The sequence below is a fragment of the Schistocerca americana genome, chromosome 6 (assembly GCF_021461395.2).
Source record: "Schistocerca americana isolate TAMUIC-IGC-003095 chromosome 6, iqSchAmer2.1, whole genome shotgun sequence".
NCBI classification, from domain to species: Eukaryota; Metazoa; Arthropoda; class Insecta; order Orthoptera; family Acrididae; genus Schistocerca; species Schistocerca americana.
The window spans coordinates 106,789,750-106,933,928 of NC_060124.1; the positions used below are offsets into that span (position 1 = coordinate 106,789,750).

The 144,179-nt window shown below is 42.2% G+C and overlaps 1 protein-coding gene across 1 annotated transcript; it reads left to right on the top strand.

Moving 5' to 3' along the window:
- Positions 1 to 42,103: 42,103 nt before the first annotated feature.
- LOC124619995 lies at positions 42,104 to 112,840 on the top strand. Its single transcript, XM_047146660.1, has 5 exons — positions 42,104 to 42,317; positions 71,052 to 71,233; positions 73,427 to 73,663; positions 75,176 to 75,736; positions 112,734 to 112,840. Exons 1-5 carry the CDS (start codon positions 42,104 to 42,106, stop codon positions 112,830 to 112,832), a joined length of 1,293 nt encoding a protein of 430 aa, XP_047002616.1. The 3' UTR covers positions 112,833 to 112,840.
- The last annotated feature ends 31,339 nt before the right edge of the window (positions 112,841 to 144,179 follow it).

Below are 144,179 nucleotides of genomic sequence, written 5' to 3' on the forward strand. Positions count from 1 at the left end.
TACCGTATTCTGAATACATCAGAAATGAGAATCTTTAATCTGAAGAGAAACTAACAAAAAATAAAGCATGAAATGTGCTCTGAATATTCTAGCCTTGGTATTGGATGGTACTATCTTGTCGAGTTATCAGTTCTGGCAATATTAGATTGTGTATGCAGTTACTAATAAGCCATATACTGTGCACGTCCTCCCCCCCCCCCCTCTCTCTTACACACACACACACACACACACACACACACACACACACACACAGGGGCGCGCATGCGCGTGCTCAATTACACAAACACATGCACGCAGTCGTAAATCAGTACAAGAAAGTAACTTTGTTGTTATCCGGAAATTAAGAAACAACGATCAAATTAAATGTTACGTCTATTCAAAGCACTTTTCTGGCTTCCTTCCCATAACTTTTTCCCCTTTTAAAATAACCGCTTCTTTAAAACTCTTTATATCACCCCTGTTCTTGTTTGAACAATAATTTGTGCGAAAATGCAATTCCTCGCACTTCTCGAGATCCAAATTAAAGTCGCCGACAGAATGGTCATTATCAGCATAAATATCAAGAAGTAAGTCGCATTCAAATTTTTAATAGAGTCTACAAAGAACATATATTCTCACCTTCTGCTTTGCACTTACGTCTCCCATAAGCGACTTTCAAAGATTTACTAAAAATATTATATCTTCGGTTAAGTACTCAGGAATAATTACCATTTTGCAACGCGTTTTTCCTCTGTTTTCTGGCTACATTCATCAGCATGACGCAACTAAGCCATTTTACCACAAAGAAATAAAATGGCAGAAAATTATGAGATCAGAAATCCATGAAATATTACAGATAAGTACCGTAAATGAACCGTACCATGAAGATTGAACTTATTTAATATTACACTTAAGAACCAAAGAAATTGGTACACCTTCCCAATATCCTGTAGGGCCACCGTGAGCAAGCACAAGTTCCGCAACACGACGTGGCATGGACTCGTCTAATGTCTGAGATAGTGCTGGAGGGAATTAACACCATGAATCGTGCAGAGCTGTCCATAAATCCGTAAGAGAATGAGGGGATGGATATCGCTTCTGAATAGCACATTGCAAGGCATCCCAGATATGCTCAATAATGTTCATGTCTGGGGAGTTTGGTGGCCAGCGGAAGTCTTTAAACTCAGAAGAGTGTTCCTGGTGCCACTCTGTAGCAATTCTGGACGTGTGGGATGTCACATTGTCCTACTGGAATTGCCCAAGTCCGTCGGAATGCATAATGGACACGAATGAATGCAGGTGATCAGACGGGATGCTTACTTACGTATCACTTGTCAGAATTGCATCCAGATGTATCAGGGGTCCCATATCACTCCAACTACACACTACCCACACCATGAAAGCCCTCCACCAGCTTCAACAGTCCCCTGCTGAAATGAAAGGTCCATGGATTCATTAGGTTGTCTCCATACGTATACACGTCCTTCGACTCGATACAATTTTAAACGAGGCTCGTCCGACTAGGCAACGTTTTTCAGTCATCAATAAACCAATTTCGGTGCTGACGGGCCCAGGCGAGACATGAAGTTTTGTGTTGTGTTCCAAAGCTCCAAAAGCCCATATCGACGATGTTTCGTTTAATGGTTCGCACGCTAACACTTGTTGATGGCCCAATATTGAAATCTGTGCTTCTGTCAAATTGAACGATTTTCTTCAGTAGTCGTTGGTCCCGTTCTTGCAGGGTCTTTTTCCGGCTGCAGCGATGTTGGAGATTTGGTGTTTTCCCAGATTCCTGATATTAATGGCACACTCGTGAAATATTAACAGTAAATGATAACAGCCAAACAGTTGCAGGATAAAGATTTATTGAAATCCTTGACCACGGTTTCGATATTTCTAAATATGCCATCGTCAGAAGCAAAAATACACCTGAACAGGAAGACACTTTCGTTAGAACAAAACTTAGCAACATAACTGAGATAGAAGAAAAAAAACAAACACTTATAGCTTTAAGTAAGCATGATAGTTACCAAAGTAATTACAAGCACAAAAAACATTGGAGTCATTTACTAAAATCACATCCTGCAGTGGAGATACATAAGTCAACCGAGCCAAAGCGCGTCGTCAGTAGTTAAAATTATAATGTCACATCTACCTGTACAGCATAATTATGAAGAGATGATCGATCCAAACACGGCATATTATCAGAACTCAGCCTGTGAACTAGCGTGAAGAGAGTGTGGAAGCACTAGGGCAGACGGTTTCACCGAGAGAGGGCACTTGTGTTATTCGTGAGACACTCGCGCACATTAAAAGCCAGGGACTCAAGAGCGTCAAAATTTGAAAGGTTGTGTTAATTCAAACCCTCTGTCTTAATAAATAAAACATACCAGAACCATTTAAAACACCTACGCACAATAGAAAATATGAACACCTATTTGCCTATGTTCTAGTGTCAAGCAGCTGAAGCGTGCGCTAGGAAACACATGTAACGACAGAGGGCACTAGTGTTATGCGCGAAAATTTCACGCAAATTAAAGACTAGGATACATACTAGCGAAAACGAACAAAATGTTGCAGTAAATCGAAACCATCTGTCGTCACGAATAAAAAACGTAACAGAATCATTTAAACCACAGCTACACACCGAAAACCACGAACAACAATCTTCAGAAATACGTATCATCATTTACCGTGAAGATTTTCAACAGTTTCTGCTTCAGCCATGTTTAAAATTTTGAAACTCGTGAAACAGTCGTACGGGAAAATCCCCACTTCATCGCTACCTCGGAGATGCTGTGCCCCATCGCTTGTGCGCCGACTGTAACACCACGTTCAAACTCACTTAAATCTTGATAATCTGGCATTGTAGCAGTAGTAACCTATGTGACAACTCCGAAAAACACTTTTTGTCTTATATAAGCGTTGCAGACCGCAGACTGCTTCTTTACATGTTTCTGTATTTGAATACGCATGCCGATACTAGTTTCTTTGGCGATTCAGTATATATGTCTGTTGGGAGCGTACCTTGCGCCTGAAATAGTGTTACACACCATAATAATATTCATTTCATTGTTTAATTCCATTCGCTGACGGAGAACTACCTTCAGCTAATAGTTGTAACTAGAAATTCATTCAAATATCATAGAAGTCATTTTGGCTCACAGACATGCTAAAACCGATTGTGTTACATTCTCATCACAGAAAGTATCTAGGTCAAAGAAGAAAACGGTATGAGTTTAAACCAAAATAACTTCAGCATAATACTGAGCCATACCATTTCATTCTTGCATCAGTACTCACGTTGTTGTGCATAGAGACCTTGAGATATGCACGATTTTTGTAGTACACTCTATAAACAGAGTTCAATTACTGGTCGTACGTCACTAATGGTGAGTCCACGATATGGAATTCTTCAGAATACACGTGTTAGTCGTCGATTTCAAGGAACGTGATTTGTACGAACGGGTATCAGTCGTTTGCATGAACCCTTTCAGAGGGGCTAGCATCGCCTGATAATTTTGTCAGTGAGTGCTACTAGAAAACTAACCTTTCACAAGTTCTTATGTGCAACCTGCACTGTTTTGGCATACAAATTATTTATTTTATTTACAGCTGTTGTAATTATGAGAAATACCTTGAGTACTAAACAAACGACACCTTTATCCTGAAACCCTGCTTCATGGAACTGAATTATTTCCACTCTCTAATTTTTCTTATGATGTAGCCAACTAACACTAGATAATCAAAGTCTTGGACCTTTCTTTCTATTTTATAGTTTGTCCGTAACAAGGTGACACTGTGAGCACAAATCATTGAGATTTCCTTCCTTGTACCTAAAGACTCTAAGTTAGACTGTGCACAACAAAACGCAAGAAAGTAAAATAAAAGTAATCGGCTGTGTTGTACAGCCATATCACTGATCTCGATTTGCAACACTGTTTTCAAATTTTATGAAATACTTCAAAGAAAACAATCTGCTGACAATGTCTCAGAAAATATCGTCCTTGTGAAACACAGCTGGCTCTTTTGTCACGCAAAGCGAGGAGTGTTATCGACAGTACATCTCAAATTGAGACCACATTCCTAGATTTCCAGGAGGCTTTTGGGACTGTTCGTCCCAAGCGGCTTTCTAATCAGGTCCGGAACTATGACATGTTATCTCATTTTTGCGGCTGGATTTGTGCTTTCCGGCCATAAATATCAGAGTATGTAGTATTTGACGGGGAGCCCCTGAGTCAAGCATAAGAGATATTTGGGATTCCCCAGGAAGTGTAGTAGGCCCTCTGCCGGTCTTAACGTACATAAACGATTTAGGAGACGATCTGAGCAGGCCTGTTAGGTTATTTCCAATTGATGCTGTCCGTCTTCTATTGAGGTCGTCAGAAGATCAGTACGAATTACGTACTGATTTACACTAGATATCTGCATAGTGTGAAAGGTGGAAACGGACTCTGAACAATAAAAAGTTTGAGGTCTTCCTCGCGAGTACCAAAAATTTCGTTAAATTTCGGTTACATGATAAATCACACAAACGTAAAGGTTGTCGATTAGGCTAAATAACTGGGATTACAATTTACTTATGTTGAAACTACCACAAGGAAAACATTGTCAGGAAAGAGAATCAAACACGAAGTTTTATCCGCAGAATAGAAGTTGCTAGAAATCTAAGATTATTCTCATTTATTGTTCCTTCTCAGATGCGAATTTTTAATTACGTTACATGTTTCGATCACTCTGGATTATCTTCAGATTTATTAGATTGGTTCTGAGTAGACAAGACCTTTTGCTGACGCACCCACATAGATCTGAAGATGATCCAGTGCCATCGAAACATGTAATCTAATGAAAAATGTGCAAGTGTGACGGAACAGTATGTGAGAATTATCTTAAATATCTATACAGTTACTGAATCTATCAAGATGATTATGTCGGTTGTAGCTAGAAATCTATTAAGGAGATTGCCTTCTCTACGTTTGTCCGTCCTCTTCTGGACTACTACCGGGCTATATGGGATACTTACTAGATTAGACTGGAAAATCATATTGTAAAAGTTCAAAGAAGGGCAGCTCGTGTTTTGTTAACACCAAGTAGGGTATGAACTGTGACGGATATGATAAGCCAGTTTTGGTGGAAATCCTTCAAGCAAAATGTGTGTTTCTTTGAGGCTACATCTTCGCACTAAATTTCAAACACCAAAATTCAACTCTGAATTCAAAAGTATTTAGTTAATTCCTACCTATGTGGGGAGAAACGACGATAATTGTGATAAAATAGGTGAAATAAGGGATCATAGGGAAATATTTAGGTGTTCAATTTTCCCACGGGCTATTGGAGAGCGGAACGGTCGATAATTAATCTCAAAATCGTACTGTGTACCCTCTGCCAAGCGGTTAAGAATGAACTGCAGAGTTATCATATAGCTGTGATTAATTAGATTGCGTAAAAATCGGGATAGTTACCTACATTTTGTGGAGCAAGAAAAGCCTTCATAATGTAAGGTAAAAATTCACAACATTTGATAAATGGAATAAATTATGACACCAGCAAAAATCCAACACTGAAATGAATTCAATATCGTCGATAGTTTCCTACATTTTGTGGAGCAAGAAAAGCCTTCATAATGTAAGGTAAACATTCACAACATTTGATGAAAGGAAATAAATTCTGACACCATCAACAATTGAATACTGAAATGAATTAAATAGCGTCGAGTGAAAATTTGTGCCGGACCGGGAGTCAAATCCGGATTTCCTGCTTTACGGTCGCATTCATAGCTTCGGCTGTCAGAGAACGTTGTCCATCCCACCCAGATTCCCAATTTGTCGCACTCTACTTACATTGCGTCCCCTGTTCACCATACTCATTGCTCGCCGCATCACGCTGGATTCCCACAAGAGATCGAGAGAGACAGTACATTCGCAATGAAACGATCTTATCAGCGTCTAGAGTATTTATTAATACATATGTGGTAAATTCACATTATTCACAATCGTTAGAAGGAGGAGATATAGTACAAAGATACAGGTAAAATCAACAGTATGTCAAACATTCATACTGACGTAATGAATTTGCAAACTCAAGATGGACAAAAGTAAGGGAGATTTTGCTTTACTTGTGGTGTCACCTCCAGACACCACACTTGCTAGGTGGTAACTTTAAATCGGCCGCGGTCCATTAGTACATGTCGGACCCGCGTGTCGCCACTGTGTGATCGCAGACCGAGCGCCACCACAAGGCAGGTCTCGAGAGACTGACTAGCACTCGCCCCAGTTGTACGGACGACGTAGCTAGCGATGCACACTGACGAAGCCTCGCTCATTTGCCGAGCAGATAGTTAGAATAACCTTCAGCTAGGTCCATGGCTACGACCGAGCAAGGCGCCATTAGTAACATTGCATGTATCTAAAGAGTCTCACTCGTATCGCCACAATCTCCAGATGTACCAAAAGGATGGATTAAACTTAAGTATTCCAGAAGCTACGTACTTTTCTTTATAGCATTCATTACGTATCCTGTTTCAGACCTCACGCCATCCTGCTTTAGCTTAGCGCGTGCCTTTCGGCTTCCTCTCATTGTGCCTAGGCTGTCTTGTCTAGACACAACATTACTCCCCGGCGACAGTGACATCATCACAGATAAAGGACAAGCTCGGATAGTTTCAAGGTGAGGAAGAGAACCGCAGCGCCTTTAAAGGGATCATCCGGGAATTGCATTGTGCAATGTAGAAAAATCATGGAAGACTTAAATTTAGATGGCTGGACACAGATTTTAACCTTTCTCCTCCAGGATGTAAGTCTAGTGTGCTAACCACCGCTCCGCAACGTTCTGTAATAATGATAAGGTCATATGATGATGGCTGCAAGGCAATATTGCAATTTGTTACCACTGTCGTTCACTCTGTACATCGAAGAAACAATGATGGCAGTGAAACAAAGTTCCACAAGAGGTACAAAGATTCAACAGGAGCACACGACTATATTGCAAATAGTAGACCTAGAAAGGAATGGACAGCATAGTTATGTCGAAGTATAGATTAAGAATAAGCACAGGAAAGATTGTCACAAAGTGTAGTAGAAAGTGGGCTGATGACTGACTTAACATCTAATTTGACAACTACAGAGTACTAAATAGTACCTAAAAAATAAGTTACACAGAATGGCCGAAGCAAGGAGGACATCGTCATTTTATTGACACTAGCAAAAAAAGATTCCATGAAATGCCAGGGCTCTTCTGGAATCACATATTAGTTAAGCAATGAAGATGAAGTTTCTTAAAGTATAAGTCAGGTGCACTGCCTTGGAGGAAGTGAAACGGGAACCAGTGAAAATACGGAGAAAAACTGCTGGTATTTGAAGTGAAGTGCTATCGAAAAATGTTAAATGTTGAACCAACTAATAACGTACGAAACGAAGAACTACAAGAATGAGCAGGTTACGAAATAATTCTATGGAAGACACTTACGAATAGACGGAAGTGGTTAGTGGGACATCCGCCTCGGCATACAGGAGTACAGGAATATTTCCCTCTGAGATGGTAGGAGCAACAGGGGAGAAAAGTAGAACAGACAAAACCTTTTATAAATAATTTCAATATGACAAACAGCCAAAGTAGCAAAATAGCTCTTTTTGTTGCTAGATGATGACTAGTTTCGGATTTTTATACACAACCCATCCTCATACCATCCTGTGAAACAAAAGGCTAACGTTGCAAATTGTTACATAAAGTACCAAGCAGCCAATGTCTAACGTATCAAAATGCGTACAATCCAATCGGAATAAACATCATTCCACACAGCAAAAATCATGACAAGCGTTATCCAAAGGAGTACAATGCAAGTAATGATGAAATCGGATACAAAGAGACCAACAACCTAGCCTCAGTTAACATGAGGAAATTTTCCTGCAGGTGGCGCACCTATCGGACGTTTGGGCAATCTTTATTGCATAAGATAAACATCATTAGTACAACAAAACAATGCGTATAGGAGCGTATGAATCACACTGCTAAGAAATTGTGGATTGCTTTTCCTGCAGAGTTTTCTTAACTCGAAAGAAGAAGTCGATTTATGAATATGACTACACACATAGCATCGCTCTCGGAGTACAGAAGAATTACACGAGCTATTGTTTACGAAGAAGCATACGATAGACCAACAAATAGTCTAAAACAAAACCATATAATAAAACCAATTTTAAGTTTTTGTACTGAAAAGATGTCAATTTTTAGAATAAAAATCGCAAATAATCTAGGAGCAGAACTCTATAATAAAACAAAATTTTATCTTTTCGTAATGAAGAAGATGTATTGAAAATGAAAATCACAGTAACAACAATGAACAACGGTAACAAACTTCAAGTTGTTAATGGCTTACAACGCACTAATCAACACATTGTTTCATTACAAGTCGGTCGCTTGTGGGTTAAATCGATAATAAAACCATTTTTATTCTGCCACCACGTTTCACTAAGGAGGGGTACTATGAGGTATGAAAATAGGAGAGAGGAGAACAGACTAACGAAATATACCACAGTAGTTACATGGCGTACGGCTTCACAAAATTCTTAAAGTATTACTAACTTAAAATCACTCCTGACTATCTGATTATTAGGCAACGCCAGATCTGCACTGGTAATTCGTTAAGAATGTGATTTCCCAGTAAAATATTGTATCACAGACACCCGTGACTCAAAATATATCTAAAAGCATCTTCTTACTCATGAATAAATTTAATTTACTCACAGTAATTAGCCTCGAAAGCAGCAACCAATTATCCCAGCCAATCGCGCATATAAAACAGAAGAGCTGCAATCCTTCAGAGCAGCCTCATCCATGGAATATTAGTATAAAACACTCCAAGCATAAATCAAAATAACTAAAATATAACTAAAAAAACAAAGAGGGCAGTTCCTCCATTGTACATGTGTATTTTCTGGGTAATTGGTTGCTGCTCTGGAGGCTAATTACTACAAGTAAATAAAATAAAGTTCAAATTAAGAGGATAAATTTACATTTCTTCTAATTCGCGGATATCTGGGAGATAACATTCTTAATGAATTACTAGCACAGATATGGCAGTGCCTAGTAATCCGGTAATGAGGTGTTTTTAAGTTAGTAACACTTTAAGTATTTTGTGCTGCAGTATATCAGGTAACTACTGTGTCTCTCTTCCCTCCCAATGTCACACCTCATTGGTACCAGGGGTAGTATCCCTCCTGTCTGAAACTTGGTGGCAGAACAAAAAATGGTCTTGTTTTCGATTTGGGACACAAGGTCCGAGTCAAGGTGAAAAACGTGTAGATTAGAACGTTATAAGCCATTAATTGTTAGTGTTTGTTAATGTTTCTAATGGTTATTACTATGAGTTTTCATTTTAAATACAGCTTCTTCATTACGAAAAGATAAAAGTTGGTTTCATTATAAAGTTTTGCTTTTAGACTACTTATGATTTGTGAATTCATTTTAATATTTGTCATCTCTTCATTAAAATGATAAAGTTGGTTTAATTATCTGGTCTTATTTTAGACTATTTGTTTCGTCTGTCCTTTGCTTTTTTTTTTGTAAACGATGGGTCATGTAATGGTTCTGCACGCCGAGCGTGGAGATGTGTGCTGTCTTATTCATAAATTGACTGTGTGTTAAAAAAAAAAAAAAAAAAAAAAAAAAAAAAAGACACATAATTTCATTGCGGTGTGAGTTACACCCTCCTGTATTCACAATGATATGTGCCCACCACGGCGAAGCCAAAATAATTTAGAGTACTTAAATTTTGCAAAAAAATTTCATTAAGGAACAAAACTCCTCGGCCATAAAGACCAGTTTTCGGTAACACTGACAGAATCTCACTACAAAGAACTTTAATAGCACTCAAGACAGATGTAGGATAACTGAATCAAAGGCTGGCGGTTACATAAACTATCTTTAAACTTCATGAATCCAGATTTACATTCAATTTAATTAAAATTCAAGACATTCATTAGCAACTATTTAGAGAGGTCTTAAGCTTACTTCTGAACATGCCAACACAGGCAGGTAGGTTATCAGGCTGAAAAACACAGTGAATTTTACTTCGCAATGGCTCATCAACATCTTATGTGCAAGGCCTGAAGTTCGTGAGAGATTCATGGCAAATCTCCTGGTACACACAGGGTGCCGCAAATGGCCGCTTTGATTTATTTAACCGGGAATTAAGAGAAATCAGGTGTATTAAATCTTAAGGGAAACTAAACACAGAAACAAGGGTCCCTTATAGGTCCTACATACAACTGACTTATACAATATCAAAGTAAGACAATCGGTTAATACCAAGGTTTACAGGTAGGAAAACAAAAGCAGTAGACAACCAAATATACAGAAGAGATCATTTAAGCCCGGGTTGGCAGAAACGCACACAAACAAATCAAAAGATAATAACACAAGCATCAGGCTGAAAACAACATTTAAAAAAAGTAATGCGAATTTACTAGATTCAGCCGCCCAGCTTACCAAAATAGATATCCTTTCCACAGATGTATTAAGAATTTACGTTACAAAATGATTTGGTGAAGACCACAAATCAACGAAAGTGTATTAGGAGTTCCATTCCGGGTTCAGCCCTAAATTTTAAAAAAAGGGCATTAAATAATGGCTGATCTGTCCTGTAAAACATATACAAACAAACACACGCACACGCACACACGCACACGCACACGCACACACACATACACACACACACACACATACACACACACACACACACACACACACACACACACACACACACACACACACACAAGCAGAATTAAACACTGTTTTAATAAAATACAAAATACCAAAGTATAGGACCATGTTGGCAAGCACTGAACTGGTTAACACTATCTAATCAAATACAAAACAGCAATGAGTTAAAGATGGCTGGCCAGCACTGAATAGGTAATACACCAGACAATTAGTTTACGGATAACTTCACAGAAAAAATTGCCAGAAAGTGCGGCTTGCGTGCACAAACAAACAAGTCACGCTACTCGGTAAGATGAGGAGAGGTTGGTGCATTACCACTAACCACACATTTAGGGGTCCAAAGATAGGGGAAATGAGACTAAGATGCTTAGTTGTTATGTTCATAGTACCTTCCCTACTCGGCAATGTTTTATTTTTTTTTTTCTGAGTCGTCAGTCTCCTGGTTGATTTGATGAAGCCCACCACGAATTCCTATTCTGTGCCAACGTTTTCATCTCAGAATAGCACTTGTAACCATACCCTCAATTATTCGCTGGATATAATCCAATCTCCGTCTTGCTTTACAGTTTTTACCCTCTATGGCTTCCTCTAGTACCATAGAGGTTGTTCCATGGAATCCCAATAGATGTCATGTGATCCTGTACCATCTTTTTTCAGTATTTTCCTCGCTGATTCTGCGAAGAACCTCCTCATTATAGTATGAAGGCTTTCACGACCGGATGACATATCTTCTGGTAAACCTTCCGGGATGTAAGGTCGTGGTCCATGAAACTCTTCAGCTCCTAACGTTTCGTCCAGAGCTGCGCTGGACATCTTCAGAGGGGTGTTCCTCCTCCGGTGAGTCTTGCCTCCTCATTCCTTACCTTATCATTCTACCTAATCCTACATTCTTCTGTAGAACCACATGTCAAACGCTTCGATTTTATTCTGTTTCGGTTTTCCCAGCGTCCATGTTTCACTACCATAAATTCTGTGCTCCAAACGCACACTCTCAGCAATTTTTTCCTCAAACTAAGACCTATGTTTGATACTAATAGATTTCTCTTGGCCGGGACTGCCCTCTTTGCCTGTGCCAGTCTGCTTTTTATGTCCTCCCTGCTTCGACCGTTATGGGTTTTTTGCTGCCTAGATGGTACAATTCCTGAACTTTGTCTACTTCGTGGTTCCCAAGTCTACTGTTAAGTTTCTCGCTATTCTCATTTCTACTATTTCTCATTACTTTCGCCTTTCTTCAATTTACTCTCAGTCTACATTCTGTACTAATTTGATTGTTCATTCCATTCAACGTTTCCGTAGTTCTCCTTCACTCTCACTGAGAACTGCAATATCATCAGCGAATGTTATCATTAATATTCTTTCACCTGGAATTTTAACATTACTTTTGACCATTCTTTTATTTCCGCCATTCCTTCTCCGATGTACAGACTAAACGTCCTTATATCCTCTCTAATCCAAGAACTTCGTTCTTGATGTCCCACTCTTATTGTTTCGTCTTCGTTCTTGTACATATTGTATAATACCCGTCTTTCTCTATAGCTTGACCCTGTTTTGCTCATAATTTCAAATATCTTGCACCATTTGACACTGTCTGGTGGTTCTCCCAGGTCGGCAGATCCTATGGACGAGACATAATTTTTCTTGCTTCCACTATCAACCGCGATGTCAGAACTGCATTTCTGGCGCCTTTACGTTTCCTGAAGCCAAATTGATCGGCACCTAAAAGATCTTCAACACCCTTTTCCATTTTTCCGTGTTTTATTCTTGTCAGCAACGTGGATGCATGAGATGCTAAGCTAAGCATGTGATAATACTCGCACTTATCAGCTCTTGCTATGTTCAGATCTGTGTGGATGATGTTTTCTTCGGAAGTCTGATGGTATATCGCTAGTCTCATAATTCTACATACCAACGCGTTTTGTTGTCACTTCATCTTACGGTTTTAGAAATTGCGATGGAATGTTATCTATTCCTCCTGCCTTATTTGATCCTATATCTCCAATGCTCTTTTATATCTTGATAATAATACTGGATCCCATATCTCTTCCCTGTCAAGTCCTGTTTCTTCTTCCATCACGTCATCAGGTAAGTCCTCCGTCTCATAGTGGTCTCCAGCGTACTCTTTCCACCTATCCCCTCTCTCTTTTGCATTTAACAGTGCAATTCCCGTTGAACCCAAAGAGTCGTTGAATCTGCTGTTTCCATCTGTCATCTCGCTGCTCTCCATTTGACAGTGGAATTTCCATTTAACTCTTAACGCTACCACCCCATCATTCTATATCACTGAAGGCTGTTTTGACTTTTCTACATGCTGAGTCAGTAATTCCATCAACCATTTCTTTTTCGGTTACTTCATATTTTTCATGTAGCATTTCGCCTTAGTTTTCTTGCACTTTCCGTTTATTTCGTTTCTAAATGAGTTCAGTTACTGTGTTCCTGAATTGCGCTTCTTGTACTATCCACGGTTACTTCGCAGTTATCTTCCGTATACTTACGTCAACCTTACACCTACGTTTATCTTTCCAACTTCGGTGATTGCCCTTTTTATAGATGTCCATTCTTCTTGAACTGACCTGCCTAATACCATGCCCATAGTCTCCCATAACCCTTTCTCCCACTTCCTCCCCTACCACCGCATTCCAGTCCCTTATGACTATACGATTTTCATCTCCCTTTACATACTAATAACTCGTTCAATATCCTCCTACACTTTCTCTATCTTCTGCTTGCGACGTCGTCACATTTACCTAAACTATTGTTGTCGGTATTGGTTTTTTGCCGATTCTGATGAGAACAATTTTACCACCGAACCGTTCACAGTAACTCACTCTCTGCCCTATCTCTCATTATACAATTTTCTGCTTCTGTTGTTATGACCCTATACTTATCTGACCAAAAATGCATGTCTTCATTCCATTTCACTTCAGTGAAATGGAATGAACCAAAAACGGTTCCTCACCATGTAGTCCACAATAAGGGGACATAATGGCTCCCTGGCGCAGGTTGACTTCCTACAATGGTAGAGTAACTTATAGTTGAAGGTATGAGAGGATTTCCTGGCATCCTGGTTCCCATTGGTAACATTCACATAACTAATTCGAGCCCTGGTTAATTTACTGGCAGGGATGTCCTGGATCAGGAAGCTCACTGGGGACGTAATCTGAACCGTCTTGTACGGTCCCACAAAGTGTATAAACATCTTACAAGTGACCTATTTCCCCTTGTTTTGCGCATAAAAATTCTTAAAGTAGACCGTCTCCTGGTCATAACAAGGTGAAGCGCCTGCCTTTGTTACACTGGGCGGCGGCCCTATGGGGTGCAAGCCTGACATTTCCTGCAAATCCTTAATTCTTTTTAATGACCGTAGGATTGTGTCTCGCGCACAGCTGTCCCTCACCACCAATATGTATTGATTACCTTGTTTTCTACAGGTTAGGGAACCTAGGTAAGCGATGAACACCTTGGTCATAGAGTACTCTGCCCTACCGGAGCTAAGGTTCCATAGCCAGGTGTTGGGGATGATTTTGCTCTCAAGGATTTCTTGTATTGGTCCACTAATTTCTGATCGTTGCCATTTAACGTAGGAGTGAGGTGATCTTTAATCCTCATAACAGCCTCATTCCCAGGTTGCACCACACAAGGAAAGATGAAAGTATTTGTACAGGGGTGTGACCAGGTCCTGGGGCAGGCAGATATCATTCCCATCATTGCGACTATGGTAGCAAAGCAATCCCTTGTCAAGAAAATACCCCGGCGCCTTTTCCCTACTTGAAGCTGCTGTTTCATTTTCAGTAATGGAGAAAAAGATTGAATAATCAACGAAAGGATAACGTTCTACGAGTTGGGGCGTGGAATGTCAGAAGCTTGAACGTGGTGTGGAAACTAGAATATTTGAAAAGGTAAATGCAAAGGCTCAATCCAGATATAGTAGGGGTCAGTGAAGTGAAGTGGAAGGAAGACAAGGATTTCTGGTCAGATGAGTATTGGGTAATATCAACAGCAGCAGAAAATGGTATAACAGGTGTAGGATTCGTTATGAATAGGAAGGTAGGGCAGAGGGTGTGTTACTGTGAACAGTTCAGTGACCGGGTTGTTCTAATCAGAATCGACAGCAGACCAACACCGACAACGATAGTTCAGGTATACATGCCGACGTCGCAAGCTGAAGATGAACAGATAGAGAAAATTTATGAGCATATTGGAAGGGTAATGCAGTATGTAAAGGGGGACAAAAATCTAATAGTCATGGGCGACTGGAATGCAGTTGTAGGGGAAGGAGTAGAAGAAAATGTTACAGGAGAATATGGGCTTGGGACAAGGAATGAAAGAGGAGAAAGACTAATTGAGTTCTGTAACAAGTTTCAGCTAGTAATAGCGAATACCCTGTTCAAGAATCACACGAGGAGGAGGTATACTTGGAAAAGCCCGGGAGATACGGGAAGATTTCAATTAGATTACGTCATGGTCAGAGATTCCGAAATCAGATACTGGATTGTAAGAAGTACCCAGGAGCAGATATGGACTCAGATCACAATATAGTAGTGATGAAGAGTAGGCTAAAGTTCAAGACATACGTCAGGAAGAATCAATACGCAAAAAAGTGGGATACGGAAGTACTAAGGAATGACGAGATACGTTGGAAGTTCTCTAACGCTATAGATACAGCAATAAGGAATAGCGCAGTAGGCAGTACAGTTGAAGAGGAATGGACATCACTAAAAAGGGCCATCACAGAAGTTGGGAAGGAAAGCATAGGGACAAGGAAGGTAGCTGCGAAGAAACCATGGGTAACAGAAGAAATACTTCAGCTGAATGATGAAAGGAGGAAGTACAAACATGTTCCGGGAAAATCAGGAATACAGAAACACAAGTCGCTGAGGAATGAAATAAATAGGAAGTGCAGGGAAGCTAAGAATAAATGGCTGCAGGAAAAATGATTGTCGGAAGGACAGACTCAGCATACAGGAAAGTCAAAACAACCTTTGGTGACACTAAAAGCAACGGTGGTAACATTAAGAGTGCAACGGGAATTCCACTGTTAAATGCAGAGGAGAGAGAGCAGATAGGTGGAAAGAATACGTTGAAAGCCTCTATGAGGGTGAAGATTGGTCTGATGTGATAGAAGAAGAAACAGGAGTCGATTTAGAAGAGATAGGGGATCCAGTATTAGAATCGGAATTTAAAAGAGCTTTGGAGGACTTACGGTCAAATAAGGCAGAAGGGGTAGATAACATTCCATCAGAATTTCTAAAATCATTGGGGGAAGTGGCAACAAAACGACTATTCACGTTGGTGTGTAGAATATATGAGTCAGGCGGTATACCATCTGACTTTCGGAAAAGCATCATCCACACAATTCCGAAGACGGCAAGAGCTGAGAAGTGCGAGAATTATCGCACAAACAGCTTAACAGCTCATGCATCGAAGCTGTTTACAAGATTAATATACAGAAGAATGGAAAAGAAAATTGAGAATGCGCTAGGTGACGATCAGTTTTGCTTTAGGAGAAGTAAAGGGACGAGAAAGGCAATTCTGACGTTACGGCTAATAATGGAAGCAAGGCTAAAGAAAAATCAAGACACTTTCATAGGATTTGTCGACCTGGAAAAAGCGTTCGACAATATAAAATGGTGCAAGCTGTTCGAGATTCTGAAAAGATAGGGGTAAGCTATAGGGAGAGACGGGTCATATACAATATGTACAACAACCGAGAGGGAATAATAAGAGTGGACGATCAAGAACGAAGTGCTCATATTAAGAAGGGTGTAAGACAAGGCTGTAGCCTTTCGCCCCTACTCTTCAATCTGTACATCGAGGGAGCAGTGATAGAAATAAAAGTAAGGTTTAGGAGTGGAATTAATATACATGGTGAAAGGATACCAATGATACGATTCGCTGATGACATTGCTATCCTGAGTGAAAGTGAAGAAGAATTAAATGATCTGCTGAACGCAATGAACAGTCTAATGAGTACACAGTATGGATTGAGAGTAAATCGGAGAAAGACCTAGGCAGTAAAATAACCAATGACGGACGGAGCAAGGAGGACATCAAAAGCAGACTCGCTATGGCAAAAAAGGCATTTCTGGCCAAGAGAAGCCTACTAATATCAAATACCGGCCTTAATTTCAGGAAGAAATTTCTGAGGATGTACGTCTGGAGAACAGCATTGTATGGTAGTGAAACGTGGACTGTGGGAACACCGGAACAGAAGAGATTCGAAGCATTTGAGATGTGGTGTTATAGACAAATGTTGAAAATTAGGTGGACTGATAAGGTAAGGAATGAGGAAATTCTACGCAGAATCGGAGAGGAAAGGAATATGTGGAAAACACTGATAGGGAGAAGGGACAGGATGATAGGACATCTGCTAAGGCATCAGGGAATGACTTCCATGGTACTAGAGGGAGCTGTAGAGGCCAAAAACTGTAGAGGAAGACAGAGATTGGAATACGTCAAGCAAGTAATTGAGGACATAGTTTGCAAGTGCTACTCTCTGAGATGAAGAGGTTAGCACAGGAAAGGAATTCGTGGCGGGCAGCATCAAACCAGTCAGTAGACTGATGAAAAAAAAAAAAAAGGAGGGTGGGGGATTGGGGTCAGCGTCCATTTTTTCGGCTAACCCTCTGAGCATCGCTGGAATCTCACTGGGGACTGTTCTCGTACAAGCTGCTCCTTCCTCACCTTCCCAGGGATCCACTGTTTCATATTCCTGTTGAAACATTCGGAAAACAGCATCAGCCATTTGGTTATTATAAACGTTGAAACATAACGCAGGTATCCGCACAGCCCACCATACTATTTTCCACATGTTACGCAGCCTAGCTAGCACCCACGTTAGGAGATGGTTGTCGTTCTCTACGTGAGATGGCTTATGTTCAAGAGAAAAGATGAGTCGTTCCAATGCACTTAATAAAGCTACTGCTTCCAGTTTCTATTCAGAGTACTGCCCTCCATCACTGATAATGACGTGTAGGTACCACCGGTAGGTTTCGTCTCTCCTTGCTTCTCTTGGAGGCGCACTGCTGCGACACCAGAATTTGAGGCTTCTGTTTCCAAGACAAACTCTAAAACGAAATCTGATAGAACTAGGATTCGAGCACTAACCAATGCTGTCTTTAATGCATCGAAGGACGCCCGTTGTGTATCACCCCACTGCAAATATTCACCCTTCCTCTGCAAAGGAGGCAGTCAGCTCTACGAAGCTGGCAATGAATTTGCGAAAAAAGTTCAATACCTCTATAAGCATAGCTATGTCCTTATTATCCTTAGACCTGGAGAACAGATGAACAGCCATGGCTTGATCATGGTCTACCTTCACACCTTCACAGTACACAAGATAACCAACAAATGAGACTCTTTTCAGGCCCAATTGACCTTAGCACGTTTTAAAGTCAGGCTGGCTTCCCAGAGATGGAGTAGACCTGTATGATCCAGATGCTCACTAAAAGTTTCACTGTAAATAACTATATTGTCCAGGTATTTGTAGACACATAAGAATTTTAAGACGCCCAGAACAGTATCTAGTAACTGCGATAAAATGGCTTCTCCGGTTAGATAACCCGAATTGTACTCGGTTATATTAAAAGAAGTTCAAATTGATGAAAAGGCAGCAAGAGGCTTGAAATCCTTCGCTTGAGGCACCTGATGATAGCCTGATCCAGGTCAAGGACGATAAAATATTGTGCAGCCGAAAACCAAGTAAAGCAATTAATTAAGGTCGGGCAATGTATGGATTTCTGAGTCATCTTTCGATTCAGGCCCTATAATCTACAACCGGCCAGTAATCTTCCTCATCTGGTTATGGAACCAAAAAGATCGTTGACGCATAGGACAAGACTGACTGTTGACTTATACCATCATCCAAAAGCTGACCAACGATTCTTTTAATTCTCTCATTATTGGTCGTGATAACTGGGAGGGTGGATGCTGAACCGGCACTTGATCCGTCAACAGAAGACCTCCAACAAGCCACCTCCTTGCTCTATACTCAAATGTTAAATATCAAACAACGACTGCCTTTGCAGATAAACGTCCACTCTTCTGCTGATACCTGCTCAAGAAATTCCTCTCCCTTGTCTTAAATTTCAATATAATAACTTTTTCGACATGATTTAATAGGCATCCAGTCTGTTCAAGAGAATCGCACACAAGGGGCACATCAGTGCTCAATCCTTCGATAATGGTGAATATAAGGCTGAGAGAGAGCCTGAATTCCTAAATGAAGTCGCTTCTTGCCTGCCACCGGTAATGCCCTCCAATTCACAGTGCGACACCCCATACTCAATTCTGTATACCTGTTAACTTACGTATTCGAAAAATTTTATTATACTATTCCCAATTCACTAGTGACGCGTTACTAATAAAATCTAACAGCGAGCGAACCATTGATAATACATGGCAGTGCATACGAGTGGTAAGTCAGCCTGTGGGAGAGCCCTGACATTACAGCAGTATTTTAGTAACCTAAGCAGACCTATACAACGATCACGCGTGCTTGATGTCTATTCCGTCCACCCTTTCCTCGTGGTACTGGTCAATCCCACTTGGCTGCAACGAAAACTTACTCTCGCGTTATTAGATTTTGCATTTTGTGGAGCTTACCAGGCGGATGATCTTTGGTCTCACATTCTGGGAAAAATGTTGCTGGAACACGCTTTTCCTCACTGAAGCGGACATTTTTTTATGCCAAACAACAGTCTGCCTCAACCAAAGGTTTGGGGCTTACTAGAAAATAAAATCTCTGGACAGAACCCTTCCGAAACGTAACATGAAGGCACAAATCTGGTACTGCGATGTGGACATCTTCGATTTACCTAATCAAAATTTCACCATGGCCTTGAACTCCAAACATTATTGACTCGCTAGAGCAATGCGACACCGACTAACTAAATTTTACTCTAACAGCCTCCATTGGAACATTCTCTATTTTTTCCCCATACCAAGAGCTTCCGAAACAGTTTTTCGTAGCTTTCCACAAGTCAAGGAGTACATAAGCTGGAGGATTACCGAATTAACAGAGCGCACTTTAATGCTCCTCTAACCACTGCGGCACGGTTCTAGTTCCGAGACACGGACAATTATAGTGCTGAAAGATGACACCACCATCGGGGAAGACATCAAGCGTGAAGGGATGAAGGTGCTTCGCAGATGTCAGCGTTTCTTCAATTACTGTAACAGGTCCAATGCAAGTGCATTAGAATGTCTCCCATAGCATAATGCTGCTCCCATCAGCTGCGTCCGTTTTACGGTGTACATTTCGAGTCGCCGTTCACCTCTATGATTGCGTTTGTGGAGACGACCATCGATCTAGTGTAGAGAAAACCTCATTCATTCGAAGAGCCGACATATTTCCATTGCTCGACAGTCGAATCCACATAATCCCGTGCCCACTGCAATACTAATTGTTAATGTCGTCGTGTCAACAGGTGAACACTTAGTGGTGGTCTACTGCAGAGCTCCGTGTTCGACAATGAACGATGAATGGTGTGTTTTGAAACAGTTGTGGTGCACCAGCATTGCGCTCTCTGGGCGGAGATGCCACAGGTCACCATCTATCCTCCTTTCAGAGGAAACAAGCCTCCGAACCTCACATTCTGTGCAGAATCGTGGACGCCCAACCATTTTGCACCAGTAATAGTTTCACCGTCCATCTACCTCATTCTGTAGGTGCTCACGACAGTAGCACGTGAACGTTCGACCGGCTCCGCCGTTTTAGAGATACTCCTTCGCAGGCTCTGCATAATAATAATCTTCCCTTATCTCAATGTATTTCCCCATTTACAGTATATTTCTTCCTTTTCTGTTCCGCTTATATACTTTTGTTACCGTGACACGTGCCCGCAACAGCACTAAGCGACATCCAACATCACAGTGAACAGTGCTCATAATGTTTTGGCTGATGGCTCTTGTGGTCTCCTGCAGGCAGGAGCTCTCTGGTATCCCAGCAACAGGGCAGAGATATACACAGGGCAGATACAATTACTGTGCACCAAGGATGTCGCACATAGCCACAACACGAATGGCTACGTATGGAGTGTTGCGGTGGTCAGAAAAAGTGGAATGATGAATGGCATCATTTTGTGTTCAGCGATGGATCGTATTTTATACACTTCTACCCTGGATGGACATTTTCACCGAGTATGGATGCGACCCACTTTTCCATTCTTTATTCGAGAGGCATATCATTGTTATTCCTTGAACTCATTGAGGGGTGCCATCAGATATGGCTTCACGTCATAGCTGGTAGTGACTGAGAGAACTCTGAAGGGTCAACACTACGTCACAGACATCTGGCTTCCTCGTGTTCTGCCTGTCATGCGAAAAATCGAGTTGCCATGTTTTAACAGGACAATGGTCGTCCACACATGGCATGTGTCTTTATGAACTGTCTCTGTGATGCTGATGTACTGTAGCCACACTTTTATAGTCGATAGTACATGTGTGAGATCTAATCAGACGCTAACTCCTTCCTAGCGCCAATATCAAAAGTATCAAGGATCAGTACAACAGTTGTGGGTCATTTTCCCTCAGGAGAGGATACAACGACTTCATACCAACTTTCACAATCGATTCAGTGCATGCGACCAGACAAGATAGGGAGCAACGCCATGATGAGAAGTTGGCTCATACTGCTAAGTTATTAGCAAATTTTATTCGATTTTGTAATTCATCAAATAACATATCAAAACGTGAAGTTTCACTTTGTTTATTCCTCCCTGTCAGGGCACTTCACTTTTCTTCTCAGAAAACGTATTTCTCTCATTTTATGACACCACTCTTCGGTACCAGTATTGTACTCCCCTCCTTCAAATTATTACATATCAGGGGCAGAGAGCACCATAATCAGCAGATATCCTGCAGTATTCTTAAAACGACATAGTTAATAGCACACTACTCTCGGCTTATTTTCATTTGACTTGCTTGGTGGGCTGATACACTGTCACAACAAGATGATAAGTATTGGAACTTCCTGACAGATTAAAACTGTGTGCCGGACCGAGACTCGAACTCGGGACCTTTGCCTTTCGCGGGCAACTGAGCTACCCAAGCACGACTCACGCCACGTCCTCACAGCTTTACTTCCGCCAGTACCTCGTCTCCTACCTTCCAAACTTTACAGAAGCTCTCCTGCGAAGGAGGGAGTTCCATATACCTTTAAGCATCTTTTCTAACATAGATGACTGCTGCTGTAGTTATAAATGCATGCACATTGGTAAATTCAGGTGGACTTTTCTTTATTCAGCTTTGTAACAAGGCCTCGGAACGGCCGTTGAGTTTAATTTCTTTTCGACCGGCATTTACATTTACATCTACATCTACATGAATACACTGGAAATCATATTTAAGAGCCTGGCAGAGGGTTCATCGAACTACCTTCACAGTAATTCTCTATTATTCCACTCTCGAAGAGCGAACGGAAAAAACGAACATCTATATCTTTCTGTGCGAGTTCCACTTTCCCTTATTTTATTATGATAATCATTTCTTTGAATGTAGGTCTGCGCCAACAAAATATTTTCACATTCGGAGGAGAACATTGGTGACTGAAATTTCCTGAGAAGAATCTATTGCAGTGAGGAACACCTTTGCTTTAATGATGTCCACCGCAAATCCTGTGTCATTTCCGTGAACTTTCTCCAAATATTTCTCCATAATACAAAACACGCTGCCCTTCTTAGAACTTTCTCGATGTACTTCGTTAATCCTTTCTGGTAACGATCCCCACCGCGTAGCAGTACTCCTAAAGAAGACGGATAAGTGTTGTGTAGGCTGTCTCTTTAGTAGACTTTTTGCATCTTCCAAGTGTTCTGCCAATAAAATGAAGTCTTTGGTTCACTTTGCCCCCAACATTTTGTGTGTGTTCTTCCCTATTTTAGTTGATCGTCATTGTAATTCCTAGATGTTTAGTTAATTTCCGGTCTTTAGGTCTGATTTATTTATCGTGTAACCGAAGTTTAACGGATTCCCTATGGCACTCATGTGCATGGACTCAGTCTTTTCATTATTTGGCGTCAATTCTCAATTTTCGCACCACACACAAATCTTTCCTAAATAGTTTTCCAATTTGTTTTGTTGTTCTGTTGACTTTACTAGATGATAAACGAGAGCATAAATTTCAAACAACCTAAGACTGATCTCTCTGACAGGGAATCACGAATCCAGTCGCATAATTGAGACGATATTCCGTAAGCAAGCAATTAGGTTATAAGACGCTTGTGAGATACGGCGTCAAAATCTGTACGTCAATAGATCATTCTCTTCTAAGTAATTTATAATGTTAGAACACAGTAAATTTCCAAACTCCTGCTGCATATTGGTATTAATGATGTGGGCGTGTAATTTAGTTGACTGCCCCTATCGCCTTTCTTGAGTATTGGTATGACCTGAGTATCGTTCTAGTCTTTGAATAGGACCTTTCGTCGAGCGAGCGGTTGTATCTGATTGTTAAGTATGGAGCTATTGCATCAGCCTATACTTCAAAACAAACCTAACTGGTGCGCAGTGTGGACCGGAAGACTTGCTTTTATTAAGTGATTTAAACTACTTCACTACTCCGAGAATATTTAAGTTACTCATGGTTGGCAACTGTTCTTAATTCGAATTCTGGAATATTTACTTCGTGTTCTTTGGTGAATGAACTGCGGGAGGCTATGTTTAGTAACTCTGCTTTATCTACACTGTCATCGATAGTACTTCCATCGCTATCGCGCAGATAAGGCATTGATTGTGTCCCAGCGCCATCATATTCTGCATACGACCAGAATCGCTTTGGATTTTCTGACAGGTTTCGAGACAAAGTTTCGTTATGGAAACTGTTATAAGCATCTCGCATCGTAATCCGAGCTAAATTACGAGCTTCTGTAAGAGATCGCAGCTCTTGGGGAATTTACATCCGTTTGAATTTGGTATGGTTTTTCGTTGTTTCTGCAACGGTGATCTGACAAATTTTGTGTACCATGGAGAAGCAACTGGATCGTTTGTTGATTTATTTGGTGTAAATCTCTCAAGTGCTGTCGATACATTTTTTTTAAATTCAAGCCACATCTGGCTTCCACATTTTGAATAATCATTTTTTAAATGTTGTAGAGAAAATAGGATCTAATTGTTCATTAGAAGAAGCAAGGCAGTTAATGGAAGAGGCCTTACCCACACCATTTGACAAATTGAAATTCCACCCACCTCTCCATCTGAAATTAGGAAGTTAATAAACTCTCTCAAGAATAAAAGCTCACATGGAATTGATCGCAAAAAAATGGCTCTGAGCACTATGGGACTCAACTGCTGTGGTCATCAGTCCCCTAGAACTTAGAACTACTTAAACCTAACTAACCTAAGGACATCACACACACCCATGCCCGAGGCAGGATTCGAACCAGCGACCGTAGCAGCAGCGCGGCTCCGGACTGGAGCGCCTAGAACCGCACGGCCACCGCGGCCGGTGAATTGATCGCATATCCAGCAGGATAATAAAAGCTTGTTCCCAAGAAATCTGTGGGATTCTTAGCCACATATGTAATAGCTCTCTGAAGCAGGGTATTTTCCCAGATAGACTGAAGTATGCCCTTGTTAAACCACTGCATAAAAAAGGGGATACGTCTGATGTCAATAACTACCGCCCAATCTCTCTTCTGACTGCCTTATCCAAAATTTTTTTAAAAGTAATGTATTGTAGAGTAGCTTAACACCTTTGTAAAAATAAAGTTTTAACAAAATATCAGTTTGGTTTTCAGAAGGGTTTTTCAACGGAAAATGCTATATATACTTTCACTAATGAAATATTAAATGCTCTGAGTATCCGGAAGTCACACGTTGGGATTTTTTGAGATCTATCAAAGGATTTTGATTGTGTAAATCATGGAATACTTCTAGATAAGCTCAAGTACTGTGGTATGAATGGGACAGTGCTCAAATGGTTTAAATCATACGTAACCGGAAGAGTGCAGAAAGTTGAAATAAACAGTTCACATAATATGCAAAAAAACTGGTGCTTTCTCAAACTGGGGAACAATCAAGAATGGGGTGCCGCAAGGTTCGGTCTAGGGTCCTCTGCTGTTCTTAATATATATTAATGACTTGCGGTTCTATATTCACGAAGGTGCGAAGCTGGTACTTTTTGCCGATGATACAAGTATAGCTATCACACCCGACAGACAAGAATTAACTGGTGAAATTTTAAACGATGTTTTTCAGAAAATCATTAAGTGATTCTCTGCAAATGGGGTCTCATTAAACTTTGACAAAACACAGTATATACAGTTCCACACAGTAAATGGAATGACCCATTAATAAATATAGACTTCTATCAGAAATCGGTAGCTGAGGTAGAATATTCAAAATTTCTAGGTGTTTGCATTTATGAGGGGTTGAACTGGAAAAAACACACTGAGGATCTGCTGAAACGTTTGAGTTCAGCTACTTATGCTGTTAGGGTCATTGCAAATTTTGGCGATATGCATCTGAGTAAATTAGCTTACCACGCCTATTTTCATTCTCTGCTTTCGTATGGCATGATATTCTGGGGCAACTCATCATTGAGTAAAAGAGTGTTCATTGCACAAAATCGTGTAATCAGAACAATTTCTGGAGCTCATCCAAGATAATCCTGCAGACACTTATTTAAAGAGCTAGAAATCTTCACTGTAGCCTCATAATATATATATTCACTTATGAAATTTGTTATTAACAATCCGAAAGAATTCAAAAGTAATAGCAGTGTACATGGCTACAACAATAGGAGAAAGGATGATCTTCACTACTCAAGGCTCAGAAGCAGGTAAATTATGATGCCACAAAAGTCTTAGGTCACTTACCTAATAGCATCAAAAATCTCACACATAGTCATATAGCATTTAAAAGGAAATTAAAATAATTTCTTAATGGCAACTCCTTCTACTCATTAGATGAGTTTTTGGATATAGTAAGTGGGTAATTTCCCAAACCCCACAAAAAAAATTAAAAATATTGAGTGTCATGTAATATTTTGTCTGATCTAATTTCTTGTAAAGACACCTTTTATTAACCTGACACGTTCCACATCATTACGAAGTGTCGTATTCATGATCTATGGAACAAGTACTAATGTAATCTAATCCACTTACATAGTTTGGAAGGTGTGGAGACTGTCTCAGGAAGCGAATTTTTATCTGCTTTCCTGAATAGATATACTTTTCCTTTATTTTCGGAGGATTTGGCACCTACGATATTCAGTCTCCCTACGACAAACCTGGGTTCCCCGATCCCTGTATCCGTTCTGATGTTCGTTATTAGCTCAGGATTATTTGTTGCTCAGAGGATAAGTGTGTTTTCACAACCATTTACTCTTCGAGTGGGCTCATGAACTAATTGCTCGAAATTAGAGAATACGTTTGGCACAATTTCGGGTGATGTTTTATGAGTACCTCCGTGTTTAAACGTTTATTTTCGCCAACATATCGAGAGTAAACTGGAGGTTTCAGTACTTTATCTGACAACACCTTTCACGGTTTTTATTTTAATTTATTTTTTTAATTTATTTTTGAGTAGTATGGCTTTTCTTGTGGATAGTATGTGCATGCGCGTGAGATAGTGTGATATAGCTGCTGCCTATGAATACCAATGAGTATAACATAGTTTTTTTTAAATTCATCTTAGATACGTGTGTTACTGTTTCGTGCAATTTGACATGTGTCAATAACCTACATCCTTGACCTAACAGTTATCTCAAACGAACGGTGAAGAAGTGTTTGCACGCCAGGTAAGGGCAACAAAAGTGAAGGACGAAATATTTCAGGGACGAAAACGTTCTGCTAATGTGGTCGGGGTCTTCAGCGATAGTGGGGCAGATGCGTTGCCCTTGGAGAATCACACAGAAGGGTGCAGCCTTAACGTGGCGAACGTTCTGGCTGCGCCAGAAATTCAAGTGGCGCTTGAGGTACCAAAACCTGCGACCGAGGAAACTATTCCAGATGCAGACTCGCATTCCACATCCAGTTTTGGTTTCTCTGCTTTCCAAAATTTTATTTTCCAGCAATTAGAGATGCAGAACGTATAGCTAAGATCAGCAGTGCAAGACAATAGTAGTACATTATGTGAAAAAATCGAAGCTCAAAGAATTAAAAATTGATGCTTGTACTGAAGAGAGTAAACGACAAATGAGAAATGTATGAACTAGATTAGAGACGATCGAACAACGGCGTGAAAGCGTGTGCAGTAAACTAGACGATGTGACTGTAAACCAATCGACGTTCATTGAGAATATGGAACGTTAGCTTATCGCGTCTGTGGGAAAATTAGTCGCAAGTAGCGGTACTTTGCCATTCGATTCAATACAGCTGTGTGAGGTCGTCAGCTAGCATACTAAAGAACAAACGGCGCTGCTGTGTAATGTCTTTGAACAAGTCCTGCAACATGACGAAATTCTGAAGCAACGGAATCGTATAGGAGGTGTCGAACCAATTATAATAACCGACCACAGTGGTCGAGCGTTTGTTGTTACTTGCGGTGAATGGATCAGACTGCACTTGTCATGTTACGGTAGGAGACATCCCCGAAAATCAGTCGCTGCCGAATTTTAAACAGGCACAAGCCGAGATTAATAAGAAGTACCAGGAGGAAATGTATGTGCTTTGGCAGGTCACAGACCATCAATGGTCTATAGAGAGTAATGGTAATAATACCGAAAATCACTTTGGAACAAAAGAAGGGTGGAATGAAGACACGTCTATGTCAGCTCCGAGGAGAGCCAGCAAAGAATAAAACCAACGATGAGACAGCCCCAATGGAAATTCATAAGGAAGAGACGCACTGTCATTTTGTGGCAGCCCCAAAGTACCCTCTTTTCCCTGAACAAATAACTGATGCACATCTGGTTCTATGGCTCATGCAGTTGGATGTCGCTTAGCCAATGTCTTGATCCAGCTGCTCAAAATGAATATTGTGTGAAGGTACTTACGTGACGAATCGACAGCAAGGATTCGTGTTCTCTTGAGTGACTGGTGGACGGTCAAGGCATTAAACACGTATTTTTACCCGAGTTTTGATCAAGGATTACCCAAGACCGCGAGAAAATAAGCATCCTAATGTTAGAACCATAAAGCGAATCCTGCTTCATCAACCATATACATTACTTCAAGGAAATGATTAACAGGATTCAATACCTCGATGCTCCAAATGATCCGTAAGAGCTCATCTAGATATGCTGACAACCAACCCTCAGTGTGTTCAGTGGGAGTCAATGTTCACCGAGCAGTGTGCGGACGAAGTGCACACGTTCCCGTATTTACTACAGCAACTGGGTTGCGATCGCATTAATGGGGAAAGAACACCTGTCGCACCACTGGTTAACACGCTATTGACTGCAAGGAAACTGTAAGACACAGCCAAGCAGTAATCAGAGAGGTTTTGAGTCCACACATAGCAATTACAACTGGGGACGGTATGCGGTTCCAACTAGAACTGAGAGTATCGCAATGCACGTGTAGAATTTGTGAGTGTTGACCCCAGGACAAACATTCCAAGTATGAGTGAGGCTAGCTATAGAAACTGACTAAAATAGTAGCCCTGGTAGCACTGTGCGTAGTGAGAAGCTATCCTGCATCCACTACATTAGTTTTGAGAAACAGAAAGAGAGAGAGAAAGAGAAAGAGGAGGGAGACACATTCTTCTAAGGGAGCAGGACACCCCAGAGCTAATCTATCCAGTACTTAGGATATGAATTAGGACTCTTTTGTATTCTAGACACCAGTAGTTCGGAGCCGGCCTTGAACGTTGTCTCTGAATGTTTTTTAAGACAGAGAGCGTGGACAGAGTTCCCCACAAAGAAAACTACAGTTATGAGAGCAGTTACCCGGAAAACAGCAGAGGTAGAGAAGGCAGTAAGAACAGATTTGATGAGTCAGTTGCATGAAATGTGGGCGAATGTTCTAATAGTACTGTCTCGCACAGTGGATGTGATTCTTGGTCTCGATTTCATTAATCATTGTGTGTATGAACTTTGAATTAACACTGACTGTGGCTAAAAGCGATAATGAGACTATCAGCTTGTACAGTATTTTGAAGTCTGGGTTGAACATGCAGTGTTGGTTAGATTGTCACACTGGGTTCACAGATCTGTTTTGCGAAGGATGCATTATACATCAAGAAAAGCATACAAAGACAAATTTGAATCAGTTGACAAGCTACGCCACCTGGAGACAACCAGAGGGACAGAACAGATTCACGAAATTTAAACTTCACATCCGAAGTATTGTCAACGGCCTTTCCACAGTGGTAACACCACAGATCACCAAAGTTATCGCTGTCGGGCTGGCCTAGCACTTGGATGAGTCACCATCCGGTCTGCCGAGCGCTGTTTGCAAGCGGGCTGCACTCAACCCTTGTGAGGCAAACTGAGGAGCTACTTGATTCAGAAGTGGCAGCTCTACTCTCGTAATCTGACAAAACGGCCTGGAGAGTGGTGTGCTGACCACATGCCCCTCCGTATCTGCTTCCAGTGACGCTTGTGGACTGAGTGTGACACGGAGCCCGGTCGGTACCGTTGGGCCTTTATAGCATCTTCAGACGGAGTTTAGGTTTTTATCCAAAGCATTCCCCAAAGCCCCTGATATCACCACAAACATTTATTACCTGCCACAGTCATGGAAACAATAAAGTCAATATACAGGGCCCTTGTAGTCTCGCAGTACCTACTGCAACCTACATCCTTCTGAATCTGCTTAGCGTATTCATCTCTTGGTCTCCCTCTACGATTTTTGCCATCCACGCTGCCCTCCAATACTAAACTGGTGATCCCTTGATGCCTCAGAACATGTCCTACCAACCGATCCCTACTTCTAGTCAAGTTGTGCCACAAACTTCTCTTCTCCCCAATCCTATTCAATACTTCTTCATTAGTTATGTGATCTACCCATCTAATCTTCAGCATTCTTCTGTAGCACCACATTTCGAAAGCTTCTATTCTCTTCTTGTCCAAACTATTTATCGTCCATGTTTCACTTCCATACACGGCTACACTCCATACAAATACTTTCAGAAACGACTTCCTGACACTTAAATCTATATATACTCGATGTTAACAAATTTCTCTTCTTCAGAAATGCTTTCCTTGCCATTGCCAGTCTACATTTTACATCCTCTCTACTTCGACCATCATCAGTTATTTTGCTCCCCAAATAGCAAAACTCCTTTACTACTTTAAGTGTCTCATTTCCTAATCTAATTCCCTGAGCATCACCCGAGTTAACTCGACTACATTCCATGATCCTCGTTTTGCTTTTGTTCATGTTCATCTTATATCCTCCTTTCAAGACACTATCCATTCCGTTCAACTGCTCTTCCAAGTCCTTCGCTGTCCCTGACAGAATTACAATGTTATCGGCGAACCTTAAAGTTTTTATTTCTTTTCTATGGATTTTAATACCTACTCCGAATTTTTCTTTTGTTTCCTTTACTGATTGCTCAATATACAGATTGAACAACATCGGGGAGAGGATACAACCCTGTCTCACTCCCTTCCCAACCACTGCTTCCCTTTGATGTCCTTTGGCTCTTATAACTGCCATCTGGTTTCTGTACAAATTGTAAATAGCTTTTTGCTCCCTGTGTTTTACCCCTGCCACCTTCAGAAATTGAAAGAGAGTATTCCAGTCAACATCCTCAAAAGCTTTCTCTAAGTCTACAAATGCTAGGAATGTAGGTTTCCCTTTCCTTAATCTAGCTTCTAAGATAAGTCGTAGGGTCAGTATTGCCTCACGTGTTCCAATATTTCTATGGAATCCAAACTGATCTTCCCCGAGGTCGGCTTCTACTAGTTTTTCCATTCGTCTGTAAAGAATTCGTGTCAGTATTTTGCAGCTGTGACTTATTAAACGCTGGCCGAAGTGGCCATGCAGTTAAAGGCACTGCAGTCTGGAACCGCAAGACCGCTACGGTCGCAGGTACGAATCCTGCCTCGGCCGTGGATATTTGTTATGTCCTTAGGTTAGTTAGGTTTAACTAGTTCTAAGTTCTAGGGGACTAATGACCTCAGCAGTTGAGTCCCATAGTGCTCAGAGCCATTTGAACCATTTTGAACTTATTAAACTGATAGTTCGGTAATTTTCACATCTGTCAACACCTGCTTTCTTTGGGATTGGAATTATTAAATTCTTCTTGAAGTCTGAGGGTATTTCGCCTGTCTCATACATCTTCCTCACCAGATGCTAGAGTTTTGTATGGACTGGCTCTCCCAAGGCCGTCAGTAGTTCTAATGGAATGTTGTCTACTCCCGGGGTCTTGTTTCGACTCAGGTCTTTCAGTGCTCTGTCAAACTCTTCACACAGTATCATATCTCCCATTTCATCTTCATCTACATCCTCTTCCATTTCCACAATATTGTCCTCAAGTACATCGCCCTTGTATAGACCCTCTATATACTTCTTCCACCTTTCTGCTTTCCCTTCTTTGCTTAGAACTGGGTTTCCATCTGAGCTCTTGATATTCATACAAGTGGCTCTCTTTTCTCCAAAGGTCTCTTTAATTTTCCTGTAGGCAGTATCTATCTTACCTCTAGTGAGATAAGCCTCTACATCCTTACATTTGTCCTCTAGCCATCCCTGCTTAGCCATTTTGCACTTCCTGTCGATCTCATTTTTGAGATGTTTGTATTCCGTTTTACCTGCTTCATTTACTTCATTTTTATATTTTCTCCTTTCATCAATTAAATTCAACATTTCTTCTGTTACCTAAGGATTTCTACTAGCCCTCGTCTTTTTACCTACTTGCTCCTCTGCTGCCTGCTTCACTTCACCCCTCAAAGCTACCCATTCTTCTTCTACTGTATTTCTTGCCCCCATTCCTGTCAATTGTTCCCCAATTGTACCCTTATGCTCTCCCTGAGACTTTGTACAACCTCTGGCTCTTTCTGTTTATCCAGGTCCCATCTCCTTAAATTCCCGCCTTTTTGCAGTTTCATCAGTTTTAATCTACAGTTCATAACCAATATATTGTGGTCAGAGTCCACATCTGCCCCTGGAAATGTCTTACAATTCAAATCCTGTTTCCTAAATCTCTGTCTTACCATTATATAATCTATCTGAAACCTGTCAGTATCTCCAGGCTTCTTCCATGTATACAATCTTCTTTTATGATTCTTGAACCAAGTGTTAGCTATGATTAGGTTGTGCTCTGTGCAAAATTCTACCAGGCTGCTTCCTCTTTCGTTTCTTACCCACAATCCATATTTACCTACTACGTTTCCTTCTCTCCCTTTTCCTACCGACGAATTCCAGTCACCCATGACTATTAAATTTTCATCTCCCTTCACTATCCGAATAATTTCTTTTATTTCATCATACATTTCTTCAATTTCTTCATCATCTGCAGAGCTAGTTGGCATATAAACTTGTACTACTGTGGTAGGCGTGGGCTTGTTTTTAATTCATTAATGCATTATATGCAGCATTATCAATGTGTGAAGACACTACCTTTGAGGCAGCAACACAACAGAGTACTGCCTCTATCTATTAAAGATGGACCCAGAGGATATACAACACATGCTCAGCTAACAGAAAAAAAAATGATCAGGATAAACTGCAGGGGAAGAGAAAATTTACCAGTGGAACTAGTGAACAGCCGCCACATGGAAAGTAATCTATAATTAGGATGTTAGTTTTCAATTATTGAACGTGTAATATATGATTATCAGGACAAGAATGGTTACTAAAAATTACTACTTTTTAAAAATTACTACTTATCCTTACAAAAATCAACAATCCTTAAAATGCTATAAAAACTAAACTTTTAAAGAAGAAGGAAATATGTAACACAGGAGACGTAGTTTCAAGATTTCATAAAAGTTTAGAATCACAGATAAATGTTTGGGAATTTTCTTAATACAAAATATCGAAAATCTATAAAAATGACAGGTTCTCAAAGGAATGGCAATGTTTATATGGTCAGCAGTCAAAGTATCAATATCTAGAAACACGAAACAGATCGTTTGGGTTTAATGCTCAGAATTTCAACAGCAATAATCACTTAGAGGGCCCCTTTCAAGGTGGAACATACAGCCCTCATCGTCTCAAGCAGCCATTATCTGCAAACCGCATCCGCCGGAACAGGGAGGCATGTGGACGCTTCATTAGTGGCGGCTGGCGACAGGTGGTGGAGACCGGCGAACCAGGACTAGCAGCCGGGCCGCGCTGGCCTGGCGCTGGCTGTGAATGGGAGCCGCCCAGCCGCCGCCTCCGCCGCCCCCGCCACCTCCGCCATGGCGCGTAGTAAAACCCTTTCTGGAGCCGGCGCCGATCAATACCGCCCCCTGATTTGGAAGTCGCGCGGCGGCGGGACGCCCGAGGCGCTCCCGCTACGTCAGCGCGGTCGCGGGTGGGGAGGGGGGTGGGGGGAGGGACGCTCGGCGGGCGGCACGGCACCGTCCAATGGGCGCGCGCCTCCCCTCCACCGACCGCGGGTTTCATTCAGAACGAGTGGGTGGCCGGCTGGGCGCGCGCCTATAAATAGAGTGTCGCTCCCGGCCGCCAACCTGTGTGCGCCTACTCGTCGCTCCTAGCGTCCAGCTTCCGCCTGCGCCTAGCCGTTCAGCTGTTCTCTCCTCTGCGGCACGACTGCCTGATCCCCTGAGGTGAGTCCCCTTACCGCAAAACCTTCGCTTCATCTCCCACCACCTAGGGAACAAGAATGCGTAAATATACCTGAGCTTCGCTAATTCGCCCACAGTTACTACTGCACAAGCCGACCAGCCGACGCCTGCTACATTCGTCTGCTGTTCGACCGAGGTCATCTGACTGTGATACCTGTGTAAAGGCCTAGTTCGTTGCAGAGCCGTGAGTAACCACTTAAATTCTGCTTGCCACAAATTTTCTCAAGCAACATTCTCACAGTATTTCTCTTGTCTTCTTCCTTCTCAATTAACCACAGAAGCACATTTTACAACTCATGTAACTTATGCATTGCCAGATATATGCAGCACTAGGTAGTGTCTTGTGTGTATGTACATGTGTGTAACTTGTCTTTAAGTCCCCTACAGCACGAAGCTTGAATGGGAGGCGGGCCGTTGGCTCCACTTGTGAATGGGAAATGGCGAGCTAGCCACAGCTGGTGACACTCTCGCCTGTTTGAAAGTAACTATGGGGAACGGATTTGCTGTCACAGTCGCGCACATTTTCTGCAAAGTGTCCAACCGTGTTTTTCAAAACGGTTAATGTGATAAATTTTCGGAGCATTTGCAGATAGTGGCATGCTTGGTGCCAAGAAATTATAGTACTCGTGTGAATGACACATGTTCGCAGTTCACAACATGACGTGTTTTAGTAATACAGTGCCACTAGAGCACAGTTTTGTTGCCAGAATCGTATACATTTGCTGCAAATTGTTCCTTTTTGTCTTTAAAATTGAGACAAGTTATAACTTTCGGAGCATTTGCTAGCAGTGGCCTATACGATGCCATGAAATAATCATTCTCGCGTATACGTGTTTACAGTTCACAATATTACGCCCAGTTTTAGTGACACTGTGGCACTGTTCTTGCGATATGAACGTGTAAAGTTCTTCAACACGTGCTATGAAGTGTCACGTAGTATTTTCTATTTTTTGTAGCAGAAAGTGATATTTGAGACCAAATCGCGTGGGGTGGCCTGTGTGACTTGAATATAAGATTTTTGCATTTACTCGAAATGGTCGTCCATCATTGTACTTCATTTCTAGTATAAGCTCTTGTCCCTCCTTATACACTAGTTGCGTCTAGCATCTCAACTGCTTAACAGTCAGCTAACTCGTATAAATTTTCCCAGTTATTTGTTATTTCATCTTACTGTGACCTATGGTTAGCAGATGCTCAACATGAAGATTACTGTCATAAATAAAGTATATGTTTATTAACTGGGTGGGAAGGTTACTGTTTCGCTATGTGGACACAAAGTGTCAACGGAATCAAGGAGTGCAATGCCAGTTGTAGTTTAGTCATGGCCGATCGAGTTTTAAGCAATTGAATTCGCTTTCCCGACTGTTTCTAATTGTATTACGAGTTATCTGGCATGTCAAAAGACACGTGTGAGTTGTCACGACAACACTCCGCCTACGGTGAGGAGGGACACTTGGCATAATTCCAATAAATCAAGCGTAATATTTAGAGACGAAGCTTTTGGAATGCCAGTGTGAATTGATGCTTGCCGTGTGATGATGCTGGTGCTTTTCCAGAGCGATAAGCACAGCAAGCAACATTAAGTCGTGAAGATTACTACTTCATTGACACACAGAGCCACTCACACCGAACAGTTTCCCGCCCAAATTGGGCGACATGAAGAAACGCTCCGTTTCCGGGGTGCATGGCTTTTCTGGCACCGCACCAGGATGACAGCACTTCACCACGACAGCACCTGCGTGTGCCTGGCACCATCCCAGACCACCGACTGCACCACTCCATGCCACCACCCGCACCTCGCCTCACTGGCACCACACGTTTTTTCTCTTGCCTTCTCACCTGCACCCTTTTTATCACATCTGTTTACCTTTTCTCGATGTGTCACAACGTTTTCTCTCGCACAGCAGAGCACAGCACGTCGCTAGCAAGAGCTGCGGTTCCACACGCAAGCAATTTCTGAAACACCCGTACATCTACAGTTGTACGGCACTGGAGATATTATAAAAAATTTTTAGCTGGAGTCAAACAATCTTCTGCTTGGGTTTGTGATAAAGTGATCAGACACGACTGATAGAGCACCGATAGGAAAAGACACCCTGATAGTTTATAACACTCCACATTAGACGACTGATATCAACAAATATGAATTTTTTCTATAAGTATGGAATTAATCCACGCACATGAAATGTGAGTCCAAATGTACAGAACACTTTGCACATACTTCTATGAACAATCATTATAAATCTCAAAATAAGGAGAAATTAAATACTCATATTCTTGTATATTTTGGGCTGGTAGTGCTTGCAATATTTTCTACCTTAAAATAGTAACGAAATCTACGAAACTGGAACTTTGTCAGCAGGTGACTTCCCACACTGTGTAAATATTTATTGAAAGTTATTCTGAATGAGTAACGTCTGCTGTGAAGGATCACTTCGTTTTGCAATTAAACTGAATCAATGCCGAGGATTTTAGAATGCTATGATTATAGCCATACAAGTGTACGAAGATCATAAAAGTTTTCGTGACTGCTGGTGTCCTGTTACTATCAAAACTGATTGAAAAATAATGTGATCTATTATGGCAGTTGTTGGTGCTTCGATATGACACTTAGCAAACTGTACCCTTTACATTGCTTTCTTACAATCGATCTGTACTGGTGGAATCTAAATATGTGTGAATAAAAATTAAATATAAAATATAAACAAAAATATAAAATAATTATGCAGAGAGAATATTTTCGTGCCTGTTGTTATTCTATTAATATCAAAACTGATATTAGCTGTTGTGCGTCGAAATAACGCTCAGGAAACCGCACCCATTAAATCGACTTTTTCAATTGATCTGTACTGGTGGAATCTAAAATTTGTAGTTTTTCACTCTTGTTGGATTCTTAACGATGAGCTGGTATTATGTAGGAAGATTCTATAATTCGTAATGAAACCTGGTGAGTTACATTCGGAATCATGTTAGAATTGTGTCAGCGATAAATTTTGATACATAAATCGTTACACACTGCTCCACATCAGAGAATAAACTTTCAGTGAATAAACGTTCCGACAGTTACAAACAAAAAAGAAACTATTTGGATATTAAACAGGGATATATCGTGAAATTTTTTCCACACAGTTTATTTACCTTATTCCTGTGAACCATAAAGAAACTCATTTAAGAATTTTACAGAACTATTAGCTGTTTTGTAGGACATACGAGATTAAATTATCGGTGCAATTTCTGGATACTTTCTTGACAAGGATCAGAAAATGCTCAGTTGCTTAGGAAACAGTTACATTGATATTAGATGAAACATGCTAAAATAGTTGGCAATTGACTACCTGTTTTCTATTACTACTGTGTTATTATTAAATAGTTCTCATTTCCTGTAGTAAAATTCTTTTAAATATTCAATTTGACCAAATACGGTAGAACGGGTACCGTCTCTTCATTATTTCTGTGTCACGTTGGTCCCATTTCCACGTCACCCTCGCATACAGAGGCTAGAACTATTCCTCTACATAACACTTACCTTTCGATAACGAGTAACCTACCAACTCACAATTTTCTCTGAAAGTATATTGTATTGTTAATGAAATATGTCATACTGAAGGAAAGTGGATAATTCGCATGCATTTTCTTGCATAATGGACAACGCTCAACCAAGGTAATCAGTCTCATGTTTTACTGTAACAATGAATGTTGACAAAATGCAGCTAGATGCCCGGTAAAAAAGGGGAAAACAAAGATGCTTGAGATATCTTTTCATTCCATCTAATAGTGTTATTGGCTTAGGGCTGATGAGCTTTGAAGTAGTTAGCAAATAAGCCTAAACAGGGGTTTCCTTAGGCAACTTAAATCTCTCCAGACATATACCGAAGGGGCGTACTCAACATGAGTAACTGGTACTTTTGTAACCTCAACAACTGTCTGATACTGAAACATAAGTTTTCCTTCTTTCTTTGGTTGTGGCAGTTTTTGACTCATCGGCCTTATAACAGATTTGACGCTTTATTCCATTTATTCACATCTGCCTTATTGATGAGCATCAGTGATGATGCTAAATTTGACGAAACAGATCCACAGTTAATACTGAACACATCGTTTATTGGCTATCCTTGTCAGACCCTATAGGGCAGCCAAGCACCATAGCACGCCGCTTGTGGTATTCGAGGAGGCGCACCGGCACTGGGTCGTATCGGTCTGGCGGATTAACTGCATGGCCAGTCGGCCGGCCTGCCTGGATATGGATCTTAGGCGGTTTTCCACATCCGACTAGGTGAACACTGGGTTGGTTCCCTTGTCCCATCTGAGTTTTACGATTCACAAACAATTCGAAACTGTTCTCACACTTTGTCTTGGGACAACACTAGATGCAGAAATGTGGGGTACAGAAATTAAGTCCTAGGGTCGAAGGGCTACAGGACGACCATCTGGCAACCCTTTACCATTAACATTGCAAAATACAGAGTGGCGTGCCAAACCCATGACGACACGAGCTAAGGCCAAGAAAAAGAAGAAGAACGACTGGCTGGACTGGTTTCAACACTCACGCCGTTCTCAGCAGCCCATATTACCTCTCAGCCAATGTCTATGTCAGTACATGATAAGAACATACATCTTCTTGGGCATCTTAGTACAGTCCTCTAGTACGCAGCATAATAACGCAGCCATCGGTTAAGGAGTGAGAATGCAGTTGAAAATGGCGTAAGTATCTTCCAATACAGCCAATAAATAATATACAGGGATTTTTAAAAAAAAGCATTCCATACTTTGAGAGGTGGTAGCATGGACCAAAACAGGAAAAAATGTCCTGTAAGCACAATTCTCTAAAATGCGTACTTTACGAGCTATAAGCATTTGTTCAGTAGAACAGACACGTTCGAAGATAGCGAAAATGAACAAGTGCTCATATGTCGATCCTAAGGGCCCGGGTTCGATTCCCGGCTGGGGCGGAGATTTTCTCCGGTCAGAGACTGCGTGTTGTGTTGTCCTAATCATCATTATTCCATCCTCATCGACGCGCAAGTTGCCGAAGTTGCGCCAAATCAAAAGACTTGCACCCGGCGAACGCCCTACGCAACGGGAGGCCCTAGTCACACGACATCCATTGTCTCTCTCTACTATTTTCCCCTCCAATATCCCTTGAGGAGCCATGTTAACAATCCCTTCATATCGTTGCAGATGATCCAGTGCCCCACTAAACTGTTCTTTATTCTGTTAACGTACTACCACTCACTTATTTCCTCATCCACCCTTTTCAGTAACTTTTCGTTTTTCACTTCATATGTCAATTTGTAACAATCGTCGACAGCATCATACTCCATCTGCTTTGATGTTCTTGTTTGGATTCCCAGTGGTCTACTTTCCAGTTCCAAAATATACGAGAGGCGTTCAATAACTAAATCAGCACATTTATTTTATCGTCAATTACGGTTGAAAAATTGAGAATTTACTGTAAGACGTCGTGGAATATTTTCGCTCCAGACCCTATAGTTTCATGAAGTTCGGATAGATGACGGCGCTATAGATAACCTTCTAATTGACGTCTGTAAAGGAGGTGCGTTTCAGGAAGAGAGCTGTCCTGGACTTTCTTCTGGCATATATTCATATGCGCTTCCAGAATGTCTACGGAGATCTGGAAGTGAACAAAATCAGGGTAAGTTGTTGGGTGAGGTGTCTGCTATCATAGTAACAAGGTGGTGCAAACCTGTCCGACCTCCCGCGTACTGTCCGGCCGCACACAACTGTGATTCCTGCAGTGGTGGAAAGTGTTGATACTACCTGCGAGGTGATCGGCGAATCATAGTCCAACATTTCGCTGCACAACTGGACTTCTCTGATGACAGTGCTGACTCGCTCGTCCACTACTTTGGGTACTCAAAGCCGTATGTCCGCTGGGTTCTCCGTCACCTAACGTAAGACTCCCACCTGTTTGGCCCAACGAAGGATACAGTCTGCGTTAAGCAGTACGTAGACGCTGGGGAGGCTATTGATGCAGCAAGTCGTTTGATGCGACACCAGCTATAGAGTGGTATTAAACAGGTATACCGGAACTCTCATTAAGTTGGTTCAAATGGTTCAAATGGCTCTGAGCACTATGGGACTTAACATCTGTGGTCATCAGGCCCCCAGAACTTAGAACTACTTAAACCTAAGTAACCTAAGGAAATCACACACATCCATGCCCGAGGCAGGATTCGAACCTGCGACCCTAGCGGTCACGCGGTTCCAGACTGAAGCGCCTAGAACCGCACGGTCACACCGGCCAGCTCATTAAGTTGGTGTAAGGCCGCCATAGTGAACGGAGATTATTTCGAAAAACAACTTTTGAAGCCAAACGAATGGGGAATAATGTGGTGTATTGGAATCCTAATAAAAGACAAAGTATTTTCAGAAAAGAAGTGTTGCACTACTTAACTAAACACCCCTCGTTCATTTCTAGGAACACCTATTCATTTGCTTATCAGTATGTAATATCACAAGAAATCTGTTATTGAAGAAAGAGTGAGTCCACTTCTGATAGCATCCTCACTACGGCCATCATGTGTATTTATGCTTTATACCAAGAAGAATAGCTTAACTACTTTCACAACTAAATCGTTCCCAATTCTGATACTAAGCAAGTTTCTTTTCTCTTATATGATGTTCCTCATCGCTGTCGTCTTTACTTTATTTGTCCGTAAGTCGTATTCATTGTAAGGTAGCTCTTCTAAGTCTTTTTTACATCCATCCAGAAGGACTTTCATGGCTTCCAACCCTAGCGTTGGTGTCTCGTTTCTTATTATAACTTACTTTTTTCGCTTCCTCCACTGCTTCTTGGTAAATAAAAGGAAGGAAAATCAGAGTTTAACGTCCAGTCCACCACGGAGTCATAGAGACGGAGCTCTAGCTCGGATTTCTTTGTTAAGGACGGGGAAGGAAATCCATATCCTTTCAAAGGAACCATCCCGGCGTTTGCATTGAGCGATTAAAGGAAATTACGGGAAACCTAAATCTGGATGGCCAAGGGCGGATTTTAATTGCTGTCATCAAGAATATGAGTCCTGTTTCCATGTCGCTCGGTAAAGTAAACAAGAGTGCCAATAACATGAAAACCTGCTTACGATGTATTTGTTTTCCTTTCCCTCGCAATTTTATTGCTCACAGTTGGCTTCACACATGCTGTAGTGTTTTCACTATAACCGACATATTCGTCTTGAGAGATTCAGCAACTGCATTGATACGTAAGATAATTCTCATTTATTGTTTCGTCTCAGTTGCATAGCTTTCATTACATTGTTCGATCATTCAGAATCATCCCCAGACCGGAAAAAAATTAAACTAAATATGTACCATCTAATACTTTACAATAAGTAGAAAAGAAAATATTGCAGATAAATGCAGAATTTACTTAAGTAGCTGCGTGCACAGCCTATCCACCCTGTCTAACAGAGTACTGTTTTTCAGTTGGTGTTAAACAGGTATATTTTTGAGGTGGGGTGAAGGAAAAATGGAATGAGACTGATTGGGTGGCAGGAAAGGAAACAGGATGGATGTGGTGGAAATGTCATGAGTTTAACAAGAGAAGTCGTGCTAAAACTACAGAACTTACAATTGTGTTACAATTCTCGTTAAGATATTAACAGTGTTGAACAAAGGGTATGAAAATTTAAACGACATAAAACAGTAAAATTATAAAGTAGAGCAAGGGGGATTGAGAGCGAGAAAACAAGGCTAGGGAAGCGGAGGAGTGGATAGTGTCAGGGACGCTTTGTATTTAACGAGAGAGGGTCTTACACTAAAATTACAAAAAGTCAATCACGTAAAAAACCTTCAGTCTAAATGCCAGAATGGATACGTAAAATGGTAAAAGTGAGATAAAACAGAAGAATATAAAAGTGGAAATAAAGTAGGGAAAGTTGAATTAGTATCTTAAGATATTTTGAAAGTATAAAACCGTAAATTCTTATTCTGGAAGTAATAAAAACAAAAATTGTATAAAGCTGCTGCTTAGGTAAATCCTACATTCACGTACAGTTCTTTTCTTTTCTAATTATTGTAAAATGTTAGATGGTACATATTTATTTTTACTTTTTTTATATCTGAAGATGATCCTGAGTGATCGAAACATATAATCCAATTAAAAATTTTAACCTGAGACGGAGCAATAAAAGAGACCTATCTTAAGTAAAATATTAGATGGTACATATTCAGTCTTACTTCGTTTTAGATCTGTAGATGATCCTCAGTGAAAACTAAGACGGAACAATAAATGAGAATTATCTTAAATGTAGATTATTCGTTTGTCACTACAGCTCAGTCCAATTCCAAGGATTCAACGCCTATGTTGTATCTTGTCCTGTCATTCTGCGAAAATACGTTATTTTTTGAAAATGGATTTATTTCCCTTATGTCTACCACTGTTTTAATTATTTCAAACTGACTACTTTGGGATACCGTCGCCGTTCTTCAGATACAGCGTAACCATTCCTAACTGTCAGTGAAACTGGTAGTTCTGCTAGGGCTGTTGAATACGAGAAATAAACGGAAAATGGGCAATAATGCCCGAGACTGGTCGGTTTGAAATAATAAAAACAGCGATCGACAGATGGAAAATAATTTTCTTTTCTACAAATGAATATCACAGGAAACTCCCTGCCGACTAATCTGTCCACTTTTGGTACTATTTTCTGTCTCAGGGAAAGGCTTGTTAACATACGTTCCAGCAATAACATATAACTCCCTTTTCGTCACTGCTTTTACTAGAATTGATACGATAAAGTTGACCGGTAAGATAGACGCATTTAGAACAAGATGTCAGGTCGCCGCGGAGCGAGCCACAGTTCAACTGACCTCTCGGCTGTGGGAGAATTAACAAGCTGCTCATTGAGGCCTCAAAACAACGGCGGCTCGCCGCAGCCACTTGTTACACTCCAGCGGAACATCGACTGCTCGGTACAGGTGCCCGCGGCCATCCTGCCCCAGAATCGATATCACAGCCCGGCCCGAAGGCCGAAGGCTACAGCAAGTGGGTCACCCGGACGAGCTATCACCTCTCCCGGGAGCTCTCTCCCCCTCCATCACACATTTCACTACAGCGTAGGGATGTTAGTGCTCATCATTCTTCTCCGAATTTCATAACCCTCATAGCTTAAGAAACAATTACCTGGCAATAAATTCTTGTGTAACTGGGTAAAAGCTTCCATTAAAATAGTTTCCTTTCTAGTGGGTCTTTGAAGTTCTCACTCTCGCCGTATGTCATTAACACGGCTTCTTGTATTGTCTAAAGAATTTACTGCACAGGAACAAACCATTCTCAATGCTGGTAATACTGCAAGAGAATACAAAGCTTCAGGATATAGACCTTGTCCGTATCATTAATGATTTGTTTAAACGGGACGATAAGTTATAGATTTTAATTACTTTTGAAAAAGGAATTATGATTTAGCACAGTAACCTGTATGTCACTTTATTTTAACTACCGGTTTCAGTCAAGTAACACGCCATTCTCAGGTATAGAAAACGACAGTAGTTACAGATATGGCCGATCGTAACTGTTCGCTACAAGATCAACTTTATAGGCAAACTGCATCAGTGTTATAGGATACAGGAGAGTTCCCGATTTATACATCAATCAATATGTTAATATGGCGAAAATCAAGACGAAACTAAAATGGCAGAATCAGAATGACTGCTACAATGAGTATATTCCACTTCCGTCGGACCTCGTTAACTTACTGCCTAACTCACAAATCGGGTATTTTCCTGCTTATTATGATTTTGTCTGTAATGGAAATGAGGCCGTGGTTGTAAAAATCAGTGTTGATATGTCGCCCCAACTACCTATTTACAGCGCAGCGTAAAAAACACTACAATTCGCGCATTTCTAATATCAAGCCTTCATCTTCAGAATAACCTTTCAAGAATCTCTAAAAGAGTCACTTTTACAGACACCTGTAAAAGTGACTCTTTTACAGATTATTGTAAGGTTATTCTGAAGATGAAGGCTCGACCTTCGAAACGCATAGTGTTTTTTACAATGTAAATATGCAGCTGAGCCTGAAATTTTAAAACTAATTACTATGCACTTATGTAAAAAAACTTACATGAATACAAAAGGCTACATACATGTCCCGTAATTAATGTTGTGATCTATGCCTCAGTATTTTTATCTGTAACTATCTGTCTTAATACGTATGGTGTGATAAAAATGATTCTTCAAAAATTGTGTACATTGTGTTGAAGATTCTGTCATCCATTTATTGCACGATGAAACAGGGGAATAATAGCGCCGTTAAGGGTATGAATGAATTCTGCAAGTTTCCATAATCTCAGATACAAGGTGGGAGGCATAAGATTCCTTATCATTGTCTACGTTCATGCAATATAGAGACTCTTGCAATTGTTGACAGAAATTTTGTATGTCTGAGCCAGCCACTATAATTCTCGAGAGTATTTTACAAGGTATCAAAGAAAAATAGACGATTCCTTCGCCATCAAGTGTATGGATTCTAAAACCTAGCTGGATGAGTAAATCCACATTTGCTGTCATTCAGGTATGTTGCTGATGGAGATGCAACCTGTACGAGATTCACCATGAATATAGTGGAGCTGGCACATCAAAATGCAAGTTGGTAGTAGAAATCACCTTACATTAACAATAACATACGGTAATGTATGAATGTATGGTCTCGCGGCGATATGAATCAATAAAATCGTTTTTCGCTTCCAGCTTCGTTAGGTGAGGCCATGGGGACAGGGCAGTTATTTGACAATGGCTGAGGAGTGCTCTGTCGAAAGCTCTTGCGATTTTAACCCCCTGACGCGGCTGGAAGCCAGAGAAGATTTTACTAATAATATACAGCTTTATTTTATATAAAATAGTGCCAATAATGTGGGTGGAGGGGGGAGGGGGAGGAGGGAGAGGGAGAGAGAGAGAGAGAGAAGAGCGGAAGATGAATTACAAGTTATGTACGGATAAATTTCCTACTTACCAACTTGATATACGTTCCGTGTGCCTCGTATAGCTCAGTTCAGGTCTGCAGACAGCTGAACATTGTTGGGGCTAATTTTTTATATTCAATACCTGAAAAATTTGTACGAGATGAGTGACTAGTTGCTTCACCGATATGTGCCAACATTACATATATACAGGTACAAAATAAATACTATCTGCACGAATAAATGCACATTTGCTTTAAGTGAGTGCCAGTGTAACACATAAAGAGGCAAATTGTCTACAAGAGGCCATCATCCTATGGACGCTCCAGATTGAAGGTACCCGTTTACCGAGACACCGTTTCGGACTACGAGAAGAAGTCCGTAATTTGTTGCAGCACATCCTCACCCGACAGGAATCGTCGACCCTTCAAGGTCTTTTTTTAAGGGACCAAAGTGGTGGTGATCGCTTGAAGAGAGATCAGGACCATACGACCGGTGCTCGAGTGCCTCCCACTTCAGTCGACGTAACTTCTGCGTTATGGCATTTGCGATATGGGGACGTGTGTTATCATGAGTCAGAAGCATACCTTGACGCAGTTTTCTCGAACGGTAGTTTTCGACAGACGTGTTGCCCCATATATATTCTTCATACGCCGATGGATTTGTATCGGTGTTTGCCCCTCGGCAGCCAAGAAAAGAATAACGGGACGTTGGTCCTGTCTGGACGCCGTCGTTCCCGTTTTCGCATTTACCGCACGCACCTCGGAAAGACACGAATGCAGCACTAATCCATCGCTATAAGACGCTGCTTGTAAACCCGCGACGGGATCGCATTGCATTGCATAAACGCTGTGGCATCGCCCTCAATCTGAAACTATTTGATCACCCATTAGATTAAATGAACTACTCAAGACAGTGTGAAAGAATGCAGAGTGTCTTAGAAGTGACATGGAATCCAAAGAAGGTTACGTGTTCGAGATGTATGAATGAATTAGTCGCATTTTTAGGCTGGTTATGTGTGTTGATTTATTGGGAAGAATGAAAAACTTATTATCACTGCATGTGACTGATAGTGCTTACTACAAAAGCAAAGTTTTTATGTGGTGGGACATTTAAATCACTGACGAAAAAATGATGAAAATTTTTCGTCGAAGTGTTGTACGAAATATGTATTTAGAACTCTCAGAGCAATCCATAAAATATATCGTGAAGAGCCATCAGCCATATCGTGCTGAGAAGGCTTTATTTGTCTCGTAGACAAGCAGTACACGAAAAAGATCAACAGTCAATATAAAAAAAATGGAAATAACGAAGAGGCATTTGAAAGCAATACAAATTCAATCAATTCATTTCGAGAATGTATACGTAAAATACGATGCTGTCACCAAGGACCTAGAGGCGTTAATATAACAGTAATACTGGCAAAGAGTAGGTCCTTATTGCTAACAACGCATGTCTTGACTTTGAATATGGACTTCCGATGGATTTCATAACTAATATTTCAAAATATGAAACGCGGACTCCAGTACAGGGCACCTTTCAAAATATGAGGTCCAAGAACATTCCATTGCTGATTAAATATGGGAATTAAATGTCTTTGAAGATGTTGAAGGCAGCTAAGGAGGTAAGAAATCGGACAACTTCCGGAGGAGAGGCAGTTTTTCTATTAAGACAGGCATATTCGAAAAGTGAAACTGCTCATTAATTTCCAGTATTAAGGAAATGTCACGCTACCCTCTACTGTAGAAAAGCTGTTTACATGTACGTCGAAAAATAAACAGAATATAGGTAAGGATAATAATTAAAAAATATCTGTTGAGTAATTTTGAGGTGGAGAAGACAGCCACTTTTAGATAAACTTAAGTCTCGCTATTTGTGTCACCTGAACGAATTACTTACTGTTTTATCAGTCTATGGTTTACTCCAGATCTCAGCATGATGAAACCATAGCTATGTCCTTCACGTAAGAAGGTGAAAAACCAAATTCTTCACACGAATACAAAAATCCCATTGTGTAAAATGTTCAGCTGATATCCAGAGTGCTATGAGTTTCACATTCGTTAGAGGAAACAGAAGTGAATAAACGAAAGACTGTGTTTTCGTCGCAACAACCGCAGGCGTTTACAACATTCGTTTCTGTGAGAAACGTAATAAAAAATAAATTTCTCAATGCAGAGGCTGACAGCCAAAGCCACTAAAAACGTTTCCACGGGTCGCGATGAACCATTGAGAAAAAAAAGTCATTACTTTTCTCCACACCCCCACAGAAGGCGTAGGACCAGAATAATCCACATCTGTAATTCTCAGTGGTTCAATATATTGTTCGATAGGGTTATCAGCACTACTAGATTATTCGTTAACAATGCTGCTGTCCACAGAAAATTGTCGTCGGTTCAAGATCGTAAAGAAACGCAAGAGCAATTTGGAAAAATTCCATTTTGGTTAATTCTGGGTAAATATACAATAATACACATAATAAAGAGACCGAGCCCGATAAAATCCGATCTCTGGCTTAGCGGTGAACACCTGGACGTCACCATGCCATTTAAATATTTTGGAGTAATAGTGAGAAGTCAAATGACATGGGACGGGCATCTGTAACAGGGAAGGAGAATGGCAGACTTCGGTATGTTGAAAAGGTCCTGGAATGGTAAAGCCCAGCCCATATGAAAATGTCGCAAAAGTTTCCTGTGAATCTTTGGAACCACTGTATTGCACAGTGCCTTATGGAGGAAATATATAGCTATAGACATTAAGCTATTAATAGATATCGTTAGTCAAACTTAATTACGAGCTATTCTTACGCTTCCGGAACAAGTTTGTTTCGTGAAAGTTGAAGCGCGCCGCCAGAAGCGTCAGGTACCTGCCCGTATAGGCAACCAGGGGTACATGGACAACTGAGTGCGCTCTCTTGTCCGCCCGTTAGCTGGGGTGCACTGTCCAAAAAAAGCGCAGAAGGTGGCTCCAGGAAATCCAAGCGGTATGACAGATAGCCAACTGTGTCACTGATCTCGGTACAATGAAACTAATACAAGCAAGAGAACAATAGCAGGAAAGGAAATAAGAAGCTACACAGCACGAACGGAGGAGAAATTAATCGAAAACTCAACACCCACACAAAAACTGTGATTCCTGGACAAACAAAAATTCAAGGAATGCTAAGGGGATAGCAGTGTTCACATCATACAAACGGCTGTTATTCGAGAAACGCGTAGCTAACAATTAGGAAACTGTTGTTGATTTATTTAAGACTCATTTCGAAATCCTATAACTGAAATTATTTACAGTACCATAAATTATAAATCAATTATTTTTAGAGTAACAGCATTTATGAAATTTGTTTTGATTGATAAAAAATACAAACTGCGATAATTTCAACTTTAAATTAATAGTATACGAGTGATGAAACTCCAATACAAAATAATGTGAGATGTAGGTAATTTTTACTCACTGACAATCTTCTTAATGACTATTGAACTGTGTGCTAAATATATCTGGAGTTCATATAATAACACCACATTCGATTCCTTCACTAATTCATAACTATATTAACAGCTTTCAACAAAAACCCGAAGTGAAGATACGCTATAATCAGATGCAAGGTGGCAGGTTTTAGCACCTTACATGATATTTATTCAGAAAATAATATATGACAAATACCACGCGAACAGAGATAGCCATTTCAAAGATCGATAGTAGTATCAACATATTAAGGTTAGTACTGGTTCTTAAGATTTTAGACCTGTGCATATTGTCATTGGGAAGTTGGTTTGGACAGACGCAGGAAAGAGTTGTTTGTGATGTCGGACAAGCTAAGTGGCCGGCAGCTGGCCGGTGCTTCACACGGCGGCTGCTTTGTCGGTTGAGTGCACTTGTGACCACAGGGGGGTACTGGGGGAGCAGGAGACCTCATAGGTGACAGCGTACGTGCGAGACAGAGAGAGACTGTTTCCCTCCATTGCGGCTAACGGGACGCAAATATGGTGCGCCCATGAAAGGTGGAAGATCTGCGCGAAATTTTAGAGTCCTTATTGGCCGAAAAGCGTAGGAATACATATGAGAGGAACGGCAAAGTTTGACGGCAACAAGAACCGCGAGATAATTCAGAGTCCTGGTTGGCCAAAAAAAAAAAAAAAAAGATTGGCCAAAAAAAAAAAAAAAAAAAAACGCGTATGGATACATGTGCGAGGAACAAGATAGGGACTTCGGTGTCAGCGGTGGTGCGAGGCGGACGCTGAGGCTCTGCTCCGAAAGAGCTCTCATAAGGGGAAGGTGACATCACGCTGGTGCCTGGGACGACTGTCGTAATCTACGTGCGGAATTATGGTGATATTAGATCGAACAGCTGGCAAAGTAGGGCATTGTAATTGAAAGTGCGTACGCGTTCCACTACCTCTTTGCTTGAGCTCTCTGATTCTGTGTCTGTCTAGGTAGAACTTTAGTAAAACCACTTGCGTGGCCAATATTAACCTAAGTAAGTTAGGGACAGGGACGATTAGGGATAGAGTCTCCATTGTGCCAACGGTTGTATAGTTAGTTTTTAGGAATTAATTTGATAATCCTGTTTTTTAATGAATAAACGTAAGATTTCATAACGGACCATAATCAGAGCATTATTACTTCAGTAGGTAGCAAACTACTGATAGAATAAGAGTATTATTAGTAAAATAAATTATCATATTAATTCGATGCAAACGATACTGGGGGTATATTCGCGCACTTAAACAGAGCCGAGGTCAGATAGCAGTAATGAAACAAGAAGTTTCATAATCATTATGCCCTCGTACGTTGCACAGTAATCACAAACTTCGTTCTAATAAATAGCTGCTTCTCTGTCACATTCAAAGTTTCGCTAACCCGTAACGAAACTGTCATATCTGAATTTAACCTTGTCCCTCAGCTGCACTAAAATGCAGTCTTACACTACAACCTTCATTCCAAACAATTACTAAGAAATTTGCATATGCACAGGCTTGATAGGCTGATTCCATGGCTGTCTTAAAACGACAACAAAAACGCAAGGTAACCAGTCACTAAATTTTAAGTACTTTTTACGACACGTTTCGGAGGGTTTGCTTCTCTATCAGGTGCTCAGCTCAGTAACATTTCATCCGGAACATGCTTGGTTTCCCAGGGGAGATCATCAGAACTTAACACCGGAAATGCCACTGGATGATGGAGCTAAGATTCCGAAACAAGTGGTAAAAAAAATAAATACTCACTGGTTACTTTGTGTTTTTACTACTAAAAAATCTTGAGAAACTATTCCAGAGAAATCTTCAGAAACCCACTAAACATCGCATGGTTTCGATTTCGAGGCTCGAAATATATTTTGTCCCATCTCATTGGTTAACTATGACTATCCTTCCACTGGCCAAACAAAACTGATGCGTTGTCAACTAACACAGCTGAGTCAAATCTTTACGACCAATGTCTACCATAAGAATGAACGCTGCCTGGTAGCGAAGTGGACACTTGACGCGGTAAGGAAATTTATACAAGGTGGTCGGAAACAGTCAGAATAGCTTGCACGGCTGCTGCAGTGTAGGTTGTGCTGAGAAGTAACTCTTAAGAAAAAAGTTCGATACGTTGTGCTGTTTCCGAGCTATTTAGAAGTGACTTTAGCCAATCAGGTGGCTTAGTGCGGAAATTCAGCTCTAAAATGCCGTCATGCAAGGACATCTGGGTGTCCGTGAGTTATCACAAGTTCGAATGCTCCAAACAAGTTAAAATGTGACGTTTTTCGAAGTGATAAATTTAAGCTAGGTGAGTAACATCTATGTTGGGTTCGGCTTGAGGAAACTAAACAAAGAACAAGTTTGGCGACATTGTCTCCAGCAGCCTGCTCGAATTTACGGGGACAACGACCTGATTTACTTACTTCAATGCTAAATAACTGGGAAACAGCGCAACTTACCGAATTTCTTTCTAAACAATTATTTCTCAGCACAACCTCAGGTGCAACCCCGTTATAAGCCTTTCGTACAGTTTCTGACCACCCTGAATAAGATGAACAGAGAATCATTCTAGCAACGATTCGGGCTGCAAATAGCGAAATCCACTAACATCAGTGTCTTTGTCAAATGGCAGGTGTTTATGACCTAGCACCAGGGTATGAGAATCTCGCAAACGTGAAAGTTTGTCGAGTGTTAGTACGCTACAGTCGTGAGTACGTGTAGAAAGTGGTTGAAGACCGGCGAAAAACCACGAATAGCCGAGAACGAGTTGGGCATCTTCGTTTCATCACGCAAAGTCGAGATCGGAGGCTTTCCCGACTTCTAAATCAGGATAGTCCTCGATCTGTGGTAAATCTAACGACAGAGTACGATGTTGATGCTGGCTTAAGTGTTTTGGAGTCCACCGTTCCACACTATATGATACCTATGTTTTCCCATGTCGATCAAACGACATCCCCAATTACGACTACAGCCGTCACTGAATCACCGAATTATGGCCTTTGCTCAACGGAAACGGGTCGCCGTGTTCGTTGTTACACTACGTCGATAGTCGTAGATGTTACCAGGCGAATCACTGCTCGGAGCATGTAATACGCCACACAGTAATGCCAGTGGGGGCAGTATTACATAGTGGAGAACATACACCTCGGTTTACGTGCAGCCTGCAGTAGTAATCGAAAGCACCGTGACGGCTGTGGACTACGTGAATATTACTGCGAACAACCTGCTTGATTTTATGCTGGATGTATTCCCCAGTGGCGATGGCATCTGGCAACAGAGTAATTGCCCGTGTCATAGTGCCAAAATCGTGCTATACTGGTTTGATGGACGTGATTTTGAACTCACATTGATATCCTGGTCGCTAAATTCACGTAATCTGATCCCGTTGGACCATTTCTGGGACGACATTGGGCGCAGCTGCGCACCCACAAAGTACTGGCCCGTAATTTACAGGCGTTGCACGTCCCATGTACCTCTAGAAGCCTACCAAAGAATTGTCGTATTCATGACACGCAGAATCACTTCTGTGCAGTGTTCTAAAGGTAGACTAACACGCAATTAAGCTGGCGGTCATTACGTGATGGCTCGTTAGCAAATGAGCCGTAGAAGGGACATTCCCGGCACTTAGACTCTAGGCAACTTTTTCACGAAATTCCGTAAAGGAAACATACTGAGAATTTGGAGGTAAGTGTCAGCATGCGAGGGAGAGATATCACCATCAATTTGACTATTGTCGGAAACTAGACTCGTGGCTTAGCAGTAACCAGTGGCCAACCCCGCCTGGCTAGCTTCCAGCATGGCTGCCGTACCCGTGAGGGCGGAATGTGTGGCAGGAAGTTTCGTTTTCTAGATGCTTTCACGACTCTAGATTCGGCTCCTCCTCCACGTGTTTCGCACTGCACGCCCTGCTCTTCTGCTCAGCGTTGTACACAACTGCCAGTGTGCCGCGCCACTTCGCTGGAACCAGCACCAACTGTGATGCTAACACTTCAACATGGACGCGCTACAGCCGCTTCTAGCTATTACCTCATATCTATGCAAAAGCCTCCAGAGCGAACTAACTTTATTGCGTGAGCTCCGCTAACATCCTACAGCGATTTAGTCCGAGTAAGGGAATGTCTGGCTCATATCTACACTATAGCTTCATCCTGACAATAAGTCATCAAAAAAAAAGTCGTGTGACTGCATTCCAACACCTCTGTGTGACATCACTGTATAGAAAAAAAGTGCAATTCTGCATAAAATATGGTTAACAGGATGTCCACAGCTGAGCAACTTAGAGTCAGATATTAATTCCCTTTAGCTGTAAATAGTTTTCTTGGTTCAGTCATGATCGATTTCGAGCTATTATAAGCCCATTTTCAGGCGAACAAGAACCATGAAGCGCGTGGTCGTCGCACACTCAACACCACTCCTGAGGGGGGGGGGGGGGGGGGGGGTGACAGCCGCATGCCGAGATACAGATTGTGAGCCGGCCAGTTGCCTCATTGGCCATGTTTACCTGAAGATGGGCTTATAATCACGCGAACCTCTTCTTAATTGAACCACTAGAACTATTTAAAACTAAAGTGGTTTGTTGTCTGATTGTAGTACAATTTCTATCATTTTTAGTGGCTTGATAATCATAAATCCATGCTCTTATGGGGCACATGGTGAAATATGTTCCATTTGTCGAATAAATTTATTTTATCTATGGTTAAAAATATTTTCAGCTAAAATCATGTTGCTTCGTCTGTCGAAAGACATACATGAACAGGTATATTGAACGCTAGCACCTCTGGGGTAAAGAAAATTTTTCATTCTGTTTTATGACTGTGATGTCTTTGACTGCAGATAACGTTCCACTGCAGTACTAGCGTATCCTCTGAATTAACTAAATGGAAGAGGTATGTGCAAGTGTTCTGTATATGTTTGGTCTGGTTTAAGGTTACAACTTCACTCATTTCCAAAAAGACAACCTAATTATTGATATCCAAGCAGAAAACACTGTAGGACCTGAAAGTACCAAACATGAGAAACACAGCACGGAATCAGGTTGAAGTTTGTATACTCCACATCAACAGATACTTGAAATTTCAAAGCAATAAAACCTGAGAACAGAACAGCTGTGCTTCTGAGGGAATAGAACACATCCAGTTATTAATTCTACAAACCACACCTACTATCCATGTCAAACTCATTCTGTCAGATACTCAAAACCACCAGAATCAATCAAAAAACAAACATTTGTTTACAATAAGGAATGCACACACATCATCCACTGTGTTACTCGCATGCACACAAAAATCGTAACATTTGAAGCTATATGTGTGACCTGCATACACAGGTTTCTCTTCTCCAGTCCCCTATACTTATTTGCATTTGAAAGGAAATAAGGCTACAGATTACCCACTAGATTATAACACTGGGAAACACGGAATCCAAATTTTGGTACTGTTTTCTGCAAACACATTTGTTAGATTAAATACCTGTCACTGCGCTAAGAATTCGTTCCGTGTTCTTAGTAACATTCTAGTTTCTCTAAACTATCAGTAGACTCCTTTGTTAAGACGGTCATCATAGTCCATTATTATTTAACGGGCACAACTGAAGTCGAATGCAGATTCATTTTATTCGCGCTTTCGTGTTTTCTGCTGAATGTCTGTGCATTCTTCGAGCTTTGATTATCCCAAAAAACATTTTTTATTAGTGGATGCCAGTTCCACATCAACCAACACTACCAAAATACCTTTAACCAACACCTCCACGAGACATGCTGGTGTTGAAACTTCCATGTTCATAAACATACACTTTTTACTACATTAGCGGACGGTTACATCTCAATAAAAGCTCTGCAGTACTGAACGTGTCACTCAACGTGTCTAATGGAAAATTGGAGATCGAATTCCTGTACATGAACGATATGCGGTTTCCATGTTTTATGCTTCATGGAGACTTGCGAGGTATCTTCAGAATTGGACCAAATGACTACATTAATAATTTCGTGTCAAAACGTTGAGTTATGTGTATTCCCAATTTTTTCAAAGATATGGGACAAGTGTTGTGGGTATTATCGGCGAAGACTAGATTGCGAACATAGCCAACAAAAATCGTACCTTACTGAAACACTTTATTATTAATCTGGTACATTATAAAAGTAATTTGTTCAATATCTAAACACGACCTACGTCATTTAAAATACTTGCTGAAGCGTAGATCTGTTAGTCGCAGCTTCACGTCCTTTCCGCAGGATGGTATTAGAACAACACGATTAAAATTTTACATCTTTTGTTGGTTTCGAGTAGATTTTGCATTCCAGCCGTACACATATAATTTAATCTTAATTTAACTTACTGAGGCCATCCTCTTCATCAAACATTGCGAAAATTAAATTGGAATATAATGAACCATGTAATATGCACGTCATTTTTAAAGACCATAATTATTTTTGTCACGATACGAAATCCTTCCGAGATGATGTTACACACTTTGCAGGATGATGGAGACAGATAAATTAATCAAATTAAAGTAAGAGTCCGTGGTTCGAAAACGAACGAGTTGAAAGTGACAAGCGAAAATCATTCTTATACCTCTGACAGTGGATTACATGTTCCGGTTGTGTTGTTGCTAAGATTGTAGATTAGGCAACTTTCAGAGCTGATGGTATGGACCAAACCAAGAGCTATGAGCAATTCGTTCAGTGGATGAGATATGTATCACAATAGCGAAGATGAACAAGTGCTCCTAGCTCCTCAGGTATGCATTTCCGAGCCTACGTTTATTAGACACTTTTCCGTGTTTTGATTCTTACTACCACATTTGAAAGTTACGTACCACACATTCTTAGGAACTACTTTACTGGTACATGTATTCCACTGTCAGAGGTCATCATCATCTTCGTTTCCCCTCTGTCCAACATCTGGTCGGGTTGGGGTATCAATGGTACTTCGCCACTTTGTCTTTCCACCATTCTTCTTCCACAATTTGGCTCCATAGGAGGTTTCTCCTCCTTAAACTCATCTTTATTGTATCAATCTATCTTGTTCTCGGTCTTCCTCTTGGTCTCTTGTCCTCAATATTGAACTCCATCATTCTTTTTGGTATTCTTCCCTCTCCCATTCTCTTCGCATGCCCAAACCATTTTAATCTATTTTTTTCAATTTTCTCAGTCAACTTCTCCACTCCAATTTCCTTCCTAACATCTTCGTTTTTCACTCTGTCTCTCTTCGTCTTAACTAGCATACTTCTCAGTAACTTCATTTCATCGGATTGTACCCTACTCTCCTCTGTTCTAGTCATAGTCCAAGTCTGTGAGCCGTAAATTAGTATGGGTGTGAAGTAAGTCTTGTATAGCACCTGCTTGCACCTCATTGGCACTTCTCTTCCCCACACCAAGCCCCTCATATCAGAGGTATCAGAATGATTTTCCTTGTAACTTTGGGCCTGTCCGTTTCCGAAGCAGGAACCCTTACCTCAAATTGATTCGTTTATCCATCACCCTTCAAAGTTTGTAACATCAATCTGTATATACACATTTATAGGATCTCTGTAGCGTCGTTGGATAACGTTTCCGGACATGTTTTCCTGTTCATAACATTATGACTCAGTCCCCACAACAAGTCCTAAAAGTCTGTAATGATAATTTCCGTATACCCAGTGTAAAAACTTCACTGGATCAAATTTTAGTCACCCTCTTAACAAAGAGCACTACTCACTTGGGAGCGCCCTAATTTCCGTAAACCGGTTACCAGCTTACCGCTGAAGTTAGACTATGGCAACACAGTGATGCGTGTGCAACAGTCGATTGTATGGAATTGGCGCAGCAAGATGAGTCGACGTGGATATGTGACAGATTGGAAGAAAGTAACCTGATCAGACGTGCACATGATCCATCGTTGATGAAGTTAACTCATTTGTTGATGTATCACCGCGGACTGTCTAACATGTCAGCAACAAAAGGTGTATCCCTCGCAGCCATTTAACCCGGCGTAGGAACAGTGGCCAGCGACGGTGGGCACCGGCGAATACTGGGCCTTATCAGTGACAGCCGGCTTCAAACATTACGGTAAACGCCGTTGTCAGTTGACGCAAATCCATCTCAACCAGTTTTTGAGCGAACAATAAGAAAGGAAGTGCACGCAGTGAACTCCAGGGAAATACTGTTGTTAATGGTACCAGTTTAGCTGAATCGACTATTTTGCTGCAGTCGAAGTGGTTTTAAGAAGTGATGCGTTCCATATGATGCTGAAGCAGGAACTCACATAAACCGGGAGGAATTTGGAGAGGCTGTAGGACGCAATGAAACATCATTACACAGTCAGAGAGTCCATGTAAGGCCCGCTCACATGTCCCCTAATTCGATTTGGCGTGGTTTGTCGGAGTACGGGAAAGTGGATGCTTATGAACGGAAGTCAGTTATCACCAGTTCCCAGTACTGTGGAAGCGGACAACAACTGACTCAACGACAAGAAACACGCCGATCGTTTCCCTTCCTCCAGCAAAGTCCGTCAGCTCTGCGTCACAATAGTGGGCTGTGCGCCACAATGAAGCATAAAACGTAGAACGTCGGAGCGCAGTAAGATGTGTCGACACGGAAAACTGTAATGACTTGTCTATATGCACGAAAGTGTCACAAGTTCTAAATGAACGCCATACATGAATGACTTTTAATTGATTGAAATATCGATGAACTTAGAACATCGTTGATTTCTTGCACACTTAACTCAGTACCTCATCCAATGATAATATTGAATGTACAGCATGGAATGCTTGAATCTAGAGAAGCGAATATTGCTTAACTGTTTAGATGTAACACAAAATTCGTATAGTGGTTTTATAGCTAGCGGGAACACAATGGGCGAAAGTGAGTCTGAATTCGCTTTCGACGGCCTGTCAAATTTTTAGATCGAAACTAAGACGACGCGTTTTCATCGATAATTAAGGAAGAGTATCTGGTGTTGAGACTTGAATTATCGACTGTTTGTTTTTAAACACCACTCACAGCACTCAACTACGCTACAAAAATCTCTTCATCTTACACATCAAAGCATTGGAAGAGTCTAAGGTCCCATCACTTACCTCACACCATCAAAAGTTAATAATGTGGTCAATATGCAAAACACATTGAATTTAATAAAGGAAAACATTGTCTGTAGTGGGATGTAATCGTAAAGATCTCTATTTAAATCGTGCAATTAGCTGATTTTGACGATATGTCACTTTCTAGCACATGTGTGATATTAAGTATTAAATATTGTAATTTTGAAATTATTTTTCCTTACTTATTGAGTATTTAGAGTACAGGTATCAATATGACATGTGACGTTGCAACGCTGATGTGGATCCATTCCCAATATAATGATGGAATATGAAGTCTGCTTCGCACACGTAAAGAAAAATAATTTGATAGTTAGAATATATAATACGTAATATGACACATATGCTCGAAAATAACAAATTGTCGATGTAGGTAACCACTCGATTTAAATAAATATCGTTTACATCACAGACTACTACGGACTATATCTTCTGTTATTAAGTATTTAGAGACTGTGGACCCGCACAAAATAAAAAACACATTGAATTAAATGTCCATGTCTTAGTTGGGAAGAATTCGTAAGTGCTCAACTCAACAGTCACATCCCTACAATTTCCGCACGACGCGTTATGTTCCATCTGTTCGAGCCGTAAGGAATGTCACTAAATAAGATACCGTATTACAACGCCGTGTTACAGCGCTATCTCTTAGACCTGTGTGAATGCACAGCAAAAACCTGGGATGCAATGCCTTTATTTAGTCCACTACTCTCTGCTTAAAGGTATCCATTATAACTGTCACGAAGGTATGTACATTCTCTACGCTATTCTCAATGCGACAGATACACCAAGTATCCGCCACGAAAAAGATTGGTGGCTGAATAAGAAAAATGTCTCAGTTCCAGGACATTATGTAGCTGTGCGGAAGACAGAAATAAACCTGCTCTTGGAGTTAAACTGATAGGAGAGTAGAGGCAATATACTGAAATGCTGTTGTTGATATTACTGGTAGTGAGAAGATTGTACGCCCAGCGTTCATACTAAAATCGAATTAGCCGAGTGTGTTTGAACTGGCTAAAATGTTGTAAAAACCTGTACAATAACACATACGCGCTAGCCCATGTGTGTGTGTGTGTGATGACACTGATGAGTTTGGCAAGGTGTAAATTTCCGCATACCTTTAAAGTAAGACAAGGAAGTTTAATTTAATGTACTCGTATGCTTCACACTTTAACCACAGCAGTGAAACTGGATGATTTAGTTATGTCCCAGCAGTCTGAGCTCTGACTCTGCGAATGCGCTGGTGTATCAGTTGGAGGCTATTCCACAGTGTGGTTGATTGCAACAGCATTGTTACTGAACGAGCGCAATTTAGACTCACATATAAATATGTTCCTCATTGTCAGTTACAAAACAGTGAGAATTAAAAGGAAGGGCTGATGGTTCACTACATGAAGTCGATACAAACTGTGCGGCAGATAACGAAACAGTACTGTAGTTGTTGAGATATACTGCAGACATAACTGTGCTGGAAGAGGGAAATGATCGGTACACACTGCCACGACACGACACAACACGACACCGACTTGGACGACAGACTCCAACCAGTTGCGGGCGCCCCAGCACGTGATTCTGCTGAACACGAGGCGACCGTGGCACTGAGAGACCATGATAGCAGCACCTGCTGATAATTCTTACATCTCTTGCTAGGGTCCAGCACGACATCGGTAGATCATTCACCTTGCGGTAGGTGCCATCTTCTCAGGATCGTTACGCACGCCAGTGCTGGCTAGGAAAAATGTCTTCGAATTATGACCCAAAATTTCCTTGGGAACCCGAAGTGCATTGGGAAAGAAATGTAAATCGCCATTTCCTCATGCTCCCTCCCCCCTCCTTCGGGATGTAAAACAAAGTTCCATCTTCAGATGTGACATTTCTTCAATTCATCTAACGGCAAAATACCCGATTGCTGTCATGGTGCGCTCTCATTCTTCCTCATTTTAGTGATGCAGCCACCTCAGTATCAACTAGGTCACGTGTCAGAATCTACACAGTGATTCATTCGGTTCGCAAGAGAAACTGGCAGGTGTCTCAGTAGTGGATAGATATATGTTATAATTAGAACAGTGTGTGACAAATTATATTCTTCAGGAAATCAAAAATACACATTAAAAGCCTTGATCTAAAGGGTTAATTTCTGTGATTGCATAAATCAGTCTTGAAATTATCCAACTATTGCTTCGCTCGTGGCGCGCATGTGTGAATTTAACTCATATGTTCAGTAGCACTCAGTCACGTCAGTATTGAATCTCATCGGTGCAAAATTCCAGTCAACGTTGAACATCGTGGACAGGGAGTCCCTCATTACTGAAACTCATTAACAGCGTGGCTATTCATACATTTTTCTTGTTCTTAACGAACACCATGCGTGTGTCCCTTGTCATTCCCAAAATGGTTCGTATTATGTTCACTTGGCCTTCCATGACTATCGACGGCTTTAATTTCAATTCCACATCGCTTCAAGAATTGTATCTTTTCTTTTATACATCTACGTCGACATCTTACAAATACTTCTCACAGATTACACATTTGGAAGATTATGTGAGTCACTGCACAATACAGAATTAATGTCGCTTTGCCTTATCAAACTTGTTTTGGCGTGCCCAGTTTAATTCTGCATAATATTATGTTAATCAGATATTGCTTTCCTGCTGCGGAATCGCAGTGTATTCGAATTGTGTACGAAGCCATTTGCACAATACGTTATGATCTGCACACTGTGTTCACGAATGCATGCTGCATGTTTACTTCACAAAGTGGTTTGCTTCTGCTTTTACTTCCACTAACATACAACAACCACAAAATGTGACTCTTGACGTAGTATTACTGAACTAAATTCACGAGAAATTGTTGAAAGTTGTAGACCAAGGCGGTTATCTTTATTTGTGCTGATTACGGTAAAACGCTTCTAGGCAGGATTTATCTTACAAGAGATCTTGTTCTGTTAGGGTAATTATGTTCTGTACATATGGTTTATCGTAATTAATACTGAAAACTGACTTTTTTTGAATTATATGATAACGGAAACAGTAACTTCCAATAGAAATTAGTCTATAAACGATCTGTGTAAGAGATAATTGCCAGTGTGTGCTTATGAGCCACCACTGACCTCGTTTTAAGTTAGTACAGGTATGTTTTAAACGTAAACTTTCCTGTTTATTCTCTAACTAACTGTGGTCAAATTTCACTCATGGCCTGTCGTAACAAGAAATACACCCTTGTACCTGTTAAATGAGGTGTCGATTTCTCATTGTGATACTATACTCGCCTCTGTAGTCAGCTACAGATTCTGTCACCCCACAGCCTCCCCCGACCGAGACAGAACTGTATACTTCGTAGTTCCAGTTCTTGAACCTTATTAAGGGGGCTGCTGCACACTTGCTTTTCATACGTCCATAGAAAAAATCGGGGACTGACGCCAAGCGATCTTGGGAGCTTAGGTACGGACCCTGATCAACCCACAGAGGAGCATACTGGCACGTTAGATGTGTCTTACATCACTATCAAAATATGCCAATGTCTCTTATGTCTGTACCACATTCGCCAATGCTACGCAAGCGGAACTTGCTCAACCAGTCCAGCAAGATTTCGTTTTAGAGACCATGGAATAATGCTTTGCTCAATGATACGATCACTACTGCCCTACGATACCTCCGGTATCAACTTTGTTACGATCACTTCTTATGCTCGTCCAAGTATTTTGCATGCACTATGCGAAGTGCCGGCAGAGGCACAAGGCGCCTGCCTGTGTAGGCAACCAGGGGCACATGGACTGCTGGAGCAGCTCTCTTGCTTGCCCGTTAGCCGGGGAGGGTTGCCGCCTAAAAACCAGAGAGGGAATTAGCAGTGGATGTACTGCACGTTTTTTTAGTGGAACTTACGCGACACACTGTAATCAGGCAGTAGTACACAAAAAGTAACGTTTCCGATATGATGACTCATAAACTAACGTAGGTTTATTTCAAATTTGAGTCCATTTAGATGGGGAAATAATCAGCAAGTACAAATTCAAACGTATTTGTACCATTTAGGACAATACTTCATAACGAAATCAGTTGTGGTTCATAGCCGATCATTCACAGTTACCTCCAAAACTTGTAGCTTGCGAGCTCCTGTTTAGCGGAAAGTTTTTGCTTCCGTTATCAAATACTTCGACTGATGTCGGTTTTCGCTTTTAATTACTATACAAATTGTATAAAAATTAAAATAATAATCAGTCTCAATTACAAGGATTTCTTAAAGCTAAGTATCGCACGTCAGATGATAACCGTTTTCGATTTTCTTAAAAATCACTTTCAAACCATGTCTCGGAAACGGTAAACTTTAATATTCTTTAGAGATAAACAAGCATCAAAGTTACACTCTTCATCTGCATAATAAAATGGATAGACAGACTTAACACATAAAAAGCATGTGTACTATCAGACGGTTACCAGTGACGACAGTGGAGCTTTGTAAGCGTGGGAGGACACCACCAGTAACTGTTAAATAACACCAAAACGCTACGCGTTATAACGAGGAAGGTCCGCCTCTCGCCTGCTGCATGACATCATTTATAACCAGTAGGGCTTAACACACGATGGATAAATATGTAAACAATGAAACATAGATCTAGATGTACATGTAGATAATTATTGCTTTGTCCTGTTTACTTTGTACTATCCTTATTATTGTATTTTAATATAAAATTAAGCAGGACTTAGTTGTAAATATTAAACATTGGCAGAAATAATTGTAAACATAAGTATGAATAAATAACCAACAGAAATAAAGTAAAGAACGTTAAACCGCCGTCTGTGGGGATTGCTTGTAAGTTCAAACTCAAATACTGAAGCAAAGACAAGAGTAGCGGTGCCAAAAGTTGTCTTGGAGACGGTAGCTTGATGTCTCTCGATGAAATTCTAAAACTCGGTAGTAAAACAGTATAAGTGGCGAAAAAGTCTGATCATATGTAAGACTATATTAAACTGAAAGTGATAAAAGGAAAATGCACTGACAATCAGTCGAAAAATATCATATAAACACTGAGAGTCTTATGACTCAATTTCATGATAGAAAAAGAATCATAATTACCACCTTTACAGTTTATAATCAATCTTATAAAAGATGAACAAACATTGAAAATAAGTACATATCGATAAAAAAGAAGAGGAGCAGAGAAATTACAGATAATTTTAAAAAAGAGAAATAAAAGGGCAGATATACATTACAGCAGATTGTCAAAACGATCAAAGAGAAGTTTCTCGTCAAGGTCCAATTGCTCAATACGTAAGGTGGATGGCAGTCTTTCATAACGGGCATAGGTTCCAATTCCTTACAATGCGTGTAATAAGAGCCCTTTGGAGGCGTTGTTTAGGGTTTTTAGATTCTCCTGGATAATCCCTCCTGAATATTTGCTGTTTATGAGATGCTACCCCAACACAGATTTAGTACAGGCTAAGCCAGTTGCGAGCTCCTTGAACTGAGTAAGAAAATTACAATCGGTTTGTCCTATGTAATGACTACGGTAATCATTATAAGAAACCTTGTAAATCCCCGAGCCAATAATTTATTATCTGTGCTTCAAACTTTATGTCTCATCTTAGTCTGAAGTACTTTGTTGATAGCAATAGCCAGGCCTAATCTGTATTTTTGAGAAACCAATTTTTTCTCTCAGACAGGTTACTTGTATAGGTCATTTCATCATGTACTATAAAAGATATGTAGGTGATACGTTATTATTTTATAGAGATCCAGAAGAAGAAGTTGATCATTTAGTTATAGTTCTACGTAACATTCATCCAAAATTATCTTGTACTGTAGAATACGAGGATTTCAGTGCAAATGAGTTTGACATTGTATTTAATAAGTTGAAACGAAAATCCTCAGACGCTCCTGTCACTACTACCTCGAAATTCTTTGAAGTGACCCTCATAGGTAACCCGTCTGACAGAATCGACAGGTTTTTCAAAAAAATACAACCCTGGCGTTTACTACCAACAACCTACTCCAAAATAAACTGAGATATAACGTTGGAAGTACGGGATAATAAATTTTTGCACTCGGGGGTTTACAAGATTTTTTCTAATGACTGCGTTAGTCATTACATAGAACAAAGAGGCCGCAATTTTATACTCGCTTCAAAGTGCAAACAGCAGGAGTTGTATGATACATGTTAACAATCTGTACTAAATCAGTGTTCGGACAGCATCTTATACATAATAAATACTGAAGAAGAATTATGCGGGAGAATCTAAAAGTTCTAGACAATGACCCAAAAAGGCTCAAAAGACAACCATATACCCTAGTTAATGAGGAATTGGACTTTAGGAGGAACTTTTCTTTGATCTACTTGACGATTTGCTGCAAAGAAATCTGACTTCTGCTGCCATTTTCTTAAATTATCTGTAGTTTATATTCCCCCTCTTTTTATAAAATATATATATCTTTTCTGTTTATATTTTTATATGACTGGTTATATTTAATAAAGGTGGTAATTATGGTACTGTGTAATTAAGTCATAAGCCTGTCAGTGTGTTTATGTCGGTTTTCGACTAACTATAAGTGAATTTTCGTTTGTCATTTTGAATTTAACCATTCTAATATATGTTCAGACATCATCTCGCCACTCACACTATTTTGCTACCGAGTTTTAGGTTTCATACCTCTTTCAGTTCACTTCCGATCGTCATTCATCGATCGTTGTCTCCATGGTGAGGCGTCCTTCTGCCGTTAGATCTCATATTCCTCACCTTCGAGACTACGCATAGAGAGGTTCGAAGCTACCGTCTCCAATATTCAATATTTGAGTTTGACGCACCACTCAACGCCCGTAGAAGGTGGTTTAGTGTTCTTACCTTCATTTCTGTTGGTTATTTATTTTCGCCAATGTAAAATAATAACTACAGTTTCCTGCTTGCTTTATATTATTCTTAATGGTATACTTTATCTACATCTAGATCTACATTTTATGGTTTACGTATATTACCATCGTATATTAAGCGCTACTGGCTATCAATGATATCACGCAGCGGGCGAGAGGAGCTTCCTCTTTATAGCGCGTAGCGTTCTGATGTTATTTAGCAGTTATCGGTGGTGTCCTCCGACACTTTCCAACTCTCTTCCTACATCTCTGCTCACCATATGATTGCATACAAGATTTTTACTGTGTTAAGTCCGTCTATCCATATTTATTGAGTATATGATATGTGTAATTTTGACGCCTGTTTCCGTCTAAAGAATACTAATATTTAACGTTTCAGATAATGGTATGGAGATGATTTTTGAGAAAATCTAAACCAGGCACCACATGACGTGTGATTGCTACCTTTTAATTAATCCTTGCGGTCAGGACTTATTGGTATTTTAATTATGTATCTGATCGTTGTCAATTTCCAACAATTTTTTCAAAAGTTATGTTTAAAAATTGTTCAGTGTTTTCGTTTCGTTGTCTTTACTGGCCCGTAGAACGTTTTCTTTCTGTCCACTTCCGGGACATATTCGACGTTGATTTAGAGGCATCAACATTACGTGGAGTGAAATGTGTGACTTTCTTCCGAAATTTCCTTTGTAATTTCCATATGCCGCAGGCCCATTATTCTGTTCGCCCCATCTCCGCCACTTCGCCCTATCGCGGTGTTCAGCAGTGATCATGGGCGGCGTGCCCCATGGATCTGGTCGCATAACTATACGATAAAATTTTTAACCACACCAACGCCCGGCGCCCGGCCGTTGCCAGTCCTAAGTCTGGACAAAGTGGGAAGGGAAGTTTTATGCCGTAATTATGCCGGCCAGTGAGACGCGGGACGGACTCCAGCTCCCCGCACGACGCACGACTCCACGGCCCTAGCACTGCCCGTAGCCACGCCGGCGTTTTTCACGGAATGACAACAACTCACGTAAACTGTATTTCCTTTTTGCAGCTGCCGCTCGCTTGGCTATAAATGCAAGTAGTTAAGTACCATTAATGTATATTCCATCTCTTCTAGTACCTGTTGCTCTCTGTCACTGTGTCGTCTTGTGTGTGTGCATGTCTCAGACATTTTTGAATGTTATGCCACAATAACTCTAGCTACTAAATATAATAATTTCACAGTAGTATCTAAGCATACACGAGCACAAATGTGCATGACATCCGAAATCAAGTTCAATCACTGCAAACATCTATTGTGAAAGGTATCCTAATTTCAAACCTGTAAACTATATATGAAACGTCTTCCTTCACTATTGCTGGTGTTTCACGTGTGCTCGAAGAGCTATGACTCTAATTACCTTGATCATGTTGTGCTCTGTAACTAAGGTAGATATTAACAAAAACCATCGCAATTCTATTTCAGAGACACCACAACTAGTTTCGTTCTTAATTAACAATTTCAAGTGGCTTAACTAATTCTCATAATGTGACGTAAATGTTCCGTTGTCATGACTCAAAAATGTCTAACCTCTATACAAAATGCTAAAAGGCACGTTATAGATCGGTACACCGACAGCCATCAGTACAAGCACGAAACGTAACGACATATCCCACCTTACTCAGTATAGCGTGTAAAGCAATCAGTATTGCGCAGAATGTTGTGATGTTCCGTGCATGTATTAACGGCTGTGATTGTACCAGACAATCGTCGAAGTGCCTCAGTGAGCTTGTCGTGTTCCAGGATGTGTCTTTTAGCGTTATGTACGGCGATTAGATAATTTTGACTCATAACAAAGGCATGTTCCAGTTACGATGATTGTTGGTGAACTTTCAGTTACCTCAAGACGATCATGTAGAATGAAAGTGTCCGTGACGTAATAAAAGTACCTGAAATATAGCTGCGATGTTTTTAAATATTTATTTATATTTTTATCACACGTTAACATTTCCTGGTCACTTCAGTCGCAAAGTTAAAATCGGTTCGCTTGTAATTTCATTTAACTGGTAACAACAGGTGCATTTTGTATAGTGACTTGTTTGAAATCTAAAAACTCAGCAAACCATTAAACGCAATTTAAAACAACCTACAGACAATAAATCTTTACCTTTGTTTTAAGACGGTATACAAACCTTTTTGCAATATACAAACGCTCAAGTCCAGAAATTTACCGATTTGTTGTTTGGAAATTTGGAAAGTTGTCGTAAGATCTTATGGGACCAAACTGATGAGGTCATCGGTCCCTAAGCTTACACACTATTTAATCTAACTTAAACTTACTTACGCTAAGGACGACACACACACCCGTGCCCGACGGAGAACTCGAACCTCCGAGGGGGAAGCCGCCAGGACCGTGACAAGCCGCCCCAAACCGCGTGGCTATCCCACGCAGCAGATTTGTTGTGAAAAGATCGTTATTTGCCTCGCTTCATAACTTGTTTGCTAATCCATTCAGTGATGTGGTTTGACCACCAAAAGCTTGACGCACCATGTAACATAAGCAAATGCTTAACAACATTTTTCTTTAGCACCGAAAACCTTGATTCTTTTCATTAGGAGTCATAGACTATTGCTTCTACCGTCTTAACCACTAGTTCTGTGTGACAGTGAAGGAAACGCACAATCCAAGCTTATTACTGAAATATCGAAGACATTTGCAAGTTTCAGTCAGTTATGATTTCTTTTTCATACTGAAAAAACGTGTCTTATGTCCTTGCGCTACTAATGCTTCTTTCCGTTAATGTTACGTAGAAAACAACAAATTGTATGAAGAATAACCACCAGGTTTAGTCAAGACTGTGTGATGGCAAATAAAGCAATAAAAAGGAGAAATGTCTCCTTGAGACGTGTTGCATTCACTATCCACTACCGCAAACCATTTCATCAGTTTTTTAGCTTTCAGAGTTTTCATGTCATAACTGTACGTAACACTCATCAATGCCACCGCCATATCAGCTTAACGAGGTTCATCGATTCCGCAATAACCTATTGTATAATTAAAATGAATTTGTGACAAGGTCCCCAGAAATCCTCACTTTTAAATTGGTCGACCTTGTTCATACAATGAACATAATATTACATTTGTTTCGGGGCACACAAGAAACACCATATAAAGTTTTACTTTTACTTAACTATACTATTATTATAAAAACATGAAGAAACATACCAAATTACTATTAATTAAATAAATCGTAAGTCTTTGAGAAATCGAATGGAATCCTTCAATAGCAAAAGTACCATTCTGTTCCACTATAAAATCATGTAAGAGCTCAGTAAATAAAGTCTTTGATTCCTTGGTGACACAATTAGTGTGTTTCACGAACCAACCACAATCTTCTGTAAATGTAATACACTACCATAACAATTAAAAATCCTCACGTGAATTAACAGTACTTTTTAATCGTGAATGTATAATGTTCCTTTTGACTATTATTATGAATCGAAAAAAACCTGAATATCGCGTCAAACTACTTGTGCTTTAAGTTTCTCTCATATTCGTGTATTCCGTTACCATCGAATGTTGAATGACTTGAAAATTCTTCACATATACTTATGATCTTGAATACAATAATCACCCAAATGATACAATGTCAATCTGTCTATGAGAAACAAGTCACCTATAGTTCATCGTTCTTTCGATTCTGCAGTGTTACATGTCAAGGGATTTACGGCAGCAAATTCAAGTGTGTTGTGAAGAGCTGTGGGACGATAACCAATCGATACGCGGAAATTTGGTGGTCCGATATATCGTTCTGAGACAAATAGCTATGCTCGAGGAAAACAGCGCACTGAACACCACATCTGTAGCAAACAAGGCGTGACAATTGCCACTAAGGATTAGGCCCTTATTAAGTGTCACACAGACAGTAACATATTTACCCCACTGAAATTTTACGTACTTTACTGCTTGTGTTCATAAAGCGTTCTCGGGGAAGTCTATGTATTGAAACATTGCCATTGGTGCAGTACCACAGCCAGGCCAGGATATTCATTTCCATAGTTACATAGCCTAAACACAATTTTCGAGAGCTAGTTGTTAGGATGTAGTCTGTTGCTGAGCTTTGTTTATAAGAATTTGTGATTGAACTTCATATTCCAAAATTTTGCATCACTGTCATTCATTCCATACTTTATTCTTTTACAGAGCAAGCAAGTTCTTAGATGAGGACTCCAATATCTTGACTAGTATCTTTCACTGTCCTTAATGAAGGTTCTACACACATTAATGACGTCAAAATTCAATGATCCAGGATCACTTATCTCAAATTGATACATTTACCCTTCCCCATCACCCCTGAAAGTTTGTAACAACATTACAGAATCAATCTGTACATGAACGATGTCACGCACCTTGACCTCGTGATGGTGGTGTAACAGTCAACCAACGTACTTTTAAATAATAATTACAGTCCTTAAAACATAGTACTCGTTAATCATAAGTACCTCCAGTGTTTTGTCTTCTGAAACCACAGAGGTACTTACTGTAGTGCAAGTCAATATAAAGATGTGAATATTTTTAGGAAAATTAACATTGTCGGTTGGATTTGTTGCTCAAAGTATATATGCAATAGCCTGGGATCCAGTACACTGACAAATGCAGTGAAATAGTATCGTATTTGATGTCAGTAGTACAGTACACAACAAGACATCAACGATTCGGGTGGTAGAGGGTGGAAAGGCAGTCGGCTCTATGCGGTGTTAATGCGTACGTGCCTTTCCTGCGGATATGAGACACCGTTAGTGAGCGTGCGTATTGTGTACGAGAACCACGATTGTGACCTAGCCTTGCGAAAACAGTTATAATGTGCTGAAAAAGCAAAATTCGGCGAGTAGAAGGAAGCAGGACTCTCTAATCGTCAGTCACCAAGAAGTTGAATCCTTTAAGTACAGTGATCAATAATTTTGCTATATCCGGGCATAGTGTGGACAGAACGGAAAATATTGGCATCCAAACGGTTTCTTTTGCACAAAGCAAAGGCCACAAACCGTTATTCAACTTCTTGCTGGTCTACAAATACCAGTAACTGCCAGACGTGACGACAAATATTGTCAAATGGAAACGTCTGCATCAAAGAAAAGCCTGCAGAAACCTGCTCTACTCTCCAAACAGGCTAAATTGGAGTTTTCTGAAAAACATGTCACGGACTTAAGAATGGGATAAAGTGACCTTTAGTGATGAGAAAAAGTTCAAATGGGATCGTCTGGATGGATTTCAGTATGATTGGCATGATCTGAGAACAGAGCAGGAGGTAGGAATGAATAGAAATTTTGGTGTAGGGTTATGATTCGGGCAACATTCTACACTAAAGGTCAATCACGCATTGCTTGCACGAACAATAGAATAAACTCTCATATGCACACTGAGTGTGAATTAGGTTGTATGTGAACCTAGGGGTCCTAGATGTAAAGTTTCCACATGATAATGCATCTCCCAAGATTTCTGCGCAACAGAAAAGTAGTTTTAAGATAAATGTATCGATGTCTTGCACTGTCCTGCTCATAGTTTGGGTTTTAGCCCCGTGGAAAAACAATGAGAAATACTTGCAAGGCGTGTTTATTGCACTGGATGACGATTTGAAGCCGTATTTCTGCTGAAAAGAGCATTACGAGAAGAGTGGGCGTCAGTTTCATTGTATGAATGATCAATCCCGAAGAAAATTTTTGAGGTAATTAAGAAGAATTGAGGCATTGAGGCAGTTTCCATGCAGGAAACGCAAACACCTTTTTTTTTCTTTTTTTTCTTAGTCGTGTTATGAAAGAAACTATGTCATTCCGATATGATTGTTTATGGCTTGTATGTACACTGATGATCCAAAACATTATGACCACAAGCTTAATAGCACGTTTGTCCGTCTTTGCAACTAAATAAATCACTGATTCTTCGTATCAGGGATCCGACAGTTTGTTACTAGGTTTGTGGAGGTACTTGGTGTTACATGTCTACGAACAGGTCATGCAATTCGCGCAAATAGCGGGCTGCTTATTTGCGTACGCGGTGATGCACGCCCGACGGCGACCAAGATAGGATGCATTGGACTTACATCAGGCGAGACACGGACAATTATACTGCTGAAAGATGACATCGCCGTCGCGGAGCACATCAATCATGAAGGGATGCAGGTCGTTCGCAGCTGTCAGCATGTCTTAAATTACTACCACAGGTCCCATGAAAGTGCAGGAGAATGTCTCCCATAGCACAATACTGATCCCACCAGCCTGCATCCGTGGCACGCTGCTCGTTTCGATCCGCCGTTTACTTCGATGACGGCGTCCGTGGAGACGACCAGGGACAGGGACCAAGAGTAGCAAAAATGTGTTTCACCCGTACATCCGACACGTTTCCGTTGTTCGACAGCTGAATCGCAATGGTCCCGTGCCTACTGCAACCGTAACTGGATATGTCGTTGGGTCAACATGTGAACGCTAAGGGTGGTCTGCTGCGGAGCTCGATGTTCAACAGTGTACGATGAATGGTGTGATCCGAAACAATTTTTCGTGCCCCATCATTCTGCTCTTTCCGCAGAGATGCCACAGATTACAATCCATCCTACTTTATAGAGCAGACAAGCCTCCCAACCACACGTTCTGTGGAAAGTCATGGACATCCAATCATTTAGCGCCTGGTGGTAGTTCCACTGTCCTGCTACCTCTTTCCGTAAGTGCTTACGACAGGATCACCTGAACGTAAGACTAGCTTCGGCATTTTCTAGATATTTGTTCACAGGCTCTTCATAATAATGATCTTCCCTTTGTCAAAGCGGCTTATCTCAAAGGATTTCAGCATTTTCAGTCAATATCTTTACTAGGATGATTCCTTGTCCTTGTCTGCTCCTCTTGCTACCTTTAATACCTCGTCACGTGACCGTAACGGTACCAGGCGGCATCCAACATCGCAGTGAGCAGTGGTCATAATGTTTCAGCTGATCAGTGTATGTATCTAATAGTTTCATAATGAACGTTTCAGACATTGTATAATCAATTTGCAGAAACCTTTGCTTCATACTGATTTTCACAACTGTACGAATAACCATGTAAGTAACAGGTGTAAGTTTGACATGTGAACTGAAAACAGTGTGCGCCTGAAGATGGGCCTACATGAACATAACTGGTCGTAGCAAAACCTTAACAGTGTTGAGTACTGCAGAAATCTTTATGCGCCTACTCTGGCTTTGTATGTGATGATTTAGTTTTACTTGAGAATGAGAGTTGGTGGAGAAGGAGGGCGGACACTGGGTGTCAGTGTCTGAGGTGACGTGTGTGGACAGATGCTGGTATCGGCGGCGTTGGCACTGTGGCTGGCAGCAGTGCCACTGTTGGCGTACCCCGCGTTCGGCATCAAGCGCTACGGCCGCAACTCGGGGGTGTCGGCGGGGGCGGTAGCGGCGCCGGGGGCGGCAGCGGGGGCGTGGCCGCGCGCCTACTACGGTGACTACCACTACGCGCAGCAGCCGCAGCCGCCTCTCGCTTACGCCTACCCGCCGCTCCCCTACTACTACGACCAGCCGAGGCAGCACCCCGGCTACGGCTTCTACAACTACGACGACGATGTGGTGGCCTCCGATCCGATAGAAGACATTGAGGTAATTCGCTCTCGAACGCACAGTCTTTATTTGATTGGCAGAGGATTAATGTAGTACTTGCCTGAGCGCTGCTGTGCACACCTGACAAAACATTCGTCACATCCAGGAGACATCACGCTAACGCTGTCTATTGTAGTAGAATCTATTCCTGATAATGGTGTCATTTCGTCGAAAATGACTGCACAAGTTACTTCAAGTATGCCGTACCTACTGCAATTTACGAATTGTAAGATGCATTTTTTCTTGGTGCAATTGTCTCCAAAATTCAGGCGCGTCTTGTAATCAAAAATAATATAAAAACGGCTAGTATTTGATTTAAAAATTTCCTCCAGCCTTAAAAATGGCGATATATTCGAGGCCACGAGAAGCCTGTCTGTATCTGGCTACAATGGATTCAACTGGCAGCAGTAGTGCACCGATGCAACGAACGGGAGTTGTGGGGATTCACAAACTTGCTAACACTGTCTGCCTCCCGCCCCGCCGTCACAGATCCAGAACACTGTCCAGACTCTGATGCCAAAGGGTTCTTTGCCAGACATGTTATTTGGGATCAAGATCGGGTAATTTAACGGTCCGTTCGAGATGTGATACCTACAACTATACATACATTCACATACACAAGTCAACATGTTATGCATCACGGAGGATACTTATGAACGAAAAGCAGGAATCTGTGGATGTTCCGCCGGCCGAAGTGGCCGTGCGGTTAAAGGCGCTGCAGTCTGGAACCGCAAGACCACTACGGTCGCAGGTTCGAATCCTGCCTCGGGCATGGATGTTTGTGATGTCCTTAGGTTAGTTAGGTTTAACTAGTTTTAAGTTCTAGGGGACTAATGACCTCAGCAGTTGAGTCCCATAGTGCTCAGAGCCATTTGAACCATTTTTTTTTTTTTTTTTGTGGATGTTCCACAGTATTAATTTATTTCGTTACCAGGTTTTACTCTTGCAAGGCCACCATCAGGCTTTATCTGTCGTCTTCAAAGAGGATACAGTAATGATTCACAACACGGACTAAATTTTATCTGTGTGAGTTCAATTGTAACGCAATTAAAAATGTTTAAGTCAAAAAGATGTTCCTTACGCGAGATGTATACCGGAGGCAGTATACTCGTTCTGCATTCTGTATCAAGTCCCTGTTCTCTAGAGTTGTGATGTTATCCGTGCGTCTGGGTAAGACTACGCATTAACACGGTCCATCAGGTCACTGATAGTAGACGAAACGCGAATGAGGGTAGCAATTTGAAGTGCAGAGGGAAAAGAGTGCTAAGGCTCGTGCCGTGAGAAAAAAACCTCTGCGACAGTGGGATGGGTAGTAAGAGCAGTAGTGGCCTACTAGCTGCGATAGTTCATGCAAGGTTGCGTTTGTTAATATGGGTATCATGCATCATTGCCGTGGGAAGCGATGGCGATGTATCCGAGTTTGCTGTAGCCACTGCATTCCTGGAACAATCAAGATCGTTATATAGTAGTGGGAGATCGGCCATAGATCATCTCACTGTGTGGAGGGTTGGAGCATGTCTGCATGTAGTGTACGGTACGGCTTCCCGGCGTGGTGCCAGTTATTCGGAAAGTGTGTTCCAACTGGATAACCAGTAATGGCGTCTGATTAACGGGGGCTCACTTGTACCGTTGTGTTTGCGTGTACTTGGCCATAGATGTTAGGTCCTTACAAGTTTGTCTTTTGGTCTTTTATGTTTCCATCCATGGTTGTGGTCTTAGTTACCCAGATTCAGAATAAACGGGTTCTGCGAATGTCTGGAGTTTCTGTATAGTCTTGTGGTGGGTTTGTGGATTACTTCCGTGAGAGTCTCATTCCCGGTGAAGGTCCGCGATGCGTGTGTATCGTGGAGCATTGCTTATGATGACCTCTTGAGAGCAAGGTTGGCCGTTTATATAAGACATTTTCAGCCAAATATCCCATCAATCTGAGTGTAAGGCAGTGGAAATCCCACTTGGGAATGTTTGCGAGTGGATTTCCAGGACAGCATTCGCCTGACTAGCAACGCAGTGCACTCCTTTAAGTAACCAATGGTTTGTCTGGTGAGCTTACACTTGGCCCTGTGGGTCATGCTTTAGCTGGGTTTTGAACTTTGAGTAGACTGTAGTGTAGATGTTTCGCCTGTCGGTGGACAGTAGTCAGCTGTACTGGTTGCATGCTGTGTGGGTGTAAACCAGGCGATGCTGTGGTGGCAGGACGAGATCCAGCAGGAGGCGGAGCGCGAACAGCGGGAGGAGGCGCTGCCCATCGGGCAGGAGATGTGGTTCGAGCACAGCAGTCCGCGCGACGACACAGCCGAGGTCAACTCGCAGTTCCTGCGCAACCTCATTCTCAGCCAGCTGTACAGCGACGAGCAGCAGCGCCAGCGCGCCGCCGCCGCCGCCTCCCTCTACCCGCACGCGCAGCCGCCTCAGCTCTACCTGCACCCACAGGTACTCTACCTCTACTCTACCTCCACTCTTCCCCACACTCTATTTCTCACTTCCCATTACCTCCACCTGCTATCTCCCTCTATCGACTCATTACCTCACATTCTATACCCACTAACGTCTCACACTCTGTGTACCTCTCTCCCTCCATCACTCACACCCACTCACTCACACACACACACACACACACACACACACACACACACACACACACACACACAAACAAACATCAGCTTGCCACCAATGTACACACAAACACAGTCTAGTCTCCTACCTTCACAGTGTTTGTGCTGTCAAATATAACACACTATGTACTACCAAGTGACACACATTACACTCACTTTCTCCCTCATGACTCAATGTCTCACATCTTCCACTCAGTCTCTCTCTTTTCAGGTTCAGTCTCTCTCTCTCTGTCCTTCTCTCTCTCTCTCTCTCTCTCTCTCTCTCTCTCTCTCTCTCTCTCTTTGTCTCAAAAAATAATAACCCATAACCAATTTCAGGAAGCTTTCATTCTCTTGCCAAGGAATAAAAAATATTCCAAACATTGCAGTTTGAACCCACTTACGCTCAAATTGAGTATTTTGCAGCGAATTTGTCACAGATCATATGAACATTCTACTTGGCTGCTGATGCGTTTTCCGGGTTGTATAGTCGTGGTCCATGAAAATTTTCCCTTCCTGATGTTTCGTCCAGAGCTGCGCTGGACATATTCAGCAGTGCTCTCTTTCTGCTGACTTGCCGACTAAAAGGTCAGACGCCGGAAAGCAACATAAATACCGTGAAAAAAGGGAATGATAGAAGTTTACATATGGTAACCCTTCTCAGAGATAAGAATAAACTATCGATTGTCGTCTGAGAATGATAAATCACTTAAAAGTTAAGTTTAATCTGTGACAAGCCTTGTCTGACGATCACATGTAAACTTGTAGCACGTTCTTATTGCCGCGTTTAAGCCATTCGTCGACGTACGACCCATCGATCGGCAAGACCCACTGGACCCATGAGCGCCTCTGAAAATGAAACTTTCTGGCAGATTAAAAGTGTGTGCCGGACCGAGACTCAAACTCGGGGTCTTTGCCTTTCGCAGGAGAGCTTCTGTAAAGTTTGTAATGTAGGAGGCGAGGTACTGGCGGAAGTAAATCTGAGAGGACGGAGCGTAAGTCGTGCTTAGGTAGCTCATTTGGTAGAGCACTCGCCCGCGAAAGGCAAAGGTCCCGAGTTCAAGTCTCGGTCCGGCACACAGTTTTAATCTGCCAGAAAGTTTCATATCAGCGCACACTCCGCTGCAGAGTGAAAATCTCATTCTGGAAACCTCTGAAAATGTCCAGCCCCGCGTTGGTCGAACCGTTAGAAACGGGAAGATTTCTTGAACCATCACCATAGAACCCGGACGACACATCCAGAGCTAAGGTGTCGAGTCGTGAAAGTTTCATTGTATTATTCTGTCTTGGCATCCGCTGCAGGCCGCGCAGAGTGCAAAGTACTGAGATCTCGGTGTGTGTGTGTGGGCAGGTGCAGCAACAGGTGGCGTACGGCTTGCCGCTGCTGCCCGAGCACGAGGAGCGCCTGCTGGCGGACGACGCGGCAGCCTGGGAGTACACGTCGAGCGCGCGCCAGCTACCCTACCCGTACGGCACCGAGGAGGACGCGGCGCCCGCCGCCTACGACGAGGACGTCGTCGAACTGAAGTCTCTGGTGAAGAAGGCGCGCCAGCACGCCGCCTCCGCTTCCCTCGCTACGCAGAAGCGGCCAGAGTTCGCGACAGAGCTGGGCCCCTGGTTCGAGGGCGGCATGCGCTTCTCTGACAGGAAAACGCCTGCCGGCGACGAGAGCCAGGCTGCCGCCACCACGAGCACCTCCACACCTGCGCCAGACACCACGACGACGACGTCGACGACGACGGCGCGCCCCGCCTTTGACGACAAGCGGCGCGGCATGAAGGAGGTGGCCATGCCGAGGCCGGCCACCCCCGTGCGGCGGCCCACTGGGACGCGGAGCGGCAGCGGTTCGCACACGTCCGTCTACGACACCATCAGGCATCTGCTCAGCATGGAGGCCACGCTGCAGGAGAAGGTCAGTATCGAAACTCACAATACAGCGTATGCTGAAAATCACTACATCAAGACTAGTTGTCAGAGGAGTCACGAAGTGTCATCACCACTTACTTGTTTGTAGATCCAATGGCTCTATGGCGGGAGTTCCGTTGTTTCTGATTCGACAGGGATATAGTCTTTCGCCCCTACTGTTCAACCTATACATCGAAGAAGCAATGACAGAAATCAAAGAACGGTTCAAGAATGAGAATAAAATTCAGGGTGAAAGGATATCAACGAAACGATTCACTGATGACGTTGCTATTCTAAGTGAAACTGAAGTAGAATTATGCGATGTGTTGAATGGAATGAACAGTCTAATGAGCTGTGCCCCAGGGAAGTGTGGGAGGTCCGCTGTTGTTTTCTATCTACATAAATGATCTTTTGGATAGGGTGGATAGCAATGTGCGGCTGTTTGCTGATGATGCTGTGGTGTACGGGAAGGTGTCGTCGCTGAGAGACTGTACGAGGACACAAGATGACTTCGACAGGATTGTGATTGGTGTACAGAATGGCAGCTAACTTTAAATATAGCTAAATGTAAGTTAATGCAGATGAATAGGAAAAAGAATCCTGTAATGTTTGAATACTCCATTAGTAGTGTAGCGCTTGACACAGTCACGTCGACTAAATATTTGGGCGTAACATTACAGAGCGATATGAAGTGGGACAAGCATGTAATGGTAGTTGTGGGGAAGGCGGATAGTAGTCTTCGGTTCATTGGTAGAATTTGGGAAGATGTGATTCATCTGTAAAGCAGACCGCTTATAAAACACTAATACGACCTATTCTTGAGTACTGCTCGATCGTTTGGGATCCCTATCAGGTCGGATTGAGGGAAGACATTGAAGCAATTCAGAGGCGGGCTGGTAGGTTTGATCATCACGCGAATATTACGAAAATACTTCAGGAACTTGGGTGGGAGTCTCTAGAGGAAAGGAGGCGTTCTTTTCGTGAATCGCTACTGAGGAAATTTAGAGAACCAGCATTTGAGGCTGACTGCAGTACAATTTTACTGCCGCCAACTTACATTTCGCGGAAAGACCACAAAGCTAAGATAAGAGAGATTAGGGCTCGTACAGAGGCATATAGGCAGTCATTTTTCCCTCGTTCTGTTTGGGAGTGGAACAGGAAGAGAAGATGCTAGTTGTAGTACGAGGTACCCTCCTTCACGCACCGTATGGTGGATTGCGGAGTATGTATGTAGATGAAGATGTAAAGTACAGAATATGGATTGAGAATGAATCAAAAAAAGACGAAAGAAATGAGAAGTAGTAGAAATGAGAACAGCGAGAAAACATCAGGAGTTATGGTAACGAAGTAGATGAAGTTAAGGAATTCTGCTACATAGGCAGCAAAATAACCCATTATGGACAGTGAAAGAAGGACGTAAAGAACAGACTAGCACTGGCAAAAGGGCATTCCTGGCCAAGAGAAATCTATCGGTATCAAACATAGGCCTTAATTTGAAAAAGAAATTTCTGAGAATGTACGTTTAGAGCAGAGCATTATATGGTAATGAAACATCGACTGTGGGAAAACTGGAACAGGAGAGAAGTGAAGCATTTGATATGTGATGCTACAGACGAATGTCGAAAACCCGGTCGACTGATAAGTTAAGGAATGAGGAGGTTCTCCGCAGAATCGGAGAGGAAAACACTGACAAACGGAAGTGCAGGATGATATGGCATGTGTTAAGACATCATGGAATAACTTCCATGGTACAAGAGGGAACTGTAGAGGGTACAAACTGTAGAGGAAGATAGATATAGGGATATGACCAGCAGATAATTGAGGACATAGGTTGTAAGTGCTACTCTGAGATGAGAAGTTCGCTGTGCAAAGTATATCAGACCCTAGCAGCTTCCTCGAGTGTTAAACACTGTAATAGGAGCAAAAGGCTACCTTGCACTTTGTTAGCCATTTGGGCTGAACAGCAGTGGGCGTCTTCTCCGCTTTATAGGCTTTTAAGACGTTCTTTATAAAATACAGTATCCTCTGCTGTTAAGCTGGGTCATTATTCAGCGTCTGAGCCCACCTGCAAATATGTTTCCCAGGACACCTTAATCTGCTGACGTGAAATGGGTGCAAGTTAATACGATCTCAGAAATGCAAGCGTAATGTTGAAATAGAAAATAATTGAGTAGTTACATTAGGTGGCACTTCAGAATATTTTAGATAGTATGGAGCTCATTTTTCTCTTTTTTCTCATCTAAGTTAATTTTCATCCAAGTGATTTTTCATATTTTTATATGTACTAATGGAATGATCCCATAAGTGTTTAAAGTAAACTAAGATATTTCTGAATGAATAAAAAGGAAGTGTAGCGCACCGTAGAGTTTTCAACGTCTCCAGGAGTTAAGTTGAAATATCAAAGGTGGAACATCACGAAAGGTAAGTGGCAATAAAAAAGACTACATGACAGGTACGTGTTCCACAGCTGCTTGGTTGAAGGGGCAGTGATAAAAGTGAAAATTACGCCCAGAAGAAAAGTGGAACTACAGCTGATGACAGTATCTACCTCTCGCTCTCTCTCTCTCTCTCTCTCTCTCTCTCTCTCTCTCTCTCTCTCTTTTGTCGCTTTTCGGGAATGCTTGATCCGAAGCTGAATAGCAATAATGGTCTGCAAAAGCTCTAACGTAGGGAAATACTAGTAAAGATGAATGGAGAAGAAAATTAATTATACAGAGAATGTGGCCGTCAAATTAAAGAAAAGCTTTCTACGCTATAAATTGTGCAAATATTTGGAAAACCAAAAATGATGAATTTGCCGAAAAAAGGGGCCGGAAGGACCTTTGAAATGGAATATTATATGTGAAATAACATCCGTCACTCTTGTAACTTCCTGTCATTTAGCCGGCCGAAGTGGCCGTGCGGTTAAAGGCGCTGCAGTCTGGAACCGCAAGACCGCTGCGGTCGCAGGTTCGAATCCTGCCTCGGGCATGGATGTTTTGATGTCCTTAGGTTAGTTAGGTTTAACTAGTTCTAAGTTCTAGGGGACTAATGACCTCAGCAGTTGAGTCCCACAGTGCTCAGAGCCAGCTTGTCATTTAGAGAAAATCTAATGAATGATGTGTAGCAGCCTGTGTAAGGAGCGTTATGGTTTTTTTGACTCTAAAAAGACTCATTTCCCTCAAAACCCATGTGTTGACATCAGATTGACTGCGCTAGTGTGGTGTTCATACCTAAGATTATAACAGTTCTCGGCAACAATTGCTTGTTTTTTTTGTTTTGTTTTTTTTGTTTTTGTTTTTTTAATGTGAGAGCAAAACCTGCAGTGAGTAAAAGATATTACGCTCTGTTATACAAGAAATGAATTAAGTTCTCTAGCAGCAAACAGGTTATATTGTGTTCCCAAAACTCTAGAAAAGTAAAAAAAGGTAACTGCACTTGAAAAGTCGGTATATATTCCACAAATTATCAGGAGATTAAATAAATGTAATAACTCTTCCACAACAACTAAAGAATCAATAAGAACATGGTTACCGCTATATTCCAAATATTTTTGTAACAACGAAGTGTCCTTTGTAAGTGCTGGGTCAAAGGTATCCACTGAATGTCAACCAATTTGTGGAAAACGGCTTCCTATTATTCTGTAGTTTTTGCTGCGTTGTATTTGTAAAGCTTTTCGGAGAACCCTAGCTGACGTGGGACGATTTTCATGATGATATCACTTTAGCTACAGTTGTTAAAATTAAGTCGGTTGCTCAAGGATATTTTCTGTTTATTTTGGTGTTGGGGAGCAGTTATCTCTGGAGATTCGTTACGGAGTAATTGCATTTCGTTTGATTGCATAGCCCCGTTTATGAGTATCCTTCTATCAGTGTCACACTGAAAATAGCTGCAGAAAAGTGAAAATATCTACGGTAAGCACTTTGTATCTTGTTTGGAAACACACCTCTTCTCTTCAGTCGTGGCACGTACTGTTGACAATAGTAATGCCCATTCGACCCTTCGTCCTCGGCCTTCCATTAGGTATTGCTCGGTTCTTATTTCGGGTTTATATTAGTGGTAGTATTACTTGTAAGTTATCAGTGACACGCAGAAGCGTGGACAGGTTTACTGATTAGGACTTGGTCTACTGCATTCCGTGTGTGAGTTGACTGAAAAATAAAAAAAAAAATAAAAAAATAAAAAAAAGAATGTCGGGTCTGTACCACATTGTGTTGTGTGTAACAGTAACCAATTATTCAACGTTTTGTGTTGTGTGTTTTGCTGGTGGCGTATTACAGCATTTTTACCTCTGTGGAGGTACTTTCAGAAAAACGAAGGCAACTGGGTTCAAAATGGTTCAAACGGCTCTGAGCACTATGGGACTTATCATCTCAGGTCATCAGTCCCCTAGAACTTAGAACTACTTAAACCTAAGTAACCTAAGGACATCACGCACATCCATGCCCGATGTAGGATTCGAACCTGCGACCGTAGCCGTCGCGCGGTTCCAGACTGAAGCGCCTAGAACCGCTCGGGTACCAGCGGCCGGCAGGCAACTGGGGTATCACTAAATCAACTGCAATTACACTATTATTCTCTAGTAAAACAAAACAAGCGCCAACCCAATCAGAAGCAAAAGAACCCCATGGAGGAAATAAAACCGCACTCGAGGATGATATGCTCCATGCAGGTAGCACTGCAGGACCAAAGCTGTCTGAGCGCACACCAGAAAAGGCAGTCACCATATTTCCTAGAGTCTAAAACGATTATTCTTTGTTCTTCAGTCTCAGCTGAACATCTTTCTTAATTACATGATACGTTTCGATCTTTCTTGACCATATTCAGGTCTACGCAGATGCGTCTGCAGTACGCCGTGACTGTTTCAGAACCCAGTATCATGGTACGGATCTCAGATGAGAGGTGCTGCCACGTGCACGACAGGTTGCTGTTGTAAGCACGTAGATCTGACGATGGTTGACAGATATCGAAACATTTCATTCATTTTAAAAATGTCCAAATGACACTAAAGAATACATGAGAATTGTTTCAAATATTTATGAAATATGTAGTTACTATAATGAATAATAACAGTAATAATATGTAAAGTGACTCAAAAAAGACGCATTACCAAAAAACTATATACATAATATAGTAACGAAATTTCGGGAATACGTTTCTCTTGGTACCATATTTAAGTGACTGTCACTGCAAGATCACAGGTTAATGTAACGCGACATAAGCCATTGCAAATGTAAAATGCTGTTACATTGAAAACAGGTGTAACCGAGAGACTGTTGAGTCCAAGAATGCAAACGTGTACGCAATTTGTTGTATAGGTGCCAGATGCCAATTTGTGTGTTGGAGTTCCAACCGTGTTGCACTTGGTCGGTTAATATGGGGTTGATTAATGCTGATTGTTGATGACGCTGGAGTTGTCGTCCAACGATGTCCCATAAATGCTTCACTAAAAGATATCTGGAGATGGAGCTTACGAAGGCAACATGTCGGCACACTGTAGAGCATGTTGGGGTACAACAGCGGCATGTAGGTGAGCATTAGCTCGTTAGAAAACACCCCCTGGAATGCTATTCACGAATGGCAGCACAACAGGACGAATAACAAAACGGACGTACAAATTTGCAGTCAGAGTGTGTGAGACAACGAGAGTGCTGTTAGCTGTTACTGTCATACGAAAGACCATAACTCCACGTGAAGGTCCAGTGCATCTAGAAGGCAGACATGTTGGATGCAGGGTCTCAACTGGCCTCCTTCTAACCAACTCACGGCCGCCATTGGCACAGAGGGGGAGCCAGCTTTCATTAGGGAGGAAACCATACCTTCACTCAGCCCCCCAATGAGCTCTCGCTTGACACCACTGAAGCCGCAAATGGCGGTAGTTTGGGGTCAGCATCTGGCTCGGAGCTGTCCTTGAAGTAGGCTATTTGTAAAACTTCATTGTATCACTGTGCTGCCAACCGCTGCTCAAACCGCTGCTGCAGATGGAGTACGATGCGCCAGAGCCAAACGCCGAACACGATTATCTTTCCCTCATGGAAGAGCCGTTTGGCCGTCCGGAACCTGGTCACCTTGTGACCGTACATTCTCGCGACCATCGCTGATAGCAATCACGTATACTGGCTGCGTTCCTGCCAAGTCTTTCTGCAATATCGCAGAAGGAACATGCGGCTTCTCGTTGCCCTATTGCACAACTTCGTTCAAACGCAGTGATGTGCTGATAATGGCGTCTTTGTCGCCAAAGGCATCCTTGATTAACATCAACTCACTATGTCCATTCTCAAAGGCATTAACACTCACGTCCGTACAGTATTTCCTAAGGCAAACCTGTTTCGCAACATCGTAGTGACGCTACTGGCGCCACTCTTATGCGACTGGCGCGAAATTTGTATAGATATCATATTTCAGACGTAGAAACACGCCTAATGAATTTGGTTTATGTCGCACAGCTCCTTCTTGGTTTTGCGATTTTCTAGTTCCTTCTCTAGATTGTCGCACAGATGACAAAATGGTAGATATCGAAATAGACGACAGAGTGATAGAGAAACAATTAACATCGCTCAAAAGAGGAAAGGCCGCTGGACCTGATGGGATACCTGTTCGATTTTACACAGAGTACGCGAAGGAACATGCCCCCTTCTTGCAGCGGTGTACCGTAGGTCTCTAGAAGAGCGTAGCGTTCCAAAGTATTGGAAAAGGGCACAGGTCATCCCCGTTTTCAAGAAGGGGCGTCGAATAGATGCGCAGAACTATAGACCTACATCTCTAACGTCGATCAGTTGTAGAATTTTGGAACACGTATTATGTTCGAGTATAATGACTTTTCTGGAGACTAGAAATCTACTCTGTAGGAATCAGCATGGGTTTCGAAAAAGACGGTCGTGTGAAACCCAGCTCGCGCTATTCGTCCACGAGACTCAGAGGGCCATAGACACGGGTTCACAGGTAGATGCCGTGTTTATTGACTTCCGCAAGGCGTTCGATACAGTTCCCCACAGTCGTTTAATGAACAAAGTAAGAGTATATGGACTATCATACCAATTGTGTGATTGGATTGAAGAGTTCCTAGATAACAGAACGCAGCATGTCATTCTCAATGGAGAGAAGTCTTCCGAAGTAAGAGTGATTTCAAGTGTGCCGCAGGGGAGTGTCGTAGGACCGTTGCTATTCACAATATACATAAATGACCTTGTGGATGACATCGGAAGTTCACTGAGGCTTTTTTGCAGATGATGCTGTGGTGTATCGAGAGGTTGTAACAATGGAAAATTGTACTGAAATGCAGGAGGATCTGCAGCGAATTGACGCATGGTGCAGGGAATGGCAATTGAATCTCAATGTAGACAAGTGTAATGTGCTGCGGATACATAGAAAGATAGATACCTTATCATTTAGCTACAAAATAGCAGGTCAGCAACTGGAAGCAGTTAATTCTATAAATTATCTGGGAGTACGCATTAGGAGTGATTTAAAATGGAATGATCATATAAAGTTGATCGTCGGTAAAGCAGATGCCAGACTGAGATTCATTGGAAGAATCCTAAGGAAATGCAATCCGAAAACAAAGGAAGTAGGTTACAGTACGCTTGTTCGCCCACTGCTTGAATGCTGCTCACCGGTGTGGGATCTATACCAGATAGGGTTGATAGAAGAGATAGAGAAGATCCAACGGAGAGCAGCGCGCTTCGTTACTGGATCATTTAGTAATCGCGAAAGCGTTACGGAGATGACAGATAAACTCCAGTGGAAGACTCTGCAGGAGAGACGCTCAGTAGTTCGGTACGGGCTTTTGTTAAAGTTTCGAGAACATACCTTCACCGAAGAGTCAAGCAGTATATTGCTCCATCCTACGTATATCTCGCGAAGAGACCATGAGGATAAAATCAGAGAGATTAGAGCCCACACAGAACCATACCGACAATCCTTCTTTCCACGAACAATACGAGACTGGAATAGAAGGGAGAACCGATAGAGGTACTCAGGGTACCCTCCGCCACACACCGTCAGGTGGCTTGCGGAGTATGGATGTAGATGTAGATGTATTCTGTTAGTGACGGATATCACGGCTATAGTCTCTAGAATTTAATGTGGTGTTCCGAGTGATGGAAGCTAGTATCTCTGGGATTAGAAGCTTTTGTTAGCACACCTTGGAAGCGCCTGCCGATCGGGAGAGCAGGGGGAGGCAGACCGCTGGGAGACGGCCCCTGCACATCCTCTGGCTGATGAGCCTGGGCCCTAATGGAAGACTGCCTGCGCGCTCCTATTACGCGATCTAATAAAGCGGACAATATCGTGCCAATATTCCCCTCCTGAGACCTGAACGCCCTCGTGAGGGAGGCCGAGGCCGCCACTGGATTACCGAGAGCTAACAGGGAGCGTACCGAAACCTGCGCTGAGGGAAGTGGGGACCATACGCTAATCGCGCGACTCAAAACTAATACCCGTATTTAAAAGCAGAATTCTGTTTATAAATAACAGCTAGCTTCGATTACATAATAAGTTATTGGTTAATGGTTTGGTCTGAGAGAGGCACATCCAAGTCTGTGGAAAGGGCCTGAAAGTGCGTGTAGACATATATGCACACATGAGCTATTGTTTTACTACCCATATTAATATACGTGCAGTGGTTGTCTGTGTTATCGTTGCCAATTTTCCAAAAGCCTAATACGTCTCCGTAAGCATTTTGTACCAAAAAGGTTGCTCACGAGGAATGACTTTATTCCCACTAAGGATGCAGTTTACATCAGTCATGCAGAAAACAGATTCAAACGTCCGACTACTTTACAACTGAGTTAATGTATTAAATATTTGACGTTAAGCATGCAAGCAAGGAAAAGTTTAAAAAGTTTTGAATTATGCTTAACGTTTTACGGAAGTCGCTACGTGCGCTCATTATGAAACACTGGATAAATATGGTCTGGTAACCTACTCTGCAGTATGTTTCGTACAAGGATATAAACCGAGGTGACCAAAGTCATGGGATACCGCCTAATATCGTGTCGGATCCCTTTTCACCCGGTGTAGCGCAGCAGCCTGACCTGGCAAGAAATCAACAATGTCCCTGCAGAAATATTGACCGACACTGCCTCTATAGCCGTCCACAGCTGCGAAAGTGTCACTGGTGCAGCATTTTGTGCACGAACTGGCCTCTCGATTATGTCCAATAAATGTTCGATGGCATTCGTATCGGGCGATCTGGGTGGTTAAATCATTCTCTCGAGCTGTCCTGAACGTTATTCAAACCAGTATGAACTATTATGGCCCAGCGACATAGCGTATTGTCATCCACAAAGTTTCCATCGTTATTTGTGAACATGAAACTAGTGAATGGCTGAAAATGCCTTTCAAGTAGCCAAACAGTACCGTTTCCACTCAATTATCGGGGCGGTTGGACCAGAGGACCACACCATCGTGGAGCCGCCACCACCTTGCCCAGTGCCTTCTTGACAACAAGCATCCATAGCGTCGTGAGATCTACGCCACGCTCGAACCCACCATCAGCTCTTACCTACTGAAATCGGGACTAATGTGACCAGACCACGGTTTTCCAGTCTTCTACTACCCAACCACAGTCTCAAAATTTTACAGGTACCAGAGGATTATGGACGAGATTCAGAAAAGTTCTGTCGTATACTACATTTGTTACGACAATAGTTCTTCAAACCAGCATTAATTGCCATTCTTAGTTTTAGAACGGTCGACAGCAGTTATAACATTCTCATAATCCTGAATTAATTTATTCATACCGCAGACCAAGTAAGAGCAGAAACACGATGAAGCAGTCACTCTTTGATTCGAATTAACTTTCATATTTCGTGCTAGGATACAGCAACTACAATGGAAAGGTATAACATTTATTTGTCTATATCGCGAGTTGTAGAATGGTGTGATCGGTTTCCATTGTCCTACTGGCATTCATCTTCAGCTCATAGAATATCTTTGCAGAGCGTAACACGTCACATGAGGTACATTCATATACTGTGTCTTAAAATACTGCAGTATTATGATCCAATAATTCAATGTAATTCATGTGATGTGTTACACTCTGTAAAAACAGTTTATGATCCGAAGATAATATATGGCACAATAGAAACCGGTCATATCATTTTATAAACTCGCGATCTAGACAGATACGCCGGCCGCGGTGGCCGAGCGGTTCTAGGCACTTCAGTCCTGAGCCACGCGGCTGCTACGGTCGCAGATTCGAAGCATGCCTCGGGCATGGATGTGTGTGATGTCCTTAAGTTAGTTAGGTTTAAGTAGTTCTAAGTTTGGGGGACTGATGACCTCAGATGTTAAGTCCCATAGTACGTAGAACCGTTTGAACCATTTGAATCTACACAGATAAAGGTTATATCAAAAATTAAGATCCGAATTCCACATTCTTGACTCTGCCAGGCCTTATATAATGAAAGATGCTTCACTAAAACTGGATATGAAAGTATCGTTTAATTACAGTGTTTTGTTGCAATTAAGTAACTACAGAACTGAACAAATGAATAGTTGCGAAACTGCAATCCAGTAACACTTAATTAACTTTTAAATGATGTTTCTGTGGAATGAGATGAAATAAAATTATTAAGTTTTTTTGACAGTTGTAACAGCAACGTGGTTCTGATACTAACCAGGTAAAGAGAAAGTTACTGCCCGCCATCCATGTGGAGCACGTGTTGGTCTCACCGCGGGCTACTAGACTGAGCCACACACAACTGATTTCATCAAAGTGTAAGGGCCTGAAGATGGCGTTGACGCAACGTCGAAACTAGTAGCGAAGTAAATACAAAATCTTAAATACAGCTGGAGAAATTTCATTTTTAATTAAAAAAATAGAGAAAGTAGGACTGTGGATAGGACAGGTTAAATATGGAAGAGTCCATATGAACTTCACAGAAATTTGCAATAAAATTTAATATTGCTACCGGAATTTTCTCACGCTTCCATCTGGGTAGTTGCGTCGAAATTCTGCGACGTTTCTATGAGTTTCTATGAAAGTTGAAACGTCGTGGAATTTCAACGCTGTCAGCCGGATGGAAGGCTGAGTTGAAAGTATACATTCACATACAAATTGAACAGTGATACAGCTAAATGCGGCACTCACTCATAACCACTGCTGGCGGTTTTCCCGGTGAAGCTCGGTGTCTTTTTCCATAGTGTTTAATTCTTTGGCCAATGGCCAGTGAGAATTGAAACTGCGAGATGGTTGTCAATAACACATTTATCGCTGCAGTCGCAAGAAGTAACGTGTGGTAGCATCATTCTAAAAACATGATTACTTAAACTTATACACCCTTTATGTATAGACAAACAAAGATGTCACGCTATGAAAAGAAATGAGACCTCAGCCATTACTCCTCGCTGGTCAGCGGGGCTAAGTTCGAATAGGGACTCATCGATGGGGACAATCTTACTCCAACTACACTCCAGGCCGGACGTATCTGGAGATACTCCGTACAGCAGTGGAACACTAACCTCCCTGAAGCCCGCCACTCGGTCCGAAACCAGCAGTGATGGTCTTTGATACCATCTCTCATCGCAGCAGTGCTTCTTTGGTCGTCATCCGTGGCACCCTCAAAGCACGTCTTCGTTCTTGATAAACTCTACCTTGGCCAGAAACGTCCCCGGGTCTCTCCCCATGCGAGAGTGTGCAGCGTTATGGGTAGGACCCTCCAAACATCTCGTGAATTTGACGATATAACGCGCCAGTTGGACAGAATTTGGTACGATATCCTTCAGGAGGACGTCCAACAGCTTTGTCAGTCAGTGTCACGTTATTGGCTTACTCAGTTTGGGAAGCTCTTTCTCTTGAACAACTCATCCAATTTTTCTGGAATAGCAATTATTTGTCTCTACGTGTATATCACATCTTCCGATTTACGTCTCATTCAGATAATTTCTGGTGCATCTTTCTTTTTCTTTTTTTCCTTCTTCTTCTTAGAGTGTAATTCAAAAACAGGGCGTGCCGGTAGGAATGGTTAATATTCAGGGTTATGACAGGAACGATCATCCCAAGACAACGCAGTTTTCATGAGCTCTAAAATGCGTAACTTAAGAGCTATGAGCACATCTTCATCTTCAATACTGCGAAATTAATCTGTTCACCTGCAAGCTTTTGCCTTCCATGTTTTGGGAAGAGACAGTATCGACCAAAATAAGAAAACTGGTCTACTGAGCGTGAAATACTAAAATGCGTACCTTAAGAATGGTACGGGCTTAAACAGTAGAAGAAATGTGTTTCATGCACTTTACTGGCCATGTTTATTGCACTTTTCTTTCTTGTTTTAGTACATACAACCACCTCTCAAAGTATGGAAAACAAATAACTTGTAGTAGAAGATATCTCTTTACAGTACCCAAAATAAAGATGTTCTAGTAGCTCCTTTAGAGCCCATGATTACGAGAATTTTTGCTTCAAATGGTCGTTTCTTTTGTATCCCTGAATATTGACCATTGCTCCTGGGACACTCTGCATAGAAGACATAAAACAGTTTTGGACTATTGAAAGTGGCGATTAAAGAGACAGCTTTCCAATTCTAGTGCGTTATTATTTTTATAGATGCAATGAAAATGGCGGAAGTTTCAAACTAACTAGTAGCGCTCAGTAAAGTACTTCGATGGGCGTTCAGTAAGTAACGCAACACTTCTTTTTCTAGTAGCAAATTGTTTTTCTTCAGAATTCCAATAAACTAATCCACATGCTATTTCTAGCGGAGCCCATCCTTCATTGGACCAAACAGGTGGAAAGTTGAAGGCACGAGATCTGGACTGTAGGGTGGATGAGAAAGAAGAGTCCATTAAAGTTTTGTGAGCTGCTCTCTGGCGTGCAGACCGTCACCGGGAAGGAGAAGTTAGTTTGTGTTTTTGTGACGAGGAACACTCTGATGTCGTTTCTACAATTTCCTTAGGGTAGCGCAATACACTTCAGAGATGGTCGCTGTACCAAGACGGAGAACATCAAACAGAAAACCCCTTCTGAAAACCTAAAGTACGTCTCCATGACTTTACCAGCTAAGGATGCGGCTTTGAACTTTTTCTTCGGAGGTGAGGTTTTGTGGCGTTTTGTTTAGGGTTCGAACTGATGAACCCATGTCTTATCGCCTGTGACGATGTTCAACAAAAAGTTGTCACGTTCAGCCTCTTAACATGAAAACAATTCCTCATAGATGGTCCTTCGTTGCTCTTTATGATCTTCTGTTAGGCGGCGGGGAACCAAGCGGGCACACGCTTTTGAGTACCCCAACACGTGGACGAGTGTGTCAGCACTACCGTCGGAGACGTCCTGTTGTGTAGCAAGATGTTAGATTCTGATCCATCTACCACCACGAATGAGAGTGTCCGCACGTTGCAACTCTGTAGGCGGTACAACTACACTCCTGGAAATTGAAATAAGAACACCGTGAATTCATTGTCCCAGGAAGAGGAAACTTTATTGACACATTCCTGGGGTCAGATACATCACATGATCACACTGACAGAAACACAGGCACATAGACACAGGCAACAGAGCATGCACAATGTCGGCACTAGTACAGTGTATATCCACCTTTCGCAGCAATGCAGGCTGCTATTCTCCCATGGAGACGATCGTAGAGATGCTGGATGTAGTCCTGTGGAACGGCTTGCCATGCCATTTCCACCTGCCGCCTCAGTTGGACCAGCGTTCGTGCTGGACGTGCAGACCGCGTGAGACGACGCTTCATCCAGTCCCAAACATGCTCAATGGGGGACAGATCCGGAGATCTTGCTGGCCAGGGTAGTTGACTTACACCTTCTAGAGCACGTTGGGTGGCACGGGATACATGCGGATGTGCATTGTCCTGTTGGAACAGCAAGTTCCCTTGCCGGTCTAGGAATGGTAGAACGATGGGTTCGATGACGGTTTGGATGTACCGTGCACTATTCAGTGTCCCCTCGACGATCACCAGTGGTGTACGGCCAGTGTAGGAGATCGCTCCCCACACCATGATGCCGGGTGTTGGCCCTGTGTGCCTCGGTCGTATGCAGTCCTGATTGTGGCGCTCACCTGCACGGCGCCAAACACGCATACGACCATCATCGGCACCAAGGCAGAAGCGACTCTCATCGCTGAAGACGACACGTCTCCATTCGTCCCTCCATTCACGCCTGTCGCGACACCACTGGAGGCGGCCTGCACGATGTTGGGGCGTGAGCGGAAGACGGCCTAACGGCGTGCGGGACCGTAGCCCAGCTTCATGGAGACGGTTGCGAATGGTCCTCGCCGATACCCCAGGAGCAACAGTGTCCCTAATTTGCTGGGAAGTGGCGGTGCGGTCCCCTACGGCACTGCGTAGGATCCTACGGTCTTGGCGTGCATCCGTGCGTCGCTGCGGTCCGGTCCCAGGTCGACGGGCACGTGCACCTTCCGCCGACCACTGGCGACAACATCGATGTACTGTGGAGACCTCACGCCCCACGTGTTGAGCAATTCGGCGGTACGTCCACCCGGCCTCCCGCATGCCCACTATACGCCCTCGCTCAAAGTCCGTCAACTGCACATACGGTTCACGTCCACGCTGTCGCGGCATGCTACCAGTGTTAAAGACTGCGATGGAGCTCCGTATGCCACGGCAAACTGGCTGACACTGAGGGCGGCGGTGCACAAATGCTGCGCAGCTAGCGCCATTCGACGGCCAACACCGCGGTTCCTGGTGTCTCCGCTGTGCCGTGCGTGTGATCATTGCTTGTACAGCCCTCTCGCAGTGTCCGGAGCAAGTATGGTGGGTCTGACACACCGGTGTCAATGTGTTCTTTTTTCCATTTCCAGGGGTGTATGTACGACCGGCCGGCACGCGGGAGATTAAACAGGTTCGCGTGAACTTGTTACGATGATGACAGAAGCCCCTCCCAACGGCTCACCATGCTTTTGTTCACTGCCAGGTCTACGTCTGATGCTCTCGTTTTCCTCCAAAGGAAACTCAGTTTTTGCTTTCTGGTTGGAACGCACCTCCGCTACAGATGTCATTCTGAAGGCTACCTAACGCTCCGCCAGCTGTAGGAACATCACGAAGCTACAGGGACTGAAGCGGGAATGTTTCACAATGCATCACAACAGATTCCGCATTTTTTCAACCAAAACTGGCCGAGAAAAGAATAAGTGTTGCATTACTTATTTCACGCACTTAATACACTACTGGCCATTAAAATTGCTACACCAAGAAAAAGTGCAGATGATAAATGCGTATTCATTGGACAAATATATTATACTAGAACTGACATGTGATTACATTTTCACGCTATTTGAGTGCATAGATCCTGAGAAATCAGTACCCAGAACAACCACCTGTGGCCGTAATAACGGCCTTGATACGCCTGGGCATTGAGTCAGAGCTTGGATGGCGTGTACAGGTACAGTTGCCCATGCAGCTTCAACACGATACCACAATTCATCAAGAGTAGTGACTGGCGTATTGTGACGGGCTTGTTGCTCGGCCACCATTGACCAGACGTTTTCAATTGGTGAGGGATCTGGAGAATGTGCTGGCCAGGGCAGCAGTCGACCATTTTCTGTATCCAGAAAGGCCCGTACAGGACCTGCAACATGCGGTCGTGCATTATCCTGTTGAAATGTACGGTTTCGCAGGGATCGAATAAGGGGTAGAGCCACGGGTCGTAACACATCTGAATTGTAACGTCAACTGTTCAAAGTGCCGTCAACGCGAACAAGAGGTGACCGAGACTCGTAGCCAATGGCACCCCATACCATCACGCCGGCTGATACGCCAGTATGGCGATGACGAATACACGCTTCCCATGTGCGTTCACCGCGATGTCGCCAAACAGGGATGCGACCATCGTGATGCTGTAAACAGAACCTGGATTCATCCGAAATAATGACGTTTTGTCATTCGTGCCCCCAGGTTCGTCATTGAGTACACCATCGCAGGCGCTCCTGTCTGTGATGCAACGTCAGGGGTAACTGCAGCCATGGTCTCCGAGCTCATGGTCCATGCTGCTGCAAACCTTGTCGAACTGTTCGTGCAGATGGTTGTTGTCTTGCAAACGTCCCCGTCTGTTGACTCAGGGATCGAGACGTGGCTGCACGATCCGTTACAGCCATGCGGATAAGATGCCTGTCATCTCGACTTCTAGTGATACGAGGCCGTTGGGATCTAGCACGGCGTTCCGCATTACCCTCCTGAGCCCACCGATTCCATATTCTGCTAACAGTCATTGGATCTCGACCAACCCGACCAGCAATGTCGCGATACGACAAACCGCAATCGCGAAAGGGTACAATCCGACCTTTATCAAAGTCGGAAACGTGATGGTACGCATTTCTCCTCCTTACACGAGATATCACAACAACGTTTCACCAGGCAACGCCGGTCAACTGCTGTTTGTGTATGACAAATCGGTTGGAAACTTTCCTCATGTCAGCATGTTGTAGGTGTCGCCACCGGCGCCAACCTTGTGTGAAAGCTCTGGAAAACTAACCATTTACATATCACAGCAGCTTCTTCCTATCGATTAAATTTCACGTCTGTAGCACGTCATCTTCGTGGCGTAGCTATTTTAATGGCCATTAGTGTATGTTAAAAGCAACAGCTTGGTAGAAACTGTGCCATTCTTCAAATTTATTGATGCCATGAGAGGCAACTAGAAAAATTCAGTTTCTAGGTGCAGCTTACCGTGTGCTGCGCTGTTTGATGTGTCCATCTGTACCCGTACGCAGTCCACAGTCGCATTACGTGGGTCAGTGAAAGTATTCTACAAGTGGAGCGTAACAGCTGTGTGGTGTTGACCTCCTACAGTGAACGCACTAGCCGCAGTGCGCCCCCTTCCCTCTCCCCCCTCTCCCGCCCCCTACGGCGGCAGGTGGCCGGCCAGCGGTGCTGCGTGGGCGTGCGCGAGTGTCGTGCTGTGCTGTGCCTGGCTGCCGCAATGCGGAACACCTCGCCGTGCGGGGGCGGACGCACGGCGTGGTCCTGACCTGACCACACCACCCTCTCCCTCCTGTGTCTGACCGCGCGTGGTCAACGCAGGACGCAGCGCACCGGTAGCTCACACCAGCCCAGCACACCACTACTCGCTATACAGTTGGCTATGCTGAGTTCAGTCGCAAAGGATTATAAAGGGTGAATCAGCTGCCGCTGTCGATAGCATTTATGCAGCCTACAATGTCTTCAAAAACGACGCTTGAGATTTTCACAATGTCTCGCTCACTACATGCTCACTTTTAGCCATACAGTAAACATTTACAAGAACTTTCGGTATGAAATTTACTCTAGTGAGCAGGATAAGTTTTCGTTGGAGGCCTTGGTTATCGAGTTATTCAGGGTAAAAGCGTTTGGATGTACGTTTGTCTTGAATAATTTGAAAACTGCGGACTCTAGCGAAAATATGAATTTCGGTCCCTTTTTGAGCATTAGAAAGCTCAATTAGCGGCCTCCGCCTTGCGGTAATAATTATCATTGCTGGTTTCTCCTTCTTTAATGTACCTGTCTTCGGAAGGTTTCAACTGGGAGCTGTCCATCGAGTTCTGTTCTGAGAATTTTCCTTCGTCTGTTTGGATGTTCGTCTTTTTCTATCGTCATCGATCATTGTAATTCCCTTCTTGCGCCTTCCTCTGATTCCTTCGACTTTCCCTCTGTACTTCGTTGTTGCAGTATACGTTGCAATATATGCGGTGTATGTCGCAGACAAGATTTTTCTCCCCTTTCTGATCAATTCAGATAATTTTATTTTTCCCCTATTTTCTTCATTACTTATTCATTCTTAACTCTGTCAGTCCACTTGACCTTAAGCATTCTTGTCCACAGCCACTTTTAAATCTTTCTAAATGTCTTTCTTCTTTCTTTTTAACTGTCGTTGATTCTCTACTGACAGATTTTTTCCTCAGATTCATTGCAATTGTTCCAAAAGTTAGTAACTGCTTCACACTTTCAAATGCTTTGTTTCCCGTAGATTTCCTTCTCCTTATTTCTACTGCACAGCTTCCGTTTGATGTCATTAAACTTTCCAGATACAGAAAGTATTTTACTTGTTCCATCATATTTTCGTCTAAGAAAATGTTAACTGGAAATTGCCACTTGCTTATTATCATCACTTTTGTGTTTCCCCTGTTTATGTTCATTCCATACTCTTCGTGTCTTCTTGCAATATTATTCAACATATTTTGTAGGTCTTCCTCTGATTCCGCCGGTTCTGCTTCATCACTCCAATTACAGTGCTTCTTGCATCCTATATGGCCTTAGCTATTAGTTCTCCTCTATGTCGATGGTGGTTATAACTAAACTTTCGCTGCTTCAGAGGGCCCCCATGAATAATGGATGGTCATAGGACTATAAAACTTTGTGGAAAGAATTGAGAGAAACAAATTTTAATCTCCCCATGAGAGAGTAGCATTTGTTAACAGCGTACCACGTTTACTTTTCAGGTTACAAACGTTACTCAGTGTGACGACCATCTTCATCCACGACAGCGTGTAACCGCACTACATATACCATTTCATAACAGTTTGTAACACTTTTCGAACAGTGGACCATGAAATGTTCAGCTGTCGTGGCTCAGTTCGTCTACTGCCCGAGCATCGCACACTGCGTCCAGCATTCTCAGCCATGGCGACAGTAACTTCTCAAACAATTTGTAGCACAATTGGCCGTCGGAATCTCCCAAGACCATTTCCCAAATCGTCAGTTAATTCGAACTTCTGAATCATGTTCTTCAACACTGGTGCGGAAAGACAACTTCCCCGTATTCCTTTAATTGAATGATTCTCGCGAAGACCAGCAGTATTACTGCTGTTGTTTTCATTAAAAAAAATTACACGCAAATGCCTGCTCGCTTAGTCCAGATTCATGTTTACGATCTGCAACTGTAGCACACACTGACGCTTGTTCAGTCATACGTCGCCTTACCACTACCGACACCAAACTGCATGTCATGGCACTAACACAACCAACACCGCAAAACCTTGCGGCGCACAGTCTCAACATCATTCCCACATAGCTGCGTACCGATACGGTAAACCGTTTCCCGTCAGCACTAACTCAAGTAGTGAAAGCTAATTACAACCACACACTGTAAGTTAAATAACTTCGGTGACAGCCAGAATCCTTGTCTTATAAGCCTTCCAATATTCATCTCTTCCGTCTCCTCACTCCTTGCCCTAGTTTCATTTCTTGCTTTGAATGCATCTCCTTCATTAGCCTGTTATCTTTCCATTTTATACCAACATTTAAAGATGTGTAAACCCATACTTTTGCTAGCATGTCTGGAATTACCGCATGCACTGCTCTTGTTATGCGATGGTGCTGGTCATCAAAATGTATTGAAATCGGAGGTACTCACACTGCTCCTTTCACAGTCCACTAAAATAAATCACGAGAATTAGTGATTTTGGAGACCTATGGTCCAATTCAAGATCGTTGCGACCCTCAAGGACGATTCAGTGTTGAAGCATCTCATTGATAAGAAGTACCCTTACCGTTTTCTACGAACGATAAGTCACTACCGACTGAAAAAGGAACCTTAATTTTTAAGCAATATTTTTAAAAATGAAGATTTTTGCCATTTTCATTATTAGATTGCAAAGCCACAGTACAAAAAAAAAAAAAATCTTAATCAGTAAAACCGGACTGACCTTTAAAATCCCTGAAGATCGTCGACTGAACTTTCTTTTTTGCTCTTCTTCTTCCTCTTCATCGTCATCGTTGCCCTCTTCCTATATAAGACAGTCTTCGCTGCCATTGAGAACGTTACTGATGACTCACTTCTTGAAAGATTTAACAATACTGTCTTCTCTCACACTAGACCACAACTATGTTTTCCACTGACACAATTGTTTGATTGTAGCTCGTTTCAAAGTTGCCTCGGCGTGAATTCATGCTGGGTTTCATTCATCATCCACTTGTTACATTCCTGTCTCATACACAAACTAAATGGTTTATTCATCGAGATATCAAGAGCTTGCACAAAAATGGTTCAAATGGCTCTGAGCACTGTGGGACTTAACTTCTGAGGTCATCAGTCTCCTAGAACTTAGAACTACTTAAACCTAACTAACCTAAGGACATCACACACATCCATGCCAAAGGCAGGATTCAAACCTGCGACCGTATCCGTCGCGCGGTTCCACACTGTAGTACCTAGAACCGCTCGGCCACTCCGGCCGGCTCCAAAAGCTTGCAATTGTTACGTAAGTCATCCCGCAAAACAGCAAGCTCTATATTTCCCTGTCTCAATTGGTCTTCCACAGAATTTTTCAAATGACTACTAAACTGATCTAGCACACACTCTGTTAATCCATAATTTCATACCAGCCTCGTCCATCCAACTCTTGTAATGTTCGTGAACAATAACTGACGGTATTTCAGAAGGTTTTGGCTTTGTTTTGCGCTTCAAGATGATCACTGGACTAAGCTTAGTACCGTTAGCACAACATGAAAGGATAACAGTATAGAGCATTTCTTCATGTCCACTTGTTTTTATAGTTACACGTTTAGCACTTATCAAGGTACCAGTTCTGGTACACGCCACTTCAAATATCAGAGGATTGCGTCCATATTCATTACCGGACTTGTTCCACACTGGTTGCCTTCGGTATTGAACACCGGTAATAAAATGATGAGAGGAGGATATATTCTTTTCATACCCTTGTGGTATTTACTGAGATATTTTAGTTTTGGTTCGCAGAAGTCTGCTTACGAGCGTTTATTTGAATCATTTTATATCTGTTATAGTGCCATTTTGACGGTGTTCTTCAATCCATTTCAATACGTCATCTTCTAGTTTTAGTCAGTTTTCATTCAGTTCTCTAGCTACATAATTAGTCTTCCCCATTTCTTTCAGTTCCTCTTCACCAGCCCACCAATTGCGAATGTTTTTTTTTCCTTTTGGTGCATGGCCTAAATGCCGCTCAGCTGCTCTGTTTCCATTGTCATAGCCCGCATCATATGAATATCTGTCATTTTCTCCGTTTCGAAACTAGCTACTGACAAAAACATTGTACTGTTACCGATAACACAAATCACTTTCAATTCAAGTTCGCAGGCACTGTAGACTGCAATGACTCATCACAGGCTAGAGAATGTTCTGGGTTTGTGAGGATGGGACGGGAGGGAGGTAGTCTTAGCAAGTTTGTGAATCCCACAACTCATGTTCGTCTCATCGGTGCATTGCTGCTGTCAGTTGAATCCAATGATGCCAAATAGAGTTTAACGTGGCATCAAAATATCGCCTTTTTTAAGACTGGCCGGAATTTTAAATGAAACATTGGACACCTTTACATTTATGTCGAGCATAAGATACGCCTGCATTTCGGATGCAATTTTTGAAACAAGAAAGTGCATCTTATAGTCCGTAAAATACTGAATGCAGAGCTGACTGACTTGCATCGGGTTGAACGGAAAACGCGAAACGCCCCTTTCTACTGTGTTGTCGCCTCTGGAATGGACGCATATTGTGCACTAAATGAGCGCTGGAGCAGCGCGGTGCTGCGGTAGGCAAAGCCTATATAAGACAACAACTATCTGGTGCAGTTGTTAGATAGGTTGCCGCTGCTACAATTCCAGGTAATCAAGGTTTTAAGTGAGTTTGAATGTGGTGTTAAAGTCGGCGCACGAGCGATGGACACAGCATCTCCAAGGTAGCGGTGAAGTGGGGATTTTTCCCGTGTGAACATTTCACGAGTGTTCCGTGAATATCAGGAAACCGGTAAAACATCAAATCTCCGACATCGCTGCGGCGGGAAAAAGATCCCGCAAAAACGGGACGAACGACGACTGAAGAGAGGCTTTCAACGTGACAGAAGTGCAACCATTCCGCAGATTGCTGCAGATTTCAATACTGGGCCATCAACAAGTGGCAGCGTGCAAAATATTCCACGAAATATCATCGATATGAGCTTTCGAAGACGAAGACCCACTCGTGCACCCTTAATGACAGCACGACACAAAGCTTTAAGCCTCACCTGGCCAGTCAACACCGACATTGGACAGTTGATGAATGGAAACATGTTGCCTGGTCGAATCCATAGACGCTGCATGTCAGCAGGAGACTTTTGAAGCTGGTAGCGGCTCTATATTGGAGCGGGTAGTGTGCAGTTGGAGTGATATGGGACCCCTAATACGTCTAGATACGCCTCTGACAAGTGACACGTTCGTGAGCATCCTGTCTGATCACTTGCCTCCATCCGTGTTTATTGTGCATTCCGACGAACTTGGGCAGTTCCAGCAGGACAATGCGACACCCTACACGTCCATAATTGCTGCAGATTGGTTCCAGGAAAACTATTCTGAGTTTAAACACTTCCGCTAGCCACCAATCTCCCCTACACACGAACATTATTGAGGATATTTGGGATGCTTTGCAACGTGCTGTTCTGAAGAGATCTCCACCCTCGTACTCTTATTCATTTATGGACACCCCTACAGGATTCATAGTGTCAATTCCCTCCAGCACTATCTCAGACTTTAGTCAAGTCCATGCCACGTCATGTTACGGCACTTCTGTGTGCTCGCGGGGGCCTACACGATAATAGGCAGGTGCACCATGGTACAAACATTAATTTGCTGCGTTATGGCTGCAACGCTTCTTCAGATGTCGTGAGATGATGAGATTAAGCAGGCCGGGGTGGCCGAGCGGTTCTAGGCGCTACAGTCTGGAACCGCGCGACCGCTAAGGTCGCAGGTTCGAATCCTGCCTCGGGCATGGATGTGTGTGATGTCCTTAAATAAGTTAGGTTTAAGTAGTTCTAAGTTCTAGGGGACTGATGACCTCAGACGTTAAGTCCCATAGTGCTCAGAGCCATTTCGATGAGATTAACTGAAAGTATATCAGCAACTATAAAATTGGCTGTCTGTTCCCCTAATGAAGTGGCGATGTTGAGCCCGCAAGCCTAATCTGCGGTTCTGCTGCCATCCCAACCGACCCCGCTATCAGGATTCATCACGTCTAGGATGTGATAGTAAAAAGTGATAACAGGTAGAAACCGCACCTCAAAGAAAAACTAACAGATCTGGTAAAACGTTGCACATTGTTCTAAAACAACACAACACATGAGTTAGTAGCCTGTTAGAAAAAATAACGGTTACTACCCAGAAATTATGCAAAGAATCTGGCTAGAACTAGTCTTCCTGCAGAAAAATTAACGGACATTGTGATGAATGGTCAAACTACCGAATTAAGATAGAGTGCGCCGAAAAATATCTGAAATACTAATAGTCGTGAGAACTACGGAGACTGGTCCAGCCAGGGACTGTTTACATTGCTATTCCAGAAACAAGATGCGTTCCCGCCCCTACGATTTGGCAGTCGCGCTATTCCTTCACGTCGGAATTGTTGTAGATTAATATACGGAAACGAGTTACTGACAATACTGTAGCGAGTCGCACAGTCAATAGGCGCTACCGATGCAAGGAGCATGCACACTCGTACATAACGGCGGCATCTCTCTCGCTGATGAAGTTACGGCCGCGCTCCAACTAAGAACTGACTTCAACTGAGGCACCGGTGGCATCTTTCGTCACTTTTTTGTACGAAGACCCAAAGACACTGTGAACCTCCTCCGGCAATAAGAGGAGCCTCGTGACCAGCCTAACAGATGCGCCTCTTGCGATTTTGTTCCGAGCCGTGAAGCTCACAGGTTGGTACATCTTCTCTGCAAAAACTGCAGGTGGCATGTGTATCTCCGGCGCTGGTGTAGATGGACTGAAATTCAAACCCATGGCTACATTTCCCTTCCAGAAATACTTCGTATTCTACAAGTTCTCTACCAATTAACCAGGTATCAGAAAATTATAATCTCTTCTCGAGCTGGGAGTCGTTTGATTGGGCAAGTGTAGGAGTTTCACGGTTCACAGACGGAATGTGCTCTCTCTGGAACTATGTGGCGTGTAGTGCACTGTGTTCAGCGATGGGTTTCTTAAAAAAAAAAAAAAAAAGAAAAAGAAAAGTGCATTTTGAGCTACGAACGTTAATCATTTCCAAAATGATCAAGTTTTTCCATGGCATTGTGCGTCGGATTAGACGTATAAATTGTTCCTAGTATTAATCACAAAGGGAATTTGAAATTCGCGGCAGTCTAAAACTCTGTAACGGACCAGGGCTATAACCTGGACCCAAGTCATTTGCGGGGAATAGGCTTAGACACTGAATTATCTAGTCACGACTTATGGTCCACCATCAAGATTCACTTCTGGCAGTAGAGCCTGTCTCTCTGCTAAACTTCACAGAAGTTTGCCCACGTTCCTGTCTGGACCAGCTCTGCTAAACAAAAAATAACTGCGGAAAAATGTCTTAGCCATTGCCTAAGAGAATGTTTCTAATATGAGTCTGTCACTCTAAATCCCAATGATTTTTGTTTCGAAACTTCCTAGTAGCCTGGAACTGAAAGCTACTACCAGCTGACCTATCCGAGCACAGTTCGCAACTTGCTCTCATAGCTAAACAGTTTCTCCGCAGCACAATTTCTTCCAGAGTGTTAGTCCAGGGCGGTATCAAGGACACCTTCCGCTATGTTCGGAAAACACGAGAGCGCAGTTCTCGCTGAGGGCGGAGCGAGAGTCGGCTGTTGGTAATGCATTCTGCAAGAGCACTTCTGGCTGTTTCGAGTCCACATCTGGCACACAGTCTGCCAGACATGTTCGAACTACGCTGCACAGTGATAAATTCATTCTGGAAAGGGAACTCCATTCACAAACGCCAGAATGCCCTGCAATCCCTTAGAGGGAGAATAGAGGTCAGCCGTCACAAAGAGTATTGTAGCCCCGTCTCACGTAGGACGTAGCCTGTCGGATACCAAAACGTTATCACAATACACTGTAACGCTGGTCAGGAGCGAAGGTCGCTTTCCTAGTCCTGTGCAGATCAATGGGCAGCCGGTGGCTGCTGGCTGCAGAGTCTGGACGCGTGGGCAGCTGGGCTGCAGCGGATCCATTCACAAGACCGCGGCTCCAGCGGAGGCGGAGGCGCGTCGCTGCTGACGTCAAACCGCCCCCGCCCCTTACTCCCCGCCGCCGCCGACGCTCTGCAATTCTGGGCAGCTTGCCAGCGCCCCCATCCGCCACCCACTGGTCCTGCGCCTCTCCGTCACACACACACACACACACACACACACACACACACACACACAGCAGTAGACTGCACCGTGCCCGGAAATCATTCACACAGACTTGCGCAGAGAGCGTCATACGTCATGTGTCATACATGAAGCTCCCTCCTACCGCCCCACCACCACCGAAATATGCACCCCTCCCTCGGACAACGCCCTCAAGCGCTACTGTCGTCACAGCCCCACCCCTCTTGCCAAAGACAACTTCATTCACAAAACAGCCGCGCAGTCCACGCTAGTACATCGATTACTTGACACGCTGACTTGTCCCGACTACAGTGATTCGTCTTACGCCCTGTACTGAAAATGAACGGCTGAAGTATTGCATATTACACCATATGCATATTTTATAACCGGATGTAGCTTCTATTTAACGCACCAGGGAATGAATCCATGACATATGCTGATGAGCCAAAACATAATCTATATGTAAACTGAAGTGACAGATGAAAATTTTTACCAATACAGAGATTCGAATCTGCTAACCACTACGACACCCTGCCACAGTGGTTTTGCACAACTGCATGGATTGCACTAGTGCTCCTGCCTACTCAACTCAAACCCCATTCATGCCTCAGCCCTCTAGGTATTTCCCCAAAAACTTGAACAGCAGTGCAGAGGCTGTGCATCCACGCGTGGGTTTCAGGTAGCATCTCCACTTTCGGTTACTGATGAGATGTTATTCCAGCGCAGTTGGAGAGCTATGCAATGCTGCTCGACATTACGGGGAATACAACGTTGGCTGTGGCTTAATGGGAATTAGGATTGAGTAAGTGGGCGTGCTAGGGTAATCTACGTGGTTTCCAAAGCCATTGCGCCAGGGGGGCGTAGTGGTTAGTATATCTGCCTAGTGATTAGGAGATCTGGGTTCGAATCCCAGTCTTGCTACAAATTTTCATTCGTCACTTCAGTTTGTACATACGAGGCGTGTTTCTTAAGTAAGGTCCGTTTGAACATAAGTACTCAATGAAAGGTTATTTCAAAAAAGTAAATTTATTTTCAGAAAGTACATACTTTATTTTTCGACATAGTTGCCAAGTTTCTTCAAATACGTATCATACCTCTCAACCAATTATAAAATACCCTCTTCATAAATACTTGCCACCTGCTCCAATAACCAAGAGTTCACTGCCGTTTTCACATCGTCGTCATCATTGTAACGGTTGCCACTGAGGTGTTGTTTGAAGTGGAGGAACAGATGGTAATCGCTCGGCGCAAAATCAGGACTGTAGGGTAGATGGTCTAAGACTTCCCAGCTCAAACTGTCCGATAAATCGCGGGTCTGACCTGCAGTGTAAGGTCTTGCACTGTCATGGAGAAGGACAATTCCCTTTATCAGCATGTTGCGTCTTTTGTTTTTAATCGCTCTGCGTAGCTTTCTTAGGGTTTGGCGGTATGCTTCTGCATTGATAGCGGTTCCTCGTTGCATGAAGTGGACCACCAAAAACACCATGCCTATCCCAAAACATCGGAGCCATGATTTTGGGCTGGGACAGAGTTTGTTTGGCCTTCACCTTTACAGGCATGTGCGTGTGTGTCTCCATTCCCTGTTCTATTGCTTCGATTCGGGCGTGATATGCGAAACCCATGTTTCGCCTCCAGTTACGACTTGAGTCAAGAAGCAGTCAGCTTCTTCATGGTAACGAGTCCAGAACTTCATCGCACACTCAAATCTTTGGTTTTTGTGGTCCTCTGTCAGGAGTTTCGGGACCCAACGGGAGCACCGTTTCCTAAACTTGTTCAAAAACAATGTTGTAAAGCACTGATCTCGACATGTCAGGAAATTCCTTTGTGAAGCGCCTGTTCTCACGAATCCTCGCTTCAACTGAAGCCACCAAATCGTCTGTAATCAAAGAAGAGCGACCGGATTGGTCCTCATCATGGGCGTTGTCACTGACATACTTGGATTCTCGTACCCACTTACGCACTTTGCTTTCACTCATAACAGTATCACCGTACACTTCGCAAATCTGTCGATGGATTTCTGCAGCAGATTGGATCCTTACTGACAAAAACCGTGTCACTGAGCGAACCTCACACGTGGCGGGTGAGATGATAAACATTTTGAAAGTACAGAAAAGAGCTGTACAGGTTAGCTACAGGGCTGAAACTGAGCACAGTTGTTCCTGAGGCATGCCGGTAAACGACGCACGTGTTCGTTGCGGTATGCGCTCGAGTTACTAGTGTCTACAACAAAACGGACCTTACTTAAAAAAACACGCCTCGTATACATGACAGATGTTTGAGGCTTTAAAATTTCTGTGGAACCATATAGTTTCATTTGATCAAATCATTAATTGCACTGCCCACCTTGTTGCTGAATGCCCCCTAGTGGCTGGATGTGTGACGTCGTAAGAAAAGTATATAAACGAATCGAACATGAATGTTGAGTAATTCTGCTTGTGATGCCGAAAATGGGGAAATCCGCTCACATAAACGAATCTGCCAAAGGCAAAATTGTTACTGCGTGTGAACGACGATCTCGGGAACGGTGAAGCCGGTCACCTGTCCGCGAACAACTGTTTTGAGCAAGGTGTTTCATGTCCATGGCTCATCACATAACTTGAAAGTCAGAGGCCTACACACGGTGTAAAGCAGAACAGGCGGCGATCTATGCCAAATCTGACGACAGACGCAAAGCCACAAATGTTTCGGAGCACATCGTTCAGCTGGCACCGCCTCGGCAGCAGACGACCCTTACGTGTTCTCATGTTGGTACAACGACATCATTATTTACGATTGTAGTATGCACGGGCTCATCGAGATCGGAGAGAGGATCTATAGAAGTGCTAGCACCGACACAAGTCAAGTTTCTTGTTCCACAAGGTCGATAGTTGTGTCCGGATTAGCCATCTTCCAGATGAATGCCTGCTCGAAATACACACTGCCCAAGGACGCTGGAAGGCTGGAGCGGTATCATGCTAAAAGGCACGTTCATTGGGGTTTTCACGGAACTACTAGTAGTAATCTAGTGCAACATGACAGGTGTGGAATAGCTTAACGTTACTACACCCCTTTAGGCTTTATCCTACCCCGAAGACGATGACATCTTCCAACAGTATAACGGTTTGTGTCTCAAGGCCAAAATCGTGCTACAGCGGTTTCATCGGCATGATGAAGTCGCATTATGTCTTGGGTACCAAATTTGGCTACTCTGACCTGATTCAACACATATCGGACATGTTCGCGCCCATAATATTCTGGAGTTGCGTGAACTGAGCATAGACTTCTGCGGTCACATACATTCGGAAACCTATCAAGGACCTTAGATCTATACACTATTTACCAAGTTCCTACTAAGGTTCAAAAAAGAAAACAATAAGCCAATATTTTCGAAAGTGAACATCTTTGCACATCTATGATAGCAAAGTCTGTCCTAGTTTGCAGTCGATACCGTGTTGCGGCACCCTACGCGTTGTAAAAAGCATCACCCTGTCGGCAGTGTGGTACAGACATTTCTGCACAAGCGTGTTCCACTCTTCTACCGTTGTCCTCCTTAGGACCTATGGTGTATGAGAACCGTTGATGAGATCATGCATTACTGGTATAAACTGGTCCCAAACAAGCTGAATCGCATTAACGTCAGCAGATATCGCAAGCCATCACATTTCATTGATCATTGCCAATGGAGAAATTTGTTCGAGACGTGGCCACGGCCGGCCGCTGTGGCCGAATGATTCTAGGCACTTCAGTCCGGAACCGCACTGCTGCTACGGTCGCAGGTTCGAATCCTTCCACAGGCATGGATGTGTGTGATGTCCTTAGATTAGTTAGGTTTAAGTGATTCTAAGTCTAGGGCACTGATGACCTCAGATGTTAAGTCCCATAGTGCTTAGAGCCATTTGAACCATTTTAGGAACGTAGCCATGCGTGAATGCTCACTGTCAGATTGAAAAGTTTGTTGGTGGATACTGTTCAGACACTTCACAGTTCTAGGTGATGCAGAAAGGAGTCCGACGGCAACACATTATCTCAGAACGTGACTGCCTCACTTCATTGCTAAACCCGTCGAACTACATACATGAGACGTATCTTGGTACCCGGTCACTTACATATTTTACTACACCAATCATTAGGCTTCACACAAATTCTGCGATCGCCGGTGAAGAGAACCCGACCAAACTTAATCCAGGATGCATCGCTAATGTTTATTTGCTCACCTTATACGCATATCTCGGTGCTCGGTGTTCAATACGACTGATTTTGTGCGATTATCCCGATATCCAGAACCCAGCACCAATTACTGGTGGCCTATCTAACGCCTTCCAGGGACAAAAAAATTATTATCGACTAACTTAAATTTTTAAAATGTTGTCATAACTTACTCATTAGGAGGCACAAGCTCATGTTAATTTAACACTATACGACAAGTATTACAGTTAGAAACTGTGTGTTTCTCTTCAGGCAGCGTAACAGACTGCGCGCAAATAACCGGATTTTATTCATACAATATTTCAGAATGGGAGCACTTTGCGACCACCAGCAAGCTTTACACGTAATTTCAAAGCTTTATGAGACTTTTTCTGACACCCGCCAACAAAATGACGAAAGGAAAAATCGTAATGGCTTACTACATTTCCGCTGTTCCTGGAGTAACATTTTAACATTACAGGTTATGTTTTAATTTACTATTTCACTACCACATACTTTATTCGCAACACAGTTTGCACCCACTGTGCAGATATGCCATTGAATACACCTGCACATAAGCGTATTTCTTGAGATATGACGTCATACATATTTAGATGCGTGAAAAACTAGATTCTGCTTAAAATCGAGCTCAGTAAAACTTCAGCGTCAGGTACGATGTTTTACCTCATTACTTCGTTGCACAAATGGTTCAAATGGCTCTGAGCACTATGGGACTTAATATCGGGGGTCATCAGTCCCCTAGAACTTAGAACTACTTAAACCTAACTAACCTAAGGACATCACACACACCCATGCCCGAGGCAGGATTCGAACCTGCGACTGTAGCGATCGTGCGGTTCCAGACTGAAGCGCCTAGAACCGCTCGGCCACACAGGGCGGCTTCGTTGCACAAACTCTATTCGAAACGGCCTCTGCAGACAGTATCTTACACGTCTTATTGAGCATACATGCAAAAATATATCACTGTACGACACATAGTTGAGGAGATTGATGTGCTAAACATTAAGATGCGTGGAAAACGAGTTTACTTTCTGAAATGTAGCGCAGATTACCCAGACTCTGTTCATTCAGTGTTTAATAATGAGAGAACTTAGTGACTTCCAACAAACTTTAAGCATAATTTCAAACATTTCCTAACGAGCGAGGCCCAACAGTGATTAGTGCAGTAGACTCGCCTGCCACAGTGAAATGGGATTATTATTTTTTATTTTTTTAATTAATTAATTTATTTATTTATTTTTGCATTTATATAGATCAGGAACAGCAGAGGGCTCGTGACACTTTCTTGACAAATGCCAGATATCACTTCTGTTTTACTTGTTGACTTTCCGAACTGTGACCTTTGTGACAAGAAATCCAGAATCCAATCGCATAACTAAGCCGATAGTCCATTGGCACGCAATTTTATTAGAATTCGCTTGTGGGAACGGTGTCAAAAGCCATGTGGAATTAGTTTGACGTCCCGATATGGGCACAAGCCATCTGAAGAACGAGGGACGCTGCAGGCGATGTCATGCTATTAGCAAAGGCACTTGCGTAGGACGTCTGCTGCCACAACCCATTTACGATAAATTTCATCGCACTGTCCTAACAGATATGTTCTTCGCACGTCCGGCACTGATTTCTGTGGTTATTTCACGCAGTGTTGCCTGTCTGTTAGCACTGACAACGATACGTAAAAGGTTATTGCTCCCGGTCGTTAAGTGGAGGCCGCCGGGCACTGCGTTGTCCGTGGTGAGAGGTAATGCCTGAAATTTGGTATTCTCGCCACAATCTTGATACTGTGTATCTCGGAATATTCAGTTCTCAAACTACTTCCGAAATGGAATGTCCCATGCTTCTAGCTCCAACTAGCAGTCTGCGTCTAGTCTGTTAATTCGCTTCGTGCGGCCATAATCACATCGAAAACTTTTCCACTCGAATCACTTGAGTACAAATGACAGCTCCGACAATGCACTGCCGTTTAATAATTGTATGCGATACTACAGCCATCTGTATACTTGCATATCGCTATCTAATGACTTACGTCATCTTCCTGTAAAGGGCGTAGCTTTTTGCGTGTGTCTGAGGGCAAAGTCTATGAACTAATCGACGTGTGTCGATGTGTGACACCCTTCCCCTCCCCCCCCCCCCCCCCCCCCCGCCCCGACAGATACTTTCTTCGTCAACTTTCATTCCCTGTCTGTATGACTTCTACATTAAATGAGCTCATATTGGTTCAGGGAGGTTTTCAGCTTTTTATTTCTGGGGCGTGCTGCTCAGCTTCTCTCCTAAGTTACTTATACAACTTGTGAACAGCAAATGCTCCATAATACTTCTTTGGACAACGCAAGATATCACTTCTGTTTTACTATATAACTTCCCGAACTGTGACCATTCTGACAAGAAATTACGAATACAGTCACACATTTGGGGCAATACTCCATAGGCACGCAGTTTGATTGGAAGTCGCTTGCGAGTAACGGTGTGAAAAAGCTTCTGCAACGAATTTGACACCCTGGTATGGTGCATGCTAAAGAAACACTATTTTTTTCATATCACATCAGAAGTAAATATGTGTAATAATATGTAAACGAAAATTTTGAAGATGTGTAAATGGAATACATACGTGTTCTTTACATCACCAGTTCCATTTTGTATTCTGCAGCTCGAACCACGGTTAACAAATATGTTCCTCACTTTCTCACGTCACGTGCATCGTTCCGCCGATACTACTTGACAGTACCGAACAGTTTCTTTGCAAGCAATACTCAGTGCTGAGCGAAGACACGCCGAGAGTTAATTCTAACTCTTCTCGGGTTAGCAGTAATAATTGCCTGAGCCCCATGTGGTTCATAGCGAGTATACGCAGACGATATAACACGCATAAACTGTTGTCTGGAAGACTTGCGCAGAGCTGCTCGGCTGTTGTGTTGCGGCTGCCTTCCGCCTGCGGCGCTGCCTGTCTCCCTCGACGACGCGCCACTTGCTCAGAGAACTTGGCTTGTGATTTATTGCCTCGCCGTACGTCCGGAGGGCCCAGAAACCAATTTTCCGAACTGACAGACGGCAGATAGACGGCCATGGCTGGCCTCGTGCGATCCACGGAAAGCTCACGCGTTAGCTGTCTGTTGGCTTTTCGGAGAGTCGACGAAGCTGATAAACCAGCAGGAACACTTCATAAGTCTACATTCCGTACCCCTCCATTACAAGCTTACTAGCAGTTAAATTTATGTGTAACTACTACTCAAATCGTCATAATATGACCGTCTTAACGCGAAACTGATACGAAAAACGACGTAGGAGACTAGTGTAACAACCTACCTATACGACATTTGAAATTTAAAATTCTGAAATCGTCCTAGAAGAAAAACCGACAACGCACGTTTAAACAGTTGACTTAGAGACATCTACCTAATAGTGGTCAGTACCTGTACTGTGACAAAGGGAGAGGACGTGTTGTTGTGAGGGTGTCAGTGGTAAGCTGTGTTCCCTGAATTACCCTGAAGGTAACACTAACCGCAGAAGCATAAGAACACCTTTATAGAATTGTGTACTGCTTGAAGAATTTATTTATTTATTTATTCAATCATTTTGCCTTTTGGTTCCATGACCATACAACCAGAGAGTAGCAACTGTCGGTTTTGATTGTTTTTCTAAAATAAAATATTTTTGAAACTTTATATATATATATATATACAGCAACATGCGGCTGTTTGCTGATGATGCTGTGGTGTACGGGAAGGTGGCGTCGTTGAGTGACTGTAGGAGGATACAAGATGACTTGGACAGGATTTGTGATTGGTGTAAAGCATGGCAGCTAACTCTAAAAATAAATAAATATAAATTAATGCAGATGAATAGGAAAAAGAATCCTGCAATGTTTGGATACTCCATTAGTAGTGTTGCGCTTGACACAGTCACGTCGTTTAATTATTTGGGCGTAACACTGCAGAGCGATATGAAGTGGGACAAGCATGTAGTGGCAGTTGTGGGGAAGGCGGATAGTCGTCTTCGGTTCATTGGTAGAATTTTGAGAAGATGTGGTTCATCTGTAAAGGAGACCGCTTATAAAACACTAATACGACCTATTCTTGAGTACTGCTCGATCGTTTGGGATCCCTATGAGATCGGATTGAGGGAGGACATAGAAGCAATTCAGAGGCGGGCTGCTAGATTTGTTACTGGTAGGTTTGATGATCACGCGAGTGTTACGGAAATGCTTCAGGAACTCGGGTGGGAGTCTCTAGAGGAAAGGAGGCGTTCTTTTCGTGAATCGCTACTGAGGAAATTTAGAGAACCAGCATTTGAAGCTGACTCCAGTACAATTTTACTGCCACCAACTTACATTTCGTGGAAAGACCACACAGATAAGAGAGATTAAGGCTCGTACAGAGGCATATAGGCAGACATTTTTCCCTCGTTCTGTTTGGGAGTGGAACAGGGAGAGAAGATGCCACTTGTGGTACGAGGTACCCTCCGCCACGCACCGTATGGTGGATTGCGGAGTATATATATATACTCGGTTTATCTATGTGCAACATTTAATTAAAAGTCAATTACAAACAACTTTAAATAATTGTGTGAAAGTACAGCTGGCTTTATGTGTTCGATTTCTCTTCTGATGTTTTGGGTATTGGGGTACGTCCTCCAGGCAGCGGCAGTTCACACCTATGATTCCCTGTTGCCCGTCTCCTCCTCCACCCTACCATACCTGTAGGATCCTGGTTTAGACGTGGCCGATTATATGAACACTCCTAATTCCTTTACAGCTGTGTGTATGAGTTTATACGTTGTAACGTCTGTTGTTGCCAAAAGAGTGGTAACGAATTGGGAGCCTTTGTACCTTGCCTAGCACTCAGTTGATTTAGTGCCGCATCTACCCTGTCTGTCTTATCGGGATATCTTAATATTACATGGTTCGTCTCTTCTTCTCCTTCTTGACAAGTTCGGAAAGGGCTGTCGAACAGTTCTACAGGATGAAAATGTTATTTAAAATGACCATGATTGAATTTCATTCGCTCAATGGTAGTATAAAACCCTCATGGCACGGGTGCTTCGTATACCAATACGTTGATGGCATCACAGAGTGTATTTCTCTATGACGTTTCTCTTTGCCGTCAGTTCGTCTGCTCTATTGCACATCCCACCTCATTCGCCTCGCCCTTCTAAGTAGTTGCATGAAGTCCGCGTTTGATACCGTTGGATGACAAGGCATTCAAGAAGATGAGCTTTTTTAGCCGGTTGGAATAGAAACAGTCTGCAGACGATGCATGACAGTGGAGCCCGTCAGAAGCATCTGTGGGGCAATAGATTCCCGAATGGTCAGGCCTGCTCAGATTCACGTCGTGAACCCTGCAGAACACCTCTCGGATGAGTCACAACGTTGACTTTTATTCTGTCCCGAACGTCCTAATCACTACCTTCTCACGTGTCAGACCTTGAGGAAGAATAGGTTACCCGAGTTCGTCATAAAGGCAAGGGGGAGGGGGCAAATCGCATACTGAAAGTATGTGCCTTCTGACCTTTACAATCTAAAACATCTGTGATGTATATAGGCAGAATGAAGCGACGAACGAAATTTTGTACTAAGGCAAGGATTCGAAACTGTCTCCTTCTTACTAGACAGAGGCGCTAACCATTACTCCACCCTTGCGCAGTGGCTCTGCACATCTGAACTGACTACACAAGCACCCCTTCCACCTCTGTCCAATTTCCTATTCACGCTTCAGCCCGCTTGGTACTTCCTCTAAACTGTAATAGCACTGCCGACGCTCTCTAACTCTGTTGGGATAGCACCTCAGCATCAAACGAAAGGGGTATCCTGACTGAAACCCAGGCATAGGTTCTTTAATCAAATGAAACTATACGGCTCCAGAGACCTTCCCAAGTCTCAAACATCTATGGGGACTGTACGCAAACGATGAATGAAAATTTGTACCAAGTCCAGGACGTTAAGCCGGGTCTCCTGCTTACGAGGCAGATGTGCTAGACACTACACCACCCTGGCATCTGACGGATGCTAGTACGCTTCCCTCCTCAATACAATTTCCCATTCACGCTTCAGCCCACTTGGTATTTTCCCTAAACTAGAGAAGCATTGCAGAGTCTCTTCAACTGTACTGGAATAGTGCCTCACCGTGGAACGAATCCTACCCTCGGTACAAATTTTCATTTCTCCCTTCAGTCTGCATGTATACAACACAGATGAAAGGGTCTCTGGAAACATATAGTTTTATTAGATTAAAGTACCTAAACCTCGGTTTCAGGCAGTATACTCGTTCCATACCGAGGTGCCGTTCCAATATAGATGGAGAGAGCTTCTGCAATGCTGTTCGAATTTAGGGTCAATACCAAGTGGGCTGAGGCATGAATGGGAATTTCGACTGAGAAGGGAGGCGCGTGATGGTAGTCAGTGCAGTTGCACAAACCCGATGTGCCAGGGGACGTAGTGGTTAGCAAGTCTGCCCAATGAGTAGGAGTCCCAGGTTCGAATCCTGGACTTGGTACAAATTTTCAGTCTTCGCGTCAGTCGTCATATATACATCACAAACCGGATGTTAACGTCAACCAACTGGCGTTGGGTGCTTTCGATCAGATAGCTGTCAGAGACAGCAAAGGACTTGGAAGAGCAGTTGAACGGAATGAACAGTGTCTTGAAAGGAGGGTATAAGATGAACATCAACAAAAGCAAAACGAGGATAATGGAATGTAGTCGAATTAAATCGAGTGATGCTGAGGGAATTAGATTAGGAAATGAGACACTTAAAGTAGTAAAGGTGTTCTGCTATTTGGGGAGAAAAGTAACTGATGATGGTCGAAGTAGAGAGAATATAAAATGTAGACTGGCAATGGCAAGGAAAGCGTTTGTGAAGAAGAGAAATTTGTTACCATCGAATATAGAATTAAGTGTCAGGAAGATGATCCGGAAAGTATTTGTATGGAGTGTAGCCATGTATGGAAGTGAAACATGGACGATAAATAGTTTGGACAAGAAGAGAAGAGAAGCTTTCGAAATGTGGTGCTACAGAAGAATGCTGAATATTAGATGGGTAGATCACATAACTAATGAGGAGGTATTGAGTAGAATTGGGGAGAAGAGAAACTTGTGGCACAACTTGACTAGAAGAAGGGATCGGTTGATAGAACATGTTCTGAGGCATGAACGGGTCACCAATTTAGTATTGGAGGGCAGCGTGGAGGGTAAAAATCATAGGGGGAGACCAAGAGATGAATACACAAAGCAGATTCAGAAGGATGTAGGTTGCAGTAAGTACTAGGAGGTGAAGAAGCTTGCACAGTATAGAGTAGCATGGAGAGCTGCATCAAACCAGTCCCAGGACTGAAGACTACAACAACAACAACAACAACAACAACAACAACAGCGTATAATCTTGACAACAATGTGAAGTACATCATATCATCATCACCTTAGTATCTTCATCATCAACCACTTGTCAGCTTCGATAGCTGAGTGGTCAGCGCGACGGAATGCCATGCTAATGGGCCCGGATTCGATCCCCGGCTGTGTCGGAGATTTTCTCCGCTAAGGGACTGGGTATTGTGTTGTCTTCATCATTGTCATTTCATACCCATCGACGCGCAATTCCCGAAGTGGCGTCAACTCAACAGACCTGCACCAGGCGACCTGCCTACCCGACGGGAGGCCCTATCCACACGACATTTCGTTTCATCAGCTACATTACCTTGTAAAAACAAAATTTTGCTGTCAAATTTTACAATGCTGTGGCTGAAGTGTGTCAATTTGGCTGTTGCTGCGAATGTAGGTGACTGGTAAACAATAAAAGTATCATCCCTGTGTCCGCAGGAGGAGGTGAGCCGGCGACCTCCGCAGAAGCGGTTTGTGAGCAGCGAGGAGGCGCTGGTGGAGCAGCTGGGCGGCCTGCACAAGCCGCTCTCCACATAGGCGCTGCCCGCTGCCACACCCCAGCAGCCCGCGGCCTCTGGGCTGGGCTGGTCGCTCCGTCTCCCCACCGCCACGCAGTCCGCTCCCCCGTCTGTACCTGCGGGGGAAATTTTCGTTTCCATTTAGGTTTCCTGTCCGCAAGCGCGTATGCTCCGACGTGTCACCGAGCGGCCACACTCAACCTGGCGGCTCTGCAGAGTGTCCGAAACAACCCACCAGATCGTGCTTCTCGGAGAAAGACTGAACAACACGGCCTAAAAATGAAGCAGACACGCGATTGACGACACGGAAGCATGTCTAGCGAGGATTACATTGTTTTGCTTTTCTTTTTCTCCATTTTTTCCTGTAATTTGTCCTTCACTTCATATCATTCTGGGTGACCACAGTCACGAGTGTGAAAGCGTTGCAATGGTTGACACTTAAAGATGCTGACACGGCAGATAAAATTCATCCATTTCGGTCCGTTGCTATTGCGAGGCAACCATTGTCTCTTTCTTACAACTTTCTGGCAGTCTAGTTATGCACACAATTGAGCGGATACATCCTGCCCTTAGTTATGCCACTGCATCTCGATATCCGTACTTCTCTGACAACTGCAGAGAAACTTCTACCTAATATATATTAACACTATTTTCAAACAATTAAGTGATATCGAGTGTATCTTTGTATTAATAGACGTAATATCAAGGGTTCTCAGAAGAGATTGTGTTGTTGTAGCTGAACTAATGTGACTGTCTACAGTGCTTGCTCGCGCGAAATAACAGGTGCTCCATGTGAATATACCTCTCTACGGCACGTTAACTTCAGTGTCAGCTTCGCAAAAATGTTTAACGGGAGATCTTCGGCACCAGCTATCTGCTATCATTAACCCAGAATGATCTGAAGTTTACCAGTTCAAAATAATTAGTGGTACAGAGCTGAAACTCTCTTTAATTTTCTAGTCTACCCTGCAAAATAGCGCACTCAAAAGGAGTGTCATTCTTCACGAGAAAACGGTTAAAAAAATGTTGTGCGGCAAAGTTGTTTTATCATAATGTCCTACCAAAACCAAATTATATTTCAACATATTTTGATAATTACTGCTAAAATATTCGCAAATATTTTAAATAATACAAAAAACTGATATAATTAAAAGTTCAATACAAACTATTCTGCAGCTCTCTACCATAAAAACTCATAACAATAGAAATTTTTTCACTATTAACTGTTTTACAGGTGCATGCTTAATTTTCCTTCACTCTGATGATAAAACCGTTTAGTCCAAACATATTCTCAGGATACTGAATGAAAACTTAGCAGTTCTTCCTGACGTAGTCTGAAATGTTCTTAGGTATTTAACAAGTTAGAACGACATCTCTCATTCCTGTGATTTCGCAGGAATTCGCTTAAGAAAGAAAGTAATTTTTCCCTTTCATTAGAGCAGCCAGTGAATGTTATAATAGCAGTATTATAGTGCTTTAGACGTGTTCCTAAGTCCAAAGCAAACAGATTCCATTGTTTGTGTTTACTTTTATCGTATGTTAGCATTTCTTGTGGTTCCTGCGAAGTCACATGTTTAGTTACTCTCAAGAGTTTGCAACCACTTTACTGTTAATTGCAGTACATTATGAGAGTTTAAATAATTTTTTGCAATATCTATAACGATAAGATTCTGGACTAATCATTTTAATTACGTTTTACTATGGTTCAGGATGTCTTATGAAGACTGGTACATGCTCAGTAACCTGTTTAGCTACGCCTAAGCTATCTTTATACTTCCATTAACTGTTTCACCATTAATTATTTTCTAGAGATAAATTTCTAAGCCTACAATGTATATTTTAATAGAAGATTTAAGGGTTGTATTGTTGGACGCAGAGTTGCAGCGTCTCTGGATTATCTGTTCCATGCTTGCTAAGTTATCACAATAGAGTGTGAATACAGTTTTCACATAGTAACGTATTTATATAAAAATTGTGTGCAGTTGACTGATTATTAAGCACAGAAATCTTGACTTTTTCGATTACATGCAGCTTTATTATGAAAATGGCAGTTGACTGATTATTAAGCACAGAAATGTGGAATTTTTCGATTACAAGCAGCTTTATTATGAAAATTGCACCCACTTCAGAGGTGCTAACAGGGAAAAGCAGAATTTGCTTCATATACACTATGACCGGATAACTGCAGACACTTCGTGTATTTCTATCACTTCCATCATTCAAATATACATCATGCTGAAACTTTTGACTTGTAAAAGTCACAGGGTTAATATGTTGTACTTACGATTCCGTTCATTTCCATACTCCCCTTTAAGAGGAAATAGTCAAATGGAGCTACAAATAGCAGCAATATTTCTGTGGTGTAAGCTGAAAGATGAAAAAACAATTAATAGTGTTTTCTTGCACTTCTGACACCTTCTACAACAATCGTAAACTTTCGTTTCCACACAAGTACAGTACAGTCATTTATTGTACAACAGCAACTAAACAGTATCTATTTTTTAATATTTTCCCAAGGTAGGAAATTGTATCAGATTTGTGAAAGACCCTCCTACGTTGCGAAAGCAAATGTCGATTCCATAGTAAGAGCTCTGCGTCCTTCATAAGAGGAACTGGAATAACTATGTTATACTGTATCAAAACTGTCTGAAAAAAAACTTATTGCAAATTAACTGATGTCAATTAGTCTCTAGATACCAGATTTATCTAGCACAGAAGCTTCGAGTTGTTGCCGGTGTTCACTAGAAAATTAAATTCTGTTCTATCGTAGACACTCGACTGCAGACTCGTTACGGATTCGTTTTATGCTTTTCTTGCTTTACTGCCAGGGAAAACCGCAGGGAGAACAAAGAACTGAATGTTCGCGTAGATTAGGAACATCCTCAGCACCGATGGACAAGATACCGCTTTTCCCGCAATAATCGTGCAACCCGCTTTTCCACGAGCAGTCCGAATGAGACTACAAACAATCGTCTGCGACATTAATCTCTGGTTTCGCTAATCGGGTGCCGTGTTTATTTTCCTCATCGCACAATATACTCCCACTGTTACGATTCTGTGTTACGCATGTGCCTGAGTACGAAGACAAGGGGCGACTCGACGACCAGGGTACAGCGTGTAGCATGGAAGAGCGATGAATGTGACGGAATACCCGTGTATCATAGGATTTCATCGTTTAGAGGAATTAGGGTTAGGTTAATGTCACTACAGTACAGGAGGGAAAAATTACAGGGAAGGAACTTCACGATCTGCGTTATGTGATGGTCAGTGCGCTGCGTCGCTTGGACTGTACAAAAGCTTAGCTTTCATCTGGATTTTGGGACTGCGGAAAACCGAATAAAGTATTGTCTCCCGGTTGAGGCGTTTAGCGCTGATACACAAGCTTTCCGTTCCAGGTGATTAACCTGTTATTATGTTAGAAAGGAAACGGATAGTGTAACACTTGAAGAGAGAAAGAAGTAGAGAGGCTGAGGATAATCAAGAAGAAGCAATAGTATTTATTCAGTGTTTTTGAAGAAATGATAGTGGCTAGACTGCGTCTCAAGCCATCGCCAGAATACTGTTATTATAGAATATGTGGGCACCTAATGAAGGTCTCAGTAAGCTTCGAATGGTTGATAACTGTTTGTGTGCCCTTTCTGTAACATTCTCAATCCTTAGATATGTCAATCGTAACATACAAATGTTACTGTAGCGGATATCGGTTGAGCAGTGTGTCTTGAAAGTTTGGCAGTATTTTTGTCGTTATATTATTTACACAAAATAGTACATTTTAATACGAGGCTAGTTGCTGGTTTTTACAAAAAAATTCTATTTCGTTTTGTTATGAACTGGTTAGATTTCCTTTTAGAGAATGAGGATTTTGCTCTTGTTACTTCTTTTCGTTCATATGATATAGAGAACAAAATATATAGTTTTGTCCTGCTCCTGGCCCTGTCGACGCAGAAAAATGAAACAAAAAATGTGACAGTGATTCGAGGGCCAATGGGAAACACGATCGGGAAATGTTTCATTACAGTTGAGCTTAACAGTGTATCGAGGCGAGCTATTTCGAGGGCATCCAGGAAACAGGAAGCGAACGACTGAAGAGGCGAGATTAAGGGGGAACAAAGAGCGCCAAAGCAGCACCGCAGGGAGAAGCCTCATCTGTTGCTCCTATTTCGTCGGCTTTACGTGCTCCGCAGACGAAACTCGACCGTCTAAAAGCGGCCGCTCGGCTCTGAGAATAGCTAGGCGCGCCGCTCTTTTGAGACAAGTGCCTATGAATTACGTACGGCGCGGAAATTACCGAAAATAGCCGCCACAGACCTGGGAGGGAAGAGGGCCTCTCAACACGCGATCACTGGCGCAGTCAGAATTAGGAGCTATTACAGCGAACCAGCACGTTCTGCTGGGGACTCCCTATCATTTCTCATTAAAGCGACCGGGCTTGCGCTTAACGAATTAACGAATGCATGTTGATATTGCATACCTCTCCTTTCAGGCTACAACTGGAAATAGGGCTGGCCGCATAAATCGATCGAAGGTGCCCTAATTTGGTCATAAATTCATAACAACTGAAGAGACTACGGGGTCATTTGAGGTGATGCTCCTTACAGCAGGCATTAATTAATTTATCCCTATTTTCATCGAAAGTTAGGAACTTTAATTAATAACTTAAGTAATGTAAAGCCACGTGACCATGTCTGCTTGCAACGCGTCCCCTGATACTACTTTTCTGCCCAGAGGGTGACATTTTTGCAGGTGTAATGCGTATCTGCTTCTGTAGTCAGTCCTTGGTACAATACATTACGAAACCAGACTGATAATATACTCATGGGCCCGTATTCCAAAGAAACGTTACGAAAATTTCTCCGATCGTCAAAACTATCTATGAGACAGTTTCAGTCGAGAAACAGTAGACTGTGTATAATAAAATGTGGAGGTTAAGCCACGAAATTTTGGCATTGCACTTCAGTATAGAAAATTCGCTGAAATATCTCAGTGATCACACACAGAGATCTAGATAAAATTTTTAATTTTGCTTCTTGCAAACGTATGTCGGATTTTATAAGTTAATAAATGATGGCAACCATTCCCTTTCGATTTGTTGTCCATTTACAGTGCATATCTTGTTCGTAGTAGACAACCATTCATCTTCAGATGCTCATAATGTGCGTTTTTATGTAACTTCTTCCAAGGCCTCGAGCTAGTGGTCATCGCACTTTCGTAGTTCCGCAAAGTTATGCAGGTAAAAGAATGCAGCGCAACGCTTTGCGCGTTTAATGAAACGGTTAACTTCACAGATATAGATGTATGTCTCAGTGTTAAAATCTCTCCTGCTGCTAAACCAGCTTTTTCTTTAATAATCTTTAGCATATATGACACCTTAGGAACTGAAACAATGGATGCGATGCCACGAATTCCTAGGCTTACGTTCAGTCTATCTTCAAACAGCTACAAAATCAAGCACGCTCAATAGTTTGCGTCCCCATGAAACCACAGCTACCAGGCAGTTGAGTAATATTTTCTCTTTCGGTCGTGACAGGTGAAAATGACTCGGTAAAAGAAAGATATTTTCCTAAAGTGAGTATCTATTTCGTAGCAATAGAATTGCTTGAAAAAAAGTAAAGATTAACTCTGTATAGAAACTACGAAGCTACACGGATCGCATTTTTTCGTAGCGAGGGGGAGATGTTACATTACGAGGCACTCCGCGGTCTAAACATTCTTGACACTCGTTTATCTAAACTAAATTGAAAATACGCTACAATACTGCCATCATTATGAACTGAAGATCTGATGTTATGCACTGTAGATATGCAACAACAGAAGTGACTGTTTTCGGTAATTATTTGGATGCCTAAAATTACAATTCATGGTCACGGTGTTCTCTGTAAGTCCGAAGTGAATGAAACAGTTTTGCCTGGGCCACAGTTCTCGCAACGGTAGGCGTGGCTCTGTAGGAAACACACTAGGCATCTGTCATTTTCCTGCCTCAATTTAACGACACTCTTTCGCAGATTCCGACTGAAAAAAATACTATGGGCAGTGTCGCCGAGGTGAAAGAGTAGCTGCTCGTTATTCCGGGTACGGGAGTCACGGTAGCATCATCGGCGAGGAAAGATCGACAACGCGACATCGATTCCGCCGGCAGTCGATAGCAGCTATGACGTCAGCGGGCGACAGGTGTCCCGGAGAGCATGATTGTTATGATGGCGGCGGCGGAGGCGGGGACGCGGGCTAAGTTTAGCGCCTCTGACGCAGGAGCACGGCGGGTCGCGCCCTGCAGGGCTTCCCTGAAAGACGGTGGCTGATCCGCGAGTAAAAGCGGGCAGAGGGTGGATCCCTGGGGGGCGAGCAAACGAGTGGGCAGGCTCCGGTGTCTGAGCTGCTGGGCGGGACTACGCGTTAGAAGCAGTACGCTGGGTGGAGGGTTTTATATAGCCAGTGCTCCTTGGTAGTGTCACATCGTCCATTGAATACGACACCAATCAGTCTACGACGTTTCACTGTAGATGCAATACCTTTCACAGTAATGGAAGCGGTTTAACTTCTGTCTGAATTGGCATTTCTCTTCCACTGATTAGATGAAACGCAAAAATCGTTATAAAGTTATAAATGAAAGAGGACACTTATGCAGGTAGGTTCCTTTACAGAAAATGCAAACAAAGTGGACAAGAAATTGTGATTTACAACAGAAAACATAATTCACTCATTCTGTCATTCAAACTGCGATGCTTCCATTCTAAAACAGTCTGAGATTTACAGCGTGATTCAGGTAGCCATGGCAATGGGTTTTATGCAACCACGCCCAAGATTTTCATATTTCCCCACGCACTACATACAAACTATTAGCCCTACAAAAAAAATGAACAGGATGTTTCTGTAGCAAATTTAATTTAGATATATTTTGTACTGGGATACGTTTTCCCTAGAGGGCACGGTTATCTAGTTACTCAAGAAAATCACCGATTGAAAGTTTGTTTTGTAGGGTTTTCTTGAATAATTCTAAAACTACAGCCTCCAGCGAAAACTTATTCCACTACATAAATGAATTACATTAAATCTTCTACATGAAGGTCATGTCCTTGTTTTTAGGATTAATAATTTTCGTGTAGCGAGCGAGAGAATATGAAACTCTCGCGCATGTCTTTTGAAGGTCTCGTGAGTTGTGGGTAGGGGTGGCTAAACTAGTAAATGAATAATACCTACTGTACACCATTATGCGCCACACTGCAGAATGTAGGGACTGATCGAAACAACGGAACTGAGGTAGCATACAGTAAGGCATTGGAAGACCATCCTATGAATCATAAAGAGGTACACTATAACCAAGATTTTGTGGTCTAGCCTTGATGATGTCATTGAGAGGTGCAAGCCGTTCAGGATAAGAAATCACTTGTGATTGGATTTAATCACAGTCTCTCCCGTTCTCTGAGACTCCCTGTCAACCCACTGGGTGACATTCGTGTCGTTAAAGATCACAAGGATCCGATATGTCAGAGGCAACGTAGATGTAATATGGCTGCTGGATTTAGCACGAGAGAGCGTAATTTTATCCGCCCAGTCATAACAGTCTAATTCCGGTACAGATATCAGGTAGGCCAGGCTTCCGTTCTAAGAGAGAAGTAAAATAATTAGCGCTTGGAAAATTTCCAGTAATAACCCTAAACCGAATAATAAAAACATCGCTGTAATTGGCTACAACCACACTCTGCCTGTGCCAGCACACCGGGCTAGACTCATATCGTTAAAGAAGGCAAATGTTGAATGTTCCAGTTAAAAAAGCGCTCTAAGTAATAAGTGGCTACTGGTCATGAATGCAAAAGGAAAGCATGTGCAAAGAAGCTACTAGCGATTGATTTAAGGAAGAAAAGGAGAAATTAGGACTCACAGATCGATCTTGGCAGTCCAATTCCAGTTCACGTGTGAGGTAAGCAAGACTCCCGCCTTAGTTCGGTGCCGAAATAGTGTGCGAGAAATTTCCAGAAGAGACACTCTATAAAGAGTTTTCCTGCTTTTGGCGAATGGGGAAGGGACGAAAAGAAAGACAAGACAAATGTTGGATATCCTGGAGCTGGACTCGCAGAAACACGTCTCTCCTGACGGTCCCCAAGCACCTCAGGGTTGCTTCGCTCGCCATTAGACTGCATCCTCTCTCCTGCCACGTAGATAAACAGAGACCAGGGGCAGTTTTGGAGCGTCACTCCTGTTTCCGAGTACAGGTAGCAAGTAGAGGAGATCGCAGTCACTTGTGTACCTGCTTCAGCTTCGCGCATTGTTGTTATTGTGTATGTGTGTGTGTGTGTGTGTGTGTGTGTGTGTGTGTGTGTGTGTGTGTGTGTATGTGTTCAAGATACCACGTGCGTCAGTGCGTACGAGCGAGTGTGTATGTGTGTGTTTGTGTGTGTGTGTGTGTGTGTGTGTGTGTGTGTGTGTGTGGCACTACTGCCCCCTCCTGGACTCCCTGTGCACAACCCCTAAGCTGTCTTGCTCGACGACGAGTAATCGTAGTAATAGTAGTAGTAATAGTTCAAAAAAATCCTTAAACGTAAATAGGAAACAAAAAAATTTATATGCCTTCAATTAAAATCTCTTTTCCGCAGTGGAGGGGAAAAAGAACCTGAAAAACAAGACAGAACTCTTTGTACATATCCCTGCTTTACAAAGTATTTTATAACAATATTGTATATACTATATTTTCATACATTAAAGACTTTAGTGAGAGAAAACAGGTGTTACAGAATTATTGTAATAGTTGTAAGAAGGTTGATAATAAATGTAATAAACTGTATTATATAAAATGTGCTGTTTGTGTATTTCGTGTGACTTTAATCTATTAAAGTGTCACTACCGTTAGAAATATTAATTTTCTGTATGCATAACAAAACCACAGAAATACGCATTTCCCTATCCTTTTTTTCCCAAGTGTACTAGTAATGGACATTCAGGTTGTTCAAATCCAGACCTACTTCGCTGTGATGATAACGAGACTTCAACTGAAGCCATTCCACCGATTCGCATTTACAATTTTGATCCTTATGTAAACGATTTCCTACATCCTAATGTAAACATAAACATGCGAGACGAGTTCTAAACCTTGAAACAATAACATCAAATAAATTCTTTTCAAACAACCATGAATCAGCGAGTCTAGGGTAATAATTTTTGATGTATTATGTTGTTATAATCAACATCGAGGAAGACATTTCCTTGTATTAGCTTACCAAGAAAACAAGTAACTGGAAATTTTGTTGTCTTTGTGAAGTCATATGAGTAATACAGATACACAAAGCTTACAAACTTTAAAAAAACAACAAGTTAATTTTGTAGCTAAATAAGCAAGATCAGAAAGTTACAGAAAACTGTGTACTTATCTTCAAGTAACACGTGTAGAACAGAGATGCAAAGCGTATACACATTTTCAGATTTTAAAAATGTAATATAATGTTCTCAAAAAATTATTGTCAGCTGTTTCAAAAAAAAAAAAAAACAAAAAACATCAGGTTTCATTTTACTCATCGCTTCTTCCACAGAGTAAAGTTACAGTTTTGCTATAAATGCTAATAAGTAAAAGATAATTCGTCGGATAATACCACATAAGCAATAATTTGATTGTTTTCAAATCTCATTTACGAGACATTTTCCATAACAAGATTTGAAAGTAGGTCGTTTCACAGAAAATACTGCTTGGACAATAAAACGTTTTCTGCGAGTCAAACCTTCTTTAAAAGACGTTACACGATGTATGCAGTCATGCACGACAATGTATCTTCTGAAGAGGCTATTCATCTCGCAGCACTTAGCTCACCATCACTGTCATTCCACCAGATCAGCTAATACTTGTCTTGTAGAGATTACACTTCTTAATCCTAACCTTCTCTATAAGTTGTTTCGAATATTCTAGTTTTGTCTGTCACTACTGGATTTTCCAACAGACTAATTCTTTCAGGGCCAAGTTAATAATACTATAATGCCGTAGCCGATATTCGACTAACATGCTCCTTTTTCGCTGAGGAACTTCTACAGATTTGTTTCTTTATTTTGTGTTTTCAGTTCTTCCTCATTTTGTACTTTACATTTTGCCGTAACTTTCTTCGATTGCAACATTTCAAATACTGCAATATTTTTCTCCTTCCAGATTGTCTGTGCACCACTTTTCACTTTCGTGCGGTATTGTACACCACACATACACTCTCAGTAACTTCTTCCCCATTTGCATATCAGCACTTGATACCAGTAGAAGACTTCTACTGAAAAAATACACTCATATTCAGAAAAAAAAACAGAACAGCTTGAACGACTAGAGAGAGCCACAGGACAAGTACGTAAGTATGTTCTGCAGAAATGATTAGCATTTGAATCATGTCGGCTCTCAGGTTCAAGGTCAACATCTATATCACGGCGCTACACCACTTACAGGTGAAATGTGCCTGCGGCCTATAAACCGAAGGTGTGACTTGAGCAGGCGTGCAGGTTGCCTCACAGATGTATGCACGAATCGCACTGTCAAAACAGTGTCTGAAAGAGGGCGCATTATCGGGATGAGAGAACGTGATACATCCATCCGGGAAACTGCTGCTCGTGTGGGATGTAGAGTTCCGGCAGTTCAACGGGTGTGTGCAGAATGGTTCACGGAAGGCCGTAGAATACGACGAGATGGGTCAGGTCGCAACACCCAGACCACCCCCCGAGAAGATCAACACCTCATCCGAACGGTATTGCAGGACAGATCTGCGTCCTCCTCCGCCCTGGAGCAACAATGGAACAGTGTAACACATCGTACACTATCAGCGTTGACAGTCCGTCGCAATTTATTATGGCAAGGGCTGTGTACGCGTCGTCCACTTCTCCGCCTATCTTTCACGAATGTGCAGAAACATGCTAGACGCAATGGTGTGTGAAACAACGTCACAGTGAACAGGAATGGCATCAGACAGTGCTTTCGGACGCATTCAGGTTCTCTTTATTTGAAAACGATTGCCGCATTTTGGTTTGCCGCAGACAGGGTGAGCGGTATCGCAGTGACTCTATTCGCCCAAGACATATTGCGCCAACACAAGGCCCTATGATGCTATTGGGTACAACCATAAATCACAATTAGAGCATGTTCACGGAACTGTGATCAGTGTGACCTAAAAGGCATCTTGCGACCAGTTGCCATGCCCTTTCTACACAACAACCCAGACGCCACTTTTCAGCACGAACACGTGCCTTCTTGGTGTCATGGGATGTGCCAGATCACCACACTTGTCGCCAATCTAAAGTGTGTGAGAAATGGTGAAACGACGGGTGCAGAGCTGTGACCCAGTGCGAACTACTACAGATGAACTTCGAAAGCAGGTGAATGCATCAGGACGCCATCCGTGACTTATACGCGTCGATGCCATCACACAAGGAACAAGTCTTCTGGGCAATGGAGGACCATGTGCCGGCTACGCAACAGGACACATGTAGAACCGAGGTGACTGAAATGCTAATTATTTCTGCATTACATGCTAATGTACAAAGCCTGTAAATTTGAACACCCTATCGCTAGTCGTTCAAGGCGCTCTGTTCTTTCTGAACACGAGTGTATTTTTTCATCACATTAATCTAATTCCAATATCTTCCTTTGTAAGCCGGCTTCCCATTTAATAAATATAATTACTAATCGGTTTTGTAACTGTATCTGACTTCGATAATAAAAATGAAATTAAAAGAGTACGCCACACCTTATACAGGATGAATCAGGAGAAAAGCTACATGCTTTGAGAGGTCACAGTATTAATGGTTCTGAACAAAAAACGTCATATGCACATAAAACCTTTGCTTCAGAGTTTCCGAGGAAACCAATAAAAACAATGGGGAACAGGACAAATGCAGGTAACAGTAAGTGAAACGATGTGATTTAATTTTTTCTTTTTTTTTTTTTTGGTACACTTCCTCGCAAAACATGTTCAAATAGTTCACCGTCAACTACAGTGCATTTTGTAGTTTGTAAACAGCTGCTATACAGGGTGATTCAAAAAGAATACCACAACTTTAAAAATTTGTATTTAATGAAAGAAACATAATATAACCTTCTGTTATACATCATTACAAAGAGTATTTAAAAAGGTTTTTTTTTCACTCAAAAACAAGTTCAGAGATGTTCAATATGGCCCCCTCCAGACACACGAGCAATATCAACCCGATACTCCAACTCGTTCCACACTCTCTGAAGCATATCAGGCGTAACAGTTTGGATAGCTGCTGTTATTTCTCGTTTCAAATCATCAATGGTGGCTGGGAGAGGTGGCCGAAACACCATATCCTTAACATACCCCCATAAGAAAAAATCGCAGGGGGTAAGATCAGGGCTTCTTGGAGGCCAGTGATGACGTGCTCTGTCACGGGCTGCCTGGCGGCCGATCCATCGCCTCGAGTAGTTGACGTTCAGGTAGTTACGGACAGATAAGTGCCAATGTGGTGGCGCTCCATCCTGCTGAAATATGAATTGTTGTGCTTCTTGTTCGAGCTGAGGGAACAGCCAATTCTCTAACATCTCCAGATACTGTAGTCCAGTTGCAGTAGCACCTTCGAAGAAAAAGGGACCAAAAACTTTATTGGCTGAAATGGCGAACAAATGTACAACTAAATGAAACTTTATAGCTCCCTTAATTCGCCGACAGATAGTGCTTAGCTCTGCCGTTTGTCCTAAAGTTGTGGTATTCTTTTTGAATCACCCTGTATTTCTGATCTAAACTTTACTCTAACACACGCCTATAAAATACGAGCGCAAGTGATGTGCGCTTTAAAATGGTCATTAAAGACAACACTACTCAGCCTAGTGTCGCTTCGCTTGAATTCGCATATGCCCTGTTATATATGCATATGCTGGTGAAGAAGGGCATGCGACTGACGCCCATGATTTTCAAATAGCTATGTGTCGGATACGTTTAAGAAGAGGGGATATGCTCATCTGAAGATTTTTGTTGAGAATCACCAATACTATCACCTCACACAGCATGTTCCTTTCCCCCCTGACCCGGTATCAATCACGCAGCTTGATGAAAGACAGACATAGTGTGAGCAACTGAACATCGACGAATAGGAAAGTCACACGTTAAGCTCCTACCGAAGGTCCTAGGTATGTGCCGTAATGACTTACCAGTAGCCGACCACCGTGCAATGGTGCTGGAGAGCTGTCTCTGTAATTGCCATAGACAAATATACAAAGTAAACAACTGCTGACGATACGTCTAGATATTGTGTGGATAAGGTGCACTTCTGAAGAGTTGAAAATGGATGGTGTTGTGTAATACTGGACACAAGGACGTAACGCTTTCTGAAATTTAGTTCATGGAACATGAACACTTTATAGCTTCAACCCCAACGCTTCTTCAGTGAAGAAACGTCCTTGAAAATTACGTTCACAGCCTGAGTCATAAATAAGGAGAAATAATGTGGGAACTGAAATCCTTCAGATTCACACATGTGAACAAGAACTGGCGGCAAAAAAAGCGCACCTAAAAATGTGCATATGTATTTAATAAATGATTTGGAAACCTGAAAATGAGGAACAACATCTGCAATTAAATCGTATAACTATTTTCAAAATCAAGTTCGCGTTAAACACAGGACACTTAACATCATAAAAAGACGTGCACGTGAGTTGAAAGCAGAAACAATCACAAGGACTCGAACACGTATCCACGGCTCCATGAACAGCATCAAATGAGTTACATTGATGGGCAGAGTGAGTTGACTACACAATCCGTCAGACTGAATAATAAGATCACAACTCTGTAACCAGCTATAAGCGCAACGAATTCACAAGGACAAGGATATTTTCTAAAACTTCGAGCGCTTGGATACACGCTCGCCTTCGCAATTCATAGAAAGTTTTGAAACGAAGTTAGTGAAAATTTAGCCTTGGGATACGAACGACACATTAATGAATAGATAGCAAAATCTTCCTAGTGAGCAACCACGTCCAGTAACCACAGACAAATGAAACGTTATATCCAATAACAGTAAATAGTCCGTGTCGCATCTTACTCCACGTTATTCATAGTAACTCATAAATTATGTGTTATGCATTAGTTTATTACCATTATTCGATTTCCAATGGTATATCACATACCAATTTAAATTCGACATGTATCGTAAATGTTAAAAGGGTTCAGTAATCCAGGGGTAACCGACGGCAACTGGAAGGCTCAAAGCACCACGAGCCATCGCAGGTGACCAACTTTTCTCCACAACATCTAACAGAAAAAAATTCAAAGAATCTCTGCTGTATAAGTCGGTACTGGTTACAGAGACTTCTTTACAAGCTATCAGCGAAGATAAGATCATGACTTACTGAATTAATATCATTCGTACATTGAAAGTGGTCATTTAACAGACAGCTCTCATTTTTTTTTTTTTTAGGCAATGTTATGGAATCTTCCTTCCTAAGTAGGAGAGATCTTTTCCCTGTGCCACTCCTGTGCTGTTAAAACATTCAAACAAGAAGTTCTTCTCCTTTCTGGCTCTCTCCATCACCTTCATGTTTGATTTGCCTTTCAGTTGACTGAAGATATGTGTAACAACAGCTCCACCAGCAATTAATTCAGAATAATTATAGGCAGCCAAATACATGGATCTTTCTAAGACAGAAGAAATAAAAAAAATGTAAAGAAAAGACAGAAAAATTCTAAGAAAAATACTGGGCCCAATCACGTAAAATGGTGAAACAGCAACAGAAATGATGAAAATCTGCACGAGAAAGCTGAAAATTCAAATGTAACAATGCAAAAACACTGAATGATGTTTGACGACCATATCGTTCCGAAGTATGGAAACAAGATATGCAAGAGACGTTTTTAACATGTAAATCGGAGAAAATCTCCCTACAAATGGCTCCAAAAAATCTATAGTGATCTGACAGAGATGAAGATTGAACAGCACGAAATTCTTTAGTATGATACACTTCAAATAACTGTGCCAGCTTCCAGTCTTCAGAGAAAACGAAGAAATGAAAGAGTAGCAAGGTCGCAGGTTCGAATCCTGCCTCGGGCATGGATGTGTGTGATGTCCATAGGTTAGTTAGGTTTAAGTAGTTCTAAGTTGTAGGGGACTGATGACCTCAGCAGTTAAGTCCGCTAGTGCTCAGAGCCGTTTGGACCATTTGTTTGGTAAGAAGGTCGGAACCAATAGTACTTTCATTGAATGAATGACTACTGCAAAAACCGGAAATAAAAATAGTAGTAATTATTGGATTGTCCACTTGGAGGCCCAAATCGTACCCAAAAGTGGAGCAAAGTAACACAAAATAAACAAGTGATAATAACACAAAAAGTGACAGCAATGCAAGTAACACGAATTGCAATTGTATTTTCAGAAAAGAACGAAGAAACACTGTTGCTATTGAGAAATTTCTCTTTTGCGTCTGTCTTCACAATTATTCTGTCATCGCTGGTATTGTTTTTCTGGTAGGCTACATTAAATTATAATTTTTGTCCATTTCGACACTGCGAGAAATAATTACTGCTGTGACAGGTTTATGACGTTTGTGCCTGCCTGTCTGTTAACGTTAAGATCCTTTTAAATGGGGTGTTGCGCTACGTGCTGAAATATTCGGAAAGGGCTCGATTTTTTTTTTTTTTTTTTTTTTTTTTTTTTTTTTTTTTTTTTTTTTTTTTTTTTGTAGAATGGGACTTCAAGAGATTTGCGTGTATATCTGGTCTTGAATCATCTTTTTTTCCGAATGATTGTAAAAAAGCGGGGAAGATGTAAGGTGAAATTATATGTTGACAAATCCTTAAGTTCTCTTGAACAACACCGGGGTGGCATTAAGATGAACACTATCATCAGTCGGAGGGTTATCATCAAACGTACGACGTGCAGTATCACCACGAAATATTACGAAGAGATTCACGACTAATTTACGCCACTGAGGGACAGCCTGACGTTACATAATTATGCACCACACTTTTTTCTTTACGAGCAATTTGTAGTGATATTCACTACCGGGTATCGAGGCAACTATCTTCAATATGCTTTCCAAAGCACTAACGTTGCTACGCAGGGAGACGATACTTTTGTACACACAGAGAAAGGCTTTGATGATGTCAAGTGTCAAGTGGAAAAAAGATGTTCGAAATTAAATAAATAAAGCTAGAGGAGAGAAATGTAACAGTTAATACAAATTACCCAACGAAAAAACTCATATTCTAAAAGTTTGCCATGCTTGCTAAAATGGATAGGAAAGACAAGCTAGAGTGGAAATAATCCGGAATGAAAATGGGTAGCAATCCAGCAGAAATATTGCTTCTCTAGTTAAATGCGGGAAAGATTCAGAATTAATATCCGGGTGAAGCAGCCGTATAAATTAGATAAACATAATACACAGTACCAGAAATAAAAATAATAATGTCCCAAGTATCAAAATTATAGAGAAACATGCAGGACAGGTGGAAAACTTATGCTGTATTGAAAGTGAGTTACACAAGATGAACAATCAGCGTTGTGATAACAATAAGTAACAGAGAGCCTAAACTGCGGCTAAAACCGAAGACCTAACTGTGCAGTTCAAAAAAGACAAATTAAGCAGTTATGTGGATCAATCACTATTATTTTCTACTGTGACGATTTTGGGGCCTTACACAATCACCTTTTCTTTGTAGGATGAAACCAGCTGTCTGTTTTGAGTTACATTCCTCATTATTTAACAGCATTTTAAGTAGCAAAAAGATAAAAATTTTAAAGAAATTATTTATATTTGTTGTTGTTGAAAGCTACTAATATCTCAACCACAGCAACTTTAGCGCTAAGTCTTCTTACAGTAAATAAATCATGTTTCATCATCTTACAACTGAATGTAAAACATTTTGTTCTTATCTTTCAAGCACATTATAAAAAGATCACACGGCCATACACAGATAAGCCAAAACATCCAAAATGAGATTTTCACTCTGCAGCGGAGTGTGCGCTGATATGAAACTTCCTGGCAGATAAAAACTGTATGCCGGGCCGAGACTCGAACTCGGGACGTTTGCCTCTCGCGGGCAAGTGCTCTACCAACTTTTTTTCTTCTTTTTATAATAATTATATGTATAAAAACTAAATTCTTCCCAGTCGACTTTGTTTTTCTGATTAAAAACCCAATGTTTTCCCTCATACAATTTACAATGAAAAATGGAAAACCCACGGCCATGAATTGTGTTGTTGGACAAAAAGAAAATAATTTTTATTCAATAATGTAACTAATTTGTTAAAGATAATGTAGGTGTGCGAAAGTTTCTGAATAATTGGTGGAATAACAAAAGGAAATGAAATAGATGAAAAAAAAGTGCTGGACTCCGAGCCCTAAACATCTTTTTTTTTTTTACAGACGCTCTGTCCATCCTTTTTTTCCAGCAATCCAATTTTTTAACAACTTTTATTTTTTTATTTTTTATTTATTTCTTTATTTTTATTTTTTATTTTTAGGATGGTCAGGGCGTAGTACACGCCGCACTAGCAGTGGGGTCTCTTCACGGCACTGCCAGTGCGTCGAGGCCCAAACCCCTTCCACCCCTTTTTTCATGTTCCATGTTGGGTCATAGCACTAAGTGTGCAGAAATCTTAACACAAAATTCCCATTCTCCGGTGTAAGAAAGACAAAGAAACCTTTTCTCTGAGTAGAAACTGAACACTGATAAAAACTTAACAATTTTTCTTGGATTACACAAATACTTGGGAAGTCGAACACGAGTAATTCTGAACAAAATGTTTTGAAAAAAAAACTTTTCGTGTAACACAGAAGTTCCGGAAGCAAGGTAATAATAAATAATAATAAGAAACCAAGTGACTTTTAATTTTCTTCTGTTCGTTCTCGTTCAAGGTGTTGTAGTGGTTCCACGTATTTAACCAACACCCATTCTTTCAAAAATGATCTTCAGCATGTTGCCTTAGTGCAGAAACAAAACTGAAACGAAATTCCCAAATTGTGACTGGAAAGCTGTTGCGATACTTGATGATTTTTGCATATTCACACTTCATGTAAACGCGGAATTCTATCTCGTTGTCCGACCCAAGTTTGTGGATGACATAACTAACAGATTTTCCCAGTAACCAGCTAATGGCGTAGGTTTTTAATTTCGGAAAGTATGTCATGTCTCGTCTCAGGAGGAGCGATGGGGTTATACATTCCGTAGAGGACCTGGTGAGAAAGGCGATTTGTTGCCTGATCCAATTCCAGTTATGCACATTGCCACCACAGGTGAATCTGTGGATGAGTGTATCCAGCAGATTGCATTTTCCACAAATGTGTGTGATTTAAACCGATCCCATATAGTCTCTCGTTGGTGCTGATGACATTGTTAACTGTTTTGTACCATGCGGAAATAGCGTCTGTAGGTAGCCCGGCATAGTTGATGTTCCGCCATACAGCTTTCCAGTCACAATTTGGGAATTTCGTTTCAGTTTTGTTTCTGCCCTCATTTAACTTCCTTTCAAGTATGATGTCGCTCGCTGTGATACATGTGTTGCTTCTGATTTCATCACTAAGATAACTTGCTTCGAGGAAAAATTTCCTCATATACTGCTTATTTATTTCTCGTTCAGCTACAGGCAAAGCGTGATACACTTACAAACATCAACATAAAAATTTAAATTAACATTAACAATGATTTACAATAAAATTTTCAGGGTTTCCAGCCACAAAAGTGCTTGGTCACTTATCACATGTATGTCCATCAGATTTCCTCCCTTAAGTCCGTGTACGTCGCACTCAACTATATGCTGCATGGTTTGACTCTCTCCGCACTCACAATTGGGGTCCTGGGAGAAACCCCACTTTTTCAACAAATATCCGCACCGACCAACACCTGTCCGCAGACGATTTAGAGTTTCCCACACTCTACGTTGGCGTTGGAAGCCTGGAACTCGTTGAGATGGGTCCTCAATAAGGAAACTGTTATTCACTTTGCTTTCCTGCCATTGCTGTTTCCACAGGTTATCGATATCAATCTGTTGTTTGAGTTCTTTCCAGAAGGGATTTCTTGACATCAATCTGTCAGGGGGAGGAGGTAGGTCCCTGAACTTTTCTTTGTACCTCTGGATTGCTCTTTCACGTCTAATCGAGGGTGGTTCGATATTGGCAAGGACGGGCAGCCAAGGTTTCGGGGTGGGTCTTACTGTTCCTGTTATGAGCCTCATTGTCTCGTTAAGTTGCACATCAATATATCTGACATGCCTACTGTGGGCCCAGACGGGTGCGCAATATTCCGCTACACTATACAGAAGTGCCAGTGCTGATGTGCGTAGAGTTTCAGTGGAACATCCCCAGGTTGTTCCTGCCAGTTTCATTATGATGTTGTTTCTTGTTTTCATTTTTTGGGCGACTTCGTACAGGTGGCTCTTATATGTGAGAGTGCGATCTAGCTTAACACCCAGATATTTTGGCGTTCTATCGTTTTTCAACAATTTACCTTTTATTTGCACTTTTAGCTCACGATTTGCATCTTTGTTACACAAGTGCATTATTGATGCCACGGATTTAGTCGGATTAACTTTGAGGTGCCAGTTGTAATAATATTGTTGTAGTCGTTCCAGATCCCTGTTTAAAATTTCTTCCAGTTCTTCGAAAGTGTTGGCGTGAGCCGCGATAGCGATGTCATCTGCATACATAAAAGAACGAGATTCCAGGTTTGGGATGTCCGCTATGTATAAATTGAAAAGGCATGGAGCCAGCACAGACCCTTGGGGGAGACCATTTTGTAGTGTCCTGTAGCTGCTTGTTTTCCCATTCAGAGATACCTTGAATCTCCTGTTTATCAACATATTTCTGACTAGATCTATGATCTTCTTGCATTTCACGACTTTTGACAGTTTATACAGTATCCCTTTTGTCCATACGGTGTCGTATGCTGAGGTGAGATCTAATAATACCATTCCCGTTTTCTTTTTGTTTTGGTAACCTCTTTCAATGAAAGTGGTTAGGGCGAGAACTTGGTCGCAACAATCTCTTCCTTTTCGAAAACCGCCTTGCTCTGGGGGAAGAGCAGCTTCTATTTTACTTTCTATTCTGCCTAGGATGACTCGTTCAAACAGCTTGTAAGTGGTGCACAATAAAGATATCGGTCTATAATCTTTAGCATTCTCACCTGTTTTCCCTGGTTTCTGGATGGCTATGACTTGTTCGTTTATCGATTGCTTTGGTAACCGGCTGGTATCTATGATATTAGAGAAAAGAGAAGACAGCCATGCTCTTCCCTTTGGCCCGAGGTTCTTCAAGAATTCTGGAAGAAGGCCGTCACAGCCAGCTGCTTTACCAGGTGACATTTTCTTTAGTGCTATATTTATCTCTTCTTGTGTTACCCAGTTCGCTAAACCTGCTTCCTCCTCGCTTGCATCTAGCTCTTCGTTCATCAGTTGGTGCAGTTCTTTTTTCTTCGAGGCGGAGGCATGGATTCTGGATGTTTGTAGTATAGAAGAGCATATCTTGTTAGGGGTCATTTTATTATTGATGTTCCGTCCCTTGAATTGTGCTCCGCCAAGTTTCCTCAGTAGACTCCAGCTATGACTGCATACTGTAGTCGGGCATCAATACTTCGCACATCAATCGGTGCTTGCAGGCTATGGGATGTCACAGCCTCAAAGAGCTTTGTGGTTACACATTGTGGAAGTTCTCTAAGTGTATGGAAAGTCCGTTTCAGGATCATAGAGCTACCCAAGCACGACTCACACCCCGTCCTCACAGCTTTACTTCCGCCAGTGCCTCGTGTCCTACCTTCCAAACTTCACAGAAGCCCTCCTGTGAAACTTGCAGGACTAGCACTCCTGAAAGAAAGGATATAGCGGAGACATGGCTTAGCCACAGCCTATGGGATGTTTCCAGAATGAGATTTCCACTCTGCAGCAGAGAGTGCGCTGATATGAAACTTCCTGGCAGATTAAAACTGTGTGCTGGACCGAGACTCGAACTCGGGACCTTTGCCTTTCGCTGGAGAGCTTCTGCAAACTTTGGAAGGTAGGAAACGAGGTAACTGGCGGTAGTAAAGCTGTTAGGACGGGGCGTGAGTCGTGTTTGGTTAGCTCAGTTGGTACAGTACTTCCCCGCGATAGCCAAAGTTCCCGAGTTCGAGTCTCGGTCCGGCACACAAATTTAATCTGCCAGGATGTTTCAAGCCAAATCATTATCACCACGGCCCACCGCGACGTAGGATGCCGCCTGGGGGCGCTGTGGGCACGTGGCGCGGTAACAAAACTGTCAGCGGAGCAGACACGGACGGGGAATCCCGCTAGCGAAGATATGAGCTGCAAATGGAGAAATCCATTGAGATAAGTGATATTGACAAAGATTATTATCACGCAGACCCTGTGAACAAATACCTCGAGAACAGCGAAGTTCGTCGAATGTTCACGTGCTACTATCATGAGCATCTACTGAAAGAAGTAGAACAGTGAAACTAACACTAGGCAATAAACGATTGGACTCCACGACTCTTCACAGAACGTGGGGTTCGAGAACTTTTCTACTCTATAAAGTAGGATAGATGGTGATCTGTGGAGTTTCTGCCGAGAGAGCACAATACTGGTACACGCACAAGTGTTTCGGAGATATCGGTTTATCGTACATTATTGAACACGTAATTCCGCAGCAGACCACCCCTACGAGTTCACATGTTGAGCCAACGACATCGTCGATTACTATTGCAGTGGCCAATGGACCACCGTGATTCGACCGTCGATCAGTGTAAACGTGTCGGCTCTTCGGGTGAATCACATTTTTGCTACACTAGGTCTCTGGTCGTCTCTACAAACGCCTCATCGAGGTGAATGGCAGCTCATAACGTGCAGCACCCCACGGACTGGTGGGAGCAGTATTATGCTGTGGGAGACATTCTATAACGCTTGCATGAGATCTGTGGTAGTAATCAGAGAAACGCTGACATCTGTGGACCACCTGCAGCCCTTCATGCTTGATATCTTCCCCGGCGGCGACGTCATCTTTCAGCCGTATAGTTGTCCGTGTCTCGGAACCAGAACGGTTCTTCAGTGTTTTGAGGCGCGTTATAATTAAATCACTTTGATGTGTCGTCGACCAAATTCGCCTATGGAACCCATCTCGGTTGCTATCAAGCGCCATCAACGCGTACGCAGATCTGCGGCCCGTTATCAACGCGAATAACATGACTTGTACGTAGACATCTAATGCCTCATACCCCCCACAAACCTACCAACAATCTGTCGGATTCCTGATACGCAGAATCATTGATTTATTTCGTTCCAAAGAAGGACAAACAATCTACTAAGCAGGTGGTCATTATGTTCGGCATATGTTAGAGCGTCGAGGGGCACGTATTTTTTTCTTCGATCAATGTTTCTAGCACTGGTGTCAAAGGAGATATTGAAACAAGTATGTTTTTTAAATTTAACTGCATTCGATAGGTCTTGAGAAGACAATTACAGTGATATAGCGTTTGTTAATGTGGACACTGAAAACAGTACATAGGTGTAGGGCAATCTATCCGAATTGCCAATGTCCGAGTATCCAAGGAAGTCTACAAATTATTAAGACGCTAGTGCAAACAGACTACTTGAACATCAAAAAGAAGAGAAGGAAGAAAACTGCAACTGGCAGAGAAAAAGAAGTAGTTCTGGCTAGGAAGCTAATGAAACCGCACAGTCGTACGAAACATACTGCCTAGGAATGTGGACTCAGTCAGACGAGTGTCATTCACACTCTGTCGAAACAATGTCCATCCCTTTTATCTGTCACTGAATCAGGCACACGGCGACAGTGATTTCGAACGTCGTACAGAATTTTGCCGGTTTGCCCTTCAGCAACTGAAAGACGACCCTAGGTTTTGCCTGCGTTTGCTCTTTACCGATGAAGCAACGTTAAATAACAACGCTATTGTAAATTTGAATAACATGCGCTACCGCGCAGCCGAAAATCCACACTGGTTTCGCCAGGTGCAACATCAACGGTCGTGGAGCGTAAAGGTATGGTGCGGCATCATTGGAAATTACGTGGTGGTACCTTATTTCAATTCATGCTTTCTAAATGGACATTCGAACGCACACTTCCTGACGAACATTCCGTCGGTCCTTCTTGAAGAGGTATCACTGGATATGTGGCTGCAACATGACGGTTTTCCAACTCACTCGTCCCGTTTTCCAACGCGAACACTGAATGAGAAATTTCCTGGATATTGGATAGGCCTAAATTCTGTTGTCAAATGGCCTGAGAGATCCCCCTATTTGACTCCTCTTGATTTCTTTCTTTGTGGAGCACTCAAAGACATGACGAAGCCCTAACTACGACAACGCATGCTCTTTATCATCAATAAATGTAATTTGTTCGTCGTTCTTTCGAACGGCGATAGGAAATGTGGCTTTCAAGTCCATGGTCAACAGCTTGAACACATATTTAAAGAAGTTATCTTTTTAGGAGGGAAAATTTATGTTAAGTAATTTGGATGGTTACCAAATCATTGGGGTAAACTGATTACTTCATTTACGTGCGTACGAAATTGCATTGCAATGTCAAATATGTCGATGGCGCGTATTGCACATAGCTGGTAACACTGCCACTACGCGTTTACGCTTAGCATGAAACGACGTTTCGTTAAGAGGAATAATTATTTTGCGGTGTACAGATGGTCACCAATGTATTTTCAATAAAATGTTTAGCTCAACGAATGTATCCTATATGATGTAATTAGAGCAGTGTAGGTAGAGACAGTTGCCCGACAGCTTGTATTTTACCTCTGAGGAGCATACAGCTACGTACAGGAAAAGGTAGGTCAAATCTTCCTTTTAAAACTTCGGTATTTAATACATTAATTGCTTCTTGCAGTGTACAACGCCTCTTTATTTTTGAAGAATGAACAGCTGATTTCTCTGTTTCATCTCATGTAAATCTGGAAGGATACACGAAAGTGAAATAGTTTTCCTAAGCTCTTTGTAATACACTAGATTTTAGCCTATGTCGTATTTCCACAAATAACATTCGTAGGTGAATCTGCATCTAGGTCGTAAGATGATTCAAGGGGACATAAATCTTTATTCTCGTAGCGCAGGCCTACCTTACGGTATACAACTACGCAGCCTGGTTCGAAACGCCTGCTTGTCACTGTTTGTACAGCAAATGCCATTTCTGGCTACCGTGCTCTCTCATTCTAGGACATTTCTCGAATTTTTTACGGCATATTTCGACCTGAACCCTAATAAATGCTTTTCTCAAGAGCTATCGAATGCAGTTATAAAATATATACGGTTCCGTTTAAAAAAAAAGTACTTGTTTCAATATCTCCGTTGTTACCAGCCCTGAAAACATTCATCAAACACAAAAATGCATGCCTTCGATCCTCTAACATTTGCTGAAAACCACATTTCGGTATGTGTAACCGTTCACGAAATAAAAGAGGTGTTACGTCTTACGTGACTCACCCTGTATGCTATCAGAGCACAGTCGTTGAACAAAGGTGACAACGGAAGTGATTGCTGATAACCAGAAAGATACAACAGTCTGCCACACCCTCTTTAATTTATTAAAGCTAAGAATTAAATTGTCAACTCAAAACAGGCAACTGACTACATCTACAAAGCAAAAATGTAATGTAATCCAACGATCCAAATAAAGATGATGGTATCAGGTCTCTAAACACACGGTTAGAGAAATTAAAAGCTGACCATTACAAACAATTCTTTAATTTTTTATGACATAAACCTCCGCAGTTTCCAAACCACAGTCCAACCTGGACAACATAAGGCATTACAGATGAAAAAAGTGAATGATGTAAAAACAAAAAAAAACCTATAGTTGAAGGTAGTATAGAAAATTAAGAAATGACGGTAAACCATAATAAAGATTGTTGACTAAATATCACAAGATAACGTCATTAAGAGGTTTAAGAAATCACTGAAATACCCTAATTAGTAGATAATAAGATGATTTCGCAGACTCTTCCTCAGTAAGACCGACACAGTAGAACGGAAGTATCACTTATCTCTGAAATCTCAAGGGATGTTTGGAAATTGCTTTCCTCCCTTTTGCTGAATGTGCGATACTACAACTGTTTCCATGTGTTGAAACAAACAAATTTTGGCAAATGTGATAAAACTTAGAGTATATGAAATAAAAAGTGACAAGACATATTAATAACCATTCCTGCCTCGAATTTATTTTATAATTTAAAACATGTTTTAAATCAACCAAACGAACGTTTATCGAGTTTTGCATAATAAGTTAGTACACGACGTATACGCTAATGTGCGGCTCTAAATGAAGTGATCTCTGTAAGTTACATGAGAAACCAGTTTCACTCGTCTTGCTTAGCTGCTATCAGATTGTTAAACAATAATCTACTAAGAATCAAAACTAGTTGAGAAACTGTCAGACAGGTGATAAGCTCACGTCGCGTAGGAGGTGAGATTACACGAATGGGCAAGAAACTGTGTTGCAATAGGAAGGAACAGAGAGTCTAAACTGCAGCTAAACCCAACGTCCTAATAGAGCATTACGCATAAGTAAAATGAATTATGTAAAAATAAAAATTTCTCGTAGAAATGGCACAGAAAATAAAGAAATTACGAGAAACCATAATAATTCACGCAATTTTTAGTGAAAATGACAGTGATTATCTCAAGAACATGCTATACTGAATTCAAGGCGGGAGCCTACAATGGCCAAACCACGCACTGGAGGCTGACCACTTCATGTACAACACAACACAACACATGTTACGGGCTTCGTCGCTTTGCAGCGTGAAATAACCTTACGTAAGTACTCCACACAGAAGTATGTGCGGCTAGATATACTATTCAACTCGCATCCAGACGCAGACTCGGTTTAAGCCACTGCGTTTTATGAGTGTTTGATGTACGTGTTTTCGAAATTAATTAGAGACAATGTTATACGGACCGTAGAGATTTCTAAATCTTGTTGCCCGCATCTCGTGGTCGTGCGGTAGCGTTCTCGCTTCCCACGCCCGGGTTCCCGGGTTCGATTCCCGGCGGGGTCAGGGATTTTCTCTGCCTCGTGATGGCTGGGTGTTGTGTGCTGTCCTTAGGTTAGTTAGGTTTAATTAGTTCTAAGTTCTAGGCGACTGATGACCTCAGCAGTTGAGTCGCATAGTGCTCAGAGCCATTTGAACCATTTGAAATCTTGTCTTTTAAGATAAGAAAACAGTGGTCAGAAATAAATACTTAAGGAGGTACGAGGGCTTGAATGGACAGTGCGTGTGGGGCACATGTTTAGCCACGCGGTCTGAGGCGCCTTGTCACGGTCCGCGCTCCTCCCCCCGTCGGAAGTTGGAGTCCTCCCTCGGGCATGGGTATGTGTGTTGTCCTTAGAGTAACTTAGTTAAAGTTAGATTCAGAAGTGTGTAAGATTAGGGACCGATGACCTCAGGAGTTTGGTCCCACACGATCTTACCACAAGTTTCCAAAAAAATTTCCAAATTACACATGTTTATAAACTGCTTATGTCTCCTGATAAAGAACACCTTAAACACTGACATTCAACAGATCTTTGAAATCTGGCACACTGGGACCAAAATGCTTGTGCAATGAGCTGCACATGCTTTCGAACACTTATTCCTAAATCTTATACTGTAGCTGTGGCATGTCTGTGGCGATGATACATATTTCCATAGATGGCCGAGAAGGAATTATGTACCTATTTAATATTCACACTCTTTATCGTGAAATGGCTAAACTAAAAGTTATAAGACAAGGTGGTTAAACTGCAAATTTATAGTTAGCCATCTGTGTTCTAATAATATTCTTACTACTAATAAAAACAGTTGTTGTGACCACCAAATACACCTTGTGGCAAACATATAAGTGTGGCAGGAAGAGAAACCCCTACCATCGAAAGTACTTGCTATTATGACGTAGTTTGCTTGCAGGCAGCAACTGTACAACTTCGTCACATGACTAAATGGGATTAGGCAACAGATTAGGCAAATCGATGGAAACACGCTTAGCAACAGTTTACAATAATTTAGTAATAGAAACTTAATAATATTTAGCTGTGGTATGACGACAGTGTGTGGCAATGGTTCACTGTTCACCTGCACTGATCTATCTCCGGTCTAGTCCCGAATCCAGTGAATGACAACCACAATCCCTTCCAGCCTGTCCAGTTGGCTCTTCTTGGCTACTACTTAGACACGATGCTGTGTTGAGGAGTTGCTGATACTGTTTTGATAGTGTCTCGGGTAAAGCCGTGTGTCGTTTTGATCCACGTTTGGTGGATGGACGTTCACTAGGGGGGCTGTGTGTGTGATGTAAGGTGGAAACCTAAACCAGGTCTTACCTTGTGTGGCTCTATTGCAGGCTAGCCATATCTCTGGGCGCTCTTTTGCGTGTAGCAGTATTCCATATCTTCAGTTGGACCTAGGTGAGACCTGTGTGCAATGAGCATAGGAACAAAGAGGGCAATTCGTTATAAATAAATCTATATTTAAAAGTAGAGTAACGTAATTTCACTAAGGGAAGGAATTCATATGTTGGTAAGGCCAGCTGAATTTTCAAGCTCGCGGCTCGTCATACTTCCGGCAGAGCATAGTGTGTGTGCTTGAACCTCGTTTGTCGCAATATTTCCATGAAATGAAAACATTTCTGCGGGAAGAACATATTGTCCAGGGAAGTCAAAAGCTATAAGCATGAATGTATGATGTTTGAAAATGGTATTGAACCATTGACATTTGATCATACATGTACTTGTAAGTATATTACGTATTAAGTTTTGCACATTATATGTAAGGAGGCACATTGGCTAATGGATGATAGGGGCACAGTGGGCATTATTCCCAATGTGCCCCGCTATCATTACAATTATTGTTCTGTAGTCTTATCCTCTTTTCTCTCTCATGTTTCAAGAAACATTGTTCGGAATAGGAAAAGGAAAATTAATATCGGCATAACGCTTGACGGCAGCATGAAAGTGGCTGTCTAAGCTGTCCTAAAAGATGGTTATATTCTGCTTGCAGCATCTAAAGAATATGTGACGAGGAAACTGCAAGAAAGTGCTACACCCACCCCTTCAAGAGAAGATACCAGTAGAGCGTCATGCTTGTCTGTAGCCCTTCAAGAAATTAGTTCAGTCCCAAAGACACCGCCAAAGAAAAGTGTAACTGCCAGAAGGAAAAGGGGCAAAACAGGAATCTTGATAGGCACCCGAGAAAAATATGTACATGTAGAACAAAATCAGGAGGGGGTAGAGACAACTGTGAACCAAACAGCCAGATTCGAAACGCAGCTTGCTTTTGGAAGTGGTGACTCTGATGCAGAAATGCGAGTTGAGATGGATGACACAGAGAAGACACTGCTTTCTACGGTCGTAATGAAGCACACGATGTATTCACATTGCTCACTGAAGATCTCAAACAAGATAATTATGTAGTGGTGAAAGTGAAGACGCTGCACTTAGTTACTACAGGGTGCACCGAATAAAAGTGGCCTAGACAATTGGATAGAATTGTAGGTGAATGCAAGCATGTAACTACACCCCTATAGTTACTTCCAAAAGGGGGAAGCAACTGTCCACACAACCGGCCGAATCCTGGAGAACATTTATACAATCCTCACCGCCGGCCGCTACGGTCGCAGGTTCAAATCCCGCCTCGGGCATGGATGTGTGTTATGTCCTTAGGTTAGTTAGGTTTAAGTAGTTCTAAGTTCTAGGGGACTGATGACCTCAGAGGTTAAGTCTCATAGTGCTCAGAGCCATTTTGAACCAATCCTCACCCCTGACACAGTATTTAGCAGAAGCCAGTCTGGTCGCGGCCCTAGATGGCCACCCAAGTCATCGGATAAGTCAGTGTGTGATCATTCTGTGTGGGGAGCTCTCAGTGCTAAGGTATATCGCAACAATCCCCATAGTCTTCAAGATCTGCAGCAGATGAGATTGCAGCAATTCAAGCAGACCAGCTCCGATCCGCGTTCAGCAACTTGCTGACCAGGGCCCAAAAGTGCTAACAGATGAATGGTGGTCACTTTCAACGTCTTCTACAGTCTGGTTAGTACCGCATTTCTTTTCCTCTACTTTGTTTCATTGTACCCTGGAACTCCGTTCTCTAGGGCGCTATTATTTGCCCCACCTTTTCTAACCAGTTCTGCCGAATAAAAACAAACCGAAGAAGTGGCGTATCTGAAGGAATCACTTTAAAATGAAAACCATTCCTTTACGCCGAATAATAAAAAGTGACCCCCAACTTTTGTGACATTGTGTGTAAACTACCGAAGCTCCAGGCTGCTGGAGGCTCTAAGCGTTTGTACCGCAGACCGCTGAGGGACGTGCAGGAAGAGAGTCAGTGAGGTTCTGGAATGTACCGACTGGAATGTCGAGCCATATCGTCTCCAGCGGCGTAGCCAGCTGCGCCAGGTTTCTCTTTAGAGGATCCATGGCGCGGCCACGCTGATAGAGGTGGCCTCACAGATTCTCGATCTGATTTACATCCAGAGATTTTGGTGGCCAAGGGAGTACGGTAACCTCAGCATGGTGCTCTTCGAACCACGCACAAACGCAGCGAGCTTTGTCACACACTGCATTGCCCTGCTCGTAGATGCCATCATATCGAGGAAAAGAAATGCATGTAGGGGTGGACATGGGCCCAAAATACACGCACACTTGTGTGGATCTTTTGTGCCTTCCAGAATGACGAGGTCACGAAAACATTTCCCATACCATAAAGCCCATCTTGATTGTAGGGTGTTTGCTTTCGGACATTTCACGCTCTACACGCCAACGGCGATCTGTACAAGGGAGCATAGACCGTGAGTCGTCTAAAAAAGCTACTCGATCGTCCCACAATGGACGTCCGGTTTCGGTACTGGGGTGAAAATTTCAGCGTTTGTCACTGATGGACAGCAGTCAGCATGGGTGCATGACCCAGTCGCCACCTGCGGAGGTCCAGACGAAGTAACGTAGGCTGATCAATCATTGAGGAGACACTTTTGGTAGGCCCTTGGTTCATCTAGGCGGTAAGTTGCTCAACAGATATATGACTGTTCAGCTGTACACATGTCCACAGTCGTCGTTCACCCTTGTCGTCTACGGTCCGAGGAGGACCACAGTTGCCTTCTACATCCACATCTACATCTAAATCTACATCTACATGGATGCTCTGCAAATCACAGTTAAGTGCCTGGCAGAGGGTTCATCGAACCATCTTCACAATTCTCTATCATTCCAATCTCGTATAGCGTGCGGAAAGAATGAACACCTACATCTTTCCGCACGAGCTCTGATTTCCCCTATTTTATCGTGGTGATCGTTCCTTCCTATGTAGGTCGTTGTCAGCAAAATATTTTCGCATTCGGAGGAGAAAATTGGTGATTGGAATTTCGCAAAGAAAAACGCCTTTCTTGTAATGATTTCCAGCCCAAGTCCTGTATCATATCTGTGACACTCTCTCCCATATTTCGCCATAATACAAAACGTGCTGCGTTGGTGCTAGTTTTGGATAGCGCCATTTTGTCAAGCGCAGTTCAGATTAACGACAGAGACACTTTAACAGTTTAAAAACTTAACGTTTTGGATATCCTTTCACCCTTAGCACAAAAGCGAATTTTCATGTCCATTTGGACGTCAGATAAATCTCTCCATTCCCGCATTAACACAACAACTGCACATTTTTCCGCGTCGCCCGAAGTGCTTTATATACCCTCCACTCCTAGTGCTGCCACATACTGCCTGTGCTTGGCTATTTCGCTTTGATATAGAACATAGGCAGTGGTCACACCAATGTATCTGGACCGTGTATTATAAAAATCAACCCACTTTGTGCCTACGGCTAAATATGACACAGGCATTATAACGAAGACGACTGACAAGAGCCTGTGGGACCTAAAACTACAGAATACTGTTGTGTTGATCTCCTGCAGAGTATTTCCTGTCTCTCGTAAAATATTGATAACTCATAAGTGAGCCATTAGATAATAATAGGAACAAAATTTCTTCCATTCCGTCGTTACAGTTGATACAGCAACCAACGTGAAATTTGAAATAAAAATACAGTCTTGGTTGCGGAGGTTTTTATTTTCAAATTTAAATGACGCGACTCGCCTGTGGCAGGCATCTCTAGATTATCTAAAATCCAAAAAATTACAAAAATAGATATTCGCAAACCACCAGATCTTATCTTGTGTGAGAACGTACTCTGTGGGAAAAGTTTTTATGCAAACTTACAGCTGGTCACGCCGCACACCGTCCATAAAGAAACCTACACGATGCGAATACATTGGTAAAATCCGTTTAGGATATCAAAATGTGCAAAATCACGAATGCCTGGCAAGTGGATTCCTGAAAAGGACCGGAACGATGAAAGACTGCTGCAAAAATATTTTAAGGTTTGATGTAATGGAATTAATGAAATTTGAAAATGGCGACTAAGTAGAGTGTGAAAATAAATGTCGAAAAATCCTTTGATTACCT

What these genes read in the sequence shown, in the direction of transcription:
- LOC124619995 (XM_047146660.1), top strand. Translation starts at nt 42,104, where the DNA reads ATGTCAGGTCGCCGCGGAGCGAGCCACAGTTCAACTGACCTCTCGGCT. An exon ending in AAGGCCGAAGGCTACAGCAA is followed by an intron (nt 42,318 to 71,051) that starts GTGGGTCACCCG and finishes CGGGGGCGGCAG; the next exon opens with CGGGGGCGTGGCCGCGCGCC. An exon ending in ATCCGATAGAAGACATTGAG is followed by an intron (nt 71,234 to 73,426) that starts GTAATTCGCTCT and finishes CTGTGGTGGCAG; the next exon opens with GACGAGATCCAGCAGGAGGC.